General features: G+C 37.7%; 3 protein-coding genes across 3 annotated transcripts; 1 reads left to right on the forward strand and 2 right to left on the reverse strand.

Annotated features, from left to right (window-relative positions):
* Positions 1-8,829: 8,829 nt before the first annotated feature.
* On the reverse strand, positions 8,830-9,756 carry LOC121968443 (myb-related protein Hv1-like). The gene is made up of 2 exons (XM_042518816.1): positions 9,417-9,756; positions 8,830-9,354 (listed from the first exon to the last, which is right to left on the reverse strand). The coding sequence occupies exons 1-2, from the start codon at positions 9,677-9,679 to the stop codon at positions 8,925-8,927; spliced, it is 693 nt and encodes a 230-aa protein (XP_042374750.1). The 5' UTR covers positions 9,680-9,756; the 3' UTR covers positions 8,830-8,924.
* Positions 9,757-14,133: 4,377 nt separating this feature from the next.
* On the reverse strand, positions 14,134-80,596 carry LOC122056765 (alpha-mannosidase-like). The gene is made up of 29 exons (XM_042618868.1): positions 80,159-80,596; positions 79,994-80,077; positions 78,598-78,686; positions 78,345-78,519; positions 74,945-75,064; positions 74,783-74,875; positions 74,634-74,705; positions 74,339-74,452; positions 71,751-71,851; positions 71,080-71,173; positions 70,832-70,999; positions 70,655-70,738; positions 44,907-44,972; positions 44,751-44,807; positions 41,120-41,339; positions 25,512-25,645; positions 24,384-24,452; positions 24,240-24,299; positions 24,081-24,152; positions 20,033-20,080; positions 19,815-19,934; positions 18,752-18,817; positions 15,975-16,087; positions 15,786-15,870; positions 15,262-15,372; positions 15,098-15,193; positions 14,973-15,020; positions 14,839-14,907; positions 14,134-14,562 (listed from the first exon to the last, which is right to left on the reverse strand). The coding sequence occupies exons 1-29, from the start codon at positions 80,360-80,362 to the stop codon at positions 14,374-14,376; spliced, it is 3,021 nt and encodes a 1,006-aa protein (XP_042474802.1). The 5' UTR covers positions 80,363-80,596; the 3' UTR covers positions 14,134-14,373.
* A 14,102-nt stretch (positions 80,597-94,698) lies between these two features.
* LOC122056766 (eukaryotic translation initiation factor 4B3-like) lies at positions 94,699-100,131 on the forward strand. The gene is made up of 2 exons (XM_042618869.1): positions 94,699-95,985; positions 99,797-100,131. Exons 1-2 carry the CDS (start codon positions 94,775-94,777, stop codon positions 99,825-99,827), a joined length of 1,242 nt encoding a protein of 413 aa, XP_042474803.1. The 5' UTR covers positions 94,699-94,774; the 3' UTR covers positions 99,828-100,131.
* Positions 100,132-103,966: the final 3,835 nt, after the last annotated feature.

A 103,966-nucleotide genomic window follows, 5' to 3' on the forward strand; every position in this document is an offset into this window, starting at 1 on the left:
GAGAAAGACGGCACGGGAGATAATCGATGGGCTCGATGCGTCTAAGGGACGAGGTGCTGCGGAAGAGTACACTGACAGACAAGAAGGAAGCGTACGACATTTTCGAGAGACGAGAAATCAGAGCAGAAGGTTACTCGAGAGGGTCAAAAAATGAGTTTGGGTGAGCCCTATTCTAGATGACCGAAATCACCCAAGCGAGCGAATCTAGAGCGGAAGACTCTGACCCAAGCGAGTGAAACTGGTGTAGAAGACTCAGACCAAAAAGTCAATAGGAGGTTGACTTTTGGGTCCAGGTGCCCCGAATCACCTGGGCACCCCTAGGGCGCCTCGCCCAGTGAGGGGTGTGTTGACCCGGTTTGGCCACCCAGAACCCTTCTGGGTGCCCAAACCAGAAATTTTATCAAAACGTGACTTGGCGCATTCTGTTGTGATAAGGATAAAATTCTATCCACGTCCAGGCGCTTGGAACCCTTTCAGGTACCCTGATTAGGGTTATAAATACAACCCTGATCCCAAAAGCTAGATAGAACACTTGTATAACGATTTCATTTGAGTTTAGGTTTGTATTTATAAACTGTGACTGTTGTAAGAGGTTTCTCCGCTTGAAGGAGACTTTTGTGGGCTTTCAATGTCTTGAATTAACAATCCCCTAATTGTAAACAAAGTAAACTGTCGTGCCTCTTTTTTCTTTAATTAGTCTCTTAATTCTTTTTATGTAAGTGTTTATCTTAATAAAGCTATAAAGTTTAAGAAAGGCTTTTGTTTCTTTTATTTTTGTACATGGCTATTCACCCCCTCTAGTTGGTCACTAGTGGACCAACAATTGGTATCAGAGCATGGACACTTCAAGAGGACTAACCGCCAATCGAAGCACAAGAGATGGCTGGACCGAGTATCTACCCACCTAAGTTCAAGGAGAAATTCGCGATCTAGAAAAGAAAGATGGAGGTATTCTTTAAAACGGACTTTGGTTATTACTAATCTTAAAGTATGGTTTTGTAGCACCAAACGACAAAGAAAAATATCAATGGACCAAGAAGGAGAAAGCAGACTTCATATCAAATGGATGAGCCGAATTTCATCTACTGAGCGTGCTACCTCCGCAAGAAGTCAACAAAATCGCCACCTACGAATCAGAAAATGAACTTTGGGAAAAATTCCTGGAGCTACATGAAAGTACATCTGAAGCCAAACTAGCGAGACGGGACCTACTTCGGAACCATATCAGCAACCTCCGATTAGAAGAAGGTGAAACCATTGCACACCTTCATTCAAGAATCAAGGAGCTCATCACTGAACTCATGAATCTCGGAGAAAAGGTAAGCAATCGAGATTCGCTAATGTACGCACTTAACGCCTTTCCTAGGAATCTTAATGGGTATCCTTAGTAGATACTTATTATATCTCTATAAATCTAGAGGTAAGTACTTTAGAAGAGTTATTTTCGACATTTGAAGTTCATAAAATAAGATGTGCAGATCTGAAGAAGGAGCCCAAGAACAACATTACCTTAAAGGTAAAAATGGATGAACCGAAATATGAAACTTCTCTCAATGATGACGAAATGACGTTCATGGTAAGAAATTTAAAAAATTATTTTAAAATAATAAATTTAATCAAGTGAAGGATAAAAGAAGAAGAAGAAAGGTAAGATGCTACCACTCACGTGAAAAATGACTGTCCTAAATTGAAGAGCAAGAATAAGAACAAGGACATGAGCAAAGACAAAAGACTAGTCCAGATAAAGCATCGAAATCTAAAGGCGACGTGGGACGAAACACCGTCCGAATCGGAGATCGAAGTCATCGCCGGACTTGCATTAGTGGAAGTCACCAAGAAGAAGAAGATGAAGCAAGCTCATCCTCAATGTGCATCGAGAGCATCGATAAAGGGGGAGCATCGTCAGAGGAAAGCAGCGCTACAGGAGGAGCATCAGAAATCGACAAGGTAAGTCAGGTACGGTTCCTAGTCGAAAAGTTCTTGCTAATTAGAAATAGAAAATAAAAAATATTAAAAAAAATGAAGAGTTAAAATTAACCTTAGCAACATCGTGTCGGCTAGAGGATTTCGACAAGATAAAAATGGAAAATGAAAAATTAAAGGAATAAATTAAAAATTATGTATGTTCACATGTTCAACAGGTTAGAAAATATAATGGACTAAATTGACGTCTCAGATACCATAAGAGCCAAATTAAAAGAATATCACAAAAATATATTCTTAGAAACTTTTTGATTAATCCTGTTGGAAGGTATCTATTTTGGATTCCAAAATCATGTTTAGATTAAATTTTTTTTATGCCTTATTTTTTTTATCTAATGCTCTCAAATAAATTGTTTTGCACAATTTTTAGAAATTAATTAGAAGTTAATTTTTTTTAAAAGAAAATTATATCACTTATCTATAAGAAAATTTTCAATTTTTTTTACTATTAAATTATTTTTTAATTGTTTAACAAGAATTATATTTTTCTACTTAAAATTATTTCACAGAGTTATTGCTTCAAACTTTATTTTTCTATGAAAGATTATCATACTCTTTGTTCAATTTTTTTTTAAAAAATTTTTTGATCGTTGTTTTAATTTTCTATGATTTTAAAAAAAACATATTTTTAAATATTAAAAATTCTAGAAAATTCAATTTTTAAAAATTTATTTTTTTTACAAAGTTACTTACTATAATATATTCTCAAAAAATATTTTAAGATTTTTCAAGGTTAATAATATTTTTTAACTATTTTTTTTAAATTTATCTTTATATAGAAAAGAATTTATTTCTTCTTAAAATAATATAATGTTTTTTTTTATTTTATAGCGGCTTTATATATAACCGTTTAACTGGTATAAAAATTTTTAGAATTTTTCCAAATCTAAAATTTTTTAATTTAATTTTCTAAAAATAGTTTATAAATTAAAAATATCCATATTTTCAAAACTTACCTATTTGATCTTTTCTAGATGATTATCAGTTTTTTTTAACCCCTTAAACTTTATTTATTTTAAGTTATTTTCATGAAAAACCTCTATTTTTAATGTGATCAAGGGGAGAGAAGTGTAGATTAAGTCTAGGGGGGGGGGGGGGTAATTTATCTGATAATTTATCTAATTTTTATATTTTATACTTGCAAAATTTATTACCTTATTGTTATTTGTTTCTTGATTTACCCTAACTTAACTTGGGATTGCTCACATCAAAAAGGGGGAGATTGTTAGTACTCCAAGATAGTTTTGATGTAATCAACCATGTTAAGTTAGATCATGTTATGTTTTAATGTCCTGTGTCTAAGAGCATCCACATCAGTTTTCCTATCACTATATCTAAAATTTAGGGTAAATAGCTCACTATATTAAATTTAGATAATCACTTTTCACTACACACTACATCAACTACCCTAAAATTTTCATTATCTTCAATTTTTTATTATTTTCTTCTCTTTCTTTTATTTTTTATTATTATATTTATAGAATGAGTGGAAGGAGAGAGAATGAGTGAAATGAGAGAGATTGAAAAGAAATATTATTATATATTTAGGGTAGAGTTTTCATTCCCTGAATTTAGAGAATCACTATTCATCATATCTAAATTTAGAGAATAGATAAGGTAGCTGATGCAAAGGTTTTTTAGCTACCCTATCCAAAATTTAGGGTAAAATCTTTGGATAGGGTAGCTGATGTAGATGTTCTAAGTGTGTTGGAACTTAGGAGTACAGGAAGTCGACCGAAAGACGTAACTAGCGAGAAGGATGACACGAGAGAGAGTCAATGGGCTTAGTAGATCCAAGGGACGAGGTGCTGCGGAAGAGTATGCTGGAGGACAAGAAAGAAGCGCTCAACGTTTTCGAGGGATGAAAAGCTTGAGCGGAAGGTTACTCGAGAAGGCCGAAAAATGAGTTTGGGTGAGCCCAATTCCTGATGGCCGAAATCATCCAAGCGAGCTGAGCCGGAGTAGAAGACTCAGACCCAAACGAACGGAACCAAAGTGGAAGACTAGAACCAAAAGTCAACAGGAGGTTGACTTTTGGGTCCGGGTGCCTCGCCCAACAGTGGTTGTGTTAATCCGGTCCAGGCTCCCAGAACCCTTCCAGGAGCCCGGACCAGAAACTTTATCAAAACACAACTTAGCGCATTCCGTTGCGACGAGGATAAAATTCTATCCACGTCCAGGTGCCTGGAACCCTTCCAAGCACCTTGATTAGAGTTATAAATACAACCCTAATCCTAGAAGCTAGATAAAACACTTGTAAACAATTTCATTTGAGTTTATCTTTGTATTTATGAACGGTGACTGTTGTAAGAGGATTCTCTGCTTGAAGAAAACTTTAGTGGGCTTTCAACGTCTTGGATTAGCAATCCCCTGATTGCAAACCAAGTAAATTGTTGTGCCTCTTTTTTCTTTAATTAGTTTCTTAATTACTTTTATGAAAGTATTTTTCTTAATGAAGTTGTAAAGTTCGAAAAAGGTTTTTGTTTCTTTTAGTTTTTTGCAGGACTATTCACCCCCTCTAGCTAGCCGCTAGGGGACCAATAGATACAACAACAAATTTCTTCACTCCAAGACTCAAGAACTCTTAGGCTACACAAACCTAAGTCAAACATTGACCAACGTTGTCATCCATACTTTTGACATCAAACTTATGTAGCCCATCTTCTTCTCAACTTTTGAGACAAAGGAGATTCTTCTAAAAAATGCTAGTTACCGGACATCTACATCAGCACCTCCGCCGCCCCCACATACCTCCTTGGCCATTATTTTAAGTCCTAGAATGATGAAGGCAATAGCAGGAGCTTCAACCTCATCACATAGTGGCATATAACCCCACTTTAGTCGTGACGAACCAAGTAACGAAGCAAATTCTGAAGTCAAACAAGGATTTTGAGTCGTATAAGCCGATGGACTATAGTAATTTATTGGTGATCTCGATTGGACTGGAACACATAAACAAATAGAGGTATAGTGCTTGATAGAGCGCTCGATGTGGCTTGCTTGAGTGACTATACAATAGAGGAAAGTCATCACTAGATGATATTATCAAGCATGTGTATACATAGTGATAATATGATGATTAAACTGTTTTCCCACAAGAGATTTAAAGTAACAAAAGACATGAAGGACATTTGATTTGTGTTTTAAAGTGTATAACTAAATATATTTACTGTAGTGGTCAATAAATATAACATAATATTTATAACCATCACAGGAGATATCTAGGGAAATCCAAACATCAGAAAAAATTATATCAAGTGAAAATTGTGAAACAAGAGAAGAGTCGTGAAACAATAACTTGTGACTTTTATTGCACCGGCAAGAATTGCAATTGAAACAATGCAACAGAGAAGTAAAATATGGCAATGACTTAGACACAACTAATTGACGTAAAACTCGATTAAATGGGTGACCAAGATGATTATACCGGACAGATAGTGACACGACAAAGGAAAACAGAGACGGTGGTGAAGAAGGCATAGAGGCAAGCTAGGAGTAAACACTGCCTTTAAGTGGACCCTAATGGAGGATTGCCCCAATGAGCAAATCCTTCACCTGAAAAGTGGAGGAAGAAAAAATAACAATGACATCATTAGATTTGCAGTGTTGAGAAACAAACAAAAGATTCTTATTGATCGATGGAACATAGAGGGTGTGGGAGAACTTCAAGGAACATGAAGTAGAAGGTGGTAAGAAATAATCTATGTGAGTAATAGGAAGGCCAACACTGTCATCAACAATGACACCATCAGAGCTAACGTATGGAGTATGCATAGAGAGATGACGAGATCAGAAGTGACATGATGAGTGGCGTCAGAGTCAAGAATCCAATCAGACTGAGAGGGCTACGCTAGTGAGTAAGCAGTTGCATGGAAAGCAGACGATCTAGAGATAGGGCAAGAATGCGGAGAATGAGACACAAAGGTAATATTTGGTGGATACTGAAAATCTAGGCACCGCCTAGCAGAGTGGCCCTGACGATTGCAAAGATGACAATGCCCGAGATATGGGTGGAGTGCACGTTGTCCTGTAGATGATTGGTGCGGCTGTTGTGGTTCTTGAGAAGGAGTACTGAAGTTGGAGTAGCATGTTGCGGTGGGTTACGGCATCGGTGCGGGTGCGGGTGTCGACCGGCAGTAGGGACTAACAAATTGGGTGGAAGGATGAGCGGTGGCCGAAAGAGTGACTTGAATATCCCTGCGACCAGTGAGATGAGCTTCATGATTGAGGAGCTTTTCATGTAACTCCTCAAATGAGATGGCAATGTCCCGAGCTTGAATGGCATGAGCAAACTCCTTATAGTTGTCCTCCAGACATTGAAAACTTTGTTGGTGAGATCCTCACCGTCAATGGGTGTATTCATGAGAGCGAGTTCATCTGCCTTTAATATGATAAATTGCATAAACGACTCAGTGATGAATTGAGAACCTTTGACCGGATTGCAAAGTTGTGTTTTTAGTTGTCTGATGTGGCCATGAGAGGGTTTGTCATAGGTGAGAGCAAGAGTGTTCTAGGCTCCACTAGATGTGTGAGCAGTCGTAATAAACGGGATAAAGGATGAAGACAACGATCCAATAATGATATCTTTAGTATGAGTTGATATTGGCAGATCCATGGGAGATACACAAGATTAGTCATCTGAACATTGGAGACAATGTTGAATTTGGCAGGGCATGATTGGGAGCCATCAACAAATCCAATCAGATCATGACCAGTGAGGAGGGTCGTGAACTGCATACACCTTGAGAGATAATTGGAAGAGGTGAGCTTCAAGGGCGCATGAGCAGCAGCATTGAAGGAGATCAGAAGAGCAGGAGTAGTAGTAGGAGTGGAAGCGGCCATAAGGTTTTAGAAAAAAATAAGTAGGGGCGGCGATGATGGCTAGCTAGGGTTAGGTTTAGTGGTGTGGGTCAGGTGCTTTGATATCATGTAGAAACAATTGAGAGAATATATAATTTATATATCTCACTAATAAATACAAGACAAGTTTATATAATTTCATAGATAAGGAATTATACGAGATATAAAACAGAATATGCACAATATAATAGAAGATATATTCCAATAGCATGCGAGCTTGGACATGCATGGTGGATATCCATGCTTCATTTTTTTTTCCTAGGCACGGGAAAGTGAGGGCAAATACCTTTGCATACAAGACGATACTTTGACTGGCGCTGCATCTTCAACGGATAATTCAATTAAGTGGAACTTTAAAAATTTAGTTGGAAAAATATGTTAGAGAAGCTGGTGTCACAGATGAACATGATGATGGTGGTGATGGTGGTGGTGGTGATGGACAGCTCCCAAGGGAATTCCATTTACCAGTTGGATACTGTCAAGTATGCCAAGATGGAAAAGTGCAACGTCCATGATGTTGTGTTCGCGGGCAGATCGACAAGGATTCTCAAAGTCAAATAGTTGCTAGTAGATTTTACTAATTTGGTACAAAATGATCTTTCTCCTAAACTACCATTTGATACTATTCTAAACTCGAAGACGATTTTTTTTTTATCCAGAGCGATTAATGCAGTAGAATCCAAAGATTTTTATTATTATTTTTAATAATTTTTAATTTTTCGGTATTAAAGTATTTTTGATAATTTCTATTTTTTTTATTTTTTGATTTTTAGTCTATTTAAAGATTTTAGGATGGTAAGTCTTTTTTTTTTTTTTTTTGTAGGATTTCTTTATTTTCTTTATAAGTTAAAAATTGAGGTCTATATGTTGAGCTTTCCTTCCTTTTTTGTATCTTATAGATTAGAGTCCATATAAATATGTGTTTAGCTATTTGAAGGATAATAGTCGAATATTAAATCGATTTTTTTTAAAAAAAATCTGGATGATAACAATTATCTCTTTCTATCTTCTCCTCAAACCTCTATTCTTATCAACCCGCTAGATAATCGTTATTCTGCCTAACGTCAACACTTCAAAATAAACAATGCATAAAAATTTGGAGCTAAAAGTATTCTCCAGTTTTGTGTGATTATTTTTTAGGTCCCTTAGAATCAAACATAAGGGACGGCATATTAATGAGTGCTATTTCAACTCTTTGAATTCCTTTTTTCTTGAAGTAAAACCATATCGAAGTATGACCTAAACCACTAAAATGTCATTTATTTTATTGTGTAAAGCATGGATTTAGCCCTTCTTCCTTTATTATTATTATTATTATTATTATTATTATTATTATTATTATTATTATTAAAGAAATATTTTCTTATTCTAAAATGCAATTGCAATTTTAAGTCCATATACCTAGATCTGACTCTCTATCGATCCTTGCATTTTTGGCATCAACACAATAGTATCTCGATAGATCTCATCTCCCTCCTAATCGTAAACTTTTAAAAAATATATCCAATATCTACAAGATTTACTTCTCTTCAATGAATCATAGTGTAAATAGTAAAATAAATAATAGAAAAGAAAAACATATTATAGAAAAAAAAAAAGGTGCAAAAGATAAGGGTTACTAAAATTGTAATGTTGTCTTTCCTTGTGCGCGAGTGTGTGATGGTTTTTGTTTTCATCACACGAGTTTTTAAGATCACCAAATCTACAACAATGTTTGCAATAGATCTTTCCTATTACTAACGATCTTTAGCCATGGCATTTTCGACATCTTTGATGGTCTTAAGATGGAAGATAAAGAGGAGGAGGGGCTATGAAGGGTCGTGTAAAGGGGAGGAGTCAGACAACAATTCATGTTCAAAAAAGAGCTAGAAGAGGAAGCTACTACCACTTGCAATCAAAACACATATAACACTAACAATCTCGTACGGGTAAATGATCAAAACACATCCTATGAACGTAACATCATTTTTAAGAAAGAAAAAAATCTAGTAAAGAAAATCAAAAACTGAGAGATTTTTTTTTCATAAAGTCTATAATATTTGGGATCAAAAAGTGAGAATATTAATTATGTTCTTACCATTTCAACTCAAGGCCTTTGTATCCCACAACTGTGACTTGATTCCATGAAAAGTGTCACACTTGCACTCTTCACTCCTCAGGTGTAATCCCCAACTACAATTGATACAAAACCCTATTCCTCCCAATGGAGGAGGGGTTAAATTCAAGTCGAGATTCAAGTCGGGACACTTGTAGCTTTCACTTTGCCATGGCCTTCCCTTGTCGTTGCTACCACGGCTACTAGTGCAATCTTGATCGCATCGAAGGAACCCTCCCTTCTTCTCTTCGACCTTCACGAAAGACACTGATAAGTTTGTAATCGGTGCACAAACCTTTTGGTGCGTCGCCGGGTCAATTCCTCGACTCGTTAACTTCCTCTTGATGTGCGTGTTCCAATGGTTCTTGATCTCGTTATCGGTTCTTCCCGGTAATCTCCCGGCTATTAGAGACCACCTGCATGAGCAACAAGAGTTAGTCTTTCCGTGCATGGAATGTCGAGGGTGTCTTCGGCTTACTTGTTGCCATGATGGCTATGAAGTTTGATGATGAGCTCATCCTCCTTCTCGGTGAAGTTGCCGCGCTTGAGGCCCGGCCGGAGATAATTGATCCAACGCAAGCGGCAACTCTTGCCACACCGGAGAAGGCCAGCCGCCTGAGGCAGCGAGCGCCAACAACCCTCACCGTGCGCGCGTATATAGGCCACCAACCGACTATCTTCTTCCTTAGTCCATGCCCCCTTGTTGATATGGGTCTTCTCGCAGCACCGAGACCTCCCCATTGCCTAAAAGCTCTAGATGCAGGCCTCCCTCCTCACCTGAGTACTTAATGCACACCTCTGTTTGAGCCATGAACACTAATAATAAAACACCGATAGGGATATAAGAGGTCAAGAAGAGAGAATTGAAAGGTACTTGAAGGGTTAAAATAAGTACTGTTTGGAAGAAGAATTAATAATCCTTAATTGGTCTGATTGTCAAAGGAGTATTATGATATTTGGAAGGGAGGGAGTTGGTCCTTGATTGGCTTCTCTCGGTTGATGCCGCCATTGAATAATTAGGGTTTAATTTATTATTATGTTTTGTATGTTTTAAAATTTAGGGTTTAGGGTTTGAGGTCATGAAGGGGAATAATGAAATGGTGGTGGGTGAAGAACAGGTGAGTCTTGTCAATATCTACAAACTTTGGATTGAATTTGCATTAGAAAAGTGGGGCAAAAAAGATCTTCATGACCAAATTAGAAGATAGATAGATGTTGATAGGAACAAGCATTGACTTGAATTAAAGAAGGGGAGAAATGTGTTTGCTGGTGCGTAAGCAAGAGAAAGTAGCAGTTATGTGACATGCATTTGGTTAGGTAGATAGTGATCTCGCTGCAATTAACGGTCTATCGGGTTCGGGTTGGTAGAACACGAGAACGGAGCCCCTAATTTATGACTAGCTAGTTGATTTAAGAGCAATGATATGTTCAAAAAAAAAAAAAATTTCAAGAAAAAATTTAAGGATAGACATATAAATTCATAAGATTTTTTTCTTGAGCATATTATTTTTTTTAATTTAATTACCTGTATTTGTTAATAAAATTTTACTAGCTAGTTTTGATTCTTATAACAATTTTGATAAAATAAAATTTCAATTTTATATAATAAATAATTTTAGCCAAAACTTTACATAGAGATTATAAAGGACGTACGTGTAGCAATTCTTAATGCATGAATATATACATCATTTAAGCAAAAATAACTATCAAGCAATTTGGTCCAAACTATTACATGAGCAGCTTCTAGAAAGAGTTTTATAGTTCTAAAGTCATGAATGGACTTCTAAAGGCCCTTATACGTCTAAGTGGATACAATCTCAGAGACAAGCGTACATACAATTATAGTATAAAGTTATTACACTCATTCTAAACGTTTTTACCGTCTGTCCCTAGGTTAGAAAAGTCTTATAGCCGATAGTCAAGTTAACTAAGGGGTGAGAAGAATTTTTTTCCATGAGGATATGCATTATTCAAGAATTGATCTCATGTTCTATTATAGTAAGTCTGTCACCTACTATTCAATTGGACATCCTGTGAAGACACAACCCTACAATTAGTTATAGTGAAAGTGAAGTGATTTAGAGAGGTAAATTTAGAAGGAGAACCTTGGCGTAATGATAAATTATTATTATATGACCTGGAGGTCACAAGTTCGAGTTGTATAAAAAGTTTCTTGCAACATAAGGTAAAATTACAGGCAATAGAACCAATATAATCTAATCTTTATCCGAGAACTTGCATCGAGGGAGCTTTGTGAACTAGACTATCTTTTTTTTAGAGAGATAAATTTATAGGCCGTAAAAGATGATAACCCTCACCTCAGGGGCCCCTATGATGCAAGGTCAATCCTAAAAGATCTATCCAACTTCAAAAGGTCATAACTTTTAACTTAGGTACTAAAACGAAACGTTGTTTGACTTGAATCAAAATTCGTTTAGAAACCTAAATTTGTTACGGGGTTGAACTTATAACCACCAAATTTTAGATATGAAAAATATTATTTTAGACATTTTCGGAGGCTCCAAACATCTAATTTACTATTTTGGATCATTTTTTTGTATTTAGGATATTTTTGACAGTTTTATTTATCATAAGTCAGGATTTATTTAGGGATGACAATTTTCTCCGCGGGTTTGGGGCCCCGCGGGGAAAACCCGAAATGGGGATGGGGATCCCCGATTTTTCGGGGATGGGATGGGACGGGTTCGGGGCGGGTATGGGAATACTATCATCATCCCCGAACCCGCCCCGAATATTATTATTATTATTATTATTATTATTATTATTATTATTATTATTATTATTATTAAATAATAATATTATTTTTAAAAAAAAATATTAATAATAGTGTTAATATTAATATTAAAATTTTTGAAAATATTATTATTAATATTGATATTAATATTAATATTATCATTAATAATAATAATTAAATAATAATAATAATATAAATTAAATTTGGGAATGAGGCGGGGATGGGGATTTAATCCCCGTGGATTCGGGTTCGGGGAATCCCCGAACCCGAAAAAATGAGAACGGGGCGGGGATGGGAATGATAAACCCATCTCCGCCCCACCCCTCCCCATTATCATTCCTAAATTTATTTATATAAGCGCTTGTTTAACCGTTTAAATAGAATTTCCTTTTTTAAAAAAATTTAGAGGACGATAAGTTTTTTTTTTTTTTCTCCAAAATCCTCCTATCCTCCTTCTCAACATGAAATGCCCTTAATGATTTGCTAAATCTTGTCTTTAAAACTCAAAAAAAAAAACAAAAATGAAATAAAAACCTCTGAAATCAATGGAGCAGGTAGTGGCAACATAGTTATCCAATCATTAAAAAAACCAAAAAGAACCCAACAAACTTTCAAATGCGTTGTTTTCTCATGAAACAAACAACATAAATCAAGTTGAATTGTAGGAAGACAAACAGTGGATAGGAATAGAAAAATACATGTAAAATATTTTATTTTTTTTATTTTCTTTTGATTCCAAATGGAATCAAGAACTTTCTTCGATTTCACATTATAATGGAGAAACATCGACCCTGTTTTCCACTACAAAGTTAGAATTTTCAACTGTTTGATTTTGAAAAACAAGCTCAAGAACATCATTAACTGTCGGCATCGATCATTTGCAATCTGAATTCTGTGCAGGGAAAAAAAAAATCTAAGTTGACTTGGAAATGTTCCATAAATGCATGCATCTTAATTAGTACTGCAGCCTCCGTGACAAAGGCGTTGACGAATCACAATACCATGGTATAATATTTTCCCCCATACAAAATAAATTTAAAGTACAATTCATCTTAAATATCTTTTTTTTAAACTAGATATATAAGTTTAATTCATCCGTCTAATTCACAGTATTCTTCTTTAATTCGTCTATCTAAATTCATAGCACAACTTATGGCACTATATTATATAATATGTATTTTTTTTTTCTTTAACTAATTACTCTTACTAAGGGTATTTTAATCGATTTAGAGCCTTTCAAGCTTAGGTGTTGAATGCTCGTATTATTAGTATGATAACTCTCTTGATTTTGATGTCCGTGGCAAGGTCAAAGATGGGCTTAATTATTGGAGATTAATATTCGAAGTCGACTTCAATTCTATGAGTTATGCATCTTAGGCACAATAAATAAGCCAACAAAGTTATTTTTTAATAAGATTAGGACTCTAATTAAGCAATCGAATGACTGTCAAGAGGTATGAACCACTACTTGACACCATAGAGTTCGATGCTAACGTGCGGTGTTAGGCACAAAGTGTTTCGTGGCACGGTAGCTTACTCGAAAGATAGTACCTCACGCACCAACATCATGTAGTGTACTTATCTTAATATTTTATATATTAAGATCGTGATGTGAATAGTGGCAGATCCAAAAATTTAAACATAGAGGAGGAATTTTTACACGGAACACTGGATCCACCCTTGGATGTAAGTTATGTTGTTTCTGGTTATGACGCTATGATGTCAATCTCAATCTTTATTTGTTTATTTATTTTTATTTTTTTTATAATTCAGATATCCAATTCTTCGAACTGAAACTCCATAAGAAATTTTCTTCAACCATCAAAATAAATAAGAAAGTGCTAATAAAAATTCATTCAAACAACCAACCTATTGCTCATTGATTTTGTTATTAAACAAAGAGTAGTTGTAAACCTTACAATTATCCAAGTTAGCATCTTTATCAATGCACTTCCTTAAATAATTCATAGCACATGATGTGTACCAAATTTTCTAAGATTTTATGATGTTAAATTCATCATTTACTTGTTTTTTTAATAATAGGTAGATGACCTCTCATGTTTCACTTATCAAGTAAATCTGGAATATAATTTATACACATTCAAAAGCTGATCTCTAGAATTAAATTTATCACTTTTAATCTATGAAAGTATTGCTCTACCTTTCATTTGTATGTGAGATTTTCTATCTACAAAAATTTCATCTTATGTAATGTGTAGATAATATTTCCACCATTTATTACTTATATGTCATGTTTCTACATCATGTTAATTGTTAAACCTAAATATTATATATCATGATGTTTTGTATGGTATCATGCTCACAGTTGAAATATGTCATGTTTGATAAGCTTGATGTCATAAAGTTCATATTATTTGTTTGATATCATGAGCATAATGAGAAATTAGAAAAATAGCAAACGAATCATCTACTGGGGAGCTGACCGAAAGTTTAAGCAACAATGATTTATTAGACCATGTGTTTTGAATTGAATGAAACATGATGCCCCTCCACATGATTATCGTAATGGAGTAAATCTGTCTTCAGCTAAACTTACTTCATCACTTACAATTATTGAGCAGGTTTATTGTTCTGGCTTCAAGACATCATTCAGTGCCTTGAGACACATCCCACAAATTGGAATGGATTGGTCTTTTTTTTCTGAATAATATTGTATGCATCAAAACTTGAGCAAGAAAGTGCGAATCTCCATGGGGCCCAATTCGACAACGAGTGTAGTATTGTCGACCGGGCGACCTCTTATAGGAGCTGAGGAACTTCCAGGATCATCTGCAACTCTCCACTTCTTCGTCTTCATTCCAGACTTGTCTTGGTTTGCAGATAAGTTTGTTTCTCTTAATTCTTTAATCTGTAAATAGTAGCAGCGAATGTTTATGGATATACAATTGTACCAAGTTTGATATATAATACAAGGCAAATGCATCATAAAATCTTCAAGGCTTATTTTTCCAGTTCTTTCAATAGAGCGGATCTGTGAATACAATCAGAAGAAATGAAGTAGGGAAATGAAAAAGGAAATTGATCATTCTTTCCCCACATAACCGAACGTTAAAGAGAAGTTTATATTGTTTGTTAAGATATATGTTTATCGATCAAAATCAATTGCTTAAAGTGATGAATTTACCGTTTTCCCCGCAAAGACCTTTTTCAGATCAACATTACTCAATCTTGAATTAAGAACATCCTCCCCGGCCTATGAAAAGTCGAGTAGATTAGTATACGATTGCAAAGTGTCTTAGAAGTTATCCACCATTGTACCTCATACAAATGTGCCAACCGAAGGAGGACAGAACCATCATGTAGATCCTGAAGATAAAGATCTTGTTTGTTAAGAGAAGTGTTTGTTTAGAAATAAATGGGCATTCGATAAAGCTACATCGCACCTGAAGTGTGATAATTGCAACATTAGGCGGCAGATTGTAACCATGATCCATCGTGGTTGCGTTCATCACATGAGAGGACTTCCAACTTTCCTCATCCTACAAGAAATCAGAATGTCATCAGTGGAACAAAAGAAATAGGCTTGCCAACTAAAAGCATATTGTACCGCATGAGCGAATGCTAGAAGAAGAGGAGAGTAAATTTGTTGTCCAAAGGTTCGCCTCCAATGAGCTCCACTACCAAATTGATCAACACTCAAGTAGTAGTTCCCTCGTACCTATTATGCCACTAGTATTAGCAGAAATATAGGAATGAACGCCCTATATAGTAGAGCTTTCTCTCAAATGAAAATCTGACTGAGCAGCAAAAAAAGTAGCTTGAACAACAGAGGCAATAATCAAATCACTAAGCAGATGCCAGCAGGTCATGCATGAGCAGATAAGTGAATTAAATTAAAGTCACAACACAATCAAGAACGATTAAGAGAGTAATGCCTGAAATGAAGTTATTAAAGTTGTAGAATTTTCAAATACTGTATAGATAATGGCTTTATATCTGAACAGAGAAGTGGGACGAATAAAATTACCAACTTAACAAGTGAAAGCATAAAATAGATAGATAGTCTAGATAATGCATACAGTTTCACTTAAAGTAGCAGTAGAAAGTTCAATAGACAGGAAATGACCATACCGTAAGACCCTCGCATGCATAATTAACACAAACTTGTTCATCAAGAGCTTCTGCAACGCCTCGGGAGTCATCATACAATAAACGCCTTCCAAGTAGTGGTCGGTTAGAAGACAAAAAAAAAAGAAGAAAAAGGTAAATGAAAGAAAGTCCAGACAATTAGAAAGGAGTCGACATATCAAAGGTTGGAACCTATGAAGCATAATTTCTATTTCCCCGTCTTTAATGCTGGAACCTCCGACAGCACGGTCTACAAGGACTGAGAGTTCAGATTTACCATCTGTTGAGTATATTCCTAGGTTCAGCTGTAATGTAACAAAAAATTAATCAGAAAGAGGTATGCTATTTTACACAAGTAAAGAAGCTTGATAATTTTCTACTATTAGTAATCCAACAATTTAAGGCTAGCTGTATTCTCACAAGGACTCAAGACTAACAAGCTCTGCATTACATTGAACCAGATAAATGAAGATAATTTGTGATCCTTAACCTAGCTCCTATGTTACATATTATATTTTTTACTTTATTTAATTTTTTGGTTTTGGTTGAGTCTATCAAGTGGATCTTGTGTTGAGGGTCAAATTTAAAAGAGACTCAATTTGGGCACATTTTAACCAATTTAAAATTGAAGTAAATTTATATTAGGAACAAATTGATTCAAAATGTTATACTTGATTTAGTGGAGTTTTGGGTTGCTTAGTATCATTTAAATCTGTTTTTCTTCCCTCTCTACATAACCCCCATCCTTGATTTCTTCTCCACCCCTCATCTCTTCGTGACACTGCACTACACCATCAATGCAAAGCCACTGATGGGAGCCATCGTCCAGTGGCAGTCGTTCCTCTTATCCAGCAGCCCATAATCTTTCCCTCTCTCAGTCCCAACCTCTGCGTTTATTGCCTATCTCATGTGCAGCTGACCACAACACAATCAGCCTGTGTGACCGTTTCCTTCTAAAAAGTGGTATTGCTGCCTCTCCCAGCAGCATCTCTCCCTTGCTTCTCCCTTCAATCTCTCTCTTCCAGTAAATCAGTGAACAAAACAGCAAGGGTGGCGCCCACTCTTCAGGTGACTAATGAGTAGATTTACCCCTCCTCTCTCTTGATCTGAGTTCAGTGAGTTTTCCCTTCGATCCCACTTGATCAGTTAGCAGCCTACTCTATTTTTTATATATATATACCAAGTATCCTGATCTTACAATCCGACTAATAGTGGATAGATGGTCTAGCCTCACATTCCACCTACCAAGTAAATCCAGGAAGCGCGGTGGCTCCTGATGTTGCGCCCCAGCTTCACTCATAGTTCAATCGTCATAGGTGTGTCCTGCGTGGGAATTGAATCGGGTTACTTGGGAAATGCACCCTGCCTCTTACCACTGCACCAAGCCCTTGTGCAATAAGCAACTCCTATAACTTGGCTAAGTGGCACTTCGATTTTTCCTTACGTTGGATTGTCTATTTGTTACAAATCCTTAGTTTTCCTCCATGTTACAGCAATTACACAAGTAGGATCTACCACTTCCTCTAGTTTAGAGTCAAGATTGGATCCAAAAATCTTTAGTATTGGATGATTCTAGATTTGGTGTCATTAATGTGATCTTTAGATTTTTGTGAGTCGTTATTTTGGTTATTTGTGTAGAGGCTCACACAGAAGTAGCACTTTGACCTCATTCAACTCTATTTATCAGTGCATACTTGAGGTTGAGGTAGGTAAATATGCTTCTTGATCTCTAATTAAGTAGTTGTGCATGAAATAAATATGTGAAAAACTATAATTGGATTAATATACTGCTGTGATTGTTTTTAAAAAAGAATTAAATAATGCTAACTTAGCAAACGGGTTCTAAATGAACTACATTATTGGGTTTTAATTGAGTGTAATAAATGTTAACTTTACATGCTTTCACATGGGTCCACACCTAGGAAGGGAAGTTTTTAAATTATAATTTGATGCTTTGATTACTCATCTATTGACACTTACCTCAAACGTGAAACACTTAAGAGCAGATAAATGGCTATTACTAACGGTGAGAAAACATACTAAAAGGAAAATGTTTGATTCTAACCATATAATTAGGGATTTGTTTCCCCCACCCATCCCACACACAGTCTAGGTGAATTCAACCTATATCAATATGTGCTGCATGTAATTATTATTTTGTTACACTGTATTGCTATTAATTATTGATGAGGTCTTTGACTGACATATTAGATAGCACTATTCATATTTTGTAGACTTAGATCCGATGATTCACTTCTTTGTGGATTTACTTGCTTTAAAACAATGTTCAAATGTGTTAAATGTGGAATAAATTAATGTGCAATCATCAATAAGCAATATAAATACTAAAATCTAATTATATAATCATAACACTTGTCAGATTTTTAAATAAGAGTATAGTTCTTGTAAATCCTTTTAGTTTATCCACTTTTCAACTTTGTGCACACTTTGTGTTTTCCTTGATTTCACTTATTTACATTTCTTCTTAACATTTTATCTACACATAATTTGATGAATTTGCTATTGTACAAAATGATTCAGGCTTACAACACTTTCTTTATATGAAGTATTCTTTTTCATACTTAAAATCTTTTTAATGATACACTGATGTCTATCTTGCATTATTTCTTACTCCTAATTGTCACTATGAGGGGTACCTCCTTGTACAAGGAGGAATATCCTGGATCGCAACACCATAAGAGAATAAAATCATCTATTAAGGAAAAGTTGTTTCCCTGAAGACCTGAACCATTAGAGTGTTTCACCAAGGCTGAAAATAATTTGGACATGACATAATGCTTTGAATCCAGTGAACTGTATTGATAAATTCCCACACTAAAAAGTATAAACATCTTATTTTATTTTTATTTTCCTATTATAGAGAACATTATTAAACATAGGTCTTTTAAAAGTTTCCTTATTAAAAGTTTTTATCTCCAGGATAAGTGCATCCAATAGTAAATAAATACCGGGTAATAGTTTCCTGAAACTGGTTGAGTCACTTGAAGATTCCAATCTGCTCTATAATCTCGGACCTGAAACAATTCAATCAACATAATATGATTATGGATATATTTTAAGATGTTAGCATAGTAGGTATACACACAGGGCACATGAACATTTGCAGTGTATGCAATTACATAGAAAGTAAAGGTTTTCTATATAGTTCGTAGCATGCATATAAAGTTATTATTGTTCATGTAACAACTGCAATTACAACTTGACAAGCCATACTAATTCAAGGTGACAATTACAAGAGCAATTCTATATGCAGTTATGTAGGTCAATCTAGTTGTTTATTTATTTTTGATAAAATTGGTCCACACTTACAAGGTAGATAAATTCATTTCTTTAGGTCATGATATAGTGGAAAGTGTCAATACAACGGTACATGACTTTCTTGCAGATGTGGATTCTACGATGGATGATTATATTGTGATGCAGCCTAAGGCCTGTAGCAATCTATGGATCATTTTAGCAATCATATTAGCATTAACACTTCGATTGTACATCAGACATATGCTTGAGTGACCTTTGGTAGTCATGTACGCGTTGGAATGAACATGGGAACTACTCTCAATAATAAAATTGAAGAGTGAAGAGGTTTAACACCTAGAGTATATGGGTCTAACCATACTCATTCATCTTCACTTGTGATCAATTACATCAGTTAGTAGTTGTAGCTGATATTATGGGTCTAACCATACTCATTCATGTTCACTTGTGATCATGTACACATTGGAATGAACTTGGGACCGACTTGTGGTGTATAGCTGTGAAGACCCACTGCAGCTGTAACAGACCGTAGACTGTGTGCAGATTATAGCAGTAATCCTTATGAAGAGTGGCGAACCGTCGTAGCAAGACCTTTCCTATTTGTGTATGATAGTATAATGAAAAAGAAGCAGATAAAAACTGCAACATGATAAAAACACACTGATAATTTCACTGTAAACACAAAAGAGCAGAAACAGAAAGAATATAGGAATATTTCTCTATTATTATCTGCATGAGTAGGATTGTGGAGTATACCCTCTTCAGAAAATCTCTTCCGTTGGAATCTGTGTAGAATGTACTATTTGTAACCATATTTGTCATCAATCGAGTAATGACTTCCTTCCCGGTGCCATCATCAGTAGGTATCGGCCCAATCTTCATTACACATGGAAAACATTATCAAAAGTTGATAACAATTCAATAAAAAGGTATTAGTCAAGAATGCCATTATACAGGTAAAGTTCTAAACTAACCGTAAATTCTATTTCTGCATGCTCCTTTTCTTTGTAAACTCTAATAACCTGAAACAGCTCGAGTTTCAGCAAACATGAAACAGTCATAAGAAAAGAATAGTTAACTAGTTTAACTCTAAACTGATAATGAAAAGGAAACATATCAGTCCGGCACATACATGGCCAATATCTAGGTACAACTAATTAAGGGTGTGACTAGAACTGGAGACATTTAAAAGATAGATTTTCATATTAATGATGTAATTTGTCTTCGTTCTTGTTGAGTTTTTGACACCTAAATGGCAAAATAGCATGTCAACTTACCATAGAGGAATTCAGACACTATTTTTTACTGAAGAACATAGGAAAAGATCATTAACTATAGGGTATTTATATTCATATTATTTCCTTTGAATTTGGGGGTCTAAATGACACAGATTCATATTTTAATAAAACACATATCACAATATGGATTATTCTCACTCCAATAGGAAGAGATAAAGACAACTAATCATATGTTTAAAAAAAATATGGTTCTCTGTCATTCATGTTTGATAGTGCCCTATAAACAATTGGATTGCAAAGGAAATCATTTATAATTAAATTGCATATTTAATAATAAAATTACTCTTTTATTATGGTCTTGATATTTTGTATGTAATTGAAGGATTTTAATAAAATAAAAAAATCACATATCCCATTGCCTGCAACGGCTATCATTACAAAGCCGAGTTAATAGAGAATGGTAATATATGTAGCAAACTGGATAGAGCACTCATTAATAGAGAATTGTTAGAAGCTGAGTTACAAAGCTTTGCAGACTTCACACCTCTAGGTTGTTTATCAGCTCACTCAGCATGTTTGGTCTCTATCTTGGGTGGAGGAATTCGCATTCAGAAGCCATTTAAATTCTTCAATATGTGGGTTCAACATGATTCATTCTCACAACTAGTGGAGACAAAATGGGTAGAATACAAGCAATAGTTGGAACAAGGTAACAAACAATATGGGCTCTCACATATCTTAAGACATTAAAATTAGATTTGAAGAGATAAAACGTAGAGAATTATCAACACATCTCTGTCAAAGCTGTCGTTGCCCAAGCATGCTTGGAAGAGACGCAAGGTGATGGATTGTTGCATGGTCATACGACAGAGGATTACAAAGACTTGCGGCAAACTGCAGCTCATCTAAATGTTGCAAAACATTCTTTCTCCATGCAACGTGCAAAAATTGGTTACTTCAAGCATGTGGACTAGAACACTTCATTTTTCATGCACTAGTAAAGCGTAATAATAAGCGTAATGAGATCATTGTAGTGGAGAAACCAGATGGTAGTAGTCTTACATAATCATTTGAGGAGGTGGTCAAGGTTTTCACGAAACACTTCTATCATCAGGAGACGGTAGGCCACACGGCGGATTTTCCTCACTCTTGCATGACATTTGACCAACATGTCTATATGGACCAGCATGATGCTTTGGTGTGACTCCCTACAACAGAGGAGATAAAGCAGACACTATTTGATATTGGAGATCAAAGGGCTCTAGGCTCGAATGGGTATAACTTGAAGTTCTTCAAGCATTCTTGGGACATTGTGGGGTCGGACTTCACTATTGCAGTTATGGAATTTTTCACTAGTGGGAGATTATTGCGGAGATAGAATCACACTTTGATTGTGCTTGTCCCGAAATCCACCCATGCTAACAAGGTGACAAATTATAAATCGATCTCTTGTTGTACTTAGAATCACACCTTGATTGTCCTTGTCTCGAAATATGGCCACGCTAACAAGGTGACAAATTATAGACCGATCTCTTGTTGTACAATATTCTACAAGGTCATCTCTAAGTTATTGGGTTCGAGATTATCAGAGATAGTAAGAGGAATACTTCATCAATCTCATGCAACTTTTGTACAGGGACATCTCATTACAGATAATATTCATCTAGCGCAGGAGCTCTTCCGAAGGTATCACAGGAAGCACATCTCCCCAAGATGCATTATGAAGATTGACCTTTAGAAGGCCTTCGACTTGGTTCATTGGGAGTTTCTACGTAAGGGGCCTATTGGTCTTCAATTTCTTATGAAGTTTATGTCCTGGATAATGGAGTGTGAGACCACTCTGTCACTATTAATGGTGTCTTTTCAATTCTTCAGAGGGGCTAGAGGGCTACATCAGGGAGACTCTCTCTCCCTACTAATTCGGTATTTGTGTGGAGATCCTTGGGTGACATATACAACAGTCAGATTTCAAATTCCATCCACGGTGTGGTCATCTCAAATTAGCACACTTGGTGTATGCAAATGACATTATTATTCAGTCGAGGGATGAGGTATCAATATGATATTTATCTTCTTGTTTGCAAATGTTTGGGGCGACTGCAGGGCTTCAAGTTAATCACCGGAAGTCGAACATTTATCTACCCGGAGTAGATGACTTGACAGGTTGTGGCTTCTTTCTCTTACAGGCTTCTAGGAGGGGACCATGCCCTTTCAATATTTAGGGATACCGGTTGCTGCCGAGTGTCTATAGATTTCGAACTACAACCCTCTCCTTCTCCTTGATTCCTTAGTACAATGGATTAACTATTGGCCGAACAAGACACTTTCTTATGTGGGAAAAGTACAACTTATCACTTCGGTGCTTCAAGGAGTGGAGTGCTTTTGGCTCTCTATATTACTTATGAATTATTGACCGCATTTACAATATCTGCAAATCTTTTATATGGATGTCCAAATACCCACCCCCCGGTGTCTTGGGCGGATATGTGCAGTCCTAAGAATTAGGATTTCATGACTTGAAAGCTTGGAACCTTGCCTTATTAGCCAAGGTACTTTGGCGAATATAGGCGAAGGAGGATGTTCTTTGGATCAAGTAGGTGCATCATACCTACTTGAGGCAAGGGACATATGGACTTGGGAGGCGGTGCACTCGGATTCCCCGTTGATCAAGCGGTTATTGTAGATTTGTGACCTTATCCTTACGGTTACTGGATTGCCGGTCGGTGCTATGCAGAGGTTAGAGGATTGGTTTGAGCAGGATGGAGGTGTGGCTAGGGCTTATGACTTCTTTAGGTGTCCCAGCAAGTGTGGAAGTCCTACATCCAGTCTAGCCATGAAGTTACACTTTGGATGCGGGCTTAGAGGCGACTTCCCACTAGAGATAGACTTGACTATTTGAAGGATCGGTGTTATGCCTTTTGTAGGTGAGAGATGGAGAAAGAGCACTTGTTCTTTGGGTGCCCTCCTATAGCGGTCTTATGGCGGAGGATCCGAGAATGACTACATATGATGAAGGAGATGTCTACCTACCGACAAATGTTGCAAGTCTTTGAGAGTTTTTTCAGAGGAGGTCATCTCTTGACTAAAGCTAGAAACCTTGCAATGTCAGCTTTGATACACTTTGTATGAAAAGATAGGAACAGTTGTATCTTTGATTAGAGACAGTTGGAGAGAGAGAAGATTTTTAGAAATGTACAAATTCATGTTTACCGGTCATTAAGAGTGTTTTCTAATCTGATATTACGTCAAACATGAGACACTACTAATTATCGGGTATTGTACTCTGGACTTGATTTTAATATATACATTTTACTTATCCAAAATACAATGTCTATCATTGCCCACCCTTTACGCCTGTTGCTTGCACACCACACCCATTACCCATCCATCTCCCTCTTCTCTCCCTTGGTCCCTCTTCTCTTTCTCTCTCTCCCTCTTTGTTTTTGTCACACATTGCCACTCTCATGTCAGTGCCCAAGCATTTCACATGTCGATTGGGCGTGGCGGTAAATTACACCCACGCCAACCAACATGGCTCAACATTTCAATTCTTGGTCTTCGTAACAATAATTATTATCTCCTTATCATGGATTAACATGCCCACTATTAATGATTTTGTGATGTTATATATGTGTGTATATGTATATATATATGTGTGTGTGTATATATATATGTGTGTGTGTGTGTGTGTGTGTGAGTTTCTTTCCTCCCAACAATTGTGAAAGTAATTTAGGAAATGTATCCTTTAGTAGCATCTTCTTAGTGAAATTGAAATTTGGGCCACCTGATAAATCCATGAGTTAAACTGTTGATGAACTTCATCCACTAGAGGCCCTTGTATAACCTTCAATGGTACCTAAGTACAAATATCCATGCAAGCCTGTTTTGGTTAGTTTGGATAGTATATAAACCTTGGGAGTAAAAGATACTTCCATTAACATACCGAGCTTGATGAAGGAACTGGTGGTGCACCATCTGGCCTGAAAATATACGCTCCTGATGCCTAGGAGAAAAATAGTGCAAATGAAAAACAACAAACAATCTGGTGTGATCACATCGTCTCGTCAACAAAGAAAAAAACATGTACTTGTCCATCTGCTGCATCTCCACTGCTCGCTTCATACCACAGAAAGCTTTGATTTATAGGTATATCAACCTGATGCAAATATCCAACAAATAGATAAAAACCATTTAACAAATCATAGGAGATATACATAAAATAACAGCATCCAACACTGAGAATAAGCGATAACATCATCATAACCAATGTCCTCAGACTAAAAAGGTTAAAAAGAGAATTAGTGGACATTCCCATCATTGAAAGATGAGTTTTCAGTGCATAATGTATAAGAAGCTCTACAGAAAATTCAACAACTCAAAGATATTCTTGAAGTTCTAAGCAAATATAGATTCATGGAATTTATATTAGTTTTCATAAATTCTAATAGCTTCAGCTTCCAAAATACACCATCCATTAAAGATAATGATGACATGGAAAAAGTAGCAAAGAAACTAAACAAGAGTGCAAAGCTCATGCAAGCCTTATATGCAGCATTTGTCTTGTTTATACATTTACATAAGCAACTGACAAGAGGAAGACAAATTCATAGTGAAAACAATAGACCTTGCTCTAAATTTTCAAGCATGACGCATTCTTTATATTTGTATTCATCTTATCCATTCTGCATGGTAATAAACCAACTGGAATATATATCTTTTATTATCCCTTAGGCATGACTTAGTTGACCATGCAATCATATCGAAAAGCTAATATGTCAACATAAAAAGCACACGAACAGAGCAAAAAACTTACTGTTTCAGTAGGAACAAGAACAAAGGGCAAAGAAATTATCATTCAACGAGCATAAGAGCTCAGTTATATATGAATGTTCAGAATGGTGCCTTAAAGAATCAGTACATTTTCAGGACAGACTTCAGCCAGCTATCATATTTGTATAAGATATATATATGTTAAAGCACCTAAAATGAGGACACGTTCCTCGGTTCAGATTTGGGTTATCAGGACCCATCAACATCCCTGCTCTAACATATTCTATGTTGCCCATAGAAAAACACTTTTATTGGAAAGGGGAACCTGATTAGGATAATTACAAGCTGACAACCTTTTAGCATTCAGATGACAATGGAGATGGCACACAAACAACTCGTGGAATTATGGTTAAAGAAAAAGTTGTTTAAATGGAAACATACTTACTCCCGTTCTGTGATTTGTAATTCTTTTTAGTTGTCCACTAGTTGATGAAAATTGCAATTTAAAAGGACCTGGCCCTATTTCAATGGTCTCATTCTCCATAGTAGCATAACTAGAAGTGTATTCACTGTGAGCAACTGGGTTCACACCAAAAAAAACAGCAGTCAGTAGCACTCTTCAATGATATATTTAAGGGGTTAAGAAGTTAGAAATAAAAAGTAAAAGCATTATGGTCACGTCTAAATTAAACTTGTTTCAAATGCATCCTAGATTAAAGCACATTGAATCAGATATAAATTTCAGAATTGTACATTTAGTATCTTAGTGTAAATTTAGCATATCTCTCCTGCAACAATTACTTGCAAAAAAAATGGCAATTCATTTTTCATTGTTAACAAAAGCTCTAATTAAGCTAAAAAAGAATCAATGATGTAGTAGGTTAAAAAAACTTAAATTCATTGCAGTTATAGCTACTCATCTAAACTTAGAAAGCCTATTTGTCAGCCAATAATTCATCATGTGTCAACTAATATCAAGTTTCAGTATCTTATACATTTCGACCATTTCGCTCAATGCAGTACGAGACTTCAAACCATACTTGGCCCACTTACAGGTGACCACCATGAGGAAAATTAACCGCTCAACTCATCCTATAATTGTTATATGATAAGTAGTAGTGATCCCATAAAACCTCAGAAGCCCAAAAAGACAATCTTAACCCTGACCCTAACCCTAACAAAGTGAAATGTCGATATAGAATATTCGCATAGAACTAAAACATTAACTCATAAATGAAGATGCTCATTTTCCAACTCCATATAGTGATATGAGGAAATGAAATAACAAATGGTGCGTTGCATTCTACCTGTTCAAAGCAAAACCTAAAATCTCGTGTCTTGGGAGCCACGAGTTAGGCCTTTATATAGGTAAGAAGATATATAACAAAAAGTCAAAAATACCCTTAAAAATATTTTATTCTAACACTCTCCTTCAAGCTGGAGAATATAGATCATATGCACCAAGCTTGTTACATATGTAGTCAATTCGGGGACCTCTAAGTGACTTAGTGAATATATCTGCTAGCTGATCATGTGAGTTGAAAAAACTAGTAGATATTTCTCCAGATATGACTTTCTCTCTGACGAAGTGACAGTCAAGTTCAATATGCTTTGTCCTCTCATGGAAGACTGGATTTGAGGCAATATGCATAGCGGCCTGGTTGTCATATGAGTGACATTTGTGTAACCTCTCCAAACCTTAGTTCCTGAAGCAACTGTTTTAACCATATAAGTTCTTGACTGGCTATAGCCATAGCTCGATATTCTGCCTCTGCACTGGATCTTGCCACAACATTCTGCTTTTTACTTTTCCAAGAAACAAGATTACCTCCAACAAATATACAAAATCCAGAAGTAGATCTTCTATCAGAGGGAGATCCTGCCCAATCTGCATCAGAATACCCCACAACTTGAGTATGTCCTTTGTGTTGGTGCAAGTTGCACCAGAATCAAACCTAAGTTTCGATGTTGTCAAAGGTTCAAGTTAAGTCTTGTTATGATCTAACAAGTTGACTGAGTGTGCAGGATGTTTACTCAACAGGGAAAGACTTAGTTGGAGGCTAGGCAGGAGAAATCTTAGCAGATCGTGGAACCCAGGTGCAAGTCCAAGTAGGTCGAGGGGACCCGAAGCTTGGCAATGTGATCAAGAGGTCTGGAGGACCGAAGATCAAGAGAAAAGTCCTGGGAAGCCGATCAAGGCTGAGTAAAAAGTCCAAACTAGATCTGGAGGATCAAAATTTGGCAGGTAGGTTGAGGTAAACAAATTGGAGGAGCGACAGTGAAGTCGTGTTCTCGAAGGGAACAACCTAAGGTCGCTGATCCAACTGAAGAAACCGGGAAGGTTTCAAAGTTGAGATCAAGATAGTTCTACTGTCTTTCATATTACTCCTGCATTATAATATTATTGTTCTAACATCTGTTTTGCAGGAGATTTTTGCTTAACACTATTTTGTAGGTACAACTGGATCGATCGACCGAACCACTGTATCGGTCGACCAAACAAGGCAAAATCAGTGTAGTATTCAGACCAGACTAGACCAGAACAGAGTCCAAGTCCGATCAAATACTGATCGGTCGACTGAACCTTATGATCGGTCGACCAAACGCAGATGACTCAGCACAGACAGCAACGATCAGAGCAGAAGGAAAGCACACTGATCGGTCGACCGAACCCATGGATCGGTCGACCGAACCAATCAGCATTAAAGGTGCATTAACTATTGATCTCGATAAATCACGACAAACAAGGAAGGAACCTGTTCGGTCGACCGAAAAATGGGATCGGTCGACCGAACCCTTAAAGAGCATTGATTGCCGGAGATCGAGCCAGCATCAGACTCCAGCCAGAAAGGAGGGGAGCGTGTTCAGTCGACCGAACAGGAGGATCGGTCGACCGAACGCTTAGTACACCTATAAAAGGAGGCTCAAAGTCTGCGACTATACAACTCTTTCTGATCGACTTAAGCTCTATTCTGCAAGCAAACCGTGCTACAAGCCTTTATCAGCTCAGCAAGCCACACTATCCGGAAGTGCCGACCAAAGCTTCAACTGCATTTACTTGTCGGTATATTTTTATATAAGCTTGCATTGTAATTCACTTAAGCAAGATAGTAGGGTTGCTATCTTGCTCATTTGTACGATCTGCTTCTTTCCGAGAATCTCGGAAAGCAAGGCTATAGTGATTTGTCCATCGGTGCGATCAAGGATCGCGGGGCTTCGAGTAAGAGTCGAGCTAGGGTCCGAACGAAGTAAACGAACTTGCCCCTTTAAATTTTCCGCTGCTTACTCGAATTGTTTTGAAATACGAAAAGAAAAGTTTTTAAAAGAGCGCGAAATTCAGCCCCCCTCTATCGCTTGCATCCGATCTATCAATTGGTATCAGAGCCTCGTTAGCTCTGAAAATTCTTAACTGATTTTCAAAGCACTTTTTTAAACTGTTTTCTTTTTATTTTCTTGTAGAATAATTCTTTTCTCATTTCTATTTTTCAAGCACTACTAATCTCAAGACGAAAGTCTTGGAAATATTTTCTCTTTTAATTTTTTCCTTGCAAGGATGTCGAACTCGTATCAAGAAGGTTACAGTACGGTCTGACCTCCACTATTCAAAGGAGAAAATTTTAGTTATTGGAAGAATAGAATGGAGTGTTAGTTGAAGTCCAACATCGAACTCTGGTTCACGATCTTGAAAGGCTACACTCTACCGACGAAATACCGAACAACATTAGAACCAGAAGAATGGACTCCCCAAATGATTAAGAAGGCACAACTGAACTACAAGGCGATCAACATCATTCAGTGCGGGCTCACAATGGAGGAATTGAACCGAGTTGGCCCCTACGACAACGCCAAAGAACTGTGGGACTCGCTAGTCAAACTACACGAAGGGACCGATGAGTCCAAGGTAAACAAACGAGATTTACTTTTAAACAATTTATTTAATATAAAAATGTTTCCCGGAGAGACGGCCTCGCAACTACACGCTCGACTGAAGGACATCCTAAACGGCCTCCACCTGATCGGGCATAATCTTGAAAACCGCGACACGATAAGGTATGATCTGAACACTTTTCCGAGGAATGCTTTGTGGGCATCAATTGTAGATGCGTACAAAGTTTCTAAGGACCTTTCAATACTTAAGTTAGATGAATTATTTTGCGAGTTGGAATTACATGAACAATCTAACATAAGCCATGTCGAGAAAGGAGTTGCTTTGTATGCAGGTCCAAGCAAGGAAGCAAAGTCAAAAACGAAGATCGAGTCAGAAAGTGAGTCTGACTCTGACTTAACAAACGAAGAAGAGTTAGTCAACATGGTCCGGAGACTTTTGACGAAAAAGAAGTTCAGAAGAAATGGCAAGAAGACACTGCTCAACCAGACCCAGAACAAATAAGAAGTGATCAGTTACAGGTGCAACAAAAAGGGACATTTCAAAATCGATTGCTCGAATCGGAAGGAAGAAAGACCTAAATCGACAAGACGAAAGAAGGCTCTTCAAGCGACATGGGACGAGACTTCATCCGACGAATCCGACACTGAACAAACAAAGCATTCGAGCCATCTTGCATTTATGGCAAAAAATGAAGTTTCCAACTCCGAGTCCGACGAAGAGTACGAGTCCGAGATCGACCTCGATTCCGACAAAAGCCACGGATCGGAAAATCCAAATATGGTAACGATTTATTCTAAGTCAAATCTGCTTAAAGTAGTTAAGTGTTTGTTTAAAAAATTGTCAAAATCAGAAAAACAAAACAACTTGTTACTTAAGGAAATAGACCACCTTAAGCAACAAGTTAGCTTGAGTGACTCAACTAACCAAGTTCAAGTTGGAACTTTAACTCAAGTTGAAAAACTTGAGGAAGAAAATTTCAACTTGAAAGGTCAAGTCAAGCGACTCAAGAAAACGTTGGATAGGTTCGAACTGGGATCCAAATGCCTAAATATGGTACTTGGATCGCAACGAGCTGTGTACAACAAATCGAGGCTTGGCTATAAACCGAATAAAACAAACAAATCATATTTATCTTTAATCAGTCAAAATGCTAGAAGTCAAGTCCAAGCATAGGTTCAAACAAAACTTTTAACCAAACAAATTGAACCAAACTTATACTTAATCCCTAAGAGTCAGATTCATTACTTAGATAGACCTTATCTAAGCTATGACTCAGGGGGAGCAAGTAGAAAAACAATACAACCAACTTGATTAACCAAACTCAACACTTAGGATTAGGTTTATTTTCTACTTAGAATGGTTATCAAACCCTACAACATAGCATCGGAATGGATTGGGATGATAGTACGTCAAGGAAACTTTGTCGAAGACATGTCTAGGCTGAATATGGAATTCTACCTGGTGCACTAGACTTAGTGGATCTGACCGAAGCTACTCCAATCAAACATGAGTTAGTTAGACCAGAATTTAGTATTAAGTTCTTTGAAAGCCATAAGTCTCGCCACTGAACTGAAAGCTTATCCTTAGGAAGCCTGCTTGACTAACCCAAAGCTAAGTTTGAGTCTAACATGGGTTCAACAACCTTTTTCAATAATTCAATAATTAATAAATAATTAACATAAATTTTAAAACTTAATTTAAAAAATATTTAAACTAAATCTTTTTTAAACTTAATTAAAAATTATTTAAACTTAATCTTTTTAAAACTTAATTAAAAAATATTTAAATTTAAACTTAATTAAAATTATTTAAATATTAATTAAACTTAATTTAAAAATTATTTAAACATAATTAAAATTATTTAAATATTATTTAAACATAATTTAAAAATTATTTAAACTTAATCTTTTTTAAAACTTAATTTAAAAATTCTTTAAACTTAATCTTTTTAAAACTTAATTAAAAATTATTTAAACTTGATTTTAAAATTATTTAAACTAAATTAAAAATTATTTAAAATTATTTAAATATTATTTAAACTTAATTTAAAAATTATTTAAACTTAATCTTTTTAAAACATAATTAAAAATTATTTAAACATAATTTAAAACTTATTTAAACTTAATCTTTTTAAAAAATTAATTTAAAAATTGTTTAAACTTAATCTTTTTAAAACTTAATTAAAAATTATTTAAACTTGATTTTAAAATTATTTAAACTTAATTAAAAATTATTTTAAATTATTTGAATATTATTTAAACTTAATTTAAAAATTATTTAAACTTAATCTTTTTAAAAACTTAATTTCAAAATTATTTAAACTTAATCTTTTTAAAACTTAATTAAAAATTATTTAAACTTAATTTAAAAATTATTTAAACTTGATTTTAAAATTATTTAAACTTAATTAAAAATTATTTAAATATTATTCAAACTTAATTTAAAAATTATTTAAACTTAATCTTTTTAAAAACTTAATTTAAAAATTATTTAAACTTAATCTTTTTAAAACTTAATTAATTAAAAATTATTTAAACTTAATCTTTTTAAAACTTAATTAAAAATTATTTAAACTTAATTTAAAAATTATTTAAATATTATTTAAACTTAATTTAAAAATTATTTAAACTTAATCTTTTTAAAAACTTAATTTAAAAATTATTTAAACTTAATCTTTTTAAAACTTAATTAAATATTATTTAAACTTAATCTTTTTAAAAACTTAATTTAAAATTATTTAAACTTAATCTTTTAAAAACTTAATTAAAAATTATTTAAACTTAATTTAAAAATTATTTAAACTTAATCTTTTTAAAACTTAATTAAAAATTATTTAAACTTAATCTTCTTAAAAAACTTAATTTAAAATTATTTAAACTTAAACTTTTAAAAACTTAATTAAAAATTATTTAAACTTAATTTAAAAATTATTTAAACTTAATCTTTTTAAAACTTAATTAAAAATTATTTAAACTTAACTAAAAATTATTTAAATATTATTTAAACTTAATTTAAAATTTATTTAAACTTAATTAAAAATTATTTAAATATTATTTAAACTTAATTAAAAATTATTTAAACTTAATCTTTTTTTAAACTTAATTAAAAATTATTTAAACTTAATTAAAAATTATTTAAAATTATTAAATATTATTTAACTTAATTTAAAAATTATTTAAACTTAATTAAAAATTATTTAAAATGATTTAAATATTTTTTAAAAACTTAATTTAAAAATTATTTAAACTTTATCTTTTTAAAAAACTTAATTTAAAAAAAAAAAAAATTGTAAAAATCCCTCTTTCAAAATTTTGATTTTCAAAACTCTTTCAAATTATTTTAATTTTCTGGACTAGCCTAAGTTCTACCGTAGAATTGCATGTTACTATAGTTCTAGGAGCCAGCATCTCACAAGCACAGTACGATCCCTTGCTTGATAACTTAGAATGGGTGAGATGCTTAGGACCTAGCCTAATATTTCAGATGCTTATGTCAGTGCATCACTATAAATCTGGGCTTTAAACAACATACATAGATCAATTTGAGTTGACTAGCAAGTAAAAACCTGGTTAGTCCTAAACACTCAAATTGACCAACCTGAGTCAATTGCTACTATCTTATAGTAGTTAGCTTTGTACAAAGGTTGAACATTTCATCATAAGAACATTTTTCCTTAGTCTTTTTGCCCATGCTTGGACTTTTAGGTTGTCATCAATTCTAGGGGGAGCATTAAACTATTATTTTTTCCTTCTCTTTTTGAAAAACTTTTTCAACTTCGTTAAAATTTTCACATTTTTATCTTAATTCAAAAAATTATTTTTTAAAATATTTCTATAATTTTTCACTTAGTGGAACTTTTTATATCTAGTAGATTTCTAGATTTATAAAAGTCTTCAAAATTATTCTTGAAAACCTTTTCAAAAATTGTTTAAATTTTTTTTTACACTTAGTACAATTCTTTCATATTTTTAGGGGGCGTTTGGTTCTTTCCTAGGAATAGGAATCGGAATGGGAATCATTGTATTGTGGAATGGGAATGGGTATTAGCATGAATATCACTCTTAAAAGTAATGTTTGGTTAGTTGCATATTTTCTATCGGAATAAATCAAAATTTCTCTTTTTACCCTTAAAGGAAAATAAGAGAAAAAATTAAATGTGAGAGAAAGATGAATGTGAGAGAAAAATATGATGAAAGAGAATGATGAGGGAGAAAGTCTGATGAGAGAGAAAGTGTGATGAGAAAGAATGAAGAGAGAGAAAGTGTGATGAGAGAAAATGAGAAAAGAGAGTGTGATAGGAGAGATCATGATGAGAGAAGATGAGAGAGAAAGTATGATGGGAGAGGATGAAAAGAGAGAGAATGTAATGAGAAAAATGAGGGGAGAGAGTGTGATGAGAGAGATTGAGGAGAGAGAAAGTATGATGAGAGAGAAAGTGTGATGAGGAAAAAAGAGAGCAATGGTGTGATGGGAGAGATTGAGGAGAGAGAAAGTATGATGAGAGAGAAAGTGTGTTGAGGAAAAAAAAGAGGGAGTGTGACAAGAGAGATTGAGGAGAGAGAAAGTATGATGCGAGAGAAAGTATGATGAGAGAAAAAGAAGGAAGGGAGTGCGATGGAAGAGATTGAGGAAAGAGAAAGTATGATAAGAGAGAAAGTGTAATGAGAAAAAAAGAGGAAAGAGAGTGTGATAGGAGAGATTAAGGAGAGAGAAAGTGTGTGATAAAATAATAAGAGAGAAAATATGATGAGAGAGAACAAGGAGAGAGAAGTGATATGAAAGAAAAAATAAATAAATATATTTTGATATTTGGTATTAAGGGAGAAAATTTTAATTTTAGGTCAAGGGTATTTTTTGAATAAGAGAATATTTTGATTGATGAAAATAGGGTAATGACTCATTGAAGGGGAGGTACATGGGAATGAGTTATTACCCAATTTCAAGGATTCATTCCCTTATTTGCATTCCTATTTCTATAATCCAAACATTAACAATGGCAATCAATGATTCTCATTCTCATTCCCCACTCCTATTCCCCTAAACCAAACGCCCCCTTAGACTTTTAAAAGTATTCAAAATTATTTTTGAAAAACTTTTCAAAAACTTTTTATATTTTAATTTTTAGATTTCTATTATTCAAAAATCTTTTACACTTAGATTTCATATTTTTCAACTTTTAAAATTGTTAAATTTATTATCTTTGAAAAATTCAGGTGAAATATTTTTCTAAAAACTTAGTAAAACTTTAAAACTTAGTAAGATCTTTTTACAACTTGGTAAACCTTTCAAAGTTACTATACCTTGAGAATTTTAATTATACTGGATTGTTAGTGTTCTTTTACAAATAAAAGGGTAACTCTCTTTGTAAACCTAGCTAAACTTTTTAAAGTGTTACATTTTTCAAACTTTAAGGTTCAAATCTTACTTATACTTGGTTTTTGAGTCTTCCTCTATTTTTGATGTGTGTCAAAGGGGGAGAGATAGTGAATTCAGGGGAGTTGTTTAATTCAAGGGGAGAGTTAAAATTTAAAATTGCTTGTTTATTTATTATTGCATATTTTAACTTAACTTTGAACCTTTGTTGCCAAACATCAAAAAGGGGGAGATTGTTGATGCAAGTTGCACCAGAATCAAACCTAAGTTTTGATGTTGTCAAAGGTTCAAGTTAAGTCTTATTATGATCTAACAAGTTGACTGAGTGTGCAGGATGTTTACTCAACCGGGAAAGACCTAGTTGGAGGCTAGGCAGAAGAAATCTTAGCAGATCGTGGAACCCAGGTGCAAGTCCAAGTAGGTCGAGGGGACCCGAAGCTTGGCAATGTGATCAAGAGGTCTGGAGGACCGAAGATCAAGAGAACAGTTCTGGGGAGCCGATCAAGGCTGAGTGAAAAGTCCAAACTAGATCTGGAAGATCAAAGTTTGCAGGTAGGTTGAGGTAAACAAACTGGAGGAGCGACAGTGAAGTCGTGTTCCCGAAGGGAACAACCTAAGGTCGCTGATCCAACTGAAGAAACCGGGAAGGTTTCAAAGTTGAGATCAAGACAGTTCTACTGTCTTTCATATTACTCCTGCATTATAATATTATTGTTCTAACATCTGTTTTGCAGGAGATTTTTGCTTAACACTATTTTGTAGGTACAACTGGATCGGTCGACCGAACCACTGTATCGGTCGACCGAACAAGGCAAAATCAGTGCAGTATTCAGACCATACCAGACCAGAACAGAGTCCAAGTCCGATCAAATACTGATCGGTCGACCGAACCTTATGACTCAGCACAGACAGCAACGATCAGAGCAGAAGGAAAGCACACTGATCGGTCGACTAAACCCATGGATCGGTCGACCGAACCAATCAGCATTAAAGGTGCATTAACTGTTGATCTCGACAAATCACGACAAACAAGGAAGGAACCTGTTCGGTCGATCGAAAAATGGGATCGGTCGACCGAACCCTTAAAGAGCATTGATTGTCGGAGATCGAGCCAGCGTCAGACTCTAGCCAGAAAGGAGGGGAGCGTGTTCAGTCGACCGAACAGGAGGATCGATCGATCGATCGAACGCTCAGTACGCCTATAAAAGGAGGCTCAAAGTCTGCGGCTATACAACTCTTTCTGATCGACTTAACTCTGTTCTGCAAGCAAACCGTGCTACAAGCCTTCATCAACTCAGCAAGCCACACTATCCGGAAGTGTCAACCAAAGCTTCAACTGCATTTACTTGTCGGTATATTTTTATATAAGCTTGCATTGTAATTCACTTAAGCAAGATAGTGGGGTTGTTACTATCTTACTCATTTGTACGATCTGCTTCTTTCCGAGGATCTCGGAAAGAAGGGCTATAGTGATTTGCCCATCGGTGCGATCAAGGATTACGGGCCTTCGAGTAGGAGTCGAGCTACGCTCCGAACGAAGTAAACGAACTTGTCCCTTTATATTTTCCGATGCTTACTCGAATTGTTTTGAAATACGAAAAGAAAAGATTTTAAAAGAGCGTGATATTCACCCCCCCTCTATCGCTCGCATCTGATTTATCACTTTGTTTTCATATAGAAGACCCTTTCCTGGTGCACCCCTGATATATCGAATAATGCGAGTCACGGCATCCTAATGTTCTTTGCACAGAGAGTTGAGAAACTGACTTACTACACTTACTGCAAATGAGATATTCGGACGAGTGACAGTAAGGTAGCTTAGTTTCCCTACTAATCGCCTGTACCGTTCAGGATCTGAAAGAGGCTCCCCCTGATTTGGTAGGAGCTTGACATTATGATCCATGGGATTGTCGACTGTCTTTGAATTTAACATTCCTGTTTCTTCCAAAATATCCATTGCATATTTCCTTTGGGATATAATGATCCCATCTTTAGACTGTGTCACTTCTATCCCTAGGAAATATTTGAGTTTGCCGAGATCCTTTGTCTGGAAATGTTTGAAAAGATGTTGTTTTATTTGTGAAATCCCAAGATGATCATTACCTGTAATGACAATATCATCAACATAAACCACTACATAGATGCAACCAGTAGATGAGTGGCGATAAAAGACAGAATGATCAGCCTCGCTTCGAGTTATGCCAAACTGTTGAATTACAGTACTAAATCTACTGAACCATGCTCTGGGTGACTGCTTGAGACCATATAAAGATTTCTGCAAGCGACATACAAGTCCAGAAGACTCCCCCTGAGCAACAAAACACGGAGGTTGCTCCATGTAGACTTCCTCGAGCAGGTCACCATGTAAGAATGCATTTTTGATGTCCAATTGATGAAGGGGCCAATGACGAATTGCAGCAATAGACAGGAAAAGACGCACAGAAGACATCTTGGCAACAGGAGAAAAAGTGTCTCCATAATCCAACCCAAATACCTGAGTATAATCTTTAGCAACGAGACGAGCCTTAAGCCGATCAACAGTGTCGTCTACACCAACTTTCACCGTAAACACCTATCGACAACCAACCACTGACTTCCCAGGAGGTAGAGGAACGAGGTTCCAAGTCCCACTGCTCTGTAAGGCACTCATTTCATCAAGCATAGCCTGTTTCCATCCTGGATGGGCAAAGGCATCACCTGCATTCTTTGGAAGAGAAACAGACGATAAGGAAGACAGACAATAATAATAGGATGGAGAAAGACGATGATAGCTCAAAGAAACATAGTGAGGAGAAGGATTACGAGTGGAGCGCATACCCTTTCGAAGTGCAATAGGAACATCAGAGTCAGGAGATGGGACCAGAGGAAATGGCGAAGGACTTGGCTCCAAAGATGTGCCCACGGCAGTGTCAGTGTTGGTCGGCGGAAAAGCAGAACGAGGACGACGCTGATAAACCTGCAAAGGAGGAGATGAGGTTGGAGGTGATAGAGGCACCTCCGGAGGACAAAAGATAGTTACTGGTGCAGGTGGAGAGGGAGAAACCTCGGCCTTTGAAACGGAAAGCCCAAAAAAAGAAACCGAGTCAAAGAATGTGACATCAGCAGAGATGAAGTACCAACGAAGAGTAGGGGAATAACACTTGTACCCTTTCTGAGACCGTGGGTACCCAAGGAAGACATACTTATGAGACCGAGGAGAGAGTTTGTCAAAGCCGGGATCAAGAGCATGAGCAAAACATACAGAACCAAAGACCCGAGGTGGGAAAGGATGAAGAGACTGATGTGGATAAAGTACCTGATGAGGTATTTTACCCTGGAAAGTGGATGAAGGCATGCGATTGATGAGATAACATGCAGTAAGTACGGCATCACCCCAAAACTGATGAGGGACATGAGAATGGAGAAGTAGAGTCCGAGTGGTCTCAAGGAGATGACGATTCTTGCATTCTGCAACCCCATTCTGTTGAGGGGTATGAGGGCAAGACGTGCGATGCAACACACCATGAGATGTCAAGAAGGTATGAAACTGAGTAGATAAATACTCGCGTGCATTATCACTTTGCAAAGTTCGAAGGGAAGTACCAAATTGAGTTTTTATTTCTTGGAAAAAGGATTCAAAAATATAAAATAATTCTAAACGATCTTTCATTAGATATAACCATGTACAACGGGAAAAATCATCTATAAAAGTAACAAAATACCTAAACCCCATTGTAGAAGAAACACGACTCAGACCCCAAACATCATAATGAACCAAAGCAAAATGAGACATAGCCCGACTCTCAATGCGAGGAGAAACAGAACTACGAACATGCTTACCTAATTGACACAACTCATAAGACAAAGACTCTAAGTGAGAAAGACTAGGATGTAACTGTTTCAACTTATTAAGACCTGGATGTCCCAACTGAGCATGAATAAGAAGTGGAGATGCCGCCGCCGAACCAACAAAAGAGGGTTGTTGAAGCTGATATAAGCCATGAGATTCACATCCGAAGTCAATCATCCTCCCCGTATTCCGGTCCTGTAAGGAAACAGACGTGCTAGTAAAAGAAATGACACAATCGAGAGATCGAGTAAGTTGACTTATCGACAATAAATTAAAGGGAGCTCCGGGAACATAAAGAACATTATGAATGGAAATAGATGAAGAAGGATGAACAATGTCAATACCCTGGGATCGAGTTTAGGAACCATTGGCCATGATGACCATTGGTAAATTACCAGAAGTAGTGAGAGAAGAAAAAAGAGATTTATTAGTAGTGATATGATCGATGGCCCCAGAATCAAGAATCCAAGGACCCGAAGAACGAGATATGCCAGCAAAAGAAGTACCAGCGTCTGCAATGGTAGCAGTGGAACCAAAAGTCTGACAATCCTCAAACCATTTCAGAAAGTCAGTATAGGAAGGTGTTGGAGTCGAATCAAGTGTTAACTGTGAAGTGGGAGCTGAAGAAGCAACAGAACTCTGAATGATCTGAGCAGCACGAGGAGGACGACCATGTAGACTCCAGCACTTATCAATCGTGTGTCCCGGGATAGCAATAATCACACCAAGGACGTCCTTTGCCACCCTTGCGAGGTGGAGGCCCTTTGTGTCGAGAGACTAAAGCTGACGAGTCGACAGGAACGGAAGAAGGTATCGTCAAGACTTTGGCTGGGACACGGAGGAGAGTCGTCCAAGTATTGTCCATGGTAGCTTCTGTGGGGCTGCCCAGGATCTGATCACGGACATGAGAATAATCTGTGGGCGGACCATATAAAGCCAGAGACATAAAAAATTTCTTCCGATTTTCAAGCTCTTCAGCAGGATTGGCTGCAGGTGGAAGCAGTTCATTGAAGTCACAAAGAAGGCTAGAGACTGAACCCAGATAAGTTGACATTGAATCCTTAATCTGATGAGCAATGAGGATGGTCATGAGATCTTCACAAACTTGATAGAGTCGCCGGGAGGTGTTTGTAAAGAGTTGTTGAGTCTGTGTCCAAACAGCTTTACAGGTTTTGTGAGTACGGAAGACATCCCTAAGAGATGGATGGATGGTGGCTCGGATAATACAACACAACTGAGTGTCAACCTTCTTCCACAGAGGAAGATCAGCAACTTGAACATCTTCTTCAGTTTGAGTGAGATGTGTCTCATACCCGTCCAACAAGCCAAAGTTCAATGTGAGATGCCAAGGAGATATAATTTTTACCATCCAGCTGCTCGGAAGAAAGGGGTGCAGTAATATAGTTGGTAAAGATTGAGGTATCTGGCTTTGGGGCACCAGATGTAGCCATGAATAGAACTGTGAACCGGACTGCCAGAATAGATAAACTGAGCTTCTGCTGGAAGAGATTGCTTCTTCTGGCGTCGGGCTTGTTGGCTGCTGGTGACAGAGCAAAAGAAGGGCAGAAGGGAACAACGGCAGAAGCTAGGGCAGGAGAAAAACCAACAACGGCAGAGGCTTGCTCCGTGCGACCTCCGGTGGCGGCGACGCGACCAAGGATTAGGGCAGAGGAAGAAAAGAAACGAATTTCACGCTAGAGAAGCCGACAGCCCGTCGCCGCTGGAGAACTTGCAGAAGAGAAAGGCCGACGAGGCGCGAGCTCGACGAGGGACGTGACGGCGCCGAGCGGGAGCATCCGTGTCCCGGGATAGGAAGCGGTCGTCGAAGAGCTCTGGCTGCGTAATGACGCCGACAATCGAGAAGCTGCCAGGCGTTGCGGGAGACACCCGCGAGGCAGGATGGGGGCGCGGCAGAGAAAGACGGCGTTGCAGAAAGACGGCGCGGGGGAAGAGGAAAGAAATTAGGGTTTTAACCTTGCTCTGATACCATGTTCAAAGCAAAACCTAAAATCTCGTGTCTTGGGAGCCACGAGTTAGGCCTTTATATAGGAAAGAAGATATATAACAAAAAGTCAAAAATACCCTTATAAATATTTTATTCTAACACTACCCATTACCCACATCCGATGACACATGCTAGTAGTTTACATATTTTCACCAAATGTTGGGATAAATCATGCAAAATTAGCATATATATATAGGAGTTGCATGAATGTATTTTCAAGAAAGTCTTCACCTAAGTGCTTACAAAGTTACATAAATAACTTGTAAATCCCAAAGAGATGTCTAGTCCCTATCGTGATAGGTCACTACATCGACAATATAAGGTATGATGTCCTTCCCATGAGCATTGTGCATCTCGATCTAAGCCCATATTTACGACCTCTTTATACTCATTGCGGAAGAGATATGTCCTAAAATAGAATAAAATATCAAATTGTAGCTAACCAATCCTAATGGGGCTGAAACAAAGTCAGACTCCCAAAGGATTTTAAAACAAAACCAATTACCCTATTACTGCACCAATGCAATAGGAAGAACATTCAGTAGGGATGGTAAACAAGAGATATTGCATGTGATCAATAAACTGATGTTGCATGTGATTAATAAACATTACCCTGAAAGAGCTCAAGCTGTAAGAAAAGGTATAAGTATGCATTCATAGTATCGACAAGGGCAATGATTCAATCATTCAATCACTACAAAAATTTAGTATACAAGGTAAATATATTCCTAACATAATAATGAGAAAGTAAAATTTGATGCAGGCACAACCTATACTTTAGTTACCACTTAATTTAATATAATGGTGCATTCAAATATTTCACATTTCATTTAAAAAAATTTCCTGCTCTGCCTGCAGAAATCTAAACTTCAAAAAGAAAATTGTGTAAAAGCTTACTATAAAATCTGAAATAGGAAATAAAACAAAGATAAGCAGTTAAGGAGATACGAAATCTACCTTTTTGAGAATCTTTCGAAATGAAGTAAGTGTTCCATCCAATTGGAGGGATAGAAACTTGAAAAATTAACCAATACTTTGGTGTTTCTTTTGGCGAGACTCCAAGATAAGCCTCAACATATAGTCTTCTCAGAGAGCTTGTTATATTGTCCACCTCTACAAGTTGTGTGGCGATATAGTTTCCATCGGAATCCCGCACAGCAAGTTTGTCATCATTCACCTGATACAAGGAACAATCTAAACAACAAACCAGAATGTACCCTTTCTCAATGTACAAGTATTATATATTGACCATACAATTGAAAATTGCAAAAATGCATCAAATATAAATAAGCAGGTCCAATCATACAGTACAAAATCAAAATTAACATACAAATGAGGTCTTGAACAAGCTATGATTATCCAAAATATTTGAAGCAAAGCTTTAAAAGTAAAATGTTGAACCCGGTAACACAAAATATTTGAAGCAAAGCTTTAAGGTTTCATTCCGGTGCCTGGTTTTATTGGACGGCTTATACAAGATTTTTTCAGCAATAACCAGCATACATAAGTGTTGGTGCATCATTGATGGTGAAAGTCCACTCACACGGTTCATCGTGCTGGTTGCTGCTCCCATGGTTCAACAGGGTTTTGATATTAACCCCTCACCCAATAAGGACATTTAAATCTATGTCAGAAATCTCTTGAATTAGCATTATTTTTTATGATAGCACATTCATCCAAGAATTCTTCAAAAAAAGGTATTAACATGATATGTATGATGATGTAATGACAAGAGTGAAAGATCTAGATGGATTGACTAAGCGTTTCTTAAGGATCAACTTTAAGTCTATGTCTGTTTATGCTAGTCATGAATGAACTCACTGAACATATTGAAAATACGTTACCATGGTATATGTTTACAAATGACATTTTTGGACGATGAGACGTAGAGAAGTAAATGTTAAGCTTAAATCTTAGTGGATAACACGAGAAGTAAAAAAATTATAGGCTTAGCTGAGTAAAAATAAAATCAGGGTTTAAAATGTCGTTCCGTGCCGCCCCACACGGACGATTTTTACCATTCAGCCGAGCGGCCGAAATTGGCACGGGAGACGTCCCCGTCTCAGCGGTGCTGGAGGAGACGAGGGACGCCTCCGACGGCGTCTCGCGACGCTTTAGGCATCGTGCGCAATGCCTTCTGCAGTGCCGAAGGCATCGTGCACGATGCCTTCTGCGGCGCCGAAAGCATCCGGCAAGGTCGCCGAACGCTTCCAGCGACCCTTCCAGCGCCACCGAACGCCCCCCACAGGATCGCCCGCGATCATCGCGGGCAATCTCGCGTACGCAGGTACGCGATTTTTTTTCTTTATTAATAATTATTTATTTTATTTAATTAATTTAAACAATTCCTAAGGAGGATGTGTGATATTTCGAAGAGACTTTTATAAACCCTAATTAAATTATCCTAATAAAATATATAAAAAATATATTTAAAATTAAAATAAATTAAGTAAATTTTATTAATTAATAATCTGAAAAAATAATGTTTTAAATTTCATTTAAAAATTTTAAAAAATGTATAATAATTCTTATTTATATTCTAATATATTTTTTTATTTTAAATTTCATTTAAATTTTTAAAAAAAAATTAAAAAAAATCTAAAAAAATTCTAATAAATTATATTTATATTCTGATTTTTTTTATTTTTTAAAAAAAAATTACTTGATATTTTTTACTATTTAAAATATATATTATTTAATTAATAATTAGTTAAATGAATAAATAGTTAATTTATATAATTATTATTAATATAAAGTAATATTTTATTTAATTAATAATTAGTTAAATGAATAAATAGTTAATTTATATAATTATTATTAATATAAAGTAATATCTTGTATTAATTGATATACTTATTATTATTATTATTATTATCTTATTATTATTATTATTATTATTATAGATACTTCCATTTTAATTTGAATTATTGATATATCAATTCTATTTAAATAAAATTATTTTTAATTATTTTTTCTAACAATATTAAATTATTCAATAATTAAGAACTTATAATAAATGAATATACAACTTATTTTTATATACACAATAAACATATTTATCTTATAATTACTATAAATAAATAAATAAAATATCGAAACTGTATCGGTACGGCACGATACAATACCGAAATTGTATCATTCCGGTCTGAGACCGAAACCTCGGTACGGGTCGAAATTTTAAACCTTGGATAAAATATATAGAAATAAAATTTAGTAGTAGAGCAATTCTTAAGATAGGAGATGACAAACTAAGAGATTTAAGTATCTAGGTTTGTATTTGCAAAAGGATAAAGGGGTTGCTAGAGATGTTTTACATCATATATAAGCAGGATGATTGAAATGGAGGACATTAGATGTTTTTTATAATCATAAGATACCTTTAAACTTTAAAGAAAATTTTTATGAAATGATAGTTAAACCTACTATGTTATATAGAGGTGAATGTTGGATTATGAATTCAACATACGAGTGGAAGATAAGAGTCGCAAGGATAAGGATATTAAGGTAGATATGCAGACATACGAGGATAGACAAGATAAAAACTAGGAACATCAGAGAGTAAATCAGGATTGCGTTGATTGAAGGAAAATTTTGAGAGGCATTTAAGATGGTAGGTACATGTATTCAGGCGATCAATAAATGTCCCAGATAGACAATGTGAGACCATAACTATACGCACATTAATTGAAGAAGAGAAAAACCAAAGAAGGCTTAGTTAGCAAGGATAAAGATAAAAATTTATTTAAATATTGATAATGATATAGTAGGAGATTAAGCCTAATGACGTAGGAGGATCCATATAGCCGAGCTCACGTATTGGGATTAAGACTTGGTTGTCATCATTGAACACATTCATCCAAGAAAGAAAGAGTGAAAAACAAAATCCAGCGACAATAGACCTCGCTTGGCTTAACTATTTGTGTATTTAAAAGCCTTAGCTTGAGCCATATCTACAGATTCAAGCTTCCTCAAGATCCTACATGTCAAATTTAGGGATAGAGAAAACATACCATCAGCCACTAACATGCAAAGCATGGAGCTAGAGCATGAGCAGAATGAAACTCAAATGACAAATCTTTTAAGTTACTAGGAGCAATTACTTAAAAATCTTAAAATCACTACTATAGTGGCTTCCTAATGATCAAGGAAAACACAGAAATTAAAGAAAAGAACTCATGTACCAAAACTAATCTTTAGGGGCTTGTGAATGTTATTCCCTTTAATTATTATTTTTTGTCTAGAAAAACTAGAATAAAAGATAATTGTTCTCTCTTTAACATAGTCACTTTTTACAAGCCTCAGACATTCTAATTCATTTCAGATAATTATACACTCTGAGATTGCCATAATCACCAAAAGTTAGCACAAATACTTTCACTAAGCAAAGCCTATCTAGATGATGAGAAGTCAGTGATCACTAGACCCCATCCTTGAATGCTACTAATTTCAAACCACCAAATATGAAGATAGGTTTATGACAACAAACCAATTTAATTCTCTTTTATCAACTAGCCTCTATTTTGTAGATCTATAATAAATGAAAAAGGATTTTATGAGATCATCAATATAGTTAGATAAAAATACTTACAGGGATCCTGACAAAGTCAGTTTGATACCATCCCAGGGGGTTATATGCCACTACCACCTGGAGAAAAACAATGAGAATACCTCTCAATGTTTAATTCAGCAAACCCAAATCCTTTCAAAACTCACAACAAAGGGAAAAAAAATATGTTTGACTTACTAAGCTTTTCTCCACAGAAATAACTTTTTCAGTTGCAGGGCAATAGCTTATGTTCAACAACTTGCACTGCCAAAATAAAAAGACATTGAACGAATTGAGAGTAAATTAGTAACTACAATCAATATCAATAGAAAAGTAACACTTACTGTTGGAAATTCTATCATCATTAAAATCAAAGATATACAAATCAGGAAAAATAGGAAAGGATCATTTGTCAATTATTAGTTTTAATTAGCTTTAATTAGTTTCCTTATTATTTAATTTCCTTTTCATTAGTTTCCTTTCTATTGTAAATTCTCTCTATAAAAAAGAGAGTCGTGTACCTATCCTTTTGTATAAGAAATTATTTCTTCCTCATTTTCTAAGTTGGTATCAGAGCGATGTCAGAAGTCACGTCCGAAACCACTACAATCTCTGCCACTATGGTAAAACCTTCTGAGACCCTGCAACATCATTCCAACTCTCATTCAGTCCAAATCACCAACATCCGCCTAATTGGTGACAATTTCCTCCGGTGGTCGCAATCCGTCCGAATGTATATCCGTGGGCAAGGAAAAATCAGTTATATCACGGGTGACAAAAAGGCTCCTGCTCTTAATGATTCGTTGCATGTCATATGGGATGCTGAAAACTCCATGGTTATAACATGGCTAGTCAACTCCATGGAGGAGGATATAAGTACTAATTACATGTGTTATCCTATTGCAAAAGAGCTGTGGGATAATGTTAGTCAGATGTATTCTGACCTGAGTAACCAATCTTAGATTTTTGAATTGACTTTAAAATTGGGGGAAATGCATCAAGGAGATGATTCTGTCACAAAATATTTCAATTCATTGAAAAGATTGTGGCAGGATCTTGACCTCTTCAGCACATACGAATGGAAATCTGCCGATGACTGCAACCACCACAAGAAAACCATGGAAGACGGTCGTATTTACAAATTTCTTACTTGTCTCAACGTTGAATTTGATGAAGTACAAGGAAGGATTATTGGGAGACTTCCTCTCCCATCCATTGGTGAAGTATTTGCCAAAGTCAGAAGAGAAGAAAGATGAAGGAGTGTCATGCTCGGAAAAAGGAGTACCAGTGAGTCAGTTGAAAATTCTACTTTATTTACTAACGCTGCAAATTACCAGCGCAGGTCTGATGATAAGCCTCGGATTTGGTGCGATTTCTGCAACAAGCCTCGCCATACACGAGACATGTTGGAAAATTCATGGCAAACCTGCCAATTGGAAAAATAGCAAGCAAGGAGAGAAGAATCGTGGAATTCCTACCGCAAATGAAGCCGACACAGGTCCCTTCAACAAAGAGCAGATGGATCAACTCTTGAAGCTGATAAAATCAACTTCTCATCTCGTATTCCTAATGTTTCCTTGGCATAAACAGGTAGCAATCCTAAAGCTCTCCACATGTCTAAAGCTCTTTCTTGCTTAAACTCCTCTCCGTGGATCATAGATTCTGGAGCCACAGACCACATGTCTAGTTGCTCTCACCCATTTGATACTTATTCCCCTTGTTCTGGAAATGAGAAAATAAGAATTGTCGATGGTAGTTTTTCACCTATTACAGGCAAAGGACTTATCAAACTGACCGAACAATTTAATCTCAATTATGTTCTTCATGTTCCTAAACTAACCTGCAACCTCTTGTCTGTTAGTAAACTATCTAAAGATTCTAATTGTCGTATTATATTTTTTGAATCACATTGTGAATTTCAAGACCAGAACTCGGGGATGATGATTGGGCGTGCTAGGATGATTGAAGGTCTCTACTACTTGGATGAAATACCTGTTAGTAATAAAAAAACTCAGAGCCTTAACAGTATTAGTTCAAACTCAGTTCGAGAAAAAATAATGCTATGGCACTATAGACTAGGACATCCTAGCTTTTCTTATCTAAAAATCTTATTTCCAGAATTATTTAAAGACATTGATTGTTCTTCTTTACATTGTGAAACTTGTTTTTTTGCAAAATTTCATCGTTCAACTTATTTGCCAAACAATTACCAGGCCTCCAAACATTTTTACTTGATTCATAGTGATATTTGGGGCCCATCTAAAATTGCTACTCTTTTTGGAAAAAAAAATGGTTTGTAACATTTATTGATGACCATACACATTTATGTTGGATTTATCTAATGAATAAAAAATCGGAAGTGAGAAATTTGTTCAAAAATTTTTACACTCTGATTGAAAATCAATTTCAAACCAAAAATTTGTATTTTACATTCAGATAATGGAACAGAATATTTTAATGAGCACTTGGATGATTTTTTGAATAAAAAGGTATTTTTCATCAATCCACTTGCCGAGATACCCCTCAACAAAATGACATTGCAGAATAAAAAAATAAGCATTTACTTGAAATAGGATGTCTACTAAGGTGTTTATGGGGTGAAACAATTTTAACAGCCACTTATTTGATAAATAGGATGTCTACTAAGGTGTTAGAATACAAAACACCTCTTGATTGTCTTAAAAAAAAATTTCCTAAAATTAGATTGTTTTCTGATTTGTCTGTCAAAATTTTTGGATGTGCTGTCTATGTTCATGTTCCATGTCAATTTCATTCAAAACTTGAATCACGTGCTATAAAATGTGTATTCTTGGGTTATTCGTTGAACAAAAAGGGGTATAAGTGTTTTGATCCTCAAACAAAAAAAAAATTATGAGCATGGATGTGTCCTTTTTAGAAACAAAATCCTATTTTTCTAAAAATTCTCTTCAGGAGACAAGTGAAGAAAAAGATAATTTTTTGGACATTTCTAACCCACTTCCCAATATCATTTTTTCCGACAATCTTGAAAATAATCACCCACCTCTAGTGCCTAGTGTTGGAAACTCTCGATCAGGGGAGAAATACTACAAACTAATCATCGAGATCTGAATTCTGAGCTTCAGGTTTATACTAGGAAGAGATTTCATCTGAGGAATAAAAACTCAAATGTCATGCCTGCACAACACCCGTCTGAAAAACCGAGCTTTGGCTTCGAAATTTCAGGTAACCCTATCACAAGTCCAGCTTTGATTCCTCTTATTGTGTCCAATTCTTCACCTACTATTCCCGATCTTGATGTTCCTATAGCAATTAAAAAAGGTGTTCGAAATTGCACTAATCATCCTATTGCAAATTATCTTTCCTACCAAAGATTGTCAACAAACCATAAAGCTTTCACTTCTAGGATTTCACACTTGTTTGTTCCAAGGAATATACAGGAAGCATTGGATGATCCAAGTTGGAATTTAGCAGTCATGGAAGAGATGAATGCTTAAGGAGAAGTGGCACTTGGGAGATAGTTGATCTACCCAAAGGCAAGAAACGAGTTGGGTGTAAATGGGTGTTTACAATAAAATGTTAAGCTGATGGAAGCATTGAAAGGTACAAGACTAGACTGGTGGCTAAAGGCTTCCTCAGACTTATGGGATTGACTATCAAGAGACCTTTGCTCCAGTTGCTAAGATATACTCTATCAGAATTCTGTTATCTCTTGCAGCAAATTCAGATTGGCCTCTACATCAACTTGATATTAAAAACGTATTTCTCAATGGTGATCTAGAAGAGGAGGTGTTCATGACTCTTCCGCCAGGATTTGAGAAGGGACTTGACAGTAAAAAAGTGTGCAGATTAAACAAGGCATTATATGGACTTAAACAGTCACCAAAAGCATGGTTTGAACGCTTTGGAAAGGCTGTTATTAGTTATGGTTTTTTGCAAAGTCAAGCAGATCACACAATATTTTATAAACATTCAAAAAGGGGTAAAGTTATTGTTTTAATTGTTTACGTTGATGACATTATCTTAACCGGTGATAATGAAACAGAATTAGCAGACTTAGAGAGGAGACTTGCAAAAGAGTTTCAAATTAAAGATCTAGGAGCCCTTAAGCATTTCCTCGGAATGGAATTTGCAAGGTCCAAGGAAGGTATATTTGTTAATAAAAAAAAATATATTCTTGATCTCCTTAGAGAAACAGATTTGCTGGGATGTAAAATGGTTGAGACTCCAATTGAGCCAAACTTGAAGTTACAAGCTGCTAGGGCTGAAGAAGTAAAGAACAGGGACCTTTATCAAAGACTCGTAGGAAAATTGATTTACCTGTCTCATACGCGGCCTGATATCGCTTTCGCAATTAGCATGCTAAACCAGTTCATGCACTCATTAGGAGCAGAACATTTCGAGGTCGTCTATAGGATATTGAGATATTTGAAAGGAACTCCAGGAAGAGGTTTATTATTCAAGAAACATGGACATCTTCAAGTCGAAATCTACACAGATGCAGACTGGGCAGGGAGTGTTATGGATAGGAGATCAACATCAGGCTATTGTTCCTTTGTTGGTGGGAACCTAGTTACGTGGTGAAGTAAAAAAAATAAAATGTGGTAGCCAGAAGTAGTGCTGAAGTAGAATTCAGAGCTATTGCCCATGAGGTAATGTGGATCAAAAGAATTCTTGAGGAATCGAAGCTTTCTTTTTCAACTCCTATCAAGGTTTATTGTGACAACAAAGCTGCTATTTCCATCGCTCATAATCCAGTTCTTCATGATCGCACAAAGCATATAGAGGTGGATAAACATTTCATCAAGGAGAAAATCAACACTGGAGTAATATGCATGAGATATCTTCCAACAAATGAACAATTAGCTGATGTATTAACGAAGCGACTACACAAGAAACAATTTGATAAGCTAACTAGCAAGCTGGCTATGGAAGATATCTACAAACCAGCTTGAGGGAGAGTGTTGAAAATCCTGTCGTCATTAAAATCAAAAATATATAAATCAGGGAAAATAGGAAAGGATCATTTGTCGATTATTAGCTTTAATTCATTTCCTTATTATTTAATTTCCTTTTCATTAGTTTCTTTCTACTGTAAATTCTCTCTATAAACAAGAGAGTCGTGTACCTATTCTTTTGTATAAGAAATTATTTCTTCCTCATTTTCTAAGTGTTACACTGTATACATAGGCTCTTAACTTGATGCTTAATTTACAATACCTACTATCCATTCTAACCCTTCCTTCATGCAAGAGCATAGATATTGTTCATGATCTAATGTTCCACAACAACAACAACCAAAACTTATCCCACTAGGTAAGGTCAGCTAATGATCTAATGTTACACAAAACAAAACAAAAAAGAGTTCCACTCAAAATTGCAATAAACGTTTGTTGTGGGTCATCCATGTGAATATGTAAGCTAGGGGGTGTATTTGTAATATATCATCTTTGTTAATAACATATAAAGGTAGTGAGGGGTCACCTAGGGTAATCTAATATGGAATATTTTCCCCTTCACATGGTTTCGGAGTGGCTTCCAATCAGAGGATAGTCTCACCAATGTCATCCACAGTCAATTTCCCTTTTCATCCCCAATCGACCCGCAAGAAAATTGCTCCTTTTCACACATTGTTAAAGTCTTAAATCTCGGTCCTCTCTACGGCCTACGCCTTGTGCTCCTATTCACACACCAACACCAATTTTTGCTTCATCCGCCTCAGTCCCCTACCATTGTTGAGTCACCACCCAAGCTCAATTCAAGTCATTGATACCTATATGTGCATCATATGAAAAGCTTAATAACGCATACCTCGTGTTCCCATTATCCCAAAACACTGCTCAACCAGAAATCTAGCAATCATTCAAATCGTCATTTCTCTCTTCATGTTAGGTACGCAAAGCCCACCTCGCTTTATCCAAATCATCACATTCTCTGTCATCTTCTCTAGATCGTGGCCTACCAATTCAAGTCTTTTTCAAAAGTGGCGCGGCCTCACGAACTTAATATTGTCATGCCCATGGTTTAAAGTGTCGTGCCGAGACAGTCGAAACGGACGAAACATCTCGTTCCGCTCGGCGACAGGCACCGGCACGACCTCGGCACCAGACCTGCAACAACTGTGACATGTTGCGCGACCCCGTGGTCGCGGCGGAGGGGTTGCTCGACCCCACAACAGCAGTAACCCTTCCGCTGCCTCCGCGGAGGCATCGTGCGACCCTACAACCGTTGTAAAGGGACCACCGCAGTCGTTCCAGAGGAGTCACGCGATCCCCGTGGCCATGGTTGAGGGGTCGTGCAACTCTGCAGCAGCGCCGAAGTCGCGTGAGCTCACGAGTGGTGTAGGATTTCAAATTTTTTTAATTAAGTTTAGGTTAATTATTTTAATCAACTCCTAACTATGATGGAGATAATCAAAAGCTTTATTAAATCCTAATAAAATTATCTAATTAATTTTATATTTCATTTATTTTAATTTAAAAATTATAATAAAATTTTTATTTATTTATTTATCTATTTTCATATCTCTTCTTTTTTTAAGATTATTTTTTATATTGTTTATTTTTTAAATATTTATGTTAAATATTTTATTTTTTAACTAATATATTTTATATTTAGAAAATACCGAAACTATATCGGCACGGCACGATACGATACCGAGACCGAACCTCGACATTGGTCGAAATTTTAAACCTTGGTCATGCCCTACCATCCCTCGTGTCAACTTCCTCCATTTCCAATGTGATGTAGGAGGATCTACAAATTTTTATTATTATTTTTGGTAATTTTGTAATTTTCAATTTTTTTGGAATTTAGGATATTTTTTATATTTAGGGTATTTTTGGTAATTTTTATTTTTTTTATATTTTTTGAATTTTTAATCCGTTTAGAGATTTTAGGATTGTGAATCTATTAGGAAAATTTTTCTTTTCTTTTAAAATTTTTGTCTTCTCTTTACAAGTTAGGGATTGGAATAAGTATATTGGGATTTATTTTCTTTCTTTGGTCTTAGAATTTTTTGTCTATATAAGAGTCTATTTAGTTATATTTAGGAGAAGATTTTTGGTTTAATAGTATTTTTGACAATGTCATTATTTTTCCTATTTCAGGTTTTAGAAGATTGTTTCCGATATTCATGCGCAAATCAACAGATTCAATAGCCCATAGGATAGTTTATCCCATCCAGCATCAATTGGTATCTAAGCTCTAGATCCGATGGATGGTCTTCGTGGTTATAATCGTAGTAGGCAAGTTTTGGCTGAGGAAGCCTCACACCGTGGTCGAAGCACCCAAGACGAGATACTTGAAGATCTATAGAGATAGTTATCCAAGCGCATAGTGGCGTGAGATCTTAAAGATCGAAGTTCTTTTATTTTAATTTGGATAAAAAAATTTTTGAAAAAGATATAGACAAAAAAAATCGAATAGTCGATGATCCAATTTACGACGAAGACGAGACCGAGACAATTAGTGATCTAATTTATGACAATGATGAAATCAAAGAAGTTGTCGGTGATATGCCGCAAGTTTCGGACACTGAGAATTCCCCCATGGAGGCACCATTGGCGGAAGAGTTGATGAGGCAAAGAGTAGCTGTAAAAGGTGGCTTGCCGAACACAATCGACACAAAAGGAAGACACAACTAGAAGTTGCTTCTCCAAAGCTGCAACCAAAGAACCAAGAAACTTCAGAAAGTAACTCTCAAGACAAATAAACGAGCATCCCTCTGTTTGAAAGGGGCAGCCTTGTTAGTAAATTAAGTGCTTCAAATAGTGGAACCCTTCTACCAGATGTTTAGAGCCTGGAGATTTTGATTTGAACATATCTCAAGATGTGCCACTTGTCTCAATTATGGAGATTGGGGAGATAAAGTCTCCATCTGCCACCACTAAGCCACTAATAATTTTATCGGCAGCAATTGCAGCTACTACTACTATCCCGACAACTCTTTCCCAAAGGAGCAGCGAAAGTAGTGGCAATGATAAGGCTAAGGTTAAAAATGTAGAATCCTTTGGGAAAGCTAATTCTCACGATACATCAACTCATATGCATTCGTGTGTCTTGCCAAACAATCTCATCAGCAAATCTATGGTTGGTGCATGTCACCAGCTAGTTCAGCAAACCTGTCAAAGCTTATCTTTGCAACTTCTTGGACAAGTATGATAATCCTCCAGAACTTGGTTCTGCAATTAAATATTTATCATATGAAAGTAGCAACCCTTTGGAAGGGAGATCGCCATTATTTTCTCTGCCAGTTAGAAAGAAGTTGTTCTCTCTGCATACAACATTGGAAGCCACAAAATATGCACAAGCACTAGAATCCTACAAACAGAGGTATCCTACCCGAGATGAAGCAGATAGATTTGAGGACAAGGGCAGAGTTTGCAATGTCATGCTCATCGGTAGATCGACGAGGATTCTCAAAGTCCAGTAGCTGCTAGTAGACTTTACAGATTCGATACCAGATGATCTTCTATCAGGGTTACCACCTGACACTACTCTGAACTCGAAGAAGAGTTCTTTTCAACCTAGGACGACTGATACACAAGGATCTACAAATTTTTATTATTATTTTTGGTAATTTTGTAATTTTCAAATTTTTTTTGGTATTTAGGGCATGTTTGGTCTTTAGGGTATTTTTGATAATTTTTATTTTTTATATTTTCTAGATTTTGAATCCATTTAGAGATTTTAGGATTATGAGTCTGTTAAGAAAATTTTTCCTTTCTTTTAGAATTTCTTTCCTTTCTTTACAAGTTAGGGATTGAGTCAGTATATTGGGGTTTATTGCCTTTATTTGGTCTTAGAGTTTTTGGTATATATAACTATATAAGAGTTTGTTTAGTTGATATTTAGGAGAAGATTTTTGGTTTAATAGTATTTTAGGCAATGCCGTTATTTTTCCTATTTCCTGATATTCCGCTTTAAATCAACAGATTTTAGAAGATTGTTTTTGATATTCGTGCATGAATCAACGGCTTCATGCGGTGCCCTCACTAAGATGAATCTCTCGACAACAGAGCACAAGGAACTCCTAGCTATGCATATATTCGATTTTGTCGATTGCATTTTTAAATTCCAAACTCTGCAACCTCCTCGATGTTATTGCTTTCACTTCATTAATCTCCTATCTTTTATCCTTGAATTTCCATTAAGCATATTGCATGGTTTAAAATCTTGACATGTGCCGAGCTTTAGGGTCACGAATCGGAATAATACAATTTCAGTACAATACATTTTAAATATAAAATATATTAACTAAAAAATATATATATCTAAATATTTTAAAATATAAAATCAAATATTATATATATATATATATATATATGATCCGGCGGTAAGAACAGGGACCCCCGTTCTGGGGAGTCAACGCCACGTGGAAGTCAAAGGGCCAGGTGGCCGACCGGACGTCCGAGAAAAGGTTGGATCAATTTTGATAGGCAGACCGAAGAAGGGTGAGCCGACCCGAGAAGGGTGGACTGACCGCCCGGCCGGCCGACCGGTGTCTGACTGATGGCAAAGGGCGCCCCGGCAGGAGTCGGGGTTCCGACGCTCATTGAACAAGATCGCAAGGCCGAGCGGATGTCACGCTCGGCCAAAGACATAAGGTAGCATACTGCTAACAGTTTCCACAGAACACGTTATCAAGAATCTCCCAAGTAGACCACTATATATGACCGGTCGGACGTAAGGCGTGTTGGTGCAACCTTAGGTCAAGGTTGACCTGGTTGACCCGACTCGAGTTGACGTGACTCAAGTTGTATTTTGATGTTTGACTTGGGAAGATTGTCGGTGCAACCTTAGGTCAAGGTTGACCTAGTTGAGTTGCATGTTGATGTTTGACACTCGTGGAAGAGTTGTATTCTTGATATGGGACAAGAATAGATGTTTGGGAGATTGTAGGTGCAACCTTAGGTCAAGGTTGACCTGGTTGACCTGAAAAGTCCAAGTGTGGAGACTTGGCAACGGAAAAGTCCAAGCAGGGAGCTTGGCACGCGAAAAGTCCAAGTATGGAGACTTGGCATGGAGAAGTCCAAGCAGGGATGGAAAAGGCCTAGATGGGATGTTAGGCAATGGGAAAGCCCTAACTGGGATGTTAGGCAGTTGGAAAGTCCTGGTGAGTGAAGCCAGGCAGTGAGAAAGTCCTAACTGGGATGTTAGGCAGTGTGGAAAGTCCTGGTGAGTGAAGCCGGGCAAGGGAAAATCCAGATGGATCAGGGATGATCGGACTTCTGGTGTTGGAAAGTCCAAGTAGGTCAAGGGAGTGATCGGATACTTGGCACGAAGAGGAAAATCCAGATGGATCAGGGATGATCGGACTTCGGTGTTGGAAAGTCAAGTAGGTCGAAGGTTGGACACTTGGCGAGGAGTTCTAGCAGTCGAGGGGTGACCGGATGCTTGGGATGGTACGATAGGTCGAGTTGACGGATATTGGTTGAAGTCTTGGAACTTGGTTTGGGCAAAAAGCTACGGATCGATCGCGAGACCGATCGGTGTCTATGTTGCTACGATCGGTGCGGTGACCGATCGGATCTCGAAACTCTGTTGATTCTTGTCGATCGGTGGCCGATCGGCCAACAGAGGCGAAAGAGCGGTGATCGGTCCGGGCCGTCGGGCCATCTGATCGATGCGGGACCGATCGGGACGATGTCAGCGAGCGGCCAGAGTTGGGATCGATGCGTGGACCGATCAGCTCTGATCGGTCCACGCATCGACGTCTGCGAAGGTTACGTGCACTAAGCGTCGATGCGGGACCCGATCGGCCCCTGATCGGTCCGTAGACCGATCAGGGTTCTAGCCGTGCGACGCAACGGCTAGTTTCTTCGTTGTCTTCTTCGCGGTATAAAGGGGTCGAGGGCTGCTGCTGCGCGACAACTTCTTCCTCTTCTCTTCTCTTGTTGTTACGGTGCTTGAGCTTTGTTGAGCTCTTCTTCGCAGCTTCGCGTGAGCTTCTCCTATCCTGCTGTTGTAGGTGTTCGAGGAGGCTGCTTCAACGAATCCAGTCGGCAAGGAGGCAAGAAAACCTGTGTTTTTACATTCATTGTTCTTGTCTTCTTGTATCTCTTGTTGTATTCCTTTCTTGCTGTTGCAAGAATATTGTGGCGAGGTTTCTCCACCCACAAGGAGTATATTGTATTAGCCGGTTTTCCGGGAACTCATCCACCGACGGATTGAGAGGCTTCGTCCACCTTACGGACACGCCGAGGAGTAGGAGTATCATCTCCGAACCTCGTTACATCGACGCGTTGAGGTTTGATCTTCTTGTTTTCGTTTCCTTGTTTGTTTTTCCGCTGCGCTGACAAATTGTAGGAAGAAACGCGAAAGATTGGGGTCGGCTATTCACACCCCCCTCTCTAGCCGTACAAAGATCCTAACAAGGCGAATGCTGGCTGGTCGGATGCCAGGCAGGGAGTAAGGAGAAAAGGACAAGGGACATCTTCTGGCAGCGGGCATGCTCTATAATTCGGCCATACTCCAAATCTTACGACCAGGGGTTTCGCTGTCCCATCGAAGACATGCTTGGACTGTAGCAGTATGGGGTCAGGTAAGCTCACTGACAGGCCTTTACTTGGGTATGGGCTGAGGACACGTGTACACCTCGGTATGTGTGCACCCGCTTCTCCACAACCCTATATAAAGGCTCTCATCCTTCGACGGAGGTACGCGTGCTACGATTTTTGGAGCCACTCCTTCGTTGTTTGCTTGCCTGACTTGAGCGTCGGAGGGTCGTCGCCGGGAACCCCTTCCCGGCCCGACTTCTGTGCAGGTTCGCCGGAGGATCGTGCTACCAGGCGGAGACCTACGTCATCGACTAGGAGAGCGCCACGTGCCCAGCGTCCGTTGATTCAGCTTTCGGACAGGATCAATTTAGCGTCGTCTGTGGGAATGCTCCTGCATCCGAACGGAAACAATGGACGAGGCTGGACGACAACACACTGACGCTTTCCACGGAGGAACTCGACGCTCTAATCGAGTTGAGGGCTGCTAAGCTTGTGGAACAAAAACAGAAGGCACCAGCCGAGCGGCCTGAGCAGCAAGCAACGTCAGCATCTGGTGGCCGAGCGGAAGCACTCCCAACCACAGTTCCATTCCATCGAGCTCTCTTCCGCACTCCTCCCGAAGCTGCAGCAGCTAATCGGGATAGAGGCTCTTCGTCAGATGAAGTACCAATGCGGGATAACAGAAAAGGCAAAGCCCCCCGATCGGATGCTTCACGGCGGGTCAATCGTCAATTCTCGAGGCCATCTTGAAGGACCCTGCGCAGCACTCGTGCCCGGCGATCGGTGAATCTGATGGGACCACCGTCCGGATGATCATTGGGTAAATTCGACAACCGCTACCCTTCACCGATATACGGACGGGGTGAAGTGTCGAGTTTTCTAACCACCCTCTGGATCGGCTCAGCGATGGTTTCGGAGGTTCGGACGGGTCCATCACAAGCTTGAGGACTTCGACGGCCTCCCTCCATCATTTCTGACGGTCGACGTTATCGGAAGGCGAGTGTTAGCTTGTTCGCCATCGTGCAAGAGCGAGAGCCACTCGAGCTTATATCCGGTTCAACAAGGTGGCCGTGGATATCCCTACGCCTCGGAAACCATGATGAGCGCCACACAAGGCTGGTGGATGGGGACTTCTTCCACTCGCTCGTTCGGAAGCCGCCCGAGACTATGATCATATCGCACCGGCGAATACATCAACGGATGTGGAAGCCCGGCGGCGAAGAAGTTTATTGGCGGTCAACTCGCGAGCGGAAGCCTCATCGCTTCTCGTGACCGCCCGGAGGAACACGGTCAAGCAGCTCGTCCACCACAACAAGCAAGATCCCATGCCATCCAAGAAGTATTCGCCGAGCGGCCCAGACCAAAAAGGAAGGTATGAACCCCAATGTTCTGCTCATTCCACCGTACGGACACGCACAACACAAAGGATTGTCGGAGTCTTCCCTTGATCGCTCATCCTGTTCCCCGGAGTGGCAGCCGTCGATCGCCATCATCCGACAGGCGACAGAGGCCTCGAGAAGCCGATCGGATAGCAGCCAACAGGCAACAACAACGGACTCCCGAGCGACATCACACCCCGAGGCGTGAGAATCCTCGGATGTCTAGGGAGCGGCCCCGACCGTCCGCTCGGGAAGAAGAAAATAGAAGCAACACTTCCCGAGGCGAAATCAACATTATAGCTGGCGGGTCGACCGGAGGCGACTCCAACCGAGCAAGGAAAGCAAGCGTAAGGCAGCTCCAGATCCATGCAGTAGGCTGCAGCCAAGAGCGGGCGAGTGGACCCGAAATCAGTTTCGGGCCCGGGGACTTGGAAGGAGTTGAAGTGCCCCATGACGACGCTCTGCTCATCAAAGCGGTAATAGTCAACTACACTATTCACCGCGTTTTTATTGACACAGGAAGCTCGGTCAATATCATATTCAAAAAGGCCTTCGATCAATTACAAATTGATCGCGTGATATGCCATGTGACAACCCCTCTGCGGGTTTCACAGGCGATGAAATCTGGTCAGACAACCTCCGGCTATCTCACTGGGAGAGGAGCCGCTCGGGAGGACGCGGACTGCGAACTTCGTCGTAGTGGACTCTCCGGGCGTCTGACATCGTATTGGGCGACCACTCTCGGTGAATTCCGGCGGTCTCAGTTCCACCGAAGATCAAGTTCCCGTTGAGGACAAAGTAGGAGAAGTGCGGGGAATCGACTAGCGACTCGGCGATGCTACGTCGAGATGGTCCGAAGCCAATTCCGCTCGGAAGGCGCCCGGATCAAGTAAACGCTATCATCGAAAAGCCACCCTCTTTGATTTATGAAGAAAAGAGGAAGTGCAGATTCACCGACTCGATCGGAGGCCACGACCTTCATAGCGTCTGACGAGCCAGAAAGAGGAAGTGATCAAATGCCTCAGAGCTGTGATGTTTTAAATCTGAGCGTGAGGGAATTTCCATGACATAGCGCGACCTGAGCTACATGTCCGGCCGGACGCTCGGGTGAGCGAGAAAAGGGATTTGGCGAGAATGCCATCATCCGGAGGAGGTTGAGAAGCTCAAGGCCGCCATATCGCGAGGTCTGATTCCGGTGGTGACGTGGTATTAGTATCAATGAGGCAACAAGTGGAGAGTGTGCATAGATTTTCGGGATCTCAACAAAGCTTGCCCGAAAGACTTTTATCCTCTGTCACGGATCGATCAACTGGTGGACTCCACCGCGGGCTGCGAGCTGATATATATGCTCGACCTTATCAAGGCTATCATCAAGTGTCGCTCGCCCCAGAAGATCAAGAAAAAGTCAGCTTCGTTACAGCCGACGGCACCTACTGCTATAATGTAATGCCGTTCGGACTGAAGAACGCGGGAGCCACATATCAGCGCTTGATGAACAAAGTGTTCAAAGAACAGATCGGGCGAAATCTGGAAGTGTACGTGGACGACATTCTCATCAAGTCCGTCCGAGCGGCTGATCTCTTTGAAGACATGGAGGAGACTTTCCGAACACTGCGGAAATATGGAGTTAAGCTGAACCCTCAGAAGTGCCTGTTCGGAGCAAAAGGTGGGCGTTTCTTGGGTTACATAGTGACCGAACGGGGTATCGAAGCAAATCCTAGCAAGGTGAAAGCTCTACAAGAGATGTCGCCCCCAAAAATCTAAGGGGAGTGCAGCGCTTGACCGGTCGGATAACCGCTTTGTTCAGATTCATCTCCAAGACAGCCGACCGGAGCCTTCCTTTTTTCAAAATCTTGCGCAAAGCCACTAAGTTTCACTGGGACGAAGATTGTGACCGGGCGTTCGAAGATTTGAAGACATATTTGAACTCCCTACCTGTGCTAGCCAAGCCAGCTGCGGACGAGCCGCTTTGTATCTACCTATCTTCGACCGAGCAAGCAGTCGGCTCGGCATTAGTAAGGGTGAGTGGTGAGGAGCCTGTATATTTTCTGAGCCACATTTTAAAAGATGCTGAATCTCGCTACACCGGACTCGAGAAGTTGGCTTTCGCTCTGGTCCTCGCCGCTCGGCGCCTTCGCCCATACTTCCTGGCGCATACCATCGTTGTCAAAACTAATAGCCCGCTCGGATGAGTATTACTGAATCCAGAAGCGTCCGGACGGCTTATTAAGTGGACAACAGAATTGAGTGAATTCGACATTCAATATCAACCCCGCTCGGCAATTAAAGCGCAAGTCTTGGCAGATTTTGTGACTGAGGTGCAGAATCCAGAGCCGGAAGCTATGTGGAAAATATTTGTGGACGGATCCTCCACTCGGCTCGGAAGCGGGATTGGAGTACTGCTGCTCTCTCCCCAAGAAGAAAAGATGCACTTATCCGTTCGACTGGATTATAGAGCTACAAACAATGAAGCTGAGTATGAAGCCCTCATAGCCGGCTTGCAGGCAGCTCGGCATGTTGGAGCCGGTCGGGTAACGCTTCATTCGGATTCGCAGCTGGCTGCTCAGCAGCTCTCTGGCACCTTTGAAATTAACAACGCACGGCTCAAGCTCTACGCTGAAGCCTTTGAGAAGCTTAAAGCCAATTTTAGAGAAGTCATTGTCCAGAAGATACCCCGAGCGGAAAATCAAACGGCCGATGAGTTAGCCAAACTCGCAAGCTCAATAACGTCGGTCGCCATCCAGCAGCCTATTAAACAAGCATCTTTGGTGGCACACGTCGACCGGATGGAGGGCCTCACGTTTCCGAGTGACTGGAGGACACCCATCATGGAGTCTCTCCGCTCGGGAGCTACACCGTCCGATCGGGATGAAGCTCAGCTGCTAAGAAGGAGAGCCGGCCGGTTCACACTCATCGGCGATCAACTCTACAAAAAGGCTTTCTCCCACCCACTTCTGAAATGCGTAAGTTCGGAAGACGCAGCATACATCCTTCAAGAAGTGCACCAAGGATCATGCGGAGGGCATCCGAGCGGACGGTCATTAGCTAAGAAAATCCTGCTAGCTGGATACTTTTGGTCGACCCTGCAAGCTGATGCCGCTCGGACCGTCGCAACGTGCCTATCTTGCCAGAAGTATCACAATGTCTATCATCGACCGGCAGAGGAAATGAAGGCATCCACAGTCTCCTGCCCGTTCGATCAGTGGGGAATGGATATTGTTGGTTCATTTCCTATGGCGACCGGGCAGCGAAAATTTCTACTGGTGGCAGTCGATTATTTTTCCAAGTGGGTGGAGGCCGAGCCGCTAGCCAAGATCACCGAGCAGATGGTCAAAAAGTTTATTTGGCAACACATCATCTGTCGGTTCGGCATCCCTCGCCGACTTGTTTCCGACAACGGGCGGCAATTCACAGGGAAGTTGCTCGAAGATTGGTGCAAAAGCTATGGCATCGAGCAACACTTCACGTCTGTGGCCTATCCCCAAAGCAACGGTCAAACCGAAGTAGCCAATCGGGAAATTCTTCGTATTCTGCGCGCTCGGCTCGACCATTTGGGAGGAAGCTGGGTAGATGAAGTGTCGGGCGTCCTGTGGGCCATCCGAACAACCCCAAAGGAAGGAACGAGTGTCACACCTTTCCATCTGGTGTATGGTGGCGAAGCGGTCATTCCTGTTGAAGTCGGCGTCGAGTCCGTCCGGATCCAAAACTATGATGATGGCAACGCCGAACGGAGGAACATGGAGCTGGATTTGGTCGACGAGGAGCGAGCCAAGGCGTCCGTCCGGCTGATGGCGTACCGGCAGCGGATGAAGCAAAACTACAATCGGCGCGTAATCCCCAGATCATTCCAGGTTGGCGATCTTGTCTGGAAGAAAGTAAAGCCGGTCGGCGACGTCGGCAAGCTGGAGGCTCCTTGGGCGGGCCCCTTCAAAGTTATCGAAAAGCTCCGCTCGGGCGCTTATTATTTGGAGGATGCAGACGGGCGGCAGCTGGACCGACCATGGAGCGCGAATCATCTCCAGCCTTATAGAGCTGGGTGAAAGGTGCACTGATGTAACTCATTTTGGGTGTATATTTTGGTCGCCCATGTCCTTGTAATGCAGGAAGCAAAAAACGATTAAGGATGGCGCATAACTTCGCCGAACGGCGATGATAAAATTAGCCTTAAAGACCGTCGAGCTCCGACGTTAAAAATCGAGAGACGAGCCGGCGTCTATTAACCCTCCGAGCGGAAGACCGTCGAGCTCCGACGTTAAAAATCGAGAGACGAGCCGGCGTTTATAAACCCTCCGAGCGGAAGGTCGTCGAGCTCCGACGTTAAAAATCGAGAGACGAGCCGGCGTCTATAAACTCTCCGAGCGGAAGACCGTCGAGCTCCGACGTTAAAAATCGAGAGACGAGCCGGCGTCTATAAACCCTCCGAGCGGAAGAGAGCAATAAAAAGGATGCGAGTGTCTAACTCGCCGTCAATATTATTCGACCGTCTCTACGTTCCGCTCGGCTCAGTACCCAGAGGTACTTCATTAGCATCTAGCGAATGATCTCTGCTATCAAAGCGGAATGTTACGTATCCGGAGTACTACATATTTAGCCGAGCGGAAGGGTCACGCCAATTACTTCGTAAAAATCCCTTTCGGATACTAGAGGTGTGATAATAGACGAGCGGACAACACGCATTGACTAGCAAAAGGACAAAGTACGCGAAAGGAAAGCATTGCATTAAAAATAAAACTTTAGGCCGAGCAGCCTAAGTACAAAAAAGGATCATTTTTGGCCGAGCGGCCGAGTTACATACAAAAATATCTACTCTATATAATCGTAAAGATCCTTGGGAATGTTGTCCAGGAGCGCCACTTGAACGCTGGCCGGAATAGTAGTGGACTCCGGAAGAAGACCCTTAGACTTCAGATACGTAGTGGTGGCGGTCATAGCCAAGTCGAAGGCTGTGTACATCCGCTCGCAGATTTTCTCCGAGAATTCAGGCGAGCGGATGTAGCCCTGTCTTAGGGCAGCAACCCGACTTGGCTCGGCCTCTTGATACTCTTTGAAGGCCGCCTGAGAGGCGGTGAGAGCCTCCTTAGTATTTTGAAGCTCTCCCTTCTGCTTGTCTGCGTCGGCCGAGCGGCCCGTCTTCTCTCTATCGAGCTGCTCCATCAGCTCCTTTACCTTCTGCTCCAGGCCTCGAGCCTCCACGTTCTTCTTCTCCAAGTCGGAAATGGCCGTGTTTTTTCGAGTGGTGGCCAAGGTTATTTTTGTGTCGAGCGACTTGACTTGTCGCTCGGACTCGGCCAAGGCATGGGCCTGATCGGCCGTCTTTTTCTGCTCGGCCGCCAACAAATCTTGAGCTTTCTTCAGCTCCTTTTGCAGCTCAGAATAGGAGGGGCCTTTAGAGCCGGACGGACCGACGACCGCCCTCAGTTTCCTTAGTTCTTCATCTACCAAGGCCAGGCGGTTGGAGACAGCAATTTCCTCCACCCATCTCTGACAAAAGAAATAAGAAGTTGTTATTGGCCGATCGGAAGGAATGGAAACTCGGAGAGAAAATAAACTTACCCCCGTGGCCTGCTGTATATGGCTGTTGGCCAAATTTCGGAGAGGGATGAGCGTGACGCGTGCCCGAGCGTCGGCCCACATCTCAGCTAGTGGGCCCTTCAAAGTGATGGTATGCTCGGGTGTTGTCGGTTGGTCGGCCTCTGGCAGCAGTTCTTCAGTTGGAAGATGAAGAGTGACTCGTATGGTGCGGCCATGACCTGGGGTCGTCCGACCGGCATCCGGAAGAGGATCAGAGGCCGGCGCCGAAAACTGAGAGTGGATGGTTGAACGCCCGACTGGTTGAGGGGGCGGAAGGGTGCTGACCGGAACAGCCTCAATAGGGACCTCCGGCTCGTCCTATTCCGAAGGAGTCCGATCGGACGAAATAGCTTCGACCTCTGGAGCTTTTCCGCGAGCACTTGCAGTGGCTCGGGCGGACGGTTGAACCGCCGACGTGGCTGATCGGACGAGGGTCTCCACTTGGCGCCTTTTCGGAAGAGGCTGCTCTTCTTCCGGAGCTAAGCCGTCACCCCGAGCGGAAGGCTCTTGGCTGATGGTTGCCCCAGCCGCTGGCTCTGGGAGAGAAGCCTGCCACAGTGATGCTTCCAGACGGAAGGAGGGAACATCTGCAATTACGCTTCGAAACAGTCCTGAAATTCTGCTCTTTCTGCAAAAACCTGGGCCATTACCGGCCACACTGCACACTGGCGCCAATCAATGGGAATCAAGCTAACCAGCAACAGCACCAGATGACAATCCTACCTCGATCAGTAACAGGGAATGGAATCCGTATGGGACTCAGGCCGAAGATGTACATCACTCCTTCGTGAAGAAGCTTATTGATGTCGAGCCGCAGACCGGCTAGCATATTTGCCGCGTGGAGGTAGTCCGGTCGGGTCTTGAATTTCTTCAGCTCGAGAGTGGGGGGTAGGTTGACCTGCCACTTGGTCGGGAAATTGGCCTGATCGGGCATACGAATATAGAAAAAATACTCCTTCCAATGTTTATTGGAAGAAGGTAGTTTGTTAAAGAAGACTAAGCCGGGCCGAGCTTGGAACATGAAGGTGCTCGGCTCGGACTGCTTGGGGTAATAGAAATAATAAAAGACCTCCGGTCGGAGGGGGATGTTGTGGATCTTGAACAAAACAACACCACAGAGAAGACGAAAGGTGTTGGGTACTAGACTGCCGAGCGGAACACCCAAAAAGTTGCAAACATCTATGATGAAGGGATGTACAAGGAAACGCAGACCGGCAGTAAACTGATCGCGGAAGACACAGAAAGCTCCACGCGGCGGCCTGTGTGGCCGAGCGGAGGGACCGGCTAAAAGAAGTTCAAAATCACCAGGGATGTCAAAATTGTTTGTCAGAACATCAAAATCACGCTGGTCGAATCGGGACTGCATGGTGGTGTACCATGGGCCGAGGGACTGGTCTTCAGGATGAGAAGAACTAGCCATGATCCGAGCGGGAGAAATCAAAAAGGCAGAAAGGTAGAAGAAAGACAGCAGCAAGCGAAAAGAGGCCCCAAGGATTGAAACTGGGGAAAGAAATGCGGAGCAAACACCGGAAACAAGGAAGAAAAGATATAGAGCCTTACTGCGAGGAAAAGGATCAAGGAAGAGGCGCCGGAGAGCGTCGGAGAGCAAGAATGGAATCGCCGGAGCACCGAAACACCAGGGACGAAGGTAGAAGTCGCGAAAGCAAATGAGGGGAATAGGGGAGAACGAAGATTCGGCCTCCGCCGTTGGATCCAGGTCACGGGAATCAAAGCGCACATCGAGCCGTCCATTTCGAACCGCCTCGATCCCATAAAAGCACCACGCCGCCGCCGTACGATGACGACAGTACGCCACGTGGCATTCAGTCATTCGAGGCATTTAATGAGCGCATGCTCAGCCTTAATGTCGAAGATTGGCGCAGATTACGAGGGGATTCGAGGAAGGTTGCTGTTGACTAACCTTACGGCCATCCCTGCGGAAAGCCGAGCGGAGGAGGTGTGTCTGAAGGCGCCGCCCGGCTAGGCTAGCAGTCCAGTCAGTCGGACTAATCGTCTCCTTCAACTAGACTTGAAGGGGAGGCAAGTGATCCGGCGGTAAGAACAGGGGACTCCCGTTCTGGGGAGTCAACGCCACGTGGAAGTCAAAGGGCCAGATGGCCGACCGGACGTCCGAGAAAAGGTTGGATCAATTTTGATAGGCTGACCGAAGAAGGGTGAGCCGACCGGAGAAGGGTGGACTGACCGCCCGGCCGGTCGACCGGTGTCTGACTGATGGCAAAGGGCGCCCCGGCAGGAGTCGGGGTTCCGACGCTCATTGAACAAGATCGCAAGGCCGAGCGGATGTCACGCTCGGCCAAAGACATAAGGTAGCATACTGCTAACAGTCTCCACGGAACACGTTATCAAGAATCTCCCAGACATTTTCTGACAGCGGGCATGCTCTATAATTCGGCCATACTCCAAATCTTACGACCAGGGGTTCCGCTGTCCCATCGAAGACGTGCTTGGACTGTAGCAGTATGGGGTCAGGTAAGCTCACTGACAGACCTTTACTTGGGTATGGGCTGAGGACACGTGTACACCTCGATATGTGTGCACCCGCTTCTCCACAGCCCTATATAAAGGCTCTCATCCTTCGACGGAGGTACGCGTGCTACGATTTTTGGAGCCACTTCTTCGTTGTTTGCTTGCCTGACTTGAGCGTCGGAGGGTCGTCGCCGGGAACCCCTTCCCGGCCCGACTTCTGTGCAGGTTCGCCGGAGGATCGTGCTACCAGGCGGAGACCTACGTCATCGACTAGGAGAGCGCCACGTGCCCAGCGTCCGTTGATTCAGCTTTCGGACAGGATCAATATATATATGTAGGATTCTGTTACCCTACTCACCTTATGGTGCTCACCTTGTGTGTACCATGTATAATTTTTTTTTAAAGCTTAGGATTTAGGATTTAAGTTATAGTAGTTAAGGTAAAGAATAAAAATAAAAATAATAATAGGGCTAATATGTAGGATTCTGTTATCCTACATATTAGCCCTATATATATATATATATATATATATATATATATATATATAGGGCTAATATGGTGCAACCCCCTATATCAGCAGTGTCGTCTGCGTTTGAGGGGGCGGGGCACCCGGATCAATATATATATATATATAGGGCTAATATGGTGCAACCCCCTATATCAGCAGTGTCGTCTGCGTTTGAGGGGGCGGGGCACCCGGATCACTTCCGGGTGCCTCTCGACCTGTGAGGGTTGCGGAAGGCGACGCTGATGTAGGGGGCACATCATATCAACCCCTATATATATATATATATATATATAATGGGATAATTTTATTAGGCTTTAATTAAACCTATTTAAATTATCTCAATAATAGTTAGGAGTTGATTAAAATTATTAACATAAGTTATTTAATAAAACCTAAGTTAAAACCTTCGGCCCCCGACCAACACGAAGCTGTTGGCCAGCACGAAACGTCCGAACGCGTCGTTGACACCGGAGGCATGCCTGTGTCGGTGTCGGTTCACAGGCGAAACGAAATGTTTCGACCGTATCAGCGAAATGACACGAGATTTTAAATTATGGCGTACTGTCTATTGGTCAACTTACTAGATTTTTCAATTATTTTGTTATATTTAATGCTATTTTTGTTTCTATCCAAGATTCAAGGCATGCAAAATGATTAGTGTCACACATGAGTCTTGTGGAATTGGGTTAGATGTGCCTTCACTACCAATCTTTTTATACTAAACCTTCTTATCTCCAATTGCATAGTCATCTTTCCCTTATGTACTTAAAGGTAACTTTTCGGTCTCTTAGGTGTGAATCCCATCAGTTAAGCAACACATGTAAAATCCCTTTTGCTAGAAGTGTCCTTATGTGCTTATAATTTTTAATTGGTTTATTCAAATGTCTAGGGCCGCGAGCTTGTTAGCTTTACTTTTGGCTTTAATTACTTTATAACTTTTGTTGGCAATTAAATGATACAGAGTTTGCTAATGAACAATAGTTTTAAACTGTTTTTATCTTTTCTTCTTTTTATGCTGAAATAAAAAATCAATTTGGCATCTTTACAAGATCCTTTGTAGTGATAATGTCAAGGAATACTTCTTTCATTCCTTTTGGTCCTTATCTTGCCATGGCATTCTCCATCAATCTTCATGTCCTTACATATTATGACAAAATGTTATGATCCATGCAAAAACTAACACTTAGTTGAAACAGCTAGGACCTTACTCTTCTATATGCATATGTCCCTTTTATTAGATGAATTGATGTTATTCCCACTGCATGTTATTTTGGTAATCGTATGTCATCCTCCACTATTCATGGTTAAATCTTTTCCTTATTCTCTTTCCCTATGATGGTCACTCAAGTGCATCTTTCTTGGTTATTTGCATTTCAGGAAAGGTTATCATTATCTCATTACTACTCTCCCAAGTCCCCTTGCCTTTATGTTTACCAATGTGATATTCTTTAAGTCTCGTCGTTCTTTATCTTTACCAATATGAACTTCTTTAAGTCTTCTCCTTTCTATTCACTTACATGATCACCTGAGTCAATCAAGAAAGTTCATATTCTTACACCACCACTCTTCCTTATTCTAGAAATGGACATCTCTCCACTTTCTCAAGTTCCACATCTTAAGCTACAACCTTCTAAGGTTTCTCTGTCTTCTGAGATGCCCCTCTACGAGTATACAGTCAATATCTAAAGATGTGAAGGTGTGTTAGCACTCCCTCAAGACTAGGGGTGTAAACGAGTCAAGCCGCTCGTGAACTATTCGGGTCTCGGTTCAAAAAAGTTCGTTCGAGTTCATTCGATTATGTTAACGAGCTGAGCCTGATTTCGAGCTCGAAAACATTATCAAGCCAAGCTCGAACTCAAATACGTGAGCTCGCGAACATGTTTGTTTAGAGGCTTACAGGCTTGCAAACATGTTCATTAAGAGGCCCGTGTGTGTATATATATTAATGAGCCAAGTTCAAACTAAGCTCGTTTAACTTTTAAACGAATCATTTTTTAACCGAGTTCAAACTAAGCTCATTTAACTTTTAAACTGACCATTTTCGAACCAAGTTTGAGTCATTCACGAACTATTTAATTTCATTACAAGACGAGCTCAATCTTAAGAATTAAAGCTCAAATTGAACTCGAGCTAAGCTCGAACTTAGGTAAAACAAACCGAGAGCTCGAGTCTCTTACTGTTCGACTCGGCTTGGTTCGGTTCAATTCAGTTCGATTACACCTTTGATCAAGACTCTTGCTTTGCAACCGTTAACAACTATCCTAGATCCCTAAGGATTTAGACATTCCTATTGCTTATAACAAGGGTACTTGTAATTGTCCCACCTCCTATCCACTTTCTCATTCTATGTCTTACATCTTGTTGGCACCCAAATTGTCTATCGTTATTTCTTATTTATCCTCATAGACTCCAAAAATTATTTTACAGATGCTTTTAGATCCTAAATAGATGCAAGCAATGGTGGATGAGATGAATATTTTACATAATGAAACTTGGGACCTGGTCCCTCTTTCTCCTAGAAAGTCAACAATGTCAATGAATTTTCTCAATCTAATATTCACCGAATGACACTATTAATTGATTTAAATCCCAATTGATGGCTAAGGGTTACACCTAAATTTACGATGTTAAATATCTTAATACTTTCTCTCCAATGGTAAAGATCATCTAATTTAGCCTCTTCCTCTCCCTTGTTGTTGTCTTTCACTAATCCCTTCATTGGTTTTGACATAAAAAAATAACTTCTTCCATGGTGATCTTTTAGAAAAAGTTCATATGGAGCAACAAGTTGAAGAAAACATTATATGGGCTAAAACAATATTCAACATTTAGGAAGTTTAGTTCAGTCCTTCAGTACAAAATGAATACAAGTGGTACAAATCACCTAGCGTCCATATGCATGATATTATTATTATTGATGATAACTCTATCAGAACTACACATATAAAAGATTTAACTTCAGCAAAATTTCCAAACTAAAAACCTAAGAGATCTTAAGTATTTCCTACATATAGAAGCTACCCCCTCAGGAGAAAAAATATCTAAATTTCTCTACGCAAAAATGTACTTAGTATGTGTGAAGATATGGATATGTCGGCGACTAAACCAATAGATGCCCCAATGTAGCATAATGTTAGACTAGAAGTAGAACAAATGGAGCCATTGACTGCCTTGGGGAAATAAAGAAGGCTGATAGGGAAACTAAATAATATTCCATAACAAGACTAGACATCTCATTTGTTGTTAGTGTAATTATTCACTTTCTAGAGAGCTCATGTCATCACCATTGGATAGTAGTTATGAGGATTTTACACTACTTGAAAAAATGTTTCGGAAAAGGTATATTATTAGATGATCTATATCATCTGCAAATTGTGAAGTACTTTGATGTATTGGATAGGATCCCTTAAAGATAGACAATCTGCATCAGAGTTATTATGTTTTCTTAGGAGGTAAACAATGATGGCAAGGTTGAATGAATGCCATCCTTAGAGACATGTGAGTTTATTTAGATTAAGCATCAAATGACCAAGATAAGATATACCCCATTAGAGCAGATGAAGCTATATTATGACAACCAAGCTACAATACGTATAGCCTCAAATCCTATATTCATAAGACAATAAACTATATAGATATTAATTGTTATTTCATTAGAGAGAAAGTGAAATCTAATAAGATTATCACTTCTTTGTCAGTCCTAATAGTCAATTAGAAGATTTGTTGATCAAATTGTTAAGGAAATTCAAAATTGAATATATTCATAATAAGTTGGGGTAAATAATATATTCAAACTAGTTCAAGGGGAGTGTATAGATCACCAATGTGAATATATAAAACTATGGAGTGTATTTATAATATCTCACCTTTATTAATAACCAATAGGTAGTGAGGGACTATCTAGGGTACTCTAATCAGAAGTAGTATCCTCTTCACAATATTGATAGAACTTGATCTAGAAAAGATGTACATATTAGTGCAACAATTAACATGATTTGATGTTGGATGGTTCAGACTGAAGCCAAGGAAAGAAAAAAAACAATGAATTATAGGGAGAGTCTAGGAATAAAAGTTTTGGTAGAAATGTAATTTAATTTGTTTGATTTTATAATTTGGTCTATTACCTAGTCTGACTCCACTAAGAACAGGATTATTTCTCTCCTTTATTATTAGGAATTGAAATTTAAGCTTTTATAAGTTTTTAGATTTATGGTTTTTTGTTCATTAAAGGAAGTTTTTAAGGTGTTAACTGCCTATTTAAAATTGTAGAGGATGCATGAGAGATGAGAGGACAGCATATTTAATCTCCACTGCAAGGAAAAACTATTTAATCTCCATTGTTAAGCCCATTTAGTCCCTAGAAAATAGATTTCTTTCATGGGGTATTTGCATATGTTTGTCTACTTCCAGATTGAAAAACCACAATTACGAAAAACAACATGCTCATACCCGACTAATATCTTTGCAAATGCGATGGATGACTGTCACAGATTCATAATAATGAAAAACAGAGCATCTAACCTGACTAAAATTCACTGCTGCAGATGCACAATAGTTTTTCGAACTAGTTATGCAAGAAAGAGCCAAGTCAACGGACTTTTCAGCCTATAAGAGGTGGATCAAGTTTTAATGTTAGGTAGAGAAAAAGTTTTAAAAAAACCAATAGAAAAGATAATGTATTTTCAAAATTCCATGAACCTCCGAAGCACCATAAGAAAGGCGTTTTGCATAGTCATTAGTTGTATGCTGTTTAGCTGTACCAGTGACAGCGTCATGATGCTGAGCGATCCCCAGAGCGTCTCCTAAGCTTAAGGTAGATGGATTAGATGATGTCCTCCCTGCTAAAAATTCAATCTGACGTGCTGCCTAAAGAAAATTTGTTATATCATAGTTCAAATATATACATGACCTCTGGTGATCAAATGCTATAAGCAGTATAATCCTACCAAATAATATCCACTTAACATGCGGATATAACGTTTCAATGAAGGACGGCTAGTAAAGTACCCAGTCCAATAAGCATTTTGTGAATCTGCATATCTGCGAACAATAATGCAACTAACATTAAAATTATTATTTATTTAAGGGTTACTTGCAAAGCAATTCCCAGCCTTACCATTTTAGATAAAGTATTTCCATATTACAATTTTAGCAAATCTATCCTAATCTATTTTTAAACTCATTGCAAAATGCACCCAAACCACTTTTAACCATCTCCACCTTTCAATTTTAACATATCTAACCTAATCTATTAAACTCTTAAGAATTCCATCTCACCATTAGATATATCATCCATTTACCATTAAATTGGGACATGGAACCTCAAAATATGATAAATTTGTATCCAATTTAAGTATAATAATCTTGGTTTGCTTAGCTAAAAAGTAACTAATTCATCTTATTGTATCCATTAACTATTGAAAAAAGAAATTAATCGATTGCATATACGGTGCCATATCATTACTTAACAAAGTGGATGACAAATTAATGGTGGGATAACAATTGTCAAGAATAAAATTAAAAGGTAGGATAAACTTGTTAGAACTTGTAAAGGTTGCAATATACCTTGCAAGTAACTCATTATTCATATGAAAGCGGGTAAGTGGGGAATGCTTACGGGAAGTAGTCATCAGTTTTCAGCGGCCAAGATTCATTTTCAGCATTTTTTGCATCAGTGTAAATAGATGGAGTAGAATATAATGCATGAACACGACCATCCTGTGCCAGCTTGTATTAGATCACTGAGAATCAATATTAGTTTCTAACAAAAAACAGCTATTGGATCTGATTAATTTGACAGAAATTAGATGTTATTGACTAAATTTAATAAATTTATGAACTAGATGTTTTTGGACAGTAGATAGTGCAAATGCCATATAAGCAAAGAGTAAATGAGCATCAAAATGCATTGCATACTGGTTAACAGTCCATATCGTGCAGTGAATGTTTTTTAATGCTAATGAAGGTTGAGAAGGCTTCATGCCATAATTTTTCTGCTAGTTTTTCAGATATGACAAAACATATTCATTATTAAAACAGTATTTTTTTCATTAACAAAAAGGTTTATGAAACCGCAGCACCTGAATGATAAGCAGCTTGATTCAATAACACAAAATAAATAGGTAGCTATGAAAAGGATAATAAATTCTGAGAGTGAAGCAAAGAAAATACATCATCTTAAAAGAAATTGTTTTTGTATTTTACTTTTTACTTGCCTAAAATGTACTTTTATTCTATTTGCTTTCGATCTGGTGTTTAATTTTTTTTTTTTTACTTTTACTGTTCCAACATACTAAATTTATTTTGCTCGGGTCTTATGAGACCAGATTATCCTAAAGCTTACCAAGAAGGCCTCCTTTTTTATTCATTCAAGCAAGAAATTACTTTATATTTCTTTTCTTCTTTCTCACAAAATAACCAACCAAGTCATGCAACTCCATGATCAAATGGTATAAGTTTAACCTAGTTCTCAACCTTGGATTGGCCTGTGTTCCTTGCTTGTTAGCTTTCTCCACTATACAATTTAACCATGTCTCAAAGGTCCCTTGACACTCTCCCAAAGCAGGCAATAGTAGACACAACTTGATTACATGACCCAACTCAAGCTGAAATATGATTAAGAAAAGCCTGAAAAGTGGCACGATACAACCTGAATCTATAAATGGATTTGACATGAATTGACTCATTAATGAAGATAATTCATTTCAAACATTAACAATTTTTATGTGACATAATTTAATTCATTAAAGGGCTTAGTTAAACCTTAGGAAAAAAATTGATAAATTTTATATATTTGTATTGACCTAAATGACAATTAATTTGACACAAATTGTCAAGTGGGTCTGTTGATGGATTTCAACAAGTCACTGTAAATATCACATCCTCCTCTCCCTACCCTTGGATTTCAATGAGTAGTAAGTGGTCACCATCACCTCCTCTCCTTTGTCTTCTTTTTTGTTTCACTTCTCCTCATAACTAGTGAGATCAACATCATGCGCCGACTCATCAGTACAGAAATTGTAACAATTTCATTCTAACTGAGGATCAATATCCCCCTCAGAATGAAACATTAAACCCTGTCCTTGTTCACAAACTCTCTTTATTAATTTTAGTTGTCAAACTAGTCAGTAATTTTATGCTGACAATGATGAGAGGCAATAATTCCACTAATGTTGGAGATGTTAAAGTCATGTATGAGAATCTTACAAATTCAAACTCTATTATGGAGGACAAGGTCAGGATCATAAGAACTAGATTGGTAATCTAGGTAAGTTTAAAAGAATTTGTTGAAAAGTTACTTGCTGAAACGACAAAAGGAAGTAGTTAGATACAAATGGACAACTCTATTCACAACAACCCAACAAGAACATCACCAAGAACTAACCATCCTGACCCACTGAACCAACCAATGCTTATAGAAGAATTTAAGTAAATTTTTTAGAGCTCATAATACCATTATGATTCAGCATTATGAGCATGAATATAGCTATAAATTGAACTAAATTTACCAACAGAGAAAGATGGAAACAAACAAACAAACTATGCGACATAACAGTATGCATTTCTATATTTTTTTGAAATGACAGAATAAGTCTTATGTGGTTATCAAAATTAGGAGTTGCATGAATGTGATGTTCATTTATATAATTATTACAATACAAGTCAACTGAAACTCATCCTCACACATAAGATGTTGCTTGGATATATCAACCTCTTTATCAACCATAGGATATGCTTGGGCTCATCCAAAAACTGAAAACCATAATGACAAAATATGGTGTTCTTCTCATGAATGTTGTGTATACAATTCTTGGACTTGGTTATGTAACCTCTTTTCTATCACACATGATGAGAGGCAAAACTGCATATGTTTTTAAACACAACAGAAAAAGTATTAAACTCAACCATGTGAAACCAAAACAAAAAACACCTTCAATACTGTGGAGGCTAGCTTCTTATCTCCTCATTCAAATATGCTGTGGCATTTTTATCTCACTCAAAAAAAAAAAAGAAAGGAGGGAAAGAAAAAACTATGAAATAAATTAGGCTGACCACTGTCAGGTCAATTTAGCATTAATTTCTAATAAAACAATGAGAAAAAAGCTTGTACACCAGGAAATGTGCTTGGTCAAATAAAGAAGCAACTATAATGTAAATTTGCAAGTTCTTGCCAAAAAGTGCTTATTAAATTACAAGTGATTTTACCTTGTTGACATAATGGATCAGCTTGTCCATTTGCTTAAAATAAGCTTCTGCATATTGATACTTAAAGTCATCACCCATAGTCCACATGATATGATTTGTCCTTGTCACGTTAGCCTAAAGTGTCGATTGAAATCAGGCTCCGATAACTTTTACTGATATTAAACTCATAAAAACACAAAATTTAATGTTGTAACTACAAACACAGTGGACAATAGCTTCCTTGTCTAGAAGAAACAAGGAGGGGATCTAAAACAAATATTTTGTAATGGAGAAGCGAAGTAGCATCTTAGCATACTTGAGTCATAGCAGCAGCAATGAAGTCATTTACACGTTCTTCAACATTGTAATCAAACAATAGAGGATCATCCTGCAATGTTTTGTCTAGATACTAAGAGATTGTTATTAACTTTTAATGTATCAAATTTCTGGACTGAAAATTCTTACCTGCACTGGTATAGGGTAGCTGTCATCATCAGTTATATCAAAGCTAAACCCACTTGGAGCACTATAGTGGACAGGAAAGGCATTTGCAAAAATCTGGGGCAACACTATGTCAAAATATAGTAAAAGAAACAAACCTTTAAAGTAGAAGGGAAGAAAGTTAACCTGTGAAGAAGAACCAAATGTTCTTGATCCTCGCCATATAACTTCAAGAGATTTGTCCAGCTTACGCTTTTGCCTGTCTTGATAATCAATCCTTGCGAAGTGTACAGAATCAAAACCAAGCTGCAAAAAAAATAATGCAAAGATGTAGTTTTTCTATGAAAGTTGCATATCTCAAGTAACAATAGATAATCTATAGCTTCTTAATTCTAACATGGAAATTTTAGGACTGGTCTCCAAAATATAGTGTAAGAATATAGTAAAACAAGTGTCATTTCTTGAGTTAATAGTCATCATCATTATCTTCAGCTTCTTGAAAGTCCATATTGAAAACCGAAAATGAAAATGCCCTATCCACCAATCCACTGAATGAATAAAGAAATCACTTATGCACCAAACTTACCATGACTGGAATAGAAAATTAATCAAAGAATTGAGAAGTACAAAATATATGCCTAGATATGGTTAAAATCTTTTTGTAATCAAGCAACTAAAAAGGGAAAATTTTCAGAGATAAATAGATCAAGAGAGATCCTGTGGCAGAGCTCCCAGATTTCAGGCAATTCATATGAACTCTAAACCATTGTTATGCACGGCTGGTTTTGACCATTCCACCAAGGAACAGTGTTAATCAAGAGATCACTGCTGCTCTAGCAATCATAAATAATGAATCTTTAGAGCTATTTAAGCATCATAGTTTGATCATTTGAAACATTATTTTATATGAACTTTGTGGATTTCAGGATCTAATTTCTTGCATCTTTACAACTTACAAGGACTGCGCAATCATGATTTTTCATTATTATTGTGCTTGCTTGATGAAGGCTATGAAGTTGTTAAACTTATATTTTTGTTATTTGTCTCAGGGTTTGTGCAAAATGAAACTTTGACTTTTGTGATTAAATCTAAATGTTCAAAATACCTTTACTAGTCTCAAAGCAAACCTGTGGGAATTTGTTTAAAATGTTGTTATCTGTGGATTGCAATGATGGCTTGTTGATTCGTAGAAATCTATAATTACTTTCAATTGGCTTAATTTGGCGCCAACAATGGTATGCAACTAGGTTTGGTAAATTCCTCTAGAACACAATGAGATTGTCTACTCTACTACAACTTGCATTGTCGAGGAAGAGTTTGTGGCCCATTAGATTATAAAACAAGATACCAAAATCTTCCCAATGGAATTTGATGGTACTTGGGCTAGTTCCCGAGCACCTCACCTTGGTGTTCAGATACTAGCTTCCACCAAACACCTGGACTCAGTGCTCAGATACTAGTTTCCACCAAGCATCCTGCCTCAATGCTCAAATACTAGTTTCCACTGCCTCAGTCTCAGATATTGGCTTCCATTGCGTATCGGCCTTAGTGCTCAGATGCCAACTTCCACCGAGCACTAGACTCAATGCTCAAATACCAGCTTCCACCGAGCATCCGCCTTAGTGCTGAAATATCGGTTTCCACCGAGTATCCTACCTTAGTGCTCGGATACATGCTTCCATCGAGTACCCGCCTTAGTGCTTAGATACCAACATCCACCAAGAACCTGGACTCAGTGCTCATATGCCAGCTTCCACCGAGCATCCTGCCACAATGCTCAGATATCGGTTTCCACCGAGCATCCTGCCTTAGTGCTCGAATATCGGCTTCCATCGAGTACCGGCCTCGATGCTCAGATACCAGCTTCCACGTAGCATCCGGCCTTAGTGCTCAGATATCAGCTTCCATCGAGAATCTGGCCTTAGTGTTTAGATATCAACTTCCTCCGAGCACCTAGACTCGGTATTCAAATACCAACTTCCACCAAGCACCCGTATTTAGTGCTCAGATATTGATTCCCCCGAGCACCCAGACTCGCTCTTCTTATTTCTAATTTCTTCATCTTCTTCTTCTTTCTTCTAGTTTTGCATCTCTACAAAACCTAGATCGCTCTTACCAGTGACTGACTTGAGCGTGAGAGTAGCCGTGTCGGTAGAGCCGGTCAACCCCTAACTTGTGTTACTTCTTAGGCCGCCAAATCTCGTGAGTTTGGAAGATGATCTGTGTTTCGAGAGAGGAGGAGTCCGAGCAAGCGAAAAAGACACCATCAAGATTTGTAAATTAAGGGGTGGGAGCTTCATCTATAGGGAGGAAGATAGGAGCTTCATCTACAGGGAGAGAGAAGGTTATTACAAGTGGCAAAAGGTGAATACGCTCGCCCTCAGCGCCCCCGCCAGTCCGCCCCAAGACCAACACGGAGGAGGTAAATCACGGTGACTGAGAAGGCAAGTGGCAGGTGGGGTGAGTTTACACGGGTTGCAGGGATTTATGCTTCGCCAACCTCGAGATTCGACCCCAAGACCTCATGTGGCAATCAACTTGCCACTTACCAATTCAGCTAAGCCCGTAGGGGCGAAAGAAGGTTATTACAAGAGAGAGAGAGAGAGAAGGACTTGTTTCTTGCTGAGTGTTTTTAATTGAATTTAAGTGAATCTACTTAGCCCACTCTGGCCCTTATCTAGACCAATCTACACCCTTAATTGGGTTGTCTCTTGTGTTGCACACTTCTTGGTTTAATCTATGCCATTGGATTGGACTATTCAGCGATAAACACACTGGTTCACCTAGACTTGTTGGATTGCACCATTTTGGTTGGATTTTGACCCACTAGTGCATAGAAATAGTCAACTTTTCATCCATCCCACGTGGTAGCTTAGGAGTGCAGCTTCCTAACAATAATTTAACATGTGGCTCAACACGACTTATGCACGTCAACTAAATCCTAGAAATTTTTTTTTCCTTGGCTTTTCGCCATGACTACCTAATTCATAATCTTCTCTGAAGTTCCACAGACTGGTAAATGAAAGATTAACTAATCAAGCCTTGACAAAATATTAATGAATGCAATGATTTTTTATGTTCAAAAGAAAAAAAAAGTATCCAAAATAATAAAAAGAGTACATTCAACAAACAATTCCAAGATTTGATATACTGATGTAAAACTCTCAATTCCTGATACATAATACATGTAGAAAATAAATATACCAAACGAGATGAAGAACACCTTCATAATGAAGTTGGCATACAGAACTTAGCATTTGATAAATAAACTATAAGATCAGAATTTGTACAAGGAATTTCCTACATTTAATATCACTAGGAGATAGATCTCAAGAAAGCATAGTTGCATGATAAGCACCATGAGAATAGCCTTGGGATGAGTGGTTAACAAATACTAGCGTTCCACTTTCCATCTAAAATAGCTAAGGATAATCTTGTACTAACAAAAAAACATACTGATTTTTCATTTTCCATGTGGAATAACTTAACAAGTTTCCAAATTGATTTTTGTGTGTGAAGCAAGCACATTCATGAGTGTATTTGTGTGTTTGTATGTCTGTGAGAGAGGGAGAGAGTTGTACACCACCTCTGCTCCTAGCAAGTAAGCCTGTACAGCAGAATGACCAAAAGGATCTATTTGCCATCCAGCACGAGGAACCTTGTTAAATTGTTTCTTGATCATCTGATGGCCAAGAGTTGTTTGATCAATCATATCAATGTAATGCACTGTGGCTTCATCATGCATACACCAACCACCATTTCTAAAACATGATTTTAAACAATAAGGATGCTGAGTATAATAGCTATAATCCAAATTACAGATGAGCATAAGTACATACATAAACTCTAACTGTCCAGAATCAACAATTTTTCTCACTATTTCTTGAGTTTTATCACTTTGCTCTCTCCACCATCTTTGGAAAAAGGCCTGCAAAATGCAAAAGACAATGAGAATTATAACCAGTCCAAAAATTTGAAACATTCAAAGAAATTAAAAGGAAAAAAAAAGTATCAGATAAATCCAAGGTAGTATTTACAATATCCTATTTGATAGTTAAAGGCGAAACGTTAGTTCGCTTCCAATTCAATTAGTCTCACTGGAACAAAAGAATCTGAATGGGGAATCCAGTTCTATTGCTGCACAAGGGTCATGCTGGGTCTCCAAGAACTGGCGAATACAACCTCACCTGATTTTGTACACTTCATTTCTTTGTCATAGAGTTGTGAACACCTCACTTCTTTGTCTTATGGTGATAATACAAGATGTTAAAAAAATCACTATAAAACAAAATTTTAACCTCATTCTACCTAATTAATCAGACCATTTAAACTAATTTGTAGAATATATCCTCAACCTATTGACATGTGCAGCGCATGCAGTAGAGAAACTTATTTGCACACAAGAGAGAAATTGTGCCAAGGTTTAATTTCTTTTTTGAAATTATGAAGTAAAATATAATATTCTAAACTATATGAGCCAAGATAAAAAAATAATAAAAAATAAATAAGTAGGTAACTAGGAGATTAAATGAAATTTTCTTAAAAAAATATTATATTACAGTATTGCTTGTCATTAATGAGATAATCATTACATGGTTATATATAGGCTCATGATAAAACTCAAACAATGTGCTAGACCTACCTAGGTATTTCCAAATCTTTGATCTCAAATCATTTAAATATGGATTCCCTCTCTATATATGGATAGGCTTCTGTCAAAACCACAATGTATCAGCTATTATATTACTTTTTTACTTTGCTTGTATTTGTTATGTTATTTTGTTACAGCTTGTTCTCAATTGATTGCACATAAAAGTATTTTGTGAATACTTCTGCCACTAGAGACTGAGATCAACATCATGTGACTTTAGAATGATGTGATTTTGATTTCTACATACACTATGGAGGATGATTTGAGATCATGAATTAAGTCATCTACCTTATCGGGGTTCATCAGACAAGTGATTTCACAACAGTCTTGATCCCCACAACTAATGCTTGATAAGCCCCAACCTTACAGTTGATGTTAGAATTAATTAATAAATACATCATTTAGTTTTCGAACAAATATAAAACACTTGAAACCAACAAAGACAACTTGAAATGACCAAATGCCGATGGCCTAATTAATGAATGCTTAAGAAAGCATTTTCCTGATGCAAAGAGCAAGAGACGATAATTATCATGCGGCACACTTCATGTCAGTTAGCATCAGACGTTGAATGTAAAGCAAACCTGCTCAGCAAAGATGAATTTCCTATTCGGATCCTTGAGCAAAGAACCGACCACCGAGTCCAGCACATTTATAATACAAGCACCCTTTAAAAATGGGGGAAAAGGAAAACAAAATCAGCGCATAATCACTGGGAATAGTAAAAAAAAACGTTTTTTTTACAGTACGTGGATGCTATTGTTCGAGCCAACGAAGTACTGATCGACCGTCTTGAGCCAACCGACGTCATCATGAGAGTGCGGCACAAGGTGCACGTTGATCTTCCCGACCACAGTCCCACCGCTGGTGTTGTACTGAATGTAGCCTGCCCGAGCGGATCCGGCGAGAGAAAGGACGATGAAGGAGACGCAAAGAAACGCCGGCGAAGGCATCTCCAAAGCTGCTTACGCAATTGATCGCGCACAGCTGTTGGATCCAGCAATAAAAGGAGCGAAGATGAGGATGAGCGGCCGGCAGAGTAGTAGATTGACCCGTGTGGTGAAACGAATTGACTAAGAAAGTGAAGAGGACAAGGCACAAGGCCATGTCCTCTCTCTCCACGAGGAGGCAATTCCTACGAGGATAGCATTCTGTAATTTAGGGATTGCGACAACATGACAGCAACATCTTTCAGTCGAATGCATCAATTAGTAAAAGTGGCTAAAGGCGGAATCATTCGTCCAGCGTTCCCGTCGCAATCAATCTCAGGTTGTGACGGGGGGATAAATTACAACAGCCGAACAGATAAATAATAGATGGGGTGAGATACACATAATCCAAGGATTTACATTCCGATAATCTCATAATTTTAGCCCGTGTTCTATTATTGATGGCTACTAGTATTAATGTTAGTCAAGATATAGAAGAAGGTATGTAATATTGAATGGATATTTGGTTCTTTCCTAAGAATAAGAATCAAAATGGAATCATTATATTATGAAATAGGAATGAGTATGAGCATGGATATCACTCTTAAAAAGTAATGTTTGGTTAGTTGCATATTTTCTATCGAAATAAATCAAAATTTTCTATTTTACCCAAGGAAAATAAGAGAAAAAAATTAGAAGTGACAGAAAGATAAATGTGAGAGAAAAATATGATGAAAGAAAATGATGAAAGAGAAAGTGTGATGAGAAAGAATGAATAGAGAGAAAGTATGATGAGAGAAAATGTGTGATAGGAGAGAGCATGATGAGAAAAGATGAGAGAGAAAATATGATGGGAGAGTATGAAGAGAGAGAAAATATAATGATAAAAAACGAGGAGAGAGAGTGTGATGAAAGAGATTGAGGAGAGAGAAAATATGATGAGAGAGTGTGTAATGAGAAAAAGAAGCGAACAGTGAGTGTGATGGGAGAGATTGAGGAGAGAGAAAGTGTGATGAAAGAGAAAGTGTGTTGAGAAAAAAAGAAGGGAGTGTGACAAGAGGATTAAGGAGAGAGAAAGTGTGATGAGAGAGAAAGTGTGTTGAGGAAAAAAAAGAGGGAGTGTGACAAGAGAAATTGAGGAGAGAGAAAGTGTGATGAGAGAGAAAGTGCGATAAGAAAAAAAAAAGTGTGTGATGGGAGAGATTGAGGAGAGAAAAAGTATGATGAGAAAAAAAAAAAGAGTGAGATGGAAGAGATTGAGAAGAGAGAAAGTGTGATGAGAGAGAAAGTGTAATGAGAAAAAAAGAGGAAAGAGTGTGATAGGAGAGATTAAGGAGAGAGAAAGTGTGTGATAAAATATGATGAGAGGAAACAAGGAGAGAGAAGTGATATGAAAGAAAAAATAAATAAATAAATTTTAATATTTGATATTAAGAAAGAAAATTTTAGTTTTAGGTCAAGGGTATTTTTGGAATAAGAGAATATTTTGATTGATGAAAATAGGGTAATGACTCATTGAAAGGGAGGTACACGGGAACGAGTTATTACCCAATTTCAATGATTCATTCCTTTATTTGTATTCGTATTTCTATAATCCAAACATTAACAATGATAATCAATGATTCTCATTCTCATTCTCCACTTATATTTTTCTAAACCAAACACCCCCTGAGTTTTAATATAAAGATCTCATATGGTAACGAGTCCTAATTAGATCGACAGTCAAAAGAGGAAGGGATGCGTGAGGAATTGATCCTAATTTCATTATAATCATATCATTATAATGATATCCTCCGTAGACTGTCAAAAGAGGAAGGGATGCGTGAGAAATTGATCATGATTTCATTGTAATCATATCATTATAATGATATCCTCGAGAGTCCAGCCAACTTAATATTCATACATCAAGCATGAAAAAAAAAACACGGCTACACTTTGATATATTATTCAATATTATTATTTCCTACCCTTTACATTAAATTTTGAGTTGGTCATATTTATAGATACTATAATTTTATAGTTACTGTAATCTTGTTCAACAATATTCATATTATGATGGTAGTTAACTATAAATATTATAACTATTATATAATTGTAAAGTTATAATTTTATAATGATTATAATACAGATTTATTTTATTCATACAACTACGGATAAGGTAGAGTAATAAGATATAATAATATCTAATAGTATACTGAAAGATAATTATAGGAGTTGGTGAGGTAGGGATTAAATATAAAATAAAATACTCCTTTCATGAAAAAAAAGACACATTTTTGATTAAAAATAAAAAGGGTGTGATTAATTATAAAAAGTTTCATTATAATTGTTGGGTCATTTGGTACTTCCTAATTTTATTTTGATAGTTAATAAAAAATTTTCGTTGTGACAATCATTTCTAAAATTAATCAGTTCGAAAAATTAAATATGTAAATTAAAAAAATAAGAGCATCTGATATTTTTTTTATTTTTACCCTAAAACGATATATATTATTTTTTTAAAAAATAATAATAAATATTTAATTATCTAAATGAAATAGCATCCACCTATAAACTTTTTTCATAAAATTCTTATCTATATGTCTCATCTTAGAGCTATTTTTATCAAAGATATTCAAATATAGTTGACGGTTCGTACTTCTATAATTAGAGCAACTAAAAATTAAAAAGTATTTAAAATAGAAAATTACGAATGAGATAATATTCTAATAATTTTTCTAATTGAAAACTCTTTTTAATAATAATAATAAAAAAAATTATTTTTATTTACCTAAACTCTAAACATCAATGCAAAATATTCTACTAGCAATAAATATTACACCTAGCTAAAATCCAAAACATATTATTATCATTTTTTATCAAAAAAAAAAAAAATCAGCCTACTACCGGAGCCTAGTACCCAATACTCTCCTTCAAACGTTTTGATTTTTTTTCAAATCCCTTTTGATAGGCATGCTCTTCGGAAGACTTACTCATATTGATTGGTCATATGGCTTACATAAGTATGTACGATAACTATTACATTAAAAAGGTGAAATCTTTATTTTAACGATCCATTTAGGACGGTTTCAAAATAGCTACACATATTCTAAAAAAGAATAACTATGTAGAAATTAAGAAGAAAAAAAATTAATCATCTCATTAGATCTTAAAATTGATACAAATTATAATGTCTTATATAGTTAAGTTAAAAAATGTTAAACTTTATAAAAAAAAAAGAAAAAAGTCTAAATTTCCCTAAAAGTTATAAACAAATAAATATATAATCTAACATTCTCTCTCAAACTCACGATGCTACAGCTAGAAGCATTGAGAGTTTATCAAATAAGAAACGAAAACGTGAAGCGGAATATGCCTTCGTAAATATATCAACAATCTGTAGTTTTGAATGAACAAAAGGCAATGTGATGGTATCAATCTGAATATGATGACGAGTAATGTGACAATCAATTTCAATATATTTCGTCCGCTCATAGAAAACTGAATTGCATGTAATTTGAATAGCACTTTGATTATCACAATATAACGGAGTAGGTTGATGAAAAGAGACATCCATATCCGTAAGCAATCAACGCAACCAAACTATCTCACAAGTAGTTGAGGTCATGACATGATACTCAGCTTCTGTAGAAGATCTAGAAATAACATCTTGCTTTTGTACTCTTCCAAGAAATGAGGGAATCACCAAGAAAAATGCAGAAGCCAGTGGTAGATTTGCGATCCGTAGGATCATCAGCCTAATCCGCATCAGAGTATGCACGCAGCTCAAGAGATGAAGTAGAAGGAAATAAAAAACTTTGAAATTGAGTACCCCGAAGATACCTGAGAATACAAAGAACAACAACTCAATGAACTGTAGTTGGTGCAGCGATAAATTGACTAAGCACATGAACAACATACGCAATATCTGGACGAGTCACGGTGAAATAAACTAAGCTTTCAACAATAGTTCTGTACAAACTAGGATCCGGCAAAGGTAAGTCATCAGATGGAGAATATCGAGCATTAGTCTCAATAGGAGTATTAACAACTCTATTATCAGTAAGATGAGCACGCTCAAACAGATCAAATATATACTTTGACTGAGATAAAAGATAACTTTTCGGGGAATAAGTAACCTCAATGCTCAAAAAATAGCGTAGTATACCCAAATCTTTCATAGCAAAATAATGAGTCAACTCAGACTTCAAGAAAGCAATTCCATCAGAATCATCACCAGTAATAATCATATCATCAACATATAATGATAAAAGAATACGACCTACACTTCTATATCTGACAAACAATGTTGAATCATAATTACTAGGATGAAAACCAAACGAAGTAATCATTGTAGAGAATTCTCAAACCAAGCACGAGGTGTTTGTTTGAGATCATAAAGCGCTTTACGAAGCCTGCAAACTTCACCAGGTTTGTATGAAATACCAGGAGGAGGTGTCATATAAACTTCTTCACGAAGATCACCATTTAGAAATGCATTCTTGATATCCATATGAGATATTCTCCATCGGCAAACAGAAGCAACAGCAATCAAAGTACGAACAGTTGTCATTTTTGCAACAAGAGCAAATGTTTCTTCATAAGTCATGTCATACTCTTGAGAATAACCTTTAGCAACAAGACAAGCTTTGTATCATTCGATAGATCCATCAGATTTAGTCTTGATCTTATATACCCAACGAGAACCAATAGTATGTTTTCCTGGTGCCAATGAAACAAAATCTCATGTATGACTCTAATGCAAAGCAGTTAGTTCCTTAGCCATAGCACTCTGCCAAAGTGGGTTACAAACAACTTCTCTATAGGATTCAGGCTCAGAAAGACAATGAATAGATGCAACAAATGAAGCAAAAGAACGAGAATAACAAGAGTAAACAAAATCTGATAGTTTAGTAGACTTACGAACACGAGTGGATTGACGACGGTGAAGAGAAGGATCATCCACAACCTCAGGAGATAATTGGGTAGTGGCAGAAGGAGGAACATGTGGAGTGGATATCTCAGGAACCAAAGTACCAGATTCAGTTGAACTACCAATAGGATTTGTGGGTGAATCTTCCTCAGTATCGGTATTGAAAGGATCAATGCAAAGCAGATTTGACTTTGTCATATTATGCGAGCTAGCCAGAATAGAAAAGAATGGAATATGCTCAAGAAACACAACATAACGAGAGACATACAATTTTTAACTAATAGGATCAAACCAACGATATCCTTTTTGACTAACACCATAACCCAGAAAGATACAAAGAGCAGACCGAGAGGCTAACTTATTATGCTCTGTATGTGGACGAAGGACAAAGCAAGTACAACCTAAAACACGCAAAAAGGAATAGACAGAAATATACCCATACAATTTTTCAAAAGGTGACAAACCTGAATTGTGTGATGTTGGAATTCTATTAATGACATGAGCAGTAGTAAGGATTGCTCCCCCCCAAAAGACACTAGGAACACTGGCAGACAATAAAAATGAACAGGTTATTCCAACAAGATGTCTATGTTTTCATTTAGTCACGCCATTTTGTTCAGGAGTATTTGTACATGAGGTTTGATGAATAGTACCATCAGAAGCAAGTAAATGTAAAAATTGATTCGAAGTGTATTCACCTCCCAAATCACAATGAAAACATGACATTAGAATGTTGAGTTTTCACAAGAGCTTTAAAGTTGTTGAAAATTGTAAGATAATCAGACCTATGTTTCATAAGATAAACCCAAGAATAACGAGTGCAATCATCAATAAACGAAACATAATACCTTGACCCCTCCTTTTGTAGGATTAGAAGAGGGTCCCCACACATTAGAATGGATAAGATCAAACGGAGCAGAAGAAAAAGAAAGACTTTAGAAAATGGTAAGGCAGAAAATTTGGCCAGTTTACAACCACTACAATCAGAAATATCAGAACTTTTTAAAGGTCCTAATGCTCTTGTAGAGGCTAAAAACTGCAAACGAGGGCTGAAATATGACCTAAGCAAGAGTGCCATAAATAAAAATCAAAAGATGAACGACTCAGATGAAAAGATAATAAATCCACACTCGAAGCTACAACTTCTGGTAATTTAAGTTGATCTAAAACATATAGTCCTCCTTGCTTATGGTATGTCCAAATCATCCTCTGATATTATGGGTCCTAAACATAACAATTGGATGAAGAAAAAGAAACTAGGTATCCAGATTCACATAATTGACTAACTGAAACAAGATTTAAAGTAAGACTCGAAATATAATAAACATTAGTAAGATATAAAGAAGATGTAACAATTGAACCAACACCTACTAATGACATAGGAGTACCATCAGCAGTCACAATAGATATAGATGAACTAGGAGAAAAATAAATAAAAGATGACAAATTGGATGACATATAATGGGAGGCACTAGAGTTTAAAATCCACAAGGATGAAGATATACCTGAAATACCAGACGACGACAAACCTATATGAGAGGAAACGGACATGGCAAAGGCTTGTGAAGCAAGGAACTATTGAAACTGCTCAAACATATATGAATTAGATTTTCATGAAGCATCTGCACGACCAAGCATGATGACAGAACGAATAATTCTCAGAATAACCAAACTTAAGGATACACATTTGTATGATCCGTAAAAAACTGATGTCAGGATGACCCATGATCACACAAAGAATCTGTGGTAGAAAAGGATGTCAAATGTAGAAATCAGTAGCACAGGGCGTTGGTATCAAAATCAATAGAAAAGGACGTCGATGTTGAAATCGACAACTTAGGGCTTCGACACCAAAATCAGTAGAAAAGAGCGTCGTCGCCAAAATTGATAACACAGGACATTGGTATTAAGCCCCGTGGTTGTTTTGATGTGATCAACCAAGTTAGGTTAGGTCCTGTTTGATTTTAATCCTTGTGTCTAAGTGTGCAAGAGCTTAGGAGCGCAGGAAGTCGAGCGGAAGATGCAGCTAGCGAGAAGCACGGCACGGGAAGGGAGTTGACGGGCTCGGTGCGTCCGAAGAACGAAAGAGCTGCGGAAGAGTACACCGGTAGATGAGAAGAACGTACGCGACGTATAAGGGACGAGAAGCCTGAGCGGAAGCTTGCTCAATGAGAAGGTCAGAAATTGGATTCGGGTGAGCCCTATTTCGATTGGCCAAAATCACCCAAGCGATCGAAACTTCGGAAGAAGAAAAAAAAAGAGAAGCTAGAAGTTATTTATACCATGCAGGTTGAAGGCACCCTCAACAGCATTGAGGGCACCCTCAGCATTGAAGGCGCCCTCAATGCCATTGAGGGCGCCCTCAACCCAGTCTTTGTGGTCGTTGGCAAGCGGATAAAGTTTTATCCGCTTATCCCCTTAGAGGCGCCCTCAAGACTCGAGATAGGATTTTCAAAAGCTATATAAAGACCTCTGGAGCTAGGAATTAAGCATTCAACTCTGTATTCAATTTTTAGCAACTCTTAAAGTTTTTTTAGTGTGTAAAAAGCTTCTCCGCCTACAGCGAAAGAGGCATTTCTAGTGGAGTTGTTCAACCGCCTTGGATTAACAACCACCTAGGTTGTAACCAAGTTAAATTTCTTGTCTCTTCTTTTTTGTTATGTTATTTTATTATTGTTGTTGTTTTAGAATTGAAAGAGCGAGGAGGGTTTTCTTTTATTTACAGGCAATTCACCCCTCCCCTCTTGCTGCCCCGCTACACCAACAAGTGGTATCAGAGTCAGCCCGTCTCAGAAGGACTGACCGCCAACTGAAGCAACAAAGATCAAGACAATGACCAGTGCAAGTATTCATCCCCCGAAATTCGACGGAGACTTCGCAACATGAAAACGCCGAATGGAGGTATTCTTCAAAACAGAATTTGATATTCTCTTAATTATGAAATATGGTTTTGCAACCCCTAAAGACAAGGAAGAATACAATTGGACGAAAAAGGAGCAAGCTGATTTCGTGACCAACGAAAAGGCAGAGTTCTATCTGCTCAACGTCTTGTCACCCCAGGAGGTAAGTCGGATTGGAAACTATGATTCCGCCAAAGACCTCTGGAAAAAATTCCTGGAGCTCCACAAAGGCATCTCAAAAGTGAAGTTAGCAAAGCGCGACATCCTCCGGACTCAGCTAACAAATCTCCCGATAAACAATGGTGAAAAGATATCACAACTCCAAGCAAGAATAAAGGAGCTGATAACTCAACTGACCAATCTTGGAGAATCGGTAACGAACCGAGATTCTATCCGGTATGCGCTCAACGCCTTTCCAAGAACTCTAGAGTGGGCGCCCTTAGTAGATGCTTACTACATCTCTAAGGACTTTGAGATAAGTACGTTAGAAAACTTGTTTTCTACTTTCGAACTTTACGAGTGTCGAATTGCAGAACCGAAACAAATAGAGAAGTCAAACCTTAATGTTGCCCTACAAGCCGAGATGGACGATCCCGATTCTGAAGCGTCAATCGACGAAATTGAAGTGACGCTATTGGTAAGAAAATTAAATAAGTTTATTAAGACTAATAAATTTAAATCATAGTCAAGAAAGCATCAACGCAACAAAAGGACGGTCTGATGCTACAACTGCAACGAGGAAGGGCACATCAAGGATGACTGCCCAAAATTAAAGAAAAGGAATAAGGAGAAGTCTCAAAGACCAACATCCTCTAAATGAAAGAGTCTGAAGGTTACATGGGATGAATTATCATCCTCCGAATCTGAAGTCGAAGCCTTCTCAGAACTAGCGCTAATGGCCAACCATCAATCGGAAGAAGAAACTAGCTCAGAATGAGCATAGATGAAGGGGGAGGATCATCAGAAGAAGAAAGCTGCGATGAAGGTGGAGCATCAGAAATTGAGGTAAGTAAGGTACATACTCTAACTCCCAAGAAGTCCTTTCAGTTCATTAAAGTGCTTACTAAAGACTTAGTTAAGTTAGAAAGGGAAAATTATGAGTTAAAATTAAACTTAGCAAAAGAATGTCCTCTATAAATATACGATAATCTAAAATTAGAGAATGAAAAATTGAAAATTAAAATTGATAAATTAAAAAATAATCATGCATGCTTGAATAAATTTCAAAAATCAAAACTAAGAATTTATGGTAAATTAAATTGGTATATTAAATATCACTAAGGTCAACTTAGGAAAATTCCTAAAGAATATGCACCCCCTAAGTTTTTGACTAATCCAGTAGGAAGGAACCTTTATTGGGTTCCAAAATCATATCTAGAGTAAAACTTTTGTTAATCAAGGCTTTCAGAAGAAATTAAATATTGAAATTTCTTAAAAGGCTTTGTCTAAAAGTGGTTGATGATCCAATAACCAAAAAAGCTTAGTGCCTCGTCATAACTTGGAAGTCGATTATCGAATTAAGTATTTAATTGACAAACTGATAAAGCATAAAATAGCGGTTAATGCTTTTAAAATTCTTGTCAATTATTTGAATTTTTTTTAAACTTAAAAATAGTGTTAAAAGTTTGTTTTAACTTAGACAATTTCTTTACTTCATTAATTTAGAAATTTACCCCCTATTTTTTGATGCGATCAAAGGGGGAGAGTAAGTTCAGGGGAGTTAAAAAAAAAGTCAAGTTATTTTTTTTTAATTCTGAATTTTGATAGATAAATTCATTCTATACTTAGTATTGCAATTTATTTGTAATTACAAACTTTATGCTTGAAATGTTAGTTTTGTAATTTCTTTAAATTACTTGTTTGGTTTACCCTAACTTGAACTTGGGTTGATGCACATCAAAAAGGGGGAGATTGTTGAACCCCATGATTGTTTTGATGTGATCAACCAAGTTATGTTAGGTCCTGTTTGGTTTTAATCCTTGTGCTTAAATGTGTAGGAGCTTAGGAGCGCAAGAAGTCGAGCGAAAGACGCAGCTAGCGAGAAGAACTGCACGGGAAGGGAGCTGACGGGCTCGGTGCGTCCGAAGGACGAAAGAGCTATGAAAGAGTACACCGGTGGACGAGAAGAACGTACGTGACGTTCGAGGGACGAGAAGCCGGAGCGGAAACCTGCTCGAGGAGAATGCTGGAAATTGGCTTCGGGTAAGCCCTATTTCGGTTGGCTGAAATCACCCAAGCGATCGGAGCTTCGGAAGAAGAAGAAAAAGAGAAACTGGAAGCTATTTATACCATGCAGGTTGAAGGCACCTTCAACAGCATTGAGGGCGCCCTCAGCATTGAAGGCACCCTCAATGCCATTGAGAGCACCCTCAACCCAGTCTTTGTGACCGTTGGCAAGCGAATAAAGTTTATACGCTTATCCCCTTGGAGGCGCCCTCAACCCCTTTGGAGGCGCCCTCAAGACTCGAGATAGAATTTCCAGGAGCTATATAAAGGCCCCTGGAGCTGGGAATTAAGCATTCAACTCTGTATTCAATTCCTAGCAACTCTTAGAGCTTTCTTAGTGTGTAAAAGGCTTCTCCGCCTACAGTGAAGGAGACATTTCTAGTGGAGTTGTTCAACCGCCTTGGATTAACAACTATCTAAGTTGTAACCAAGTTAAATTTATTGTCTCTTCTTTTCTGTTATTTTATTTTATTATTGTTGTTGTTTTAGAGTTGAAAGAACGAGGAGGGTTTTCTTTTATTTATAGACAATTCACCCCTCCCCTCTTGTCGGCCCGCTACACCAACAATCAGTGTCGAAATCGGCAGAAAATAGTGTCGGCGCTGAAATCGGCAGAAAATAGTGTCGGCGCTGAAATCGGCAGAAAATAATGTCGGCGCCAAAATCGACAGAAAATATATGTCGGCGCTGAAATCAACAGTAGCATGACAGAAAATAGATGTCGATGCCGAAATCAATAGCAGTAGCAGGAGACGGCAGCAACAATAGAAAGGAATAACAGGGGGCGGTAGAAAAAATTAGGTTAGAGAATGAGAACCACTCTGATATCATGTGGAAATTAAGAAAAGGAAAAAACTAACCATCTTATTAGATCTTAAAATTGATACAAAGTATAAGGTCTTATATAGTTAAGTTAAGAAACCCTAAACTTTATAAAAAAAAAGGAAAATGTCCAAATTTCCCTAAAAGCTATAAACAAATAAATATATAATCTAACAAACTCATAGAACATCTGCCCTAACAAAGCAAAAGGATGGACCATAATTATACATAACTGGCAAAGTTAGAAATTATATTCTATCTAGGCTAAAAAGACCCCGGGTTGATATTGAACTAATGGTGGAATTTAACTCCGGACTAATAGAGGAGAAATTGACTTACAAATTGAGAGATAAAATAAATAACTGAAAAGTGGTATCCAAGTGGTAGTCTGAGCTAAAGCATGTGTACAATAATACATGCATGAGTCCTATGAAGTATGGATCATGAATGGACATGTCTAGGGTCGACCCTGAGGCATGTCATCGGGAGCGATGGCCAAGGGCCCCCCCGATTTATAGGGGCCCCCAAATTTGACATGCATAAATAATATATATTATATATAATTAGATTGTTTTAATAAAAATCTAAAAACATATATTTTATTAGATTATTTTAATAAAGGTCCAAATATATATATATATATATATTGTTGAATTATTTTAATAAAAATCCAAACAAATATATTTTATGTTAAAATTTAAGAAAGAAAATCTAAAAAGGAAAAGAAAGAAAAAAAAAGGAAGGTAAACTATTTTTTTTTTCTTTCCAAGATTTTATTTCTTGTATAACTCTTTCTTCATTAATTTGTTTATAGAAGTCATAAGACTCTAAAGAGAATCCTGAATGCTAATGTCCTCCCTTCTTTTCATGTGAATCTCTTCTAATTAAATTAGAAAAGTTTATTCTCCAATTAAAATTTTAGTCTCATCAATATCATCATTCATCAATATATAAAATTACAACGTAAGTTACCTACTTATCTATATTTTTTTCTATTGTCAATATTCAATATTGATTTTTAATATTGTATTGGAGTCAATATTTTATAGTTTTCTTACATATTTGAAAGAGTGTAAATCAATCATCCCAATTTTAATCATCATATAATAGATTATATCGATTGCTTCAAACACTTTATTATTCTTTGACTATTATTTTCACTGTTTGTGTTTGTTCCGTTTTAAATTTGTTGTTAGTTTTGTATGTTTTATTTTTACACTTAAAATTTGTAGTACAAGCATATTTCCAAAAAAATATCAATCTTAAAGTCAGAAAAGAAACAAAAGAAAAAAAGTAGAACAGATTATTAAAATTCACAAAGGTATTCTTCATAAGTTTTTTAAAGCTAGTTCTTCAATTGAAGATTCAGTTGATGAATTACAAGAAGAAAGCAAGAAGAATTAAATGATCATACAACAAATATGCAACAATCAAGTAATCAAGAAAAATTAAATGATCATGCAATCAATAAACAGAAAAAATTGAGAGAAAATGATGATTATAATTATTCAACGAATGAGCAGAAAGAATTGAGAGAAAATGATAATAATAATTTGAATGTAAATAACTTGACAATTTTATATATTAAAAATTAGGTGTTAGAAAAACTTGATTTTGAAGACCTTATTGATGATTTTGCTTCTCAAAATGCTAGAAAATATAGATTTTTTATTATGTCATACTTTTTTTTTCGGGTATTTGTAGGTATTATAGTTTTTGGAGAAAATTAGGAAACATGTTTATTTTGTATGGTGTTATACTTTTTTTTGAAGAATTTTGATAAATATATTTTGTATGGAGTTTATCATATTTTAAATAAAATATATTAATTTTTAAATTTTTTTATTAAACTATATTCAAATTGTAAGTTAGTAAATTTATTTTCTATAGAGACCTCTTTTCGGCCGAGAGTGACCCCCAAAAGTCAAGACCGGCCTTGCATGAGTCATTCCCGGGGCAAGATTGAGTTGACTAGTACGGAGTTGAGTTACTATCAGAGGGTAAGAGTTCGAATCTCGATAAAGTCAAGGAAAAAAAGTCTTCCGCACTAGCCCATTACAGCTTCACGATTTATCTTTTCATAAATGGTTGTGGGGTCGACCGTGTAGGACCGTTAGAGTGACGGATTTCATCTTTTTACTACCATGAATGAGTATGAGTCGGAAAAAAAAAATCTCTCACTCTTAAGTATTTTAGGATGGATTATAAGTTAGAGTCTTTAATTTATCTCCGTTTATATAATTTTGAGATGGGTCTAGAGTGTTACTTTTGCTACAATAAATGTGCATGAGTACAACCAAGCCAAGCCATTTCTAGTCAATCAAAAAACTGGTCATATAAAAAGGAATAAAGCCGGCGACAAAATGAGTATCAAAACTTATTCTCGCTTTTCCTTGCTTTTCTACCTTCTAACTTTTCATTTTGTTTTTGGTCACTTTTTATCTTCAATTGACTTAAACATCATATGAGTTTTGTTTGACAACTTCAGCTTTCTCTTACACATGTTAATCCATTTGACTTCATCCGTAGAGAAACTTTGATGTCAACGTCCATAGTTTATGTTGTATCATCATAATTCGTGGCATGTGTTATTATTTTTATATTAGAAAAATTGACTATCATTCAATGACGGAGTCAGCCCGTATGATTTACTCGGGCTGATTTCAGGTTGTGAGCAAAGTCATCGATTCCGACATCGTTGGCCCGAGTTAATTCCTCTTTCTCTCGTATTTTCCATTTATTTTCCATTGTAAATTCGAGATTCGTCGCCGTCGACCTCCGGGCTATATTCCGGATAAATCATAACTTGACTCCGCCCTTGCTATTATTCTAGTCGTGGACTAAGATCTTGGTCCATTATAATAATAAATGGATTCAATGACCTCCATCTATTAAATAAGTAGAGATAATTAAATTTCACTTATCACTCCCTGATTCAAATGTTGATCAGGATAGACAATATCAAAAGATCCTGACTAATCCTACAAGTTGTGTTTTGCTCTTTTGGAAATTGGAATGACATGAGCCCAACATATAGCTACGGCATAATATTTCAATTCACAGAAACACCCCCAAATTAAGAAAAAAAACAATAAAATGGAGAAACTAGGGCGGAAATAACAAGGGAAAGCCTGAGTTTGATGATTTGGAAAAATAAGGCGTTTTGCATAAATTTTTAAACCTCAGGAAGCGATGCCAATAAATCCCTCTCAATATTCCCACCTTCTTTTAGAATCCGATCCGACTCCTTTCCGCTCCGAATCCGATCCCTTTTCTGCCCTGACGCCCTTACCGCTTACACCCTACTGCGAAAGCATCCGTATCTGTCTTGGGACAGCGAACTCGCAATGATCGCACGGTTAGTGTTTACATAGGTGGGTTTCACACCAATCTGATCTTCTATTGGGTATCAAAATGATTTGGTAAATGGAATGAGGCACTGAATCCGACTCCAAACTTCCTTTAAATACGCTTTGTATATAAGCCCATGGAACGCCTACCATCGTTCCCAAAACGATCGCTTCCCAATCCAAGCCACCAAATCTCGCGCTTCGTTACTCCGCGAACAGAAGATCCATGGCGTCTTCCGTCTCGGCGTGGGCGAAACCGGGCGCGTGGGCGTTGGACGCTGAGCAGCAGGAGGCTTCAATGGCCAGGGAGGATGACGCCGATGCGTCGCTGCTGCTGCAGCAGCAGCCACCGCAGCAGGAGTTTCCCTCCCTCGCTGCCGCCGCCTCCTCGAAGACCTCCAAGAAGAAGAAGAAGGCTCAGCCCATCTCCTTTGCCGAGTTTGCTACCGGAAAGCCTGTCACCCGCGGCACTGGTGGCCGCCCTGCATCCTCCTCTTCGTCCAAGGGCCTCACGCCTGACGAGCTCATCCTCCTCCCTACTGGCCCGCGCGAGCGCTCCGCCGAGGAACTTGAGCGCTCTTCCTCCCGGGGTTTCGGATATTCATCATACGGCAGCGGCGGTGCCCGGAACCGTGCTGTCTCGGGGGAGGATCCCAACCCCACCCGCTGGGGTTCGTCTAGGGGACCCGAGGAGCCGGGGAGGGGCGGATTCGGCGGATCTGGAGGTGGATCGGACAGGGATCTGGGGCCGTCTCGTGCTGACGAGATCGATGACTGGGGAGCGGCAAAGAAATCCGTAGTGCCCGAGAGGAGGGAGAGGGGTGGTCCGGGGGGTTTCTTTGACTCGCAGTCCAGGGCGGACGATTCAGATAGCTGGATCTCGAGCAAGAGCGTTGCACCTCCGGTGGAGGCTCGGAGGATTGGCAGCCGCGGCGGATTTGATGCGCCCAGAGAGAGGAGGGGTGGTTTTGACATGCTCAACAAGGAGGGATCTGTTGGTGCTGGAGCCGATTCCGAAACATGGGGCAGGAAGAAGGATTTCATCATGGATCCAGGTACATGGAATAGGGAAACTGAAAGAAGCAGTGGGGAAAGGCGTAGGCTTGTGCTGCAGCCCCGTTCATCGCCGCTGCCCGATGGAAACATGGAACAACAAGTTCAAGGGGAGCAGGATAAACGGCCAATGGAAAAGAAGGGCAAGGGTTCCAACCCCTTTGGAGAAGCTCGCCCACGAGAAGAAGTGTTAGCTGAGAAGGGACAGGATTGGAAGAAGATTGAAGAGCAACTGGAGACCATGAAGATCCGGGATGTTCCCTCTGAAAGTTCTTCAATTGGAAGAAAGGGATTTGGAGCAACAAATGAGACTCAACGATCGCCAGAGAGCCGCTCAGATAGGGCATGGAGGAAACCGGATGCAGCTGATTCTTCTCCTGCAAGGTCTGATCTTTTACTCTTATTTGCCATGCTGTTTGGATATGATGCATTTTTCATTATAGTGATTACTCTTTCTTGGTAATTCCTTTGATTTAGTTAGCCTGTGATGAGATAAGCCTTTGAAATTTTAGTAGATCCTAGTAGTTTATTCTAGAGACTATTGCACTTCCGCAACATGCACTTTCACATTATAAAGCATGGACAATGGAGATTGAGATCTACACAGGACCCAGAAACAAGATTAAAAATTGATCCAAACACTTGAAATCACTGAAATACTTGTATTTGCTTAGGATATTAGTTTTTATCGTTCTCCTTATTGTAGTTATGCTTATCAATTTATACTTTTTGGCTTCTTTTGAATAAGAAAACTCGTATGTTCTTGCATGTATCTTGGAACCGAAGAGATAAACTTTTGACAAAGAGTTTAATTAATATTTCCGTTCATAATTGAAGACCTAATGATAATTTAGCCAAGTACAAAAAAAACTTAAAGCAGGATGATAAAAATTCAGGATAGATTTAGCAATTAACCCATGAAATTATTATCAGTTTGTACATGTTTGTCCAGTATTTATGTCAACTATATGTGGAATGCACATAATGTAGGATCCGACCAGCTATACATGAAAAAGGTACTCTGCACATATATATCAAATGATACTCTTAACTATGTTGCTTTTTCATATGTGAAAACCGTGTTTGATTACACCCTAAAGAAACCTTAGAAGACTTGAATTGAGATGCCTTCTAAGTGTTTTTCCTCGTCTGAACACATGCAAATGGCATGAGTCCTCAATTTTCTTCTCAAAACAACTCATATGGCTAGGAAATAGTGTGGCTTTACCTAGTTTCATTATTTATCTCTGTTGCTTTTTTTTTCGGAACAAAAAATATGATTTTCTTAATTTTGCACAACCACTTGGTAGGAGTAACAGACCTGTCCAGTTTTTTTATTGTGTTACCATTTATCATCAAGGTCTTACAAATATTTTGTTAGTTCTTATTTCTGGTATTTACTGTACAATATCCCGTATTACTTGGTTGTGAGAGAAGTTATAAATCGGCTTGCACATGAATCCGAAAGAGAATGTGCATGTACACAAAATTAATGTCTGCACCAGTAAGTCATTTTAGAGCAATCAAGGAGTTGGGTTTTTGCAATGTGACAAGGACTTGCACTTTTGAATTTGTTGTAATACTATGTTAAAGATTTCATTGGCTATCTCAAAGGCCTACGATGTCCCATTTATGTCTTAATGCTCTAGATATCATTCAATGTAAAAGGAGATAGCCTACGATGTCCCATTTATGTCTTAATGCTCTAGATATCATTCAATGTAAAAGCTTAGCAACTGATTGGGGTTAACCTAGAAGCACTTTGATACTTCTACGTCTGGTAACTTTTGATCCGTATAAGGTACAACCTGTTTTACATCAATGGAAAGATATGGTAGGGCTAATAGTATGACAATGGTATATCCCATTATATCAATGCGTTGAGCTACATAGCAAGACAATCCTGATTATGATGATGATATAGCACCATATCAATGTATTGTGTTTGAGTGCCTTGTTGAGCATCTGTAGATGAGGGATAATACAATTTTTTTTTTTCTGATACTTGAACTCTTTTGTTCTCTTTGCAATCATGTTTGACACCAAGACTTCAGTTGACTAAGTTTTCCTATTGATCACACATGTAAATGTTCAATAATACTATTTGGAAGAACATACGTGATCCATTGAGGCTAACATTATATGATTCTTAGTATGCAACCTCAACTTCTGTATGCAATTCTGACTTTGTGGGAATTAGCACCTAGAAGATACTGCCCGCCTACTATCAGTGACAATTTGGAAGATTTCTTCATGGGAGTATGTTAACTAAAGAGCATAGTTTATATTTGTCAGCTCGGCCTAAACTTTTGTTCTGTTGATGATCAATAAGAATATCATGTCAGCATAAGTATTATATTGTCCGAAGGGGAGCCTTGGCGCAACGGTAAAGTTGTTGCCATGTGACTAAAAGGTCACGGGTTTGAATCCTGGAAACAGCCTCTTGCAAAAAGTAGGGTAGGGCTGCGTACAATAGATCCTTCCCCGAGACGCCGCATGGCGGGAGCTTCATGCACCGGACTGTCCTTTTTTTTTTTTTTTTATAAGTATTATATTGTCCATGTTGACACGGTTTCAATGAATCGAGATACGACTTGTCTAGGTCGTTGCACGTACTGAAGTACATGGTTTTTAGGGTCAATTGGTATTGGTCCGGTGAAAAATTGTTCTCAATCTTTTTCTTGCTAGATGTTTTCCTAGCCTTTTTCTTTCCGTAGCTATTTCCTAAAAAAAGGAGGGAGGGAAGAGGAGAAATACCATTGGTTGGTAGATAAGATGAATGGTAGATAAGATTCACTTCCTATGGCTCATTTTTCAGTTCCAACTGTTGATCACGAGGAAGAGATGGAACACTAAAAAGAGAAGGAAAGATAAGATGGAACAATTAAACCATTAGAAAGTAGCAAAGAGCAAATTGATGTAAGTCCATACCTATTCCAATATAATTCAGATCAACTAAGTCCAGCTTTCAATGGTTAATTGAGCTATATTTATGGACATATGGAGAAATCATTCCAATTTGAGATGTCTTGGAAGCATTATTTAATATCTTAAATTTTTTTGAGATTGATCTCAATAGGATGCTATGCAAATTAATGCTCTCATTTGATGCACAATACTCATTTTTGTAATAGGAAGGTGCAACTATTATTGGTGATGGTTATTATTTTTTGTATTTAGTAAGATCTTAACTCAATTAACCTTGTAATTATAATTATAGATTTATATTTAGAGCTAAATAAGCTAAGTAGTGAATATTTAAGATTCAAATTCATTTGAGTTGATTTTGGAACACTTTGAAGTGTGCTGAGTGTTGGCAAGCCACGATACTAATATTGTAGCATTCCAACTGGAAGTTGAAACTCTAGCATAGAATGATTTGCTAAAAAAGTTGAATTGTTCATTTGTGACCTTCCTCAAATGTCCCAGGTAGAGATTCAAGCTCATTGATTGAAATATCTCACCGAGGTCATTAACATAGAAAAAATTTATGAACATTGACTTGAAACTAGTTGTAGCAACTCTTCCTATGCATCAAGAGGAAGCAGGGCACCTGACCTTCGTCAAAGATCTTATCCAAGCAATTGGCTGCTTAAGTTGGTTGTAGTTGTTTGTTTATTTGTAACTTTGTTATTTCAATTATTTGTAGTCTCATGTTAAGTTATAATTTATCAGTAGATTTCAATGTGTTGAATTTAACAGTTATCTGTAACTATATTTTGTGCATACCCTACTGTACACTTGGCTAAACTAGACAAGTGTGAAACAATTCTGATTTGCAAAATTTGGTCATTCTAGAAATCTTTACTCTAGTAAATGTTCTACTGCACAACCTTTGTCATGTTTGCCAGTAGGCGTGCATCTCGTGAAGCCCCCCTTGGATTGAGCTGATCAATCAGTTGCTACTCCAGTATTGTGGATTCAATTCAGCCTCCTCCTATCCGTTTTCTGGTTGATCTTTTATTCATATTATAACTACAGTTAATTGAGGTTGATCTACGGGATCCTATTTTAGATCAATATACTCTTTCTAATTATCGTAATTTAGCTACTCTGACTCAATGCAACCTAGCATATATAGGATATATGCTAATTTGCACTTTTGTTATATCATTGGCTTAGAAAGTTCCATTTTTAAAGTGACTATATGCTTTGTTCAATCACATATATATATATTTTCAATCATTCTTTGCAGGGAAGACAAGGCAGATAACAGTGACAATTGAAAACTGTATTTCACACATTGGCTTTGCGAGGTTAGAATCATACGAGGGGCTATCTCATTTTTGGTCTTTGAAAAAGAACCGTGGTTGAAAGTGTCACAAGGAAAAGTTTTTTTTTCCTTTTCTAGTTGAGTTTCTTAGTACTTTATTGATTGTAACGGAGTAATCATTGACAACATACACCAACATTTTCTGTTTCCGAATGTTCTCTAGACTCTCCATGTTTAGGAGAAATTTTGCTTTCTATTTATTGCTATTATGTCGACATAATTTTGTCAATGCCATCTTTGTTTAATTCTGAATTGTAGTACAATATTGACATTTGCAATAAGGATGATGCCGTGAATTTAGTTTAACTGAAATGTATTTCGGCTAGAATAGTTCATTTGAGATGTATTTCAGCTAGAAGCTTTTGTATCGAGGACGATTTCCTCGATGTCAATGCTTACTTTGTCAGGATTCAACTTCTGCATTAGAATTTTGGTTTTGTTCTTGTAAATAAATAGTTTTATAGTAGCTATGCAGCTGTTTCAATTTGGATATTTGTTTCTAGTTGACTGGCAAGTTGAGTCGACATACGTTGTCGATATGTGCAGGTCGTCAATTGTTGGAAATATATATAACAACAGTTTTTTGTTTATTATTATTTTTTTTAGCTCGGGTTAAGAAAATAAGGTTTTACTTTTAGGATTTAGGAATTGTTATATAGTATTCGAGTTAAAAAAAAAATTTAAAAATAGTGTTAAGTTAAAAACATTTAAAATAAAAAAAACTAGATGTTCACTAGGTGTTTGACATTTCGGAGTATAATATTTCGGATTTAAAGAATTTTTGATATATATATATTCTTTAGTTTAAATATTAAATCTTAAATCTTATCTAAAAGAAATTAACACTAAGGGCTCATGATGGATGGAGAATAACATTTTATTATATATATATGTTACACACTCCTGTACACTTAGGGATGAACGCCATTTGCGGCATGTGCAATTCAGTGTTTTCTTTTTTTTTATTAATGTTTTTTTTTAATTTGTGGGTATGTTATTTAGTATTTAGGAGTTATGTTATAATATTAAACATAAAATAAATTTTAAATTTAAAAAAAATTAGATGTACATGAAATGTGGGGTATAAGGTCTTTAGTATATCAAAACATTCTCTCACTATATATATATATATATATATAAATAATATTTTACATATCTTTATATGTGCGACTATGTGTAACATCCTACGTGGGCATCTGACACGACTTTAAGCGAAACAATAATTTTTTTTCTCTTTGCTCTTAAATTAAAATAAAATTTACTCTCATTGCATTCAACAATCATAGTAATATTGATTTTTTAAAGCTTGTACCACAACTTAATTATCAGTACCACCGTTATGGTGCTAATTTTTAAAAACTAACATCAAACCAACACCACTGTTGTGGTGTTTTTTTTTTTAAATTAGCACTACAACGATTGCTGGTGTATTTAAGTTGTAATATTGATTTTTAAAAACTAGTTGTACAATAGTTGTTGCATGTAATCAACAGAGAGAAGAGAGAAGAGAGAAGAGAGAAGAGAGAAGAGAGAAGAGAGAATTATATTTTAATTTAAGAGGAAAAAGAGAAAAGTTATTGCATGTATATGAGAGAAATTAAAAAATTATCTTAAAGTTGTTGGTTGTTACTCGGAATACCGTCCTAGTTCCCTTGTACAAAAATTTGTACAAGCATAGAACTTCCTAGCTACCCATGTGTTCTACTAAAGTTAAATTTGGATTGCAAACGATGCTTAACATTATTAATTCAAATTTTCCCTTTAGAAGTTAAACTTGAATTGGGGGCAAAACTTAATATTCTTATTTCAAGTTCAACCGATGTGATCTTCCTAAATTAAACCATATTACAGAAGTTGATCAAATATCTATTTCAAAGATCAGCTTCCAGGTCAAACGTGGCGAGACACTAGACCTTCTTGGGTATGAGATCATCCACCACTGCCTAGACAAAGTCTTTCAAAGAAATAGTATATTTAAACTTTTTACAGTAAACAAGGTTTAACAATAGACACCTCAATAGAAACACATTATCGAAACATGAAATCGAAACGAAAATTGATAACAAAAATGATAATTAAAATCAATAACCTCTTGTGTTTGGTTTTACAAGATCTATATAAAAGGATGCACTAGTTATGATGCGGAAACTAATAACTAGTTATACCTTATGTTGCTTATAGAGCTCTTGATCTTCTATTGTATTCCTCTTCTTATCTCGGACGTCGTGTGAGCGACGATCTACCAAGACGAGAATCCACCCAAGCTTTCTTCTTCCTTCCAAGTTTCGGTCACCACCACCAAGCTCCAAGGGATGTTAGGAAACAAAGCCTCCTTTCTCTTCTTCTTCCTCAAGCAAGATCTGGCCACCAAAAGCTCCAAGAGATGTGATGTCGCCGGCCTCCAAGGAAGAAGAGAAGAGGATGAGCAAGAGAAGAGGGCCGACCACCACCAAGGAAAAGAGAGAAGAAGAATAATAGATGTGTTGTCCTCATGTGAGACACCTCTACCCTCTCTTTTATATTTCTTAGTCTTGACAAATAAGGAAAAGTTTAAACATAATTAAAACTTCCTTATATTCCTTGCCAATATGTAAGAAGGAAAATTTAATTAAAACTTTCTTATAAACCTTTAATGGCCGACCCTTACCTAGTCCTCCAAACAAGAAAATTTTTAAACAAAAATTAAAACTTCCTTAATTGTTTTCGATAAGAAATTTTAATTAAAAATTTTCTTTCTTTAAATCCCTTTATGGTTGGTTATAAAAGGAAAATTTTATAAATTAAAATATCTCTTTTAAAACATGTGGATGGTTACAAAAAGGAAAATTTTATCAAAAATTAAAATCTTCTTTTAAACTACAAATAAGGAAAGATATCAAACATTTCTCTTAATCCTTTGTAGAAAGCTATAACAGGAAAGATTTATACTTTTAAAACTCTCTTTTAAAACCATGACTTCCACATAAGGAAAGATTTAAAATTTATCAAAAAATTAAAATCTTTCTTTTAACTACAAATAAGGAAAAATATCAAACATTTCTCTTAATCTTTTGTAGAAAGCTATAAAAGGAAAGATTTATAATTTTAAAACTCTCTTTCAATGTGAATGCGGCCGACCACCCTTGCTTAGGCTCCAAGCTAGGGCCGGCCACAACTTGAACCCATCTAACCTTGGTTTGGCCGGCCCTAGCTTGGGCTCCAAGCTAGGCTTGGCCGACCACCTTAAGGTGGGTAAGAAGTTGTGTTTGGTGGATATAAGACTTTATAAATAAGAGGCTACAATAGGGACCGAGAGGAGGAATTGGTTTTGGTCTCCCGATGAGTTTGAGCTTCCTGTGTTTGCCCCGAACATCAACTCAAGTTCATTAATAATATCTCATTCCACTAAAGAGTTATTATTGCACTACCGCACCAATCCCATATTACTATATGAGCTCATTCTTATCATGAGTGTGTTAGTCTCCTTGTGTTTAAGATATTGAATTCCACTAATTAAATGAGTTACTGACAACTCACTTAATTAATATCTAGCTCCAAGAGTAGTACCACTCAACTTCATTGTCATGCCGGACTAGGTCCACTTGCAGGGTTTACATGACAATCCTTATGAGCTCCTCAAGGGGACATCATCAACCTAGATTACTAGGACACAACTTCATTCTATAATCAACAATACACCATATAAATAATATAATTTCCTAATTTATCGGGCCTATTGATTTAACGAGCTAAATCACACTCTTTGATAAATTAAAGAAATAAATATTAAGTATACGTGCTTATTATTATATCATGATTAAGAGTACACACTTCCATAATAACAGAAGTATTGTTCTTTTATATAGTCAGTATAAAAAGATACTACCTCAAATGATATTGCTCAGTACACTATGAATACACTCATAGTGTACTAGTGTAATTTATTAGTTAAGATAAACTAATACCTAATTACACTACAACCACTCCAATGGTTTGTCCCATTCCATCTTGGTTGTGAACAACTGTTTATAATTTATAAGGAATTCATAACATGAACTTTTGTGTGTCTCCTCACACCATGTTATCTACAATATAAATTAAACGGTTAACTAC

This window comes from Zingiber officinale, chromosome 3B (genome assembly GCF_018446385.1).
Source record: "Zingiber officinale cultivar Zhangliang chromosome 3B, Zo_v1.1, whole genome shotgun sequence".
In the NCBI taxonomy this organism is placed as follows: Eukaryota; Viridiplantae; Streptophyta; class Magnoliopsida; order Zingiberales; family Zingiberaceae; genus Zingiber; species Zingiber officinale.

Bases quoted from the DNA above. Each gene is read 5' to 3' on its own strand.
- LOC121968443 (XM_042518816.1), bottom strand. From the start codon at position 9,679: ATGGGGAGGTCTCGGTGCTGCGAGAAGACCCATATCAACAAGGGGGCA. The intron at 9,355-9,416 runs GTAAGCCGAAGA...TTGCTCATGCAG, and splicing joins CATAGCCATCATGGCAACAA to GTGGTCTCTAATAGCCGGGA.
- LOC122056765 (XM_042618868.1), bottom strand. From the start codon at position 80,362: ATGCCTTCGCCGGCGTTTCTTTGCGTCTCCTTCATCGTCCTTTCTCTC. The intron at 24,453-25,511 runs GTAAGTATGTTT...TATTTGCATCAG, and splicing joins TTACAAATCACAGAACGGGA to GTTGATATACCTATAAATCA. The intron at 20,081-24,080 runs GTGGCCCAAATT...GAGCTGTTTCAG, and splicing joins TTAACTCATGGATTTATCAG to GTTATTAGAGTTTACAAAGA.
- LOC122056766 (XM_042618869.1), top strand. From the start codon at position 94,775: ATGGCGTCTTCCGTCTCGGCGTGGGCGAAACCGGGCGCGTGGGCGTTG. The intron at 95,986-99,796 runs GTCTGATCTTTT...CATTCTTTGCAG, and splicing joins GCTGATTCTTCTCCTGCAAG to GGAAGACAAGGCAGATAACA.